Genomic DNA, 144179 nt, shown 5'->3' on the forward strand with positions numbered 1-144179 from the left:
AGCATCCAAACACAGAAACGATCACAAACCCAAAACAAACACAATAGAAACAAATGTAACGGGAAAATGCTGCAATCACATAAACGCTGCAAGTTCAAAAACAAATGCAAACGAAAGATGTTGCAATTGCCAAAACGCACACATATCTCCAAAACAAATGCATGAGAGAAATGTCTAAGTTCACAGAACAGGTGTTCTCCAGGTACCCCGGCTTCGTCCTACATCCCAAAAAAATTCATGTTAGGTTAATTGGGGACTCTAAATTGTCCATAGATGTGAATGCTTGTTTGTCTATATTTGTGCTACGATTGACTGGTGACTAGTCCAGGGCAATAAAACAATGAATAATTTGATATTTCACTTATATCTAAGATTTATTTATTTTCTATACCACTTGCCCTCATTGGGGTCACAGGTGAGCTGGAGCCTATCCCAGACTTTGGGCGACAGGCCGGGTACACCATGAGCTGGTCACTAGTCATATCACAGGGCACATCTACTGTAGGTAAACAAGGATTCCTACTCACATTCACACCTATGGACAAGTTGGAGTCTACAATTAGCCTAACATGCATACTTTCGGGATGTGGGAGGAAGTCAGAGTACCCGGAGAACCCAAGCAGGCATGGGGAGAACATGCAAACTCCACACACAGAGATGTTCCAACAGAGATTCATCCCCGCATCTCCTGACTTGGCTAGCTGTTTGTCAGCCACTCAGATTGGGACGGACGGTGACCCATTTTTGGGTCCTGACCCACCAGTTGAGAATCACTGCTATAGAATGTATGAATGCCATGAATATTTTCATATCAGAGTTTTGTACAGGCCATTTTTACTTTATCATATAAGAAATGTATACATACCTTTAAGTGATGTATATCCTACCGATATGTTATCCATCCTTTAATTACATCATTTTACTTTTTGGGTACTTAAAGTATTTCTCTATAATAGGACTTAAAATATTATGGATAAAATAAGAAACATGCAACATTGAAAACATTTAAAAGCTGAATTAGCTGTGGGTGTGCCACATTTTAACAATAATTTTAGCTCATGAATTTAAACGCAAGACAACTGAAATGGCCCCTGACATACCAACATGTCTGTCACTTTCTGTATGACAATAAACTCAGCAGGGACGATTGTCCACTGAGGTCTGTACCGCCATCTAGCGTCAAAGAGTGACTCCTAACTGCAGTTTGTAGCCTCAGGGTGAATGCAAATCACTATCAGATTAGTCATTTCACCTCAGGAGCAGTGGCAATTTATGGTAAACAGGAACTGAAATCTGTATTTCATGTTGTTACTGTGGATTGGACAATTTCCACATTAGCCTCACACTGTGCAACATCAAGCATCCAGCATCAAGCAGAATTCCAATTGCAGCCTGGAGTTACTTGCCCAACTATGCAGCCTCATGTGGGAATCCCTCCACTTGCATCAAGGTTATTTTACTATTTTTTTGTTACCAGGACTGAGCAAGTATGTCACACTAAAATTCAGCTGCTTTGGTTACAAGTCACATGGATTCTGAGGAACTGACATAATATTGCATAACTGATTAGCAATAACATTTTGCAGTCACTTTGACTCAGTCATTTCATGGAAGAAAACAACAGTGACCTAGCCTTAAGTAAATTACGGAGGGCGTAATACAATGCTGTATAATAATGATATAAACTCCTATATACATGTTATCATACATATACTGTATTTGTACAAATAAAGGGCCTCTAGAATAACTAGACACCTGATACTTTCTGGCGTTGAGTGATAAACATCGTTTTAAGGAAATATAACATGTGGTATGCATACAGACCTCACACTGGGCAAGTCAGACAGTTAATGAAACATGTACAAATGAGGGAAAGAATATCCAATAATAACAGTTTCTGACTAATATTGATCTAAACCAGGGGTTACCAACGCGCTGCCTGCAGGCACCAGGGAGCCTGCTTTCCGTTCAGGTTTTCAGTTGATAATGTGAGAATACTAGAATGAAATGCATTCTGAAATCCAAAATGTAAGCTGTGGATACCAGGATTTAGTTAATATTCTGGTAAAACAAGCATATTCAGGTTGTTCGGGTTGAAATAAGCCATGAAAATAAATGTTACAATCACGACTAGCTCTTGGCTATTTTAATTTTGTAAAAGTTGCTCTCACAAGAAAAAATGTTGGAGACCACTGATCTAAACTGTGTTTATTTAATCCCGAGACATTTGTTTAAGATATATCGATTAATGAATGCAACGTAAGTGGATCTTTGAACGCACATTTATTTAAAATGAAACAGGAATGAGTAGATATCTGAGACTAGTGATGTAAAAAAAAAAAGCGTCAGAGTTCTAAATGTGCGGAGCTGCAAGGGAGCAAGAAGGGTGATACATAGAGTGGGTGACTTTTACAAAGTCAGAAGCATAATATTAGAGTTCTTTCAGAGATTTGACTTCTTTTGGGAGAGGTTGATCTTGTCGCCCAGGCTCAAGGCCATCCCCTGTAGGACAAACAAGTGATGAATATGAATATACTTAACACATGCTGATAGTTGTGCTAATCTGCATTTTAAAATAATTGGCTATTTAATGCATTCAATTTGATTTTTCTTCACAAGGCACTAATGGTAGAGATGCATGACACTCCTGCTGCAGCAGCTGTGACCCACCTGACTTTTTGCTCTAATACGTATGTGTCCGTTGACAGGAGCCTCAGGCCCCAGGTGGATGGGCTTCTCGATGCTGACGTTAGCCAGGGCGTCTTCGCCAAAGATAGAACGAGCGTAAAGGTTCGCAGCCATGAAACCGCAGAAACCGGACGATGCCTTTTTGATCCAAAACAAAAATCAAAAACAAACAAAAAAAAAAATATTAAAATGACAATAATTATTTAGAAGACACACAGCAGGAGAAAATACACAAAAAGATATTATGAAATGTATTGTGATTTGTTGTCATTGTGCTATAGCAGACCTTCTCTGGAGTTAGGCATTTCATGTTTGTGGACTTGAGGATATGTTGGAGGTACTCGTTCAGATCAGTGATGTTTGTATTTACGGTCACCTAACAAGAAAAAAAAAGTTATTAATAGGTTTATAAAATGATGAAATGCAGTGCATTAAAATTAAAAACAAAAAGTTCTTGTTATACCTTGTTTTCCCATTCAAACTCAGCCCACATTTGTCTGAATTCAGCATCAGTACAGGAGGCTGGCTGGATGTAGTCCATGATGTCAATGTGGATGTCACTGAGGACAACACAGTTCCTGTCACTCGCAGCTCCTGACACATCATACACTGCAGGCAAAAAATAGAAAATGTTATAAACAATGTCCCATTACATTATACATATACACTACTACAATATTTCCCTTACCTATGTTGCCAAAGATGATGCCATTTTCAGTAGAAGCCACTTTGACATTGGCTTTGATGTTAGCAAAGTCATGGGGGGCCAGAGTAAGAGGGGAAGGCTTCTCAACCAGCTTGAGGTCACCTGTGGAAAAGGTGTTTCATAAAAGGAGATGCAACACACAACTGTTGGGACCTAACACTGAACTGAACTTACCTAAAGTAGCAAGTTCTAGTGTGCAGTTCTGAAGTGTGTCACTGGTTTGATTAACCACCAGCACATCCAGCACAATATCATACTGGTTGACATGAACATAGGCTTCAGCATACACAGGGTCTGAGAAACCTGTTAGCTGGGTCACCTGTAAGTGGACGAACAATAAGAGTCTTGAACTGAGAATTACATACAAAGATGGCGGCTGTCATTAGTTAGGATTAATTTAAGCAGGTACACGCCTTTGAAGATGGTTCATGTTTGAGAAATGAACATTCAATTCATGTGCAAGAGCTCTGGTAGACATTCTGGTAGTGATTGTTGTTAAAGATATCAACGATCTGAATACATATTAAAGATCATATTACCATCACAACAAGGACAATGGAGGATAGAACCCACAAAGAAAGAACCATGCAGTTACAAAGCAATACAGTCAATATAATTTGGCTTTTGATATCATCGTTGTAGGGGCCTGCCCAAAGTGCTGGAATTAGGAACCCATGCATCTACATTCAAAGACACTCACAGTGCAACACTAAAGACATCAGGAAGTGGATCCAGATATCAACAGAAAAAAACTTAAAAAAAAAAAAAAAAAATAGTAATGAGAATAGTGATGATAGTAATAATAACAACAATGATTATATTATCTGCTTTGATTGTATGGAAGAATAAGTAAACAGTGAATTAGTGTACGTTGTGTACAGGAATTGAATATATTTATTGATGTGATACGGAGAGGGGTAGGATTAATAAGCTCTGTTTCTTCCTACTCCTTTTCGGAGGAATGTGGAATTGTGAATTGCAACATGAAGCATTCAATGTAAACTGTATGTATGTTTGAAATAAATTAAACCATAACCATTCCTTCTGTCAGCATGCCTATTGCATGCTCCCTCAACACCTACTGTACGACATTTGTGGCATTGTGCTAAAACTGCACATTTTGGAGTGGCCTACTATTGTGGCCAGCCAAAGGCACACCTGTACAACAACCATCAAAAACCACAAGATCTCACGAGATTAAAATGTGACAAGATTTCTTGTTCAGAAAAGAAATGTCTTGTGATAATAATTAAGAAATTAATCACATGATAAATTAAAATGAACTAGATAATTTAGCCGGCCTCCATATATTGCCATGTGCACGTGCGTCTGTTTTCATCATGTCTTGTCTCCAAACAGGCAAAAAGAGCATTCATTCTACGCATTGGTTCACCACCTAGACACTTCACAAAACATCAGCGTTCCATAGAAAAATGGAGCGAGACCTTTTTTCAGTCCTATAGCCGCTTTGTCTCTGTGGGGGTAGGCGGGGCCGCTATCACGCATGCACACACACACACACACAAACAATACACACAGTGCAGCAACGGAGCCTCAAGAAGAGCAATGCAAGGTAATGTACTAGAAATTAGGAGGGGAAAAAAATGATTGTAAAGCCAAATGCCATAGCTCCCGTATGGGAATACAGTATTAATAATGACCAAAGTAAGGCCATCAACACGACCGAGCGCTACGCGGGCAGGAAGTAATTTTGGGGGTTCAGAGTTGAATTTTTGCTTTGCGTGGGTTACGCCCGCAACAACTGCCCATGTTTTATTAGGGATTTTTATTAGGGACTATGGTGTCTGTTGTGAGATAACTCAAACCTGTAATAAAAGCCTGTTGTTCCAGCGATCAAGTCTGGCGTTTGTGTGTCTCACCTAACATTACAGTAACATTACTGACACCAAGTGACCTGTGTAGAATACTATATATCATTCAAAGCATCTCTGAATGAGTCGCAAAATTTGTAAAAGTACTGCTGAATGTACTTTTTTACATAGCATGACCAACAATATTGTTTGGCTTTTGTAACAAACCTGTCAGTCAGGTCCCTAATCCATTAAAATATTTTTTTTAAATAAAATGGGCATGCAAAATACTTTTAGGGTAGGACTAATCATTTTACATGGTTATAGATTAATTTGTGGTGTCATTTAGAATATATGACTTTTTTTTTTTAAACAAACTCTTCAGCGCAATAGTAATTTATTGACCGCCCCTAGTGTAAATAACCAGCGGTTAGAGCAGCACTTCCCGTGCGAACAGGGGTGGCCAAGGTGAGACCATTACTCACATGGGGTGGCAATATGTTGATAACTGAAATGTCTAGATGGCCAGTGGGGTGGCTGGAGAGTGACCAAGGGTGGCCAAGGTCACCACATAGCTCCGCCACTGCGTGCGAGCTCCCCGCACAATGATACAGCCATCCGGGCACAGTCAGTGGGAACCATCTCTGTGGCTACGAAGCCGAATATCCAACGTACACCACGGACATATCTGCATGGGGGTGTTGCATTTTCTATTTCTTGTGAGTGGCGGGAGTCCAGTGGCAACCAGTTTTGAGGCGCATCACCGCACCTATCCTGTTGGAATGTGGCCCACAGTTACGAACGTGATACGGCAACAGGATCGGCCCAATCTCGTGGCGGAACCTAATGTTGCCAGATCATGATCTGTCCCAATCCGAACGGGACATCCCTGTTAATGAATATATTTGTATGAAGTCTCGAAATTAAAACCGCAAAGTGGCGAGGGACGACTGCACATTGCCTGTCCAAAGAAAGGTCATCACCTGGATTTAACTACTAAGTGATAGGGTAGGAGTTGCTGCAGTCGACCAGGTCTAGGTTCAGCAACACTATGCCCAAAGAATGAGATCAGCTCACTACTTGAATATACTGAATGAGTCCAGACCTGAACCTCATTGAGAATCTTTGGGATGGTCCAATACAATACAATGAAAAGACTTGGGGAAAATTGAACGCAACTTTGGACAGAAATAATTGTTGTGACATGGCAGAAGCTTGTGGAAATGATAGCACAGCCCATGTGGGCTGTAATCAAAGCTACAGGAAGTCCAACAAAATATTAGTGTGTGCCCTTTTATTTTTCCAGGCAGTGTATAAGTTAATGCTGCTTATTCTGATAGTGAAGCAAAGTGTATACATTACTAAACACTGTACCTTGTTGAGTTTGGAAGCCAGGGGATCAGCAGCCTCCTTTCTCTGAGTGTTGCCCATAGCAGCCAACAAACTGAGTTGAAACTGGTCCTCCTTAGAAGCCATCTCATTTTTTGCTGTGAGCTGCATGAAGGAGATCGGGTCGTCTGCCTGCACTGTTACATTACGCTTCTCTGATTCTTTCTATAGTTAAGAAGAAAAACCAGGGACAATGGCATTTCTGTTAGCATGGTCCAAGCATGAATTGTAACATTTAAACTCTCCTGTACTGCTCTGCTCTGCCCAAATGTCAAGAATTTGGAGTTCTGACATTCAAGTCAAGCGCCATTACCTTCTGTGACAACTTCTCTTCCTCCAGTCTGACAGTCAGCATATGTGACAGGGATTTGCGGCACTCCTTGTTGAAGATGTCATTCATGAGTGGCGAGCACTCTGACAGGACCCTCAGGCAAAGCCAAATGCGGTCCACATCATCGTCTGTAATTGGCTTCTTGGCCAGCGAGGACTTGCCCAGGTGCAGCACAGTAACCATGATCAGCATGGCCTCTGCAACAAAAGACTGACAAGGGCAGCAAGGTTAGGTGGACATGCTGTATGTTGCATGATTTTGTTTTAATGAATGCAGAAGAGCCACATTTACATTTTGTCTCTTTTTGTCTTGAACCATTGCAACATAGCGCAAAGCCACTTTGGTCAGGGTGGTGGCTAGAGAAGCAGCCACGTAGAAGTCTCCATCCATCAGGAAGCCCCTCAACGGAGGCCTGAAACAGCAGAGTGGTGATATTTGAGTTCAAATTCCTAAATAGAATGTGTGCACAGGTGTTGAGAACAATTTCTTACCTATCTTCATCCTTCTTGGATGGCCTGGAGGAGCTGAGGGCGCTCTGTGTCACGTAGGTGCCCATCTCTGTCACCAGCTTCTGAGCTGGAGCGGCACTGACTTCATCTTCTGGCTTCAACTCGCCTGTCTCTTTCTTTATCTCATTTTCTACAATTGGTATCTGTGCATTTAAAATGGATATAGTCAAATATATTCATGACATGTTTCATGGTATCACTGACAGTCACACAACACATTATTGGCCGCACATACCTCTCCCAGTGATCTGCGTACTTCTGTCATCACACTCTGAATGTCTTCTTTTGTGCTGCAGTATTCACCCAAGATCCATAGTGCTCCTCTGTAAATTCTGTAATGTTGGACAAAAAAAGTCACAAAATAATCTCATTTTCATAGGCTGTAAAATACACGGGCATGTATTACATTACATAAATATAATAATCCAGGGCAAGTGGTCTGACACCTCCCAAGGGGAAATCCACCACGTATTTTGAAAACCACTGTTTTAACCAATCATCAATATTTTGAGATGACAAAAATCGGGGAAGGAAAATAGTCAGCAACAGGTAACAATACTACCATATAATTAGCGTATTGAAAAATTTGCCCAAACTAGGCTATAAACTGCAAATACCCTTAGGTGATTTTGCATAAAAAGCACTGAATCATGTCAAATTTTTCTATAGAGCCCTTGCACTACATTCACAATATTGACAGAGGGTGACAACCACTAAATAATCACAAAGCTAAGAATCCTGTTTACATACTCAAAACATACCACCACTCCTGTGTCTGCAAAATAAGGATCACTTTCAGGGGCATGACTATGAGACTCAATGATATCATGTTATCTGGGACTGAAGACTTTATAGAGGAAAGTGATAAAGGCAGCATACATTAAGTGTGAAAAAACAGCATTTTTGATCATGATGTACCAATTTATGTTTGCTTTAAGTTAAATGAGCTCTTGTTAGTTGTAAGTTTGTTATAAAACAATTAAAACTAGGTTACAATGTGCTTCTATTTCTGATTGTCACAAAACCAATACAGGAAACAGCTACTGATGAAAAACTTACTTGACAGTTTTGATGGAATGAAAGACTTCCAGCATCTTCTCAATGATAAGTGGTCTCAAGGTGTCAAACCTTTGAATGGCTTCACGCACAAACTCCAGCACATCAGCGGCAGCTGCTTCATTAGTATCACTCAAGAATTCCATCAGCTGTAAATTGTATCAACACAACTATATCATGATATATCACAGCAATAATGTATAACACAAAATGCATGTTTTTTCTATTGAACTTTAAGAACTAATTAACCCATAAAAGTTGCAAAAAGACACTCACCACAGGAATGACATTGGCGGCCATGTCAGGGAAGCGCACACTGCAAGAGTGAAGAGTGCGCACCAGCAGCTGCCTGTACTTGTCTGTATCTTCATGTTCTGTGACATTGTTTGTCTTGATCACCTCTTTCTTTAAAACTATCACCAACTGAAAATGTATGCAGTGTCATATTTCAGTTAACGGCACAAACATGCAAACACAGAGCATACAAATAACAGACCTCTTCCACATTGCGAGATGACACGAGGTCCAATGCCAGCTGCAAAGTCTTCTTTCTCACTTCCAAGTCAGGAGTGCCGAGAACACGCAGGATGTCCATCACAAGGTCCTGAATATAGAAAGCATGGGTTGGAGTTCAATCACTTCTTAACTCGGATGTGCTGTGTGTGTATTGCATATTGACAACCTACATGAAAGATTTTCAAATTATTTTTACCATAATTCTCTAATTTTTAAACAATTAGTTAACAATTAGTTATAACAGTACAAATAAATAGATATTATCAGTTTCTCAAAAGTATTTCTGATACCTGGGCGCCTGAAAACATTTATGTCCCCTGGGGGGCCATGAAAGAAAATAATTGACAACCACTGGTATACAGGGTTTGTATTAGCAATAAAAGGCATGACATTAAAGTGGTTGCTTGCAACAAAAAGTACAGAAAGGAAGAATTTAAGGTACCTGGAGGACACGCTCATGAGTGGGATGCTCCTTCAGTTCAACCAGACGATCAAGGACGATAAGTTTCACGTTGTTGTCACTCTCCTTGATAATCAAATCAATGTAGCACTGGGCAGCAGCCTGCAAAAAAAAACAATAAATAGTTTAGAGAGAGCTTAGCTAGAACCATGAATTGTATTTATATTGTCGCTTTTTTTTTTTTATGTTTTGGTTTTTATTTGATTTTTAATTTTTACTGTACTAATTTGTACTTTCATTTCTTATTATTTATGTTTTTTACAAGTCTGTGCAGCGCAATTAAATATAAAATGTGTTACATAAATAACGTGGATTGGAAATATTGACAGTGTACCTTAATAGCTGTGGGTGCACTGGAGAGGGTTACGAGAGTGCCAGCTGCTTCATACTTTACAGCGGGGCTGGAGGACTGCAGTAGGTTGTAGATGCAACGGATGAATCGGGCACGCTCAGATGGGTTTGCATGACACACCTAATGAGTAGAGAAAATTCAGTGTACCAGTGTACCACTCTGCCTCATTGACAGCCATAAAAAGACAAGACTCACTTTGTAAATCAGCTCCACAATGACCAGCTGGAGAATGTCGCCAAAAGTATGAACTTGGTCAATACATGTGCTGAGGTAATCCAGAGCTCGATCCTGGAGGAAATGATTACATTTAGCCAGGTCATGGGAACTGGTTGTGTTAGGCGTTAAGCTATTTGCTAACAACAAGCATAAGAGGTTTGTCTGTCACTGACCTGATCTGCGTGGATCAGCATCATGAAAGCATTCCTCTTACAGCTTGAATCTTTCTCATTCACAAGGAAATCATGGATCAGCTCTGGAGCGTCCGGGATGAGATGTTCAAAGTTCCTGAACCAAATAAAGATTGTCAAGTGAGAGTGGGTGTCAACAAAAATGCATACGCTGATATTTAACTTTGTACCTGTAGATAGTGTAAATGGCCAGGACAGCATTTCGGCGGACATAACTGTGTCGATGCTCCAGACAGGCACGGATCGCTGGCATGAGAGGCTCAAGCAGCTCAGACTCTTTCAACTTGCACAGGAAACGGAGAGTGGAGCCTCGGATGAACTCGTTGGGATGCTGCAGGTCCTAAAATGGCAGGCACAGCTTCATATTAATTGATGAATTATTTTTTAACCAATATAAGTAGCTTTATTAACCTCTTTGGAGATCATGCAACAACAGATCTAAGATTTGTTATCCTACCTTCCTATAGGCATCACAGACCAGGATCATCTCCTGAAGCAGCTTGCCGTCTGGAGTGGTTTTGGGGACAATCTCCCAGAAAACCAGAAGCAGTTTTTTAATGGTGTGGTCTTGAAGGGGCAGCACAAAGCGGATTATGGTCATTAGCAGCCCTGGCAACTTCTCACCATTCAGAATCATGATGATGACTTTCTTCAATGCTTCAGTCTTTGCTTTAATCTCCCCCTTTTCTGTGAACGAAATGAACAAAACAACCATTACCATTGTACACGGATCACATAAGCATACTTACTAGCAGCCATGAGAGCACTTTGACAAATTAGAAATATTCGCTAAGTTTGAATGCTTTTAAATAATACTATTTAATAGGTTATTGTGTATGGATAACATATACTTTATATAACATAACATTTCTTTTCAGATAATCGACAAGGACAAGATACATTCAGTACAATGGTATTTCATCCACCACCTTTTATGAATAACCTGCAAAATCAGGCTGGACTACCCATTTGACCTCATCAGATCAATCTAAAACAATCAATTACCCAGATCAGTTTTTAGGCTGACTTCGGAGGGGGGCTCTGAGTCTGATGCGACATTGATCAGAGTGTAGCAAACATTCTCTGCAGCGGTCATTTTGCTGCTGGACTTGGAACGGTCTTGAAGAAATCCCAAATAATGTCTGGATATCACCTGCAGTAAGCACATAATCAGTAGTATGAGTCAACAGTGGATGACATAAGAGATTTAAAAGCTGTTGCAGAAAATCTGCAATATAAGTGACTGGATGAATGAATGAAAAATATAGTTCGCCACATTGAACATCTGCAAATTATATAAGATATCCATGCTTTACATTTACACAGGTAGACTGAATTTAAAATAAAAATATTTGTGAAACATTGTTTTAAACTAAGAATTTGTGTCATATTTATAATATTGATATTCTCAGGGCATTGAATCGATCGCAACTGGACTATTCAGGTTGTCTGAGAAGACGTTTTGCCTCATGGTCAAAGACTAGGTGGGACACACACCAGTCAGACTAGATAAGACAGCTCTACTCTGAGAGCTTGGCGCAAGATCCAATCTATTTATCCTCTAATGGAGGAGGCAGGTCCAGACAGGTGGTGACACCACCCCGTTAAGAGATGGCTTCTCAACCTCAACGTAGATGCATCCCTCACCTACAACACCACCTTTCTCCCACATACAATGTTGACCTTTCATCACTTCCTAACAGATTCAGTAATTTAGCCTCTAACAAATAAACCTTGGTTTCAGGTGGGTCCACGGCCATCATTACATTTGAATGGGATACTAACGAAGGTGATACCACCCAAACAACCATCATTGGCGGGCAGAGGTCCCACTCCGTTGTATCCTAACGATTGCCATTTGATACTACTTAAGAGCCAACCATTCCTGTCTGGACCTGCCTCCTCCTTTAGAGGATAAATAGACTGGATCTTGCACCAAGCTGTCAGACTAGAGCTGTCCTATCTAGTCTTTGAGCATAAACTGATGAAGCCTGCTCGGATGAGAGGTGAAACGTCTTCTAAAACAACCTGAACATTGCCGTTGCGGTCAATTCAATGCCCCGAGAATACAATGACCTGGATAAATGAGAATATTCACAGGCATTCCTAGAATATTCACAGTACTGTATACAATAAATAGAGATTAGAATAACAGGTATTCAGAATAAGCCAACTGTAAAACCATGGCACTCTATATTAACTTTAGATAAAAAAAAAACATTCTATCGGGCTGCTCAATGGAATGTAAAACATCACTGTGTACGCCGGATAAGTAGTTATTGTTAGTATGGTTCTGTATGAGCTCTAATCATGCGGTTTAAAAAAAGGTGTAAAACAGCAACAACAAAAAAAACATCAATACCCGTAAAAAGCTGAAGACGTACGTTTAAATTTACATTTAAAGCGGGGGAAGTAATGCAATGTAAGTCCACAATGATTAAGTAAACATCAAATTAAATGACACGTATAGTAATCGGAATGGTCCCTCCCGTAATGCTAGCAACCGTGCCCTTCGACAGCAACTGAAGAACACATTTATCCATAAAAGAAAACGTGTTTAGTCAATCGTTTAGTTTTCATAATAAATGTATTTTGCAAGTAGCCTAGCTAAGCTAGCGACAGCTTTGCTTCTTAGGCCAATGCGATGAAATGGAGGACGCTACTGTAATGCTAGCTCGCTGCCTTGCCATGGATAGGAAAGAAAACATTAACATGGTTACCAGTATATGCAAATGATAAATGCATGACTTACTTTGAATTACGAACAATGTGCTCCAAAGAGGCCTTCGCAGGGTAGTTATATTATTTACATCTATAAAAATCAGTAGCCCCGTTCGGTGATCTGTCTCGTCGGGTCTCCACTACTTCCTCGTGACGTGGAAGGTGGACTGATTGAGAGCCACATCACTACTACGGTGTCTCTGGAGGGTCAAACTACACAACCCAAATCGAGAGTTCAAACACGTTTCACAATAACACTCTTCAAAAACAATTTTTTTGTGCATCCCCCTGCGACTTTAACCAATAACGATTAGAGTTAGGGAGGGGATTAGTTATTACACACAATGTAAGGGGGGAAAACAACAAATACCTTTAACGTAATAGAATCACAGTCAGTTTTATTACACTAGAAATTTGACTCCGGTCAACATCGGTCTCTGTTACAAGGTACAATAGTAGCTAAGTTGACATATAAGGAGAAGAAGGACAATGTATACAAATTTACATATAATAATATACAATAACTAGATTTCTACAATTTCTGGGGAAATTGTGTGTGAATGCGTGAGCTGAATGAAGAGATGAAGGGGGAAATCAGAAATGAGCAGGAAGCGTGAGCCGGATGAAGGTATGAAGGGAGGGAAAACAGAAATGAACAGGAACGTTAGATGAATGAAGGGATGAAGGGAGGGAAAACAGAAATGAGCAGGAAGCGTGAACAGAATGAAGGGGGGGGGGGGCAGAAATGAACAGGAAGTGTGAGTTGAATGAAGGGATGAAGGGGAAAAAACAGAAACGAGCGGGAAATGCGCGAGTGTCGAAGCAGAAGAGGAGACGCCGCGCGGAAACGTGCCGAAATTTAAAACTGATGTATGAACGATATCTAGCATGATAGCACGTGTGTTTAGATACTGTAACTCTCGACGTATGACAACGGGTAAAATGCTATGATGGTAGACAAAACAGAATTGAGCAGAAAAGGTGCGAGTGTCCAAACAGAAGTGGCTTAGCCGCACCCAACCGTGCCGAAATTTAACATGGATGTATGAACGATACCGTGTGAGTGCATGAGCAGAATTAAGAGATGAAGGAGGGGAAAAATAGAAATGAGCAGGAAGCCTGATCTGAATGACGGGATGAAGGAGGCGCAAAACAGAAATGAGCAGTAAAGGCGTGAGTGTCGAAGCAGAAGAGTACTGTGTGTTAATACTTACAATAATGTCAAAAAAATAGTACTATGCTAATATCATGCTAGCACTAAGATGTTAACACTTGACGTGATAGCATGTCTATATAAGTTTTTGCTCACAAAAACAGGTAAAATGCTACTATGCTAATTCCAACATTAGCATGCTAAACCTAGCAGTGTCTGCCAATGTTAAAACTAATGAAAAAGGCTAAAAATGCTGCTATGCTAATGTTAGAATGATAGCAATGTTAACATACTGACATGAGCATGCTACCACTTAACAGTGTTTCTGTACTTATAAAAACGGTGAAAAAGGCTACTATGCTAACACTAGCATGCTAACATCATGTTAATGTTAGCATGCAACACCTAGCATAGTAGCACTAAAAATCTTTGTATTTTAATTCCAAAAATGCTACTATGCTAGTGTTAGCATGCTAGCCTAGCATAGTAGCACTAAAAATCTTTGTATTTTAATTCAAAAAATGCTACTAGGCTAATGTTAGCATGCTAGCAATGCAATGAATTGCTACGGATGTATAAACAATACTTGACAAGACAGCACTAAGTGTTTAGATAAGTCTGTACTTATGGAAACGGCTAAAATGCTACAATGCCAACATTAGCATGCTAACAATGGTAGCATGCTGGTCTGCTTGTGTTAATACTTAAGGAAATGTAAAAAAAATGCTACGATCCTAACGTTAGCATTCTAACATGCTAACACCTAGCATAATAGTCTTAGGTTTTTGTACAAGTGTCTACTTATGAAAATGGCTAAAAATGCTAATACGTTAATGTTACCATGCTAGCAATGCTAAAATGATAACTGCTAGCACTGCTTAGGAGATAACAAAATATGATTCAGAAAAATCTTTATATTTATGTTTATATTTATATATGTACTGAAGACCCCTGCATTATGGCACACAAAAATAGCGGATATGCATTGGAGATGGGAATTGTTTTTAATTATTCATTTTCAATTAATGTACAATGGGTGTTCTGCAATTGGCCGCCTCTCGTCCAAGGGTCAGCTGGGATGGGCTCCAGCGTTCCCCCATGACCCTAGTGAGGATAAGCAGCATAGAAAATGGATGGATGGGTACAATGGGTGTTTGGCACATTTTCACAGTTTCGCAAGAAGATTCTTCTGTGGCGTTTGCAAGTGTAAAATTGTCATGTATTTTAATTTGTGAGGAAATGTAAAATATACAAAAATGAGGTCAAAATGGCCAGTGGCGGTTCTAGCTATGGGCCATATGGGCAATTGCCCGGGGCTGTATTCATTATCCGTAATGAGGAGAAGTGGTATAGAAAATGGATGGATGGATGGATGTAGTCATTATATCGCAGACCAAGAGTCTCAAACATGTTATTTCACTAGAAATTAATAAATACGAGGGAAAAACTGGAAAAGAGAAACTGAAAGCCATCGGGTGCACAATAAAAAAAAAAAAGAAGAGGGAAAACGGACCAAAGATAAAGGTATGACTTAATATAGTTACAAGAAATAGTTTTTGTAACGAAAAACGATGGGGACGTCGCAGCACGGTCCGCCCAGGGCGTCATTCAAGCCAGAACCGCCACTGACAAGTGCATGCGACTGGGCCATCACCAAGCTGTGCTGAGAACACAGCGTATCCTTGCCATGCGAGTTGTGTCCTGCAGGCGGCGACGGCGAGTCCGTTTGGTGTGAAAACAACATCTCACCTTCATTCTTTAGTGCCACTGCTGGAGCATGTTGCTGGGAGCCACCATGGAGCGCTTTCGCCGTCATGTAGTACAGCGTTAAGGCGGCGTCAGTTTGTCGTCGAGTGGGGCTTTGGTGTGGGGGGTTACGAGGAGTCGCCGTCGTCGAGCCATGGCCGCGCGGGAAGAAGGAGAGGCTGCGCACGGCAAAGCGAGGCACCACGACGGAGGCGCGAGTGTAAACAGCTCTGAGGGCTTCAGGAACGGCTATGTGAAGAGCTGCGTCACCCCCCTCAAACAGGACCACCACAGGGGCTTTTTGTTCAATGTGTGCAGGTTTTGCAGCGAAGACCTTCTCGAGTCCAAACTTGTCAAGGTTTCTGCCATCCACGTCGGCGCCGTTGTCGTTTTGGCGCTTTCTTTGCTCCTGTCCCGTAGCTCGCAAAGTGAATCGCGTTGGGATTTGCGGACTTTGGTGTGGGGCTTCTCTCAGTCCGCCAGTCCTCTCTTCAGTATCGGCTGTGCCTTCTTCTTCCTGACCTTCTACCTGCGGAGGAGAAAGAAAGAGGGCAGCCAGTGGTGGCTCCTGTCACTGCCAGCATCGTGCTACCTCGGGGACTTCGTGGTGCTGCGCTTCTTGCAATGGGGAGAGGAGCAGCACCAGATGCAAATGGTGGGCAGGTTGTTGTTCGTGTTGGGATGCGTGGGTCTACTCACGCTAGTCCCCACGCTGAAGCTCAAACACAGCGTGCTCGTACTGCTCTTCGCCAGCCTGGTGTGGCTGCTCTCCTTCACCAGTTTAGACGGGCTACCGGCGCTTCTCAGACCGCTGCTCGCCTGCGTCGCCGGGCTCTGTGGCTCATTGGTGGGGCTCTGCTTCGACCGCTGCTACCCGGCGAGGGACGCTCCGAGCGGGGGCTCCGGCTCGGAGGAGAAGGTCCCGGTGGTCAGGGCCAGGAGACGATCCAGTTGTGTTTCTTTGGGAGAAACGTCGAGCAGCTATTATGGCAGCTGTAAAATGCCCCGGAGACCGTCGTTACCCTGTATATCCAGAGAGCAGGTACGTGTTATTCTACGCACTTTCATGTTTGTTATTAATGCAGGCCCAACAGGCCCACATGTGCAGCGGAGGAGGGAAACACGCGTGTCATGGGCGCTTGGTAACAACAACAACGTTCACAAGCAAATATTACAGCTGCTGCAGAGATTGTAGTAAGTTTGAATGCGGATATGCACAAAACATTTAATTAAAGCCTACAGTATAATTTGGTTCGTACATCATTATATATCATAATCCCCATAGGGTGCAAAACAACAATGAGCTACTGTTTTATGTTTGGAGTGGTAAAGGCCACATATTAGAAACACATATTTTTGTCTGTTGGTTTTGATCTTTTGGCCACGTGTAAACATTGTTTTAGGACACTGAAAACACATATTTATATGTTCAGCTTTTTCTTAGTAAAATTGCACCTTTTTTAGCTTGCCTCCTTTAAATGACATCACATTTTGAGTGATGCTGCATTTCCTTTTTAATTTTTATTTATTTTAAAGTAAATATATACATACATTTTATTATTCATATACAATATATCTTCATTTGACAGCAGAAGCCCAAAGTGAGCAGATTTAATGCCATGCAATGACTGATATTTAACCCTGCTAAGAGAATGTTTAACATTTGTCGGATGCAGTTGAGTAAATCTAAATGTTATAACTCTTTCTTAATTGTGGAACAGAGATGTGAGGATGTGCAACCAAAGTGGTTGCTTTTTCCTTCTCTGGTGTCTGTTGAAACACTTCACAGCCGGTGAATTTGGACAGATTACGGAAGATTTTTTCTTTAACACGTGGATTTACTAATTTCATCACAGTTTTCAAGGTTTTTCTTTTAAGTGTCCACAGTTTTTGTAAAATTAAACAGCAGCCAGCACTGCTGCCAATGCAGACAGTAGCACATGTAGCCAGCACAATTCATGACAACCGTGTTGAAAAAAAAAATAGATAAGCAGTCATTAAGGTGGTTAATCTGTTAATGTTAAATTCTATCACAATGCCAGCCCCATGTCAGCATTGTTTTCCTAAACAAATAAACCCTCCACACACAAAGTTAAGGTCTTTCATGGATGCCAAGCCATCAGCTGACGCACATTGTTTTTGTGTCCTTCGCTCTTTGTTGGATAATGATAAGAGAACTAAAAAAAAAAAGTACATCTACACTGTGTCACTTGTTTCCTGGAGTTGTTTTACTCATCATTGTGTTTGCAGCTATTAGCAGATTTGCAGGCACGTTGAGTTGGAAGCCCTTCAACGGGAAAAAAGAGAAAGTAGGTTCAGAACACATTTGAATTTCACTGAACACCAGCGTAGAGTGAGTGTGCAGAAATATGGAAGTTTTGGATTTGTGACTTTGAGAGAAAAGAAAAGCTTGTAACCTTTCAGATGAGGTGTCTTTGAGGTTTGAGACACGACTTGTTGACCCTAGCTGTTTGAAGTCTATATTCTGAGAGGCGTTGCTCTCTTTGTAGGTAGATAGCATTATGCAGTGTAGAGCCCGTTTTATGCTTTCCGCGTCCGCGAGGTCCGTACGGCTCTGTGCGGACAAATTACATCATTTTCGCACCCACGCCCCCTCGAGTGGCCCTTTTCATGTACATTTGTACTTTGAAAACAATGACAATATTGTTTTGTACTTGAGAATTGCACTCCAAGGCCGTGTAGTACTTTTTTAATTGTTTTCTTTTGCACGGGTTATATGAGAAAACCTAAAACTGTTATTTGTATTTGTCTATAAGTATTTGGTGTGCATTAAAAAGAGTGTTTTATTTCCAAGTCAAAGCAGTCCTGTGTTGTCTTCAGCCATGTTCAGCATGCCTTTTGTAAGCACATTCTCCTGCCAAGTCCCTGTGGTGTTAAAGGACGAGTAGACCACCTTCTCTTCCTTTTCTGTCGCAGCAGCAAATAAATACAAAACAACTCCTCTTCTTCAAGAAGTAGACGTGCAAGTTTAACCATGTTGGAAGACGAGTCAATCGAAACAATGGTAAACTTCTTCCCCTCTAGTTTAGTACCATGGTAGATGTGTGTTTTTGATACACTGCCCCCTGCAGTTTGGGAGCAGACGCAGCACGGAGTATATCATCACACACCGTCTCTCGAGCGGATTTTCACGCGGCTATTTTCCGCGGAGCTCTTTCGTGCAGAAAGTATAACCCAGCCTTAGCACAGTAGCGTGGGGTGCAGAAAACCATTCATTTGCAGTGTGAAGGGTTGAAAAACGTACATGTAGTCAGCACTTTGTTTGGTTGCAACATTGCAAGGCCTTGTGAAGTACCCTTATTTGTCCATTGTGTAAAACTCTAATAGGAACTGCATTATTTGACTTCTTTATTGTAACACTCTGCAGTGTTAACAGTCTTGTTTCTCTTTTGGGACAAAATCAGAAATCAAAAATAGGTGATTTTATTTCTTTGATTCCTTGATACAGTACTTTGAACTAGTTCAGTGTGTCTTTCTTGTCATGGGGACCATATTTTGATTCAACTTCAGATCATTTCTTTTTTATTTCTTACTATTACAGATGGTCACACATAACCTGAGTGGTTCATATGCACATCAAATAACACCCCTCATGAACATTGCTCCTCCTTCTTGTTTAGCTAACTAACAAACTGATGTTACACATGACGCACATACTGAACTGCCTCAAAACACACGTGCTTATGTGTAATGTTATGTAGTCACAGTGTTGCCTCCTCTAAGGAAGTTCATTTTGTAATTCTGATTGTCAGCACAGTGTTTACCACAGGACTGCAATTTATCTGTGGCTCTGGGTTTGGCGGGTAGATGGTATTATAATCAAATATGCATATTTGGCGATGATGGAATAACTCGGCAGAATGGAGATTTTCAAAAACCCAGACTTTGTATTTGTGTGTTGATGGGTAAAATGGTTTGTGTCATAAAACATGTGCACATTATATCATGTAAACCTTATTTAGCAACATAGTAGTTGGTTTTATTTTGTGCAGTGGTAGACACGCTCGCGTGCACCTTATAACATGCACAGGCAATTTAAAAAAACAAAACAAGCTCCTGGGCTTTGTGTAATTGTGAGCTGATTTGAAAGATAATGTAGATGTCATCGTACATTTAATATCTCGCTCTCACTGTAATGCAAGACCAAGTCAGTTGTGGTATGTGCGTATTAGATGTATTCAGAAGCAGAGTTACAATACCACCTACAGTATGGCGTTGTAATGACAAGCTACATAGACAGTCCCATATTATAATGTGTTTATGAGCGAGGGCACACAGGTATCACAAATTCAACAAGAAAAAAAGGTAGCGCAAAATCTATCCATGCAGCAGCGTGACATAAAAACTTGGATTTCACCATTTGCCATTGCATATTTTGCAGTTTGTCTTAATTTCAAAGTGAATAATTAAGGGTTTCACGAGACATTTACTTCACAAGACGAGACCATACACAAGATTGGGTCTACGAGAACAAGACAAGGCGAGTTTTTAACATTACTTTTGTGAAAAGTACAATGAAAAAAAATATATGACAATATATTGCAATCTAATAATGCAATTTCTACTATGTTATACTCTTCTGCACTCTGTGTGTAGGCTAGCGGCCCCGCCTCCACCCACCGAGACAAAGAGACTATGACTGACAAAGGGCACACTCCGTTCATGCCGTTGTTCTATGGAACGTTCCAGAGTGCTGAAACCAATGCACAGAATGAACTATCTTCCTGCTTGTTTGGAGGTGGGAGACGAGGGAAACAGACACGCATACACATGGCAATATATTGAGGCGGACAAAATGATGAAGTTTGTTTTCATTTATTGTGTGATTAATTTATTTATTATCGTCCAAGGTCTGGTGCCCACGAGACATTTTTTTTCTGTACGAGTAATGTTGTCACATTTTAATCTCGCAAGATCTTGAGACACCCCTGTGAATAATGCACGAACCAGGGAGATTCTGGTTGCTCTTCAAGACTTTAGTTAGCGGTGCCATAGGTAGGTGGTCGTTAACTTTGTCAATCATTCAGTCAGTATATAATTATGAGGGCTGCAGCTATTGAATGTTTTAGTAATCGAGTATTCTATTGAAAATTCCTTCGATTAATCGAGTAATTGGATAAAATATATTTAGCTTGGTCAAAGAGATTTACGGCGCTTCTATGGACCCCTAAACTTTGATTGGCTGACTAGAAATAAGACAATATAAAGATTTTGAGTTGTGCTGTGCAGTGTTCAAACTAAAATTAAGACACCTATGGTAGTGGAACTCATTAGGATATTTTATTCATCAGCCAAGTGAGTGAGACACACACGTCCTTGTTCCATGATACATTATTGTTTGCTAGCAATGGCCAACTACTGATTAGTGAGCTAAAATGTTTTTACTTCAGATGAAATAAACCCTGTATGAGGTCACTTTATCATCGTAATAAACTAGACACACATTCGGCAGTCATAGTTAGAGAAAGCTAACCCTCCACACGACTAACGTTACATTAGTAAGGTACATTAACGTTCATCTCACTGATTTACGCTACGTTCATTTTACCTTGTCTTTGGTCTTTCGCTCCATTCTGGGTGTCTTTGGAGATGATGCAGCATCGAAGATGTGTTATTGTGGTATGTATTTTAAGTGCCGCGTTACAACGGATACATGTCCCTGTGTTAAACTTGCTGCTTAGCCTTAAATGCTCCCACACTTTCCACATTTTCTGTCTGTTGCTGTTTTCTTTCTTTTTCGCTGCCTTGTCGTTTTCTCTCTCCTTTTTAATCTTCCCACTTCTTCAATAAACAGCCACTTCTTCTGTGTGGGTGAGATGAGCACGTTGCGATTCCTCGAAGAAGAAAAAAGTCCTCGATTACTTTGTGTAATCGACCTGAGATTGGTGCTGATTCAAAAATTAGGAGCTGACCCAAGAACAGGGCTTGAATTAGTCTTAATTGACACAGGGCAAGCTTTAATGTGTCATATCTTGACATGAATGCTGTCTGAGCAGCCATCCTAAAGAGACTGACGACATACTGTAAATACACGCCATAGCGTCTCTTTCTGTTGATCTATTCAGGGAAATGAGATCAAATCAGTGTTTGTTTGTACGTCTGAGGCGCTCGTCCCAGTGCATGCTGAGATACCGGTTGTCTTCTCGAGTGGTACATCATCGCCATACAGGCCATAATGTTGGACCTTCCTTAAGTGTTGTCATGTCTTTACCATCTGCATGTGGCTTGCTTTGTTTTCACCTTTTTGAGTGTGTGCACGTGTGTGTGAGTGAGTACATGTACTGCGACGAGAATTACCACAGAAGCTGTTGCGATTACATCTGCAGCTGAGTGCGGGCAGATTTTGTCACTGAAACCACGTCACTACCGTGCAAAATAGCAACCTCAAGACTTAACAGGTCAGAACACTGATGGGTCAGACAAAAACAAACAAAAAAAGAAGTGTCATAGTTTATATTTTGCAGCATAATTTATCCAGAGTACAAGTAGCAATAGTGCAAAAACACGGACAGTGTTTTAGTGCAACATAACGGTAAACAGGATTTTTTTTCAGGTGACAAACACGATTTCAAACGCATTGAGAAAACACGACATCTCATGTCTCTCAAGTAGTGGAAGTAGAAACAAAAACAAATATTTAGTATTTGAATCGAAAAATCCACATTTTCACTGTAATTTTCTCCGTGAGCTCAGGGAGGGTGGTGGTAAACAAGATAGTTGTGCATGTTTGTTATTTCTTACATACTGCAAGGTCCATATCCAGCATTGTTTCACCCACACTATTTTCACTTTGCCTGAATGTTGTTTTCATACCAGTATTGAGTAAATGCTAATAAAATAAGGGTGACGTAAAAATATCATACGTTAAAAACGTGATTGGAATTACATTGGTGAGTACATCATCCTTAATCACAAGCGTGGGCATTACAGTTTGTTGCAGATTTTGTAGCAGTGTGTGTAGCCAGGCTACATCCATTTCTCAATTACGAGGCAAAATTGGCTAATGATTCATGGCATCAATAAATGTAAGGATTTTTCTATTTTATTAATGGACATTTTATTCACTAACACAAAAAGCGCACACACTATGCTGGTAAAATAAGTGTAAAAACTAAAAAACAGAATTTAAAAAAATTAAATTGGCAAAAACGTGATTTGGGAAAAAATAAAACAGATTTTATATGGCCCTGTATCAGCCTGCATCTCAAATCTCCGATATTGGCACGCCGATACAAGCAGTCATTTCCAGACTCTTCCCCAGCACGTCTATCCAGCAGCCCATGTGATCACAACAACAGTGTTTTCTAGCGTGCTACCAAAGTAGCAAGGGGCAGGAGGATGTCAGCCATGTGGCAGTAAAAAGATGTTGCAGCTGACTGCAAAACTTGTCATGCACAAGTTTCCCATGGTGTCACAGAAGCGGTGAAGTTTAATATGATTAAATCAGTTACCCGCATGATAAATGAAAACAAACTTGCTAATTTTGCCTGCCTCGATTATATTGACATGTGCGAGCGTGTTTGTTTTCCTCCTCTCTCCCTACCAAACAGGCTGGATGACAAGAGGGTTTACTCTGTGCGTCTGTCTCAACACCTGGGATGGTTGGTTCCATAGTGGAATGAATGGAGTGAGTGAACCCTCCTGTCAGTCATTCAGTCCCTTTGTCCCAGTGGGGGGCGGCGGGGCGCTATTGAGTGCACACACAGAGGGCTGCAAGTGAGCATCGTGAGGAGTAACAAGCAAGCAAACACAAATGGGTGATTGTACTGAAAGGGGGACCAGCGACAATACTTACTTGGAGGGTCATGACACACAGACTACAGTGATTTGATAGCCGTGTGAAAATATCCTTCAAACATTGAATAAACAGCGGAAACAGTGTTGAATACTTTCTTTGTGCCTGTTTTGTATGAAACGCTGCTGTCAATTTCAGCCGTTTGTGCATCGTCATTTTGTGACATGAAAAAGTTTGTGACAAAGACAATTAAATAAATAATACAAAACGGTGGAAACTTACATTTCAGCTGCCATGATTCCGGAAGTATGACACCTCATTGTGCACCAAACGCATTTTTGCTGTATCCAAAACATGTACTTTGGCCAAACTTAGACAAAATGTTACACCTCATTAAACGTAAACAGCGTATTCCACACACAACGTTGCTGAAAGTGACTCAAGGAAATGTATATGGAAATAAGCTGACGTGTGCATTGACACACAATGTGAACTTCAGACTATTCCCGGGTTATTTCTATTATTTTCAGACAATAACGAAAGTGACAGTGATTCAAAATCAGAAATATGGCGCAGTGTCCATGATATGCATTACATATCGGTTTTCTACTGATCTATTTTTTCTAATCAATACAGTTTGGGGAACTATTGTTTGACATCATGTTTCTGTGGAAGGTGAAGTGTGTTGCTCTTGTGCTAACTAACAATGCATTGAAGAACATTGGTAAGTGCATGATATGTGAAGTCTACAGGCTGGCAAAGAATTCTCTATATAATATTCTATGTAATATTCTCTATCTGATATTGCTGCTTCCTTTGGTCTGATGCAAGTTTCTTTTTGGTGGAAACTTCTCTGTTTGACTGGATTATTACTGAACATCACACTTGACAGGACGTCGAATGATATACATGCACACATTCTTAAATGACAGTTGGTAAATTAATCTACCTGTGTGGGTTGTTATCAACCAGCTGGCCAAGTAGCTCTCTTAGTATATTTGGGAGTATACACTGACAGCTGTTTCATGGGAGGCAGGCAAAAAAGGCACATCTGAAAGGTTTCAATAGAGTGCGTGTTTTCAGCTCTTGTACATGTTTTGCACGTGATCCTTGTGTATCTACACGGGCTGTTTTGAAATGCCCGAATTAAGGATTGGCATTAAATACAACTTTGTCAGTTTTGCATGTATGAGTGTGTGTATTTGAGTAAAGGTGGTGGAACAATTGGCGCACTCTAGAATTTTCACTGGTCAGTTCCCTTAGCAGATGGCAGAACGTGAGGACCGTACAGGTAATGGCTGGTATCACCACAACAAATATGAACAAACCAGTCATTATTGTCCAGGGTGAAAGTAAAATAGACAGGATTAATTTAAAGTAGTGTTGACCCAAGAATAGATTCTTTGATACCAAGTCGATATCAACACAGAAAATATTCATCCATACCTGCTTGTTTAAGTATCGTCAGTATCGACGATCGAACCTCCCACTGCGACCCGTATCGATTCTACCTGTCGTGGTCAGTGTATGCATGTGTATTGATGCATCTGGGCAACATTGTTGCCAAGTCAGCTTATCATAAGCCACTTTTGGCTTGTTTTGTGTAAAGTAGCTTGTAAGTTCCAGAGTTGCCTGTTGTTTTGGACAACAGTTACACGGACTCGTCTCGACTTATCAATAAGCCAGGTAGTAGGTGTGGCCATACTTTGCATTTGAGTCGGATGATTGTCACTGTAAGCATGTCAGTTTTTGTAAATGTATAATTTACAAAAACCGACATGCTTACAGTGCCCCCCAAGTTTTCAAACCAAAAAAGGAAACACTCCAAACCTAGCGAAATAATAAGACCGGCATGCCAACTTGTTTAAAGAATTCAAGGTAAATTTCAGTTTACTATCACTGATGACTCGAATATACATTCTGTTATTTGGGCTTGAGAGCCATCTAACTATGCTTGTAGAGGCGCAGGCTTCTAATACTCACCCACTCCCTTACGTGAGCAGAGATGGTTAGCCAATAATGTAACGATTCTGTCATGATAAATGACTTTATGAGATGTGCTCTGACAATCTCTTAGCTTATGTTATTTGAATTAAAACTTCATTTATTTCTTTACACTGGAAAGCGGGGGTCTCAAACTTGCGGCCCGCAGGCCATTTCATTCGGCATATGCCGATAAATGCCTTTCAACGCCGATTACAAAAGCTGATCACCTGTGGCTAGTACTAATGCAGGCTGCAGCAATCCCTGCATGTAGTTTCATCATAATACATTAATGAATGAGAAATAATGTTTTTTAGGATAATATGTATAAAAATATACATACATATATATATATTACATTATATTATACACTATATATTATATACATACAGTATGTACATTTAATGAAAAAAAAAAGAATGTTAATGTTTGTTTAACATTAAACAAAAGGGGCAGGCCGGGGTAATTAATTAACTTAAGCCTTCTTCCCCTACGATGGGGTAGAAACAAGGGGCAAGCTGTGGAAGGAAATGCTGGAAGGGGAGAGCGTTGAAAATGCAGAGCAGCTCTCAGCTGTCACGTTCACTTGCTGTAAAGCCATGTGGAATGATATAACATTGACGTCACAGCCGGGTGACGTACCACCGGCTGATTATAAAGAAGACAAAAAAAAATGCCAAGTCGTATTAATCATCCTGTATAACATAGTGTCTGCTTGCAGCGGGGAGGAGAGACGCAGGACATGTCCATCTTGAGAGTATGCAATGAAAAGACAGCTCAGAGTAGATTATTCATTCAGAAAATGTCCAATTGTTTTGTTTAAAATGTTAAAAAGTATCAGTTTTGTTAACGCTCATTGCATTTTACGGTGACACTGTTGATTGGATGGGCACGTGTTTTGCACTAGTTATGTAATTTTAATTTCTCTCTGACAATAATGTTGCCGTGGACCGGAAGTAATGAATGTAAAATATCATAATGGATTGAACTTTTACCATGTAAAATAATATACAGTATATACTGTGTGTGTATATAGATATATATATACATCATACCTGTCCCTCTGTGATTTTGTGTCAGTCCTGATGACACTTTTTAATGTGTTTATTGATCTTATCAGCTGCCCACTAGCCCCACTAAACGGTCGTCTCACTGGAGCATATGAAAGAAGGCCTTTCAGCTGCTTTTCATATGCTATATAAAACCTTTTTCAAATGAATATAAAAGTGAATAGTTTGATAAACTGAATGAGGAGAATAGTGGAATCTAGTCTTTCTTGGAAGCTGTGACGCAGGACTACTTACACGCGGTGGAGTTTTCACGCAACCGATGACAGCAGTACAACACAGCAATGCAACATTTTGTTAATAATAGGCATTTTTTCAAAAATTGTAAGGAAGATCACAGTTCATTGTATTTGTTAGCTTGATTAAAATTGGGTGTTTGTGGCATTCAAATAGTATGTTGAAATAATGCATTTTAAATATTTATTAATTCAATTCTCTTATATTAAAATGTGTTAATATTTGAATTAAGGGTGAACATTTAATTACATTTCCTTGAACAACTGCAGGGAAAATTAATTAATTGGGTTTTTTTCAGTATTTGAAATTGGAGGGGAGAATCTCTCTCTCTAAATGTTCTGAACTCCTGTTTCAATGCCAGTGTTTGCCAGAGTTTTGTTGTAGCGTTCCCAAAACTGGCTTTGTGATGTAATTGCTTCAAGACATGATTAATCCAAAGTCATTTGCACCCAACTGAAATAATCAACAATCAATTTTTTTTCCTAATGCCCAACCATAATTTTATTCCAGATATGCTCATAATTATGCTGGATTTTACTAATTTAAGGAAAAAAATATTCAAATTCTTAGCATCTACTGTATGTAGTAGGGATGTCCTGATCCACATGTTTTGGCTTCCCATCCCATCTGAATTTTTTTTATAGTCTTGCCGATCCGATCCAATTGCATCTTTATTTTGAATAATAAGCTTTTGTTACAAACATGAATTTGTGGAATTTATGGTTATGAAAATAGCTCTTCAAAGCATTAAAAATAAATTTAAATTTGAATTTACTTTTTTAAAAATAATAAAAGATAAAAGATAAAATTGGAAAAAATGGGCGTGCAAATTACTTTTAGTGTAGGACTGATCAATTGACATGGTCATAGATCAATTTGATCGATTGATCGATTTAGAATATATGGCTTTTTTTCCCCCCAAACTCTCTTCAACGCAATAGTAATTTATTGACGGTCCCTATAAACAACCAGTGGTTACAGCGGCACTCCCTGTGCGAGCTCCCCGCACAATGACACAGCAGTCCGGGCATAGTGAGGGCGAACTACTCCTGTAGCTACAGAGCCGAATATCCAACATCCAACATGAAACTAACTTCACCACGGTACACCGTGGACATGTCTGGATGGTGGTGTTTCGTTTTCTTCTTCTTGCAGGTGGCGGGGGTCGAGTGGCAACCAGCTTTGAGGCGCATTACCGCAACTACCATGTTGGAGTGTAGCGTGTATTATCCCATCTTCAAAATACAGCGGATCGGCAGCCGATCCCGATCCTGAAGATCGGATCGGGACATCCCTAGTACGTAGTGTGTTGTTATCGTGACTTGAATCACATGTTTGTACACTGCCGAACTGAAAAAGAATTCTGTGTGAGCCACAGTGTTGAGGGTCTTGCGTAACAGTTGCGCGATAAAGATCAAGATGTCCTAATTCATTACTAGGCAACTCTTAATTGACAGTAACACAGGGTCATATCAAGAAAATTGTATGTTTAACAAATCAAAAGTTGAATCAGCATGTTTTAGTGATCCCTCCATCTTTTAATGAACATGTGTGTATTTATGTGTAAAACATTCAGACCTGTTTCACGAAAGGTTTTTGTCCAAAGGGTTGTGAGATGCCGTGTTTGGCCGACTGTGGAGTGAGACAGGATGCAGTGACTGCATTGTCAGCCCGCTTGTGTGAGTGCAAATAGATGAGGAAATGCTGAAGCGGGTACTCCAAAACTCGCGTTGCCCTGGAGATGGTGTGCGTCACGATCACCAGCAATTAGCTTGCAGCTCTTTAGTTTTCATGATAGGTCTAGCAGAGGCCGGCCCTAATGACCCGGGTGTCTGAGGAGGCGCTGTCAGAACAAGGTGCACAACATATTAATAGAGGTTTTAATGTTGTTACTTCATTTAACATGTTGTCATTCATTATTATTACATTTATAAATTGCAGTTTATTTCCAGCTGTATTAGCTGTGAGGTGTCCTCAGTGTAGTCCCTTGACCTCATCTATTTGCTTGTTTTCTAATGATGTAAAAAGCTCATTCTTGGCAGGGTTTGTGCATTATTGAGACACAGATTGTCGGTCTGTAGCAAGAGGAATGCAGTATTACCAACATCCAAGTTTTTTCCGCTGTAAGAGCCTGTTCCCGCTATTTTAAAATCAAATGACAGATAAGTTAAGACATCATGATCTTAGAGCGACACAATTATTAATTTAAGTACTTATCTTAAACGCTTGAAAGAGGTTTCTACAATGGGAACAGTTCTGGTGGCTCACAACGAGGTTGTTGAACCTTGCATGAGCTGAGTGTTTGCTCAGCCCAGTGAAAGGAAAGAAGGGAAAGAGAATGTTATCGTGAAATTAAAGTGCTGCGAGACACTGAAGGAAGAATGTGGTAAATTATTTTTTTAATCGCCATTGAGCACTACTACAAGTACAAGTATTCACTGCCTGTTAATAGTCCCCAGATGACCTAACTGATATAAGACGGCATGCGTGGTGATATCAAGGGATAGACAAGACAGATCAGTTAGCTTTGTATGGCATTTTAAGTGATGATTGTGTCGCTTTGCTTAACAGTCTAATCCAACTATTACACAGCAATCGTGCCACATTTGCGCACGTTACCCCCCCCCCCCCGACTGAACTCTTTCTTCCATAGCCTGTCGATCTGTTTCTCATTTTGTCTGAATTTTCTTTTCTGTCTTTCTCTGTGTGCCTCTTTTGAAAATGGTGTCAGCGCCGCTTCTTTTACACCAAAAGGCTGTTGCTAAGTGACGGTTGACGTCAGCTGCAGCTACAGAGGAGGGCTTGTGTGTGTTTAGCAGCTGAGGGCAGATCCCACTGAAAAGGGCAAAAACTGTGAAGCGCTATTAGTCGGCACAAACTCCAACCAGCGGGATTGCCATTTTCCATAAGTGCAATGTCTACATTGAAAACCTAAAGCGGAATGTTATCCGAGAAATGTTTATGAAAAAAATGCTTGTCCCCACCTCCTTTTCTTCACTTTTTCATTAGTCTGTCACTGTCTCGGCCAGGCCACCCCTCCCCCAGAGCACAGCTACACACAGAAGCTCAAATGCACCCCCCTACATACACACTCATAGCCTCCCTGCACATAATGTGAGAGAGATTTTGCTGATTAGATTTTGCGTGTGACGAAGGAAAGCCTCAGCCTTGTTATCTTCCCCCATATGGCCAAGTTGGCTCTCTGGCTGCCCGCTAGTGTTCACCTGTGTTGTTGCCTCCCCCGGCTACATGTAACCTCTCCTCTATCCTATGAGTACTGTATAAACAGTACATAGGGCCTGATTATGAGTACCAAACTTCCAACAAGTCGATCGTCTCTTTTTGGACTGTCCCAATCAGCATTTTTGTCCTCCAATCCAGATCCGATCTGATTTCGAGTCCCAAGTTAATACTTTGACAATTTTATTATAGAACTACTATGGAACTGAAAACATTTTTAGCAATTAACTGAAGTAATATTAACATTTTTATAAAGCTTATTTCATTAACGTTAGACTAGTGTTGCTGTAAATCAACAATGTAGCGTCGTGAATAGTGAAGAAATATAGTGTGGATCCATACATTATAAAAGATGGCAAAACCCCACATTCTTCACGATGGACATCGGCTGGTTGTCCGGAGTAATACATTTGAGTACCTTTTCATTAGAGGTGTCACCAGACATTCGGTTCACGAGACGATGCACGAGATAAGACAAAAATGTAGCTTTTTGGAAGGTGTGTGGCCCATTAAATGTGGCGTAAAAGTTACGCCGCATTTCAGAAAAAGAACATCATACAAACAGTAAAATTTGGTAGTGATAGTGTGATGGTCTGGGGCTGTTTGGCTGCTTCAGCACCTGGAAACCTGAAATAGAACCATGAATTCTGCTGTCTATAAAAAAAATCTTGATGGAGAGTGTTCGGCCATCTGCTTGTGACGTCAAGCCGAAACCAACTTGTGTTCTGCAGCAGGACAATGATCCAAATAACGCCAGCAAGTCCAACTCTGAATGGCTGAAGAAAAACAAAATAAAGACTTTTGAGTAGCCTAGTCAAAGTCCTGACTTGAATCCTATTGAGATGTTGAGGCATGACCTTAAAAAGGCGGTTCATGCTCAAAAACCCTCCAATGTGGCTGAATTACAACAATTCTGCAAAGATGAGTGGGCCAAAATTCCTCCACAGCGCTGTAAGAGACTCATTGCAAGTTCTGGCAACACTTGATTGCAGTTGTTGCTGCTAAGGGTGGCCCAACCAGTTATTAGGTTTAGGGGGCAAGCACTTTTTCACACAGGGCCATGTAGGTTTGGATTTTTTTCCCTCCCTTTAATAATAAAACAATCATTTAAAAACTGCATTTTGTGTTCAGTTGTGTTGTCATTGACTAATATTTAAATTATTTTGATTTGAAACATTTAAGTATGACAAACATGCAAAAAAAATATATCAGGAAGGGGGCAAACACTTTTTCACACTACTGTAGCTCATTAGCATTAAATCTCCATACACAAAAAACCTATGTTCCCATTAGGGGTTAGTAAAAGCACTTTTAAAGTGTACACGTTTCAGCATCAAGGCTATAGATTCACCAATACACTTCCAGTGCATTGTGGCGACATCCTGAGTTAAAAAAAAATGTTTTAGAAAAGTAGCATATGTTGCCTCTTCCCTATAAGAACTGTAATACATGCTACTTCGACCTCTGTTGCAGGGCACTACAGCTGCCCCTTTTGTGACCCCCGCTTGTCCTTATCTGTGTTGAACTTGTATGCAAGGATCAAGTGGATAAAGTGTGTGCTTGGTGTCACATAGGAGCAGCAGGCAACGTGACATGGCTTCACAGATACAGGGGATTTGGCGGCGGGTGCTGAGCTACTGAACCGCAAAGGTTTTACATTACTGGCATGGTGGACACATAGGTTTGTGAGGTTTGTGTTACAGTCACTGATGTGCAAGCTGCAACGCTGTTGCTTTGGCTGAACAAATTCCACCGAAATGTACAAGGAAAATTTCCCACTAAATTTTATAAAATAAAATACTCATTTCTGACACAGGATGTCAGCATATTGTGCAAGACCTTTTTTGCTGGTGTTTTTGCAGCAAGAAGTGTTATGAAAAACATCTACAGAAAAAAAAAGCATTCTTATGCTACCGCAGTGCTTCTCAAATAGTGTGGCGGACCCCCCTGGGTGGGAGGGTGCAGTGAACTGTCGGGGGGGGGGGGGGGGCATAGATATTAGCAGTTTCTCAATAGTATTTCAGTACTGGTGGGGGTGAAAACACTTCTGTCCCCTGGGGGTGCATGTCAGAAAATAATTGAGAACCCCCGTGTTACTGTATGTACTAAGAATCAGATCCCGACCGATTTATTAGTGTGCCAATTATGACGTATCACTGATTAATCAGTATCAGTGACTATGTAACCAACATCCGAAAATCAGATAACCGAAATCCCTTATTTATCGGGTTCTACTAAGAATGCTGTCTAGACTACACTTATGATAAAGGTGATGTTCTGCAAAAAAATTGTAAATTGGGTACTTGTGATGCCAACTTTGATTCTGTTTTTCTGTGACTTATCTGACAGTGGGCCAGCGCCACGCCATGTAAAAATATGGTCCTAAGTTGTTCCTGTATCATGTCCTGACCCTACACTAAGTCAACTTTGTCTGTGGCGTTCCAACAGTGATTTACTGAGGGGAGTGTAAAGCTGAAAAGCTCAAAAGTCCTGCACACTTTGATCAATATGTGAGAGGGGTTTCTAATAGTCTGCCCCTCCCTCTGTACAGTATCTCCCAAAAGTGAGTACACCCCTCACATTTCAGCAACTATTTTTTATGACAGATGAAGTACAAGTACGTCTTCTGAAGGGGCAATACTAAAGAAATTCAACTTGGATATACTTTAGAGTAGTCAGTGTACTTGTATAGCAGTATAGATTTACAGTCCTCCATACTTTACTATCCAAATAACTCAACACACGTCATCTGGGGTAGCATGAGTGCTGGTGACACTGGGGAGCTGCGGTTTATTGAGGGAAAAATGAACTCTTAACATGTGGCATTTTCAAGCGGCGCATGTCCCCCTCCCTTGGGGAATATAACAAGCTCAAACACACCTTTTACTGTAAGATGACAGGTGCCAAGTGACTGAGTATGTCTCCAGACCTGAACCCAATTGAGCACCTGTGGGGCGTCCTCTAATGGAATGTGGAGGAGGACAAGGTTTCTTAACATGCACTTTTCCATGATGGAGGAGTGGGAGAGGATTCCTGTAAACAACCTGTGAATTCCATGCCCAAGAGAATTAAGGCACTGCTAGATAACAACAGTGCACACATTTAATATTGACACTTTCGCCACAATTTGGACTTGATCACTTGTGTGTCAGATATTTACATATTCAAAGAAATGTGTGGGATGTACTCACTTGGGAAATCCTGTAAGCAATCTATCCAAAATATTAGAACCACTCTCTCTCTCTGCACGGCTGTATCAGGGAAGAATTTGTGTTACTGTTCTAGCATCGTTCTTGCATCAGTCTTTGTTCAAGCATATGCTTGTACTGTGTTAATCCATTAAACTGTGGTGCAGAAGTAAATTGTTTTTAATTTTACGTAAATTCCACTGAACGTAAAGAATTTATGTAAAGTTTTTGCATGGTATTACGTAAGAAATTCCAGAATACATAAAGCGTCAAGTCGGTGCAAGTTCAGAAATTCGATTTGAATAGCTCGCGCGACAGAGAGAGGGAAACATTTTCCATGACTAACAGAGTACACTTGGTGACGCCTTCTGACGCTTCACGCTCTCATTGGCTTATTATCGGGGCACCGCCTACATTCTCATCTCATTGGCTGATTATCGAGGCACCGCCTACGCTCTCATCTCATTGGCTGACTTATACAGCGCGTACGTGAGTTGGTGTGAGAGACAGGCTTCTTCCTTCAACCTCCCTTCCTCATCATAGTCGCCCTTAAACTAGTTTGCACGCATTTAAATCTCTTCTTGAATATTTTGAAGGACCAAAGGGGTGAGTTTTGGAAGATCTTGGAACAGATTAGGCTATTTACATGTATTTTACGCTTCGTATAAAGTGAAAACCGTATAACGTAAACGTTCTCGGAACAGATTCATTACGTTGTTGGGGCGTCTACTGTATATGTTTTCTTCTTTCTTCTTGTGTTAGTTGTTTGGCATTAGGTAACAAGTCTCTAGTGCTTATTATTGGCACCTACAGTAAGGACTAGTCTTAGCCTTTGCTGTGTTTCTACTAGGGGTGTCACGAGACACTCAGTTCACAAGACGACACACGAGATTAGGTCTACGAGAACGAGACAGGACTAGATTTTAACATTACCGGTACAATAAAAAAGTACAATAAAAAATATGACAACACTGTATATTGCAATATACTAGTACAAAGTACTACATATTCTAGTTTGTACTATGTTACTCTTCTGCACTCTGTGTGTATGCTACCGGCCCTCGCCTCCACCTATCGAGATAACTGTAAGACTGACAAAAGGGCTCACGCCATTCATGCTGTAGTTCTTTAAAATAAGCACGCCAAGGTGCTGAAACCAATGCACAGCGTGAACTCTCTACCTGCCTGTTTGGACGCAAGACACAAGGAAAACAGACACGCATGCACATGGCAATATCTTGAAGTCTTACCTTTATGGACTGGCTTTTAACACAGGTTAACCTGTGCATTGTTTTTTATTGTGTTTTTTTGTGTTTTTTTTAAGTGTTTTTACTGTTTTATTAGTGTCATTAATTTGTCCATTGTTTTTACCTTTCGATTGTCCAGTCTATTATTAAGTGTGCTGTGTAGTTTTTGTGTTTCATTGGCTGCTGTACAGCACTTTGGGCAGTTAACTGTTGGAAATGTGCTGTATAAATACATTTGACCTCGACCTTGAACAAGAAATCTTGTCACGTTGTAATCTCGCAAGATCTTGTGACACCTCTAGTTTCTACAGTGTTTTGCTATTGTCAGATTGCTGGCTTCATGTTAGAACATTAACCATAAGACAAACCTAGAGAAAATTATTTATTATTCATTGGAGATGTCCATCTCTTTCATGCACTTTATTTATTTATTTATTTATTTATTTTTTACAAATTATATTTCAGTATCATTCACTAACGCGTTTGTCAGCCTGTATCTATAATGTGTATGAACTGCAGTCATAATCACCAGATTGTGCGTGATGCTTGTTGGGAGGTGGGAAAGATCCTGACCTTTACCTTTGTGATAGGGCCCACTCACTGATTGGGAGAGGAGGAAAGGACAGCCTAAAACATGGCCTTTGTTGCCATGGAGCACATTAACACATTCACAGGGATGAGCGTGTTTGCTGAAATCACTCAAGTCTCCTCTCAGCTAGAACATTGAGGTCAGAAATGTATGATCAGACGCATAGCGCATTGCTACAACGCCGATTAGTTGACATTATCATCAACGTTCGTTATAAAAAATTTGTCGACGGAGATTTGTTGCTTTGTTGATTTGTTGTTGCTTACTCAAATTTTAATTGATAGACTGCCACTGAGTTTATATGGCGAGTCAGGAGCGAGAAGTGGAGTTACCGGAGGTAAGGAGTAGACCCAAACACCCAAGTGTGGCAACATTTTAATGAAAATAAGCAAATGACGTTGGTGACATGCAGACTTTGCAAAGCCGTACTCATATTTGACGGTACCGCAGTGTCATTCGTCTTCCAACACCATCACTAACACAGCCGAGTTAAGTTTAGTAGTATTTAAACATGTAATTGTTTTGACAACCAATGCTAGTGCCAACAGAGGTGATATACAATTACTTAAGTAGCGTCTAACATGCACGTGGTGTATTTTGGGAAATAATAGCAGCTAAAAAGTAAAGCAGTCTGAAAATGTTTTGACTATGATAAGGAACGTTCATGTTTACATTTCTATTATTTAGGTCAATAATCCTAACAGCACTGGATTAAAACTACTTTTAAGTTTCTTTAGCACTGAATGTCATGTTTATAGGACATTTTGCTCCTTAAGTCTGTTTATTTGTTTTTCAGTGTGTTTATATACTTTGTGTTCATTCCTAAGTAATGTATGTTTCTTTTGTTATAATTTACTATCATAGGTTTTGACGATGAGGTAAAATCAAGTTGTGGATCATATAAAGTCATATAAGTAATAATCGTTTGACTAGTCGACTAAACAGAAAAATAATCACTGACTAGTTGACAGTTAAAATAATCGTTAGTTGCAAATTGACAAATTAAACTAACGGAAATCAAATGCATGAAGGAGAACTCTAAAGCAACTTTCTTGTAAATGATTTACTTAAACCATCACATTGCAGTCTCTTCACTCACACTTTTAGCAATGTCTCTATCTCTCCCTCTCCACTTCCTCGTTAACTCCTCCTACTGTGGCCCGCTTCTGATAGATGGCATTTGTGTTCACATGCTTGTTATTGGCCAGAACTCTGGGGGCTCAGGCGTTACGCTGTGTTTATGAGAGGAGCTTGCACTGATTCCATGATAAAACCAGATGTTCCCTTACAAGGCTCTGAGTCCCTGATCTCGCACTCATGTCCATATCAGGTATAACCTTCCTGTTGCACTAATGCCTCCCAACCGCTGAGGTCCGAAAGACCTTGTGCCGAAGGAGAAACAAAGATGTGTGAACGACCGAAAATACAACCTTCGCTTAAATTAGTGGGACAATGACATTGTTTCTGTGGGACAGTGTTTTTTAATTTTATGTTACAGCTATGTAAAGAAAAGACACATTTTTATATTGTTATCGTAAGAAGTTGCAAAACAATCAATATTCCTATTGGAAAACCATATTAAAGCCTTTAATAACAGTATCCTCGCCACTTTGTGTTTGGAATTTTGCAGCTTCACTATTAATATTTTGAATACCATAACTGCTTCTCCTAATACCGGTAGGTGAGGCCGGTCCATTTTTTCCAAATACGTTTTGCAGAAAGCCAAAGAAGAAGCCAAACACACTTTAGTGAATTGTTGTTGAATTGTGAATTTGTATGACCTCAGGGGCATCTGACTTTATTAGAGGTTCCACTGTATGTTTAATAAGCTCGTACGTAGTTTGTCATCAGACAGCCTCGTCAGCATGACCGTCACATGCAGTTGTTTCATTGACCTATGAGGCACAAATACGTGAATGAACAGGCAAACACACGAATGAAGTGACAAGTAAAAAGAACCAGAGAAATGTCTTCATAGCTGATCGTCAGAAAAAAAACTGTATATCAGTTTTGATGTTTTTATTAAGAATTCACACGTTTATGTTATTTAGTGCATTACTGTTGCAAAGAGAGATGGAAAGGAATAAAGAACATTTAACTGTGTGAGAGAAGACTGCAGCATTCCTGGTGTTTAATGATAATGTGTAAACTTGGTAAACATGGGATGTTTACATGAACTTGGAGATCAGCAAATCACTGTCACTACAGAGAGGGCGTTGAATTACAATGTGGAATATTTAGGTTGGGCTCTGTGCCACTGGTCTGCCGAGGTCACACATGCGTATTTTGTAGTCTTGCCGGTCGCTTTGGATGGCATTGAAGCGCTGTGGTCCAGTGTGGCAGAAAATATAAGTTCAGATAAAACAGCTTGCAACTATATATAGGGACAGAGAATTATGTGAGCTCCTCCATGTCCACGCTATAAAACACAGAATGTTTACACGAGCAGTTTCAGCTTATACCTACATTTGAATGTGTGGGCTCCATTGTGAATTTAATGGGCACACTTTCAAACACCACATCCAAATAAATCCTCACTAACTCTGTGCTGTCCTCGAGCTGTTTGTGAGGTTACATTCTTCCATTTTCTTACCATTTGTTCTTTTCTAGACAGCTCACAATTGAATTAGCAGAGAAGAGAAACAGTTACCAGGATGAATGCCTGCATGGGAGTCTTCAGAGGCGTCTACTTGGTGCATTTATGCTGGGCGTAATCCTGCAAGTGGTACAAGCTCTGTTTTGGCAACACTGATAGCTGCCTACAGACTTTTGATGTAGGCTACAAAAACTTCTGAGCGGTTTGAACATGAAACATACCATTGTGGTAAAAAGTTCATCACTGACGTCGAATGGCTGACCTGAGTCAGATTGTGGCATTTGTGCCGGCCCTGTGTGTTTGTGCTTGTTCTAGTAAGTTCCACTGTGTCTGGCAAGTGTGAGTCAATGCGGAATTTAAACACACAGTCTTTGTCAAATTACAATTTACTTTGGTTAGTTATCATGGCCTAGTTCATTGTCAGTAGTTTATTGTATAAAATGTGACTTCAAATTTCAGTTTTACGATTCGTTTTTTGAGAAATATTTTTGCCTCGGTTCTCATACACTGTCTTGGTTAACATTGCTCATAACAAACTGTTGTATTTTATTTACCCTTTGGCACCTTGAATATTGTGGTATTAACAAAGACGTGGATGGACTACTCCCTGAATTGCTTGTTTATTCATTCATTCATTCATTCATATTTTACACAATACTATGGTATCCCAGAAGGCACATTCATTTGGAAAATGAGAACGTTACAAAACTAGTCTTTTTGCAGCATCAGCAATAATTTCCATCCTGGCAAAAAAATAACAAATCAAGGAAGCTTGAAAAAGAGTGTTAACAAAACAGAGATCACAAATAATTAGTGCTGCTATGATTAGTTGATATAGTGGCATAATCGACCATGAAAATTAGTCAAGGGCAGTTTTTTTAGACCACTTATTTATTTCTACACCTCCGCAAGTTGAGAACGACAAGCTGCAACAGGCTGCAACCCGTCGTCAATGTAATGTAGCGTCAAGATAGCTAAAGTATGTCCTTCCACTGTGCAAAGTGGCTCCTGTAAGGTACTAATCCTTGCCTGTGGCAAATAAACGAAATTTCTTACAAGTTACAAGCATTAGGGGTGTCACGAGAGATCTCGCAAGATTAAAACAAGATGATATTTCTCATGGAACGAGGGCAGCCAGAGGTCATCACACTGTGAACTGTGATATCACTACTATGAATGTTAAAACACATAATATGGAAGTGCCAGTGCTTTATGCAGGATTGGAACTGCGCGCTATAATCGTGGCAAGCCTACCTGCACTCGGTGTTTATATATCTATTTTTTTTTAGCAGTATGTATTTACTGCTCAAAAAATTAGAGGAACACTTCGAAAACACATCAGATCTAAACTGGGGGAAAAATGATCTTGAATATCTTTCCTGATAATAATTGGGTGATGTATTAGTAACAAAATGATGCCACATAATTTGATAGAAATGAAAAAGATCACCCTATAGAGGGGGGAAATCAAAGACACCCCAAAAATGAAAGTGAAAAAAATATGCAGCAGACTGGTCCAATTAGCTAAAATGTTATTGTAGCAACTCAAAATGATTCTCAGTAGTTTGTGTGGCCCCCACGTGCTTGTACACATGCCTGACAACGTCAGGGCATGCTCCTAATGAGACTACGGATGGTGTCCTGGGGGATCTCCTCCCAGATCTGGACCAGGGCATCAATGAGCTCCTGGACAGTCTAAGGAGCAACCTGGAGGCGCCAGATGGACCTAATCATAATGTCCCAGAGGTGTTCTATTGGGTTTAGGTCAGGTGAACGTGGGGGCCAGTCAATGGTATCAATTCCTTCATCCTCCAGGAAGTACCTGCATACACTAGCCACATGAGGTCAGGCATTGTCGTGGACCAGGAGGAACCCAGGTCCCACTGCACCAGCGTAGGTTCTGACAATGGGTCCAAGGATTTCATCCCGGTACCTAATAGCAGTCAGGGTGCCATTATCTAACCTGTAGAGGTCTGTGCGTCCTTCCAGGGATATGCCTCCCCAGACCATCACTGACCCACCACCAAACCGGTCATGCTGAATGATGTTGCAGGCAGCATAACGTTCTCCACAGCATCTCCAGACCCTTTCACGTCTGTCGCATGTGCTCAGGTTGAACTTGCTCTCATCAGGGAAGAGCACAGGGCACCAGTGGTGTAGTTGCCAATTCTGGTGGTCTACGGCAAATGCCAATCGAGCTCTACGGTGCTGGGCAGTGAGCACAGGGCCCACTACAGGACGTCGGGCCCTCAGGCCACCCTCATGGAGCCTGTTTCTGATTGTTTGGTCAGAAACATTCAGACCAGTGGCTGGCAGTGCCCATCCTGTTCCTCCTTGCACAAAGGAGCAGATACCGATCCTGCTGAGGGTTGAAGGACCTTCTACGGCCCTGTCCAGCTCTCCTGGAGTAACTACCTGTCTCCTGGAATCTCCTCCATGCGACCAGGTACCTCAGTGATGCCCTGGTCCAGATCTGGGAGGCGATCCCCCAGGACACCATTCGTAGTCTCATTAGGATCATGCCCCGGCGTTGTCAGGCATGCGTACAAGCACGTGGGGGCCACACAAACTATTGAGAATCATTTTGAGTTGCTACAATGACATTTTAGCCAAATGGACCAGTGTGCTGCATCATTTTTTCACTTTCATTTTTGGGGTGTCTTTGATTTCCCCCCTCTATAGGGTGATCTTTTTCATTTCTATCAAATGATGTGGCATCATTTTGTTACTAATACATCACCCAATTATTATCAGGAAAGATATTCAAGATCATTTTTTCCCCCAGTTTAGATCTGATGTGTTTTCGAAGTGTTCCTCTAATTTTTTTGAGCAGTATACATACATACATACATGTGTGTGTATATGTATATATATATATATATATATATACATATATATATATATATATATATATATGTAAATATATATATAGTAAATATATATATATATATATATGTATATGTATATATATATATATATATATATATATATATTTAATTTTTATTTTATATTTAATTTTTATACTTTGTATATTACTTTGAATACAAAGCTTTGTGTTATTTTTGCTTGTTGGCATCGACGTTTCAGCCTTTTCTCATTGTGCCTTTTGCTCTACTTTTACCATTTTTGCTCTTTTTAAAAAATGTTATTTTGTTTCTGCTTTGATGCAATGACTGCGGATGGCCCCCAAGCCTCACTCTGGCCACCCCTACGTTTGTGGCTGTTGTCGGGGTCGGGCTTGTGGCTTCGGCTGTTCGAGCAAACTAAAACTCGACTTGTTGGCTCAGTGTCGTGGGAGAGCGATGATGGTTGAGGAGAGAGAGACTGGTCAATGCGTTATAATAGTCAGCCCTAACGAGCCGCAGCTCGAAGATTTTTTTGCAGGTGCACATCTATTGAGTTATATATGTGACTTAATTTTGAGGTAGCAAATGCAGATTTTGAGCCATGTTAAGGTGCAATAACCAATGATGTGAGCTCAGGCACATTGCTGCGCTCTGTAACTCTCTCTCTCACTCTCTCTCTTGCTTTTGCTTGTCCCTGATCGCTTTTTGTTGCGGGGTGAGTTGAGCGTGTGTGCGTGCGCTGTTATCTCCGGCCGGGCTTTGGGGAGTAGGCTCCTGGCTGGCGCTTGCGGGTTGCATGCCTCGAGGGCGTCAAGGCGTATGGGCGTGTTCAGTGGTCAAAATGCGCGCCTGTTGGTTGCGCTCCGGGAGGGGATGGCACTGATGTCCATCCATCCATCTTCTAATCCACTTATGTAAAAATAAATTTCTTTTCAAATATTCTTGCGCTCGTCCTAAAGTTTGACTAGTAGCTCACGATTGACGGGTTGGTGATATATGGTGTAATAATGCGAGTACATCGTATCAAAACCAATAATTTCATTTCATTTCGCAAGGGTATTTAATAGGCCTGTCATGATAACACATTTTGCTGAACGATAATTGCCCGACAAATTATTGCCGATAAACAACGTTATTGTCAGCATGAGACCATTTTTTCATTAATATAGTGATAATATATGTCATAATCATGCGAGTACACTGTATCAAAAGCAATCAACATTTATTTCTCAAGAGTATTTAACATTGTAATTGGAACGTCAATAGCTTTAAAAAAATAATAAATTAAACAACATAATAAATTAAACAGAAAATGACAAAAAATCCCAAAGAAAATAAAATGGACTCTCAGTCTATTACAGCAAAACCGCATTTAAATAAAATTACAAAAATTGCACTTACATAAATCACAGTCAACCACAAAAGTTCTGATTTTGAATCAGTGTCACTTTTATTATTGTCAAAAAATATGGAGAAATAACTCTGAAGTTCACATTGTGTGTCAGTGCAGACGTGAGCTCATTTGCATATACACTTCCTTTTATTAGTCATTTAGATTAGTGGATTATTAGAAAAATTGGCCATTCGTGGAAGCACTACAAACAATCTGCTGAAGATCGGATCGCGACATCCCTAATGAATAAGTTATTTACCAAAATGAGGGGTGTCACAAGATCTTGCGAGATTAAAACATGACGAGAAAAAATATCCGCGAGCACTAGGCTTGGGACGATAATAAATTAATGAATCAATCACACAATAAATTAAAATGAACTGAAATATTTTGCCGGCCTCAAAACATTGCCATGTGCATGCGTGTCTGTTTTCCTTGTCTCCCGCCTCCAAACAGGAAGGAAGAGTGTTCACTGTGTGCATTGGTTTCAGCACCTTGGCATGTTTGTTCCATAGAACAACAGCATGGACGGAGTGAGCCCTTTTGTCAGTCATACAATCTCTTTGTCTCTGGGTGGAGGCAGGGCAGAAGAGTGTAACGTGGTAGAAATCATATTAGTAAATTGCAATATATTGTCATATATTTATAATATTTTATTGTACTTTTCTTAAAAGTAAAGTTAAAATCTCGTCCCATCTTGTTCTCATAGACCCAGTCTTATGTACAGTATGGTCTCATCTTGTGAACTAATCATTTTCAGTCCAAATGTACTGTATATATGAAGCCTTGTAAATGGCCTTTAAATTTACTGGTTGGTAATTTAAACCACTTCTAAAAGAAGAAATCTTTGACTTAAAGCAAACCTATAGAACATTAGATGAACAGCTGTTATTGCAACTGCATGCCACGGGCAGACGGAAATACATTGTATAATATTCAAATAGAGTTACAAAAAGTCATAAAGTCAGCAACCTCAGAGCTGCCCATGAGGCGGCCATATCTATTTCAAGTTTGCAAACTGTCACCACAAAGTTCTGGTCATAGCAGAACTGGGAGGACTTAGAGTGCCATGAAATAAAACAGGGAGTATTTTTGCAAAGATGTCATTTTTAAGAACATTTTATGTGGTATTTTTTAATGTTTCAAAAGTCACATACAATAGTTTGTCAGATGTCAGCTAAGTTCCTCCACCAGAAATGTACACGTTCATATATTTTTTAATTTGCAGGCCATACAGGATGGATTGACGGTCCACAGTAACTCAGATGACAGGTGACAGATTCAAGGAAGTTTCGTGTCTAATTTTAAGTGTCGCCAATGCATGATCTGGACTAAAAGCATCCACAAAGGGTGACAGCAAAGGCAGGAAAGTTGTGCATTGTGATAAAAACCAGGCCCAAAACCAGGGGGGTGGGGGTTTCCTCTTGGCTGTTTGGTGTCTCATTTCAATATGTAGTTTTAAAGGTTAGTTCAAGTTTAGTTTGTCAAGTAAAGATTGTTCAAAGGTACAACTTCAACTGTCAACTTTGCTTGGCCGTTATCTGATGTGATGAAAAAGCAGCAGGATATGAAATCATCTCTATGCTGAAAACATCTGGTTCAAATTCCAATACACACTTCCACTGTTAATAACGGCACAGAGTTGCAAAAAACACAAGTCATACTTGATTTTCATTTCCAGATCAGTGGACGATTGCCAAGCGACACCAGATTTTCCTATGTTTGTGCTTGCTTTAAGTCAGTTTTGCTGTTCCATTAGCTACATAAAACACACGGAAATGTGACTTGCCTCTTAGGGTCTGATGTTACAAGACATAAAACCATGTTGCAGCGCCGTGTGACGAGAAGTGCATTGTCCACTAACTACATCGTAGAGCTGGTTTCTGCAACCTGTACGATCAAAAGAGCCATTTTTCTTCTGCTTCCTGTCTGTTAAAACAAAGTTAGCACTTCCTGTACAGGGCCCCATTCTAAAAATGTGAGTAAATTTAATCTAAAAAAACTCAAATATCAAGTTTGAATAATCTGGCACCGTGACTATGGTTAGTGTTCTGTGTAGCTACCCCCTTCCGTTTCTGACAGTTGAATGCCTAACGAGCAACCTTGAACAACATTGTAATGTGATTGTTCATCAAGCACAGTCTTCAGTGTAGAAATCAGAAATGAATGTTTGTTTTTTTTTTTTTGTATAGTAAAAATAAAATGACGCCTAAAAGTGTACAGTAATCCAATGTGCTAAAGAATAGATGCACATAAATTACTCAGTATTTCTAATAAAAAAATTACAAATGAACCTTTACAAAAAAATCCAATAAACCTTTTCACATAACTTTCACATAAGAATTTAAGAAAACCCATATGTAGTATAACACTTATTTGCCAGTCCTGTTTAGATTTTATGTTATAAAAGCGAAGAGTTTTACATGCTGTACAGTGGTAAAGTTGAATTGGAAAAATTATCATGCAAAAAGTTACGACGATATTTGATATTTGTAAATAAACCAAAGAACAATGAATCATAGAATGTAATCAGATAATTTTTCATGCATGGAAAAGGTAACATGTACAACATCCTTGTAGAAAACACAAAATTCCTGCACAATGATGCTGAAAATGCCAGTAAACATTTCAAATTTGCCAAAGTCTGCTAGGTTCAGGGCATAGCAGTTAACGTTTGTATAGCTCTATCCTCTTGGTGCAAGATGCAAGGACCGTGGTTTACTCTGCACTGCAAACACAATAGCACACTGTGAAAGGTTTCTGTGGGGCACTTTGGCAAGACAGAAAAGAACATTGAGAGCTAATTGAATGTTATTGTTAGAGAAAATGTCGAGTGCTTGTTCTATTTGTCAACAGTAGATCCTTTTTTCTGTTGCATGTTGCAATGTTGCATTAGAAGGTTTCCAGATTCTTGGAACTTCAGAACAAGAGCATAGAAGGCCTGCAACTGCTAACTGTATGAGGAATTCTTTGGATGCTGATTTTATCGGAAATGTACTGTATATTAAACTCACTGGATCCATTCCAAGTAGGACAATTAGCAAGCAAGCGTCCGCTACGATGTGAACGGACTTTGTAGATGGTGAATTCTGAACAGCTGTCCGGCAAAGTTGTAGAGAAGTGTGAAAGCGAGGATGACATATTGCACGAGTTGTTTTCCCTCTTCAAATAATTTTGCCAGGTTGCCTTGACGACACTTGTAGTACTGACCATCGGATTGACCGGCGGGCTTGGTGACGAGTCAAGAAAACACTGATTCAACAAGATTTTTACAAGCTTCCAGTCATGTCCATTACATGTTTGGCTGCATGGAGAGGATGAAGGGATGGAAGAATGGAGGAATAGTTCAACCCACTGCCTACGTTGACTTTTACATCACACTCTCATCTGATGCACCATGATTGGAACTTCGATGAACCTACGGATCTGAAAAAGAACATTACAATGTCTTGACAGTATGTTTACGTATCATCATATGCAGTCATTGGGAGGCTTTTTAAGGTGAATGCGTCATGTCTAGGACTCTCTGACTGGACAAATAATATATTTCCTGTTCTTGTTTCCTGTTTGGGTGCATAATGAACATTCACTGCCGTCACACTTTCCAGCCACTTGAGTGCTTTGCATTCCAAAGTAATGATTGTTACTTTACACATGTATGAAGCATCTGTTTCAGGTCTTTAAGTATTTCTTCTGCTTAATCGATGTTTGTTTGGGGTCATTGTAAGACCACACTTAGACTCACTTCTTTCTCTTGTATTCATTTATTCGCCATACTATAAATTGCTTACCATACTATAATTTGTTATCTTGAATGATCAAAAACCAGCCAACAGTTATGTTCATAGTACTCGGATTAGTATGTGAAATAGGATTGTATGTACCCTAAATGATCTGCTCCTGACATGCATTTACTGTTATAATGTACTGTATGGAATGTTAAAACATACTTTGAACAGTCACTTACAATTCGAACAAATCTGAACACATCGTTTATTGACCATGAATTATAAAATTTTAAACATAATTGTAGCTGGCAGAAACGTCATCAGTGGGTTCTGCCGCGTATCAGGTGTGAGTCTGAGGTCAGAAGTTCATAGACAGTTTTATGTCTGCTTCCTCCTTCAGTCACCTCAGCTGTTGGCCAGCCTGTTAGAGCTTTAGCACTGTGCTTTATGACAGGACTCATTCAGGCAACATTGAGCTATGTGTAACCAACAGGGCACACACACCAAAGCACCGCAGACCTCTCATCATTTTCTGTGTTCAGGAGTGAGAGCCAACCACCTGCATTTGCTTTTATTTTTCTGCCTTCCATAGCATTTTTTCCTTCTGCGTGTGCGTGTCAGGTAATCAAAGCTCAGCTCATGATCAACGTGCATTGCTGCAGGCTGACGTCAGCACGGTTACACTACGCCATACAAAGGTCCTGCCTGCCATTGATACCTTTTCTCCTGACCCAGCCTTCTACTCACGCACACGCACACGCACATGCATGCATGCCCCACTGAGCATGTTTTTTTCAGTTTGAGCAGGGTCCCTCCTCTCACACCACTGTGCTACAGCCCTTGCTAATATGACATGCAGGTGCAACTAGTCGTTTATTGAGCCCTGTTTGTTAATATTTACAACTGCTCTTATGTAGAATACATGTGTGTATGCATTTTTTCTGTTGTACTTTGTTCCTTTGTGCTTAAAGGCCAGCATGTTTGTGAAAGTGCTTTTTATAGATATGCAGAAAGAGATGCGTGCCTACCTGAAAAAAAACAGCAATTAATGATAGTGAAAAGTGTTTGACTTATTAATACAACATGTCCTTGTATACGTAAATGTGTTTGAGGTACACACAAACTGTATTGTTGGCATGTGAGAATGGCTACCGCCATGACATGTTGTCATAACCACTGAAAAAAATATTTCCTGTTCATTGAAAGATCCCTTGTGTCTACCACGTGCACAAAGTTGAGTGTTGTGGACCAAGTGGTTATGGAGGCACCAGCTATTCCTCTTTTTGGATCATTAGTAATCAGGTCATGCGAGTTACAGAGGCCGGGGCGCAAATGCTTGGAAACTGTATATTTTGCTCATTCCTTCAAGCCACACCCCACGTAACACACAACCATGCACATTACTTGTAGATATGTTTGTTGTCAGCTAATGATAGCGATTTGGCAAAGTTTTGCTACTTACATTAGCCATCAGTGAATGTATAGGTTTAGGGCTGCAACTAACTATTATTTGTATAACCGATTAATCGGTTGATTATTTTTTCGATTAATTGATGAATCGGATTTTTAAGAAAACCAACATTTTTAATTTCTGCCTCTTTATTCAGAAGTAGAAGATTTGAACTGACAGAGCAAGTAAGTGCACAAACACCAGGTTGCCGCTTGAACATTCTTTTAAAATCATAAATAATAAAATAATTTTTAAATAATAAAAAATCTCAATGTTTGTCAAATAGCTTCAGTAAAACAATACATGTACACAAAAATAAAATCCTGATCATTTTCTTTTCGATTAATCTGAAGCTTGTTGTTTCAATTAATGGAGTAATCGGTTAGGCTATAGATGCACCAAATTAATATGACGCACACACCTACAGTTAGTAGTTGGGTCCGCAACATATCAGAAAAGAGCCAAAAATGCCCATCACTGTTTTCCAAAGTCAAAGCTGATATGTGTGAATATCTTGTTTTGGTTCAAACACAAAGATAATAGGTAGGGATGTCCCGATCCGATCTTCAGGATCGGGATCGGCTGCCGATACACTGTATTTATGAATATATGATTTATACATCGAATCATACTGGCTTCCGCCAGGAGATCGGGCCGATCCGGTTGCCATATCACGTTCGTAACTCTGAGCCGCACTCCAACATGGTAGGTGCAGTAATGCGCCTCAAAGCTGGTTACCACTCGACTCACGCCACCCGCAAGAAGAAGAAAACACCAACATGCAGACATGTCCGTGGTGTACCGTGGTGAAGTTAGTTTTACATTGGACGTTGGATATTCGGCTCCGTAGCTACAGCGCTAGTTCCCTCTCACTGTGCCCGGACTGCTGCGTCATGGTGTAGCGAGCTCGCACGGGAAGTGCTGCTCTAACTGCTGGTTGCTTATAATAGGGACCGCACAAACACTATTAAACATGTCGAAACGCACATTAAGTCCTTTACGCACACTGTAACTCCTATTGAAAAGCTAGCATTTAAAGAAATGCTGCAAATGTTTGACAGACAGTACGAATTGAGGAAATACATGTCACAAACGTCAATTCCGCAACTTTACTGAGTGAAGAATTAAAGGAAATATTTCATCATTATGATTTATTATTATTATAATTAGTATTGTTATTATATATTAGCAGTGTTTTATTTGATCTCAACAATTGCTGACAGTAATATTGTTTAGCATCAATTTGTTGGACAATAAGCATTTCAAAACGCACCTGCATTGTTCTGTGACTCGGTTAAATAAAAAAGTTTGTCAAATTGTATTGTTTCATTGTACTTTTCTTAAAATGGTTAAAATCTCATCTCATTCTCGTGGACCCAATTATGTGCATCGTCTCGTTTTGTCGTATGAGTTTCGTGTCTCGTGATACCCCTAGTAATCACACAATGACAAAAAGTAAGTTGCTTCTCTGAGGCCCTGTCCACACAGAAACAAAAAAAACTAAAAAATCATATCCACACAATGTCGGATCAGTAAATAGTCACATCCACACAGGAATGTTGTCTAGGTCAGATCACAGGGTGAAAACAATGTAATACATAAGGCACACCTACATGTGGTGACACGCAGACAGAACCACGTGACACAACAAAACTATCGAAGAAGAAAAAACACAGGCGCATAAGTCCATCGTCTTCCGCAACACGCAAACAAAAAGAAGACTCCGAAGTGTGTAATTGTGCATCCCCCTCTGCTCCACATGAAGTTCATAGAGGGCGGCAAGGTTTTGTTGTAATAGTGCTAACAGCACCAGCTGCAGCACGAACAAAGCTCTGCACCATGGTTGATGTTTTGCGTTCCCTCTTGTTCTTCTGGTCACACAACAGTGACGGGACGGTGACGTCATTGTTTTCATAAACTCGCAGTTTGCTTGTCTGCACAGCAACTACAAGTACAAGCCGGCGTTATCAGATTTTGCCACTCTGGAAGTCGTTAAAAACCCCCCACATATAACACATATAATATATAGTTTCAGGGCACTGCTTTTGTGTATGTGCACGCACCATGGACATTTGCATCAATACTAGACAACAACGGGTGGAAGCCAAGTATGCCAATCCTCTTATTTGGGGTGAACAAAATGTTTACAAAGTTTAACTTGGAATTGTGACAAATCCGACGAGGGACAGCAACTTTAACTGTTGTGTTATGAAACTGCAATGAAATAAAACTGCTCACCCATTGATGACTCATGACAGAGGCGTGTGTTTCAGAAAAAGGAGATGGAGGGGCTTCCTTAAAGCAGTCATCTTGCTTTTTAACATGTTTGAACGTCATACAAGTGTAAAAAGAAGTTAATCGCTGTTTAGCAAAACTTGAAAACAAGTTATGCACTCCATACAGTAAGATGCATGCATGACGCAGTGACGAACAACAGAAGAAGAATTACTGTGTATACCTAGGAGGAGAATCTTTTCATATTACTCTACACCAGGGGTCACCAACGTTTTTCCTTGTGAGAGCTACTTTTACAAAATGAAAATGGCCAAGAGCTACTCATTTTTGTAACATTTATTTTCAGAGCTTATTTTAAACCCAAACAAAGCGAATATGCTTGTTTTACCAGAACATTAACAAAATGCTGGTGTCCACAACTCACAATTTCTATTTCAGAATGCATTTCTTTCTACTGTTCTTTCATTATTAACTGAAAACCTGAATGAAAAGCAGGCTTGGGGGCACCTCATGTGGTCGTGGGGGGCTACCTGGTGCCCACGGGCACCACGTAGGTGACCCCTGCTCTGGACTGTATATCTCTTTTTTTGTTTGATGCCACTTTAGACATTTTGCAATGGCCAAGAGAGAGAAAAGTGTTCCACTTGTGAAGTTTCATCCTTTAGATGAGCTGAAGCCTCAAAGAATATGCCTTGGGCGTGGTGATTATTCCAACTCCTGAATTTTTTGGTGACTTGATAAACCAAATTATGCATCTTTGAGTGCATTTGAATCGTTGTGTTCCACTGTAGTCTACAGCAGTAAGAGGAGGAGCACACTAATGGAGGAGCCTACTAATTCAAGAAGCTCTAATGGAGTGTGTTTTTGATGGTTTTGGGTGTGTGTGTATGTGTGTGTGGGGGGTGGTGTTTGAAAGGCTTAGTAGATATTGTAGCTGTCAACTAAATGTGTCTTCATCGTCTGGTTGTCCGTCTTTCCCAAATCACCACCGCCCTTTCTCTTTATGGCATCTTTTTCTTCCCATCGAGTGCTCCGTTGCAGATCCTCCTTGTAGCTCCATAAACAAACAGGCCAACAACTCTTCTTGGTCCTCTGGTCATCTCCCATTATTACGTTGCCATGCTACACAGACCCTTTTTTTGCTGGCTGGTTGCCATGGAAGGCCTTATTTGCCATATTAAATGTTTGGCAGCCTTTTACAGATTTGTATCACAAACACCCAACATCCCACTTCGATCATTTCTAAAATCACAAGTATTAAAATTAGCTGATCTAGGAAATAAAACATAAAACTGCATAAAGCAAACAATAACCTGCTACCCAAAAATATCATACAATAATTTTCAACGAGAGGAGAAATATGATCTCAGGGAAAAACTAAACTCAAAACACTTACACGCGAGAACTCTAAATACCCACAGCATTTCAGTATGTGGAATCAAATTATGGAACGGATTGAGTAAGGAACTCCTTAACAAGCACCAAGATGAGCAATTTCAAGAAACAAAACAAACAGTTGATGTTTGCAAAATACAAGAAAAAAGAGTTTGGAACCACTGTGTACAAAATGCTATGTCTAATCACTACAACGCTCATTACTCTTCATTCTTGTGAGTTCATTGTCAGTACTCACCTATTATTACAACTAAGTCCAGTTATGTCTATTTAAACTGATGATTACATATTTACTATTATACATATAACGTAATTATGTGATTATTATTTATTATGATTGAAAAAAATCCCTGACAATTATATTACTACATTGTTACATTACCTTGTCATTGTCCATTGTATCATTTTCCCATGTATCAACTGGTAAAGACTACATCGGAACACAGGAAGTGAATAAATGTATTGCAATTGATGTGAAATGGACGAGGAGTAGGATGGAGCTTTGCTTCTTCTGACTCTTTTTGGACACGGTGGAGTTGCGAATTCAACGATGTGATTTATTCCGTTGTAACTTGTATGCATGTTCAAATAAAGTTAAACCATTACCATTACCAAGCAGCACATGATGAGAGGTGATGGGAGGGGGCCACTCATCTGTGGAAAAATCTAGACTCATGCTCAAGTCACATGCAACATGAGACATACATTCAACATTGACACAGATGTCAGTAAATGTTTAAATAAGGGCATTTCATTCATTATTCTAACTATTTTACATCTGTCTAATTTTGTTTTTATTTGACACAATTTGGACCACATACAAATGCTTATTAATTTGACTTATTTTTGGTCATTTGTCAAATATTAACTTTTTGCTGAAGGGAGGCCTGTCACAGTAATCGATAAATCGATTTACAGAAAGCACACGCTCGCGGTAATATCACTCTTCTTCCGCGACGGATCGCCGCGGCCATCTTCTTTACGTATGTGCTCCACAGCGGAAGAAGATGCGAGTGTCCTCATCCCATACACATGAATGCACAGGCGACAGTGCGCAGGGATACGGCGAGGGGTCTGATTGTTTTTGAGAAGGCATTTTGGTGATACAAAGTATTACTCTTTTGAACGCACATTGTTTGGGGAAGCCAAACTCTTTACTCAAATGTCCACAGCAACTAAGCACAACTACGTAATTCATCACCAAAATCTGACCAGAACTGCAGTTAGGAGACCAAGTGGTCTCCTAACTGTACACTGCTGATGGGGATGTCATACAACTTAATGTCAAAAAATCCAATCTATCCCTTCAAGGCATTACCATGTCAGATGTAAATGTGTTGCTTCCTCTGGTGGCACGTAGTAAAACAATGGTGAAAAAATTGTGTCTCTGACAGGATTGCTAGGACTACTAAAGACCCTTATGGACAGAAGAGACCCTGCTTTATAGACTTAAGTTTTATGTTAGGTTCAATTCAGTATGGAATTCTGGAAAGTACAGTTTTCCTTCAGAAAAAAACAAAAAAATCTCATTTATTTAATGTGTACCTATAACTAAGTTTTGATGGTGAGGTTTCTGCGTTTGCGATGCATTGACATTGCTCTCAAGTTAGTCATACGCCAAACAGCAGACTGTCATTTGAGGTCCAGCAATGTTGTGTTGCGCAACCTGCTCTAACTCTAACTGTATTCTGTGTTCCTGTTTGGTTACCAACAGATAGCATGGAAATGCTGCCGATTGACGTAGTTGCCACCAGATAAGATCTCATAGCTCCATTGTAGACGCACCGCCGTGGTTTTCTTGGTTTACTTTACTTCCCCTGCTTTCAGTAAAAGACCTCAGTCTGCTTTCAGTAAGACGGTGAGCTTTTAGCATACGTGTAGTGGAAAGTGTGCAGCAAATCCTTAATGTAAACTGTTACTACACTGTGTGTTTAGATAACAAGCAGAATGGACTAGGAGAAGACTCTGTCTGCCTAATAACACTGACCTCCCAGTGGCCCTGCTGTAAAAAGTACATAGCGGTTACTGTATATAGGAAAGTACAGTTTATATTGTCGACTATTACTATTATATTGTCTACTAACAAAGACTTGTTGTAAATCCATATTTCTGTCTCCTTTTCAGATGATCCTGTGGGACTGGGATCTGAAACACTGGTACAAACCACAGTATCAGGTCAGTAGTACATAAACAGAAAAAATATCACACAAGCAATAAAGCCAATACATTTTTTAAAATCTGGTTTCAAGTTCGCAATTGTTTTTAGTTTTATATACACACATACAGTTTAAAAGCTGGCACACAATGACCTTGACACTATTGACTTGCCACATATTATCACACTCACACATTCTTTCTCCTCTAAGAAGTATTTGTTTAATCTATCAAAGAATTTCACTCCCACTGCTAAAAGTCCACATTTTGTTCCTGTTGTACTTGCACAGCTCATACATCATGTCGCACTTTTGGGGTATAGTAAGACATTAAAATAACATGTGTATGTGTTTTTTTCTTGTATGTAATATTATTTTTACCTTAATGTGATTTATAATCCTAGTATTTATGCTCCGATCGATCGACCACCGATCAGTATCGGACGATTTTTGTGAAAAAGCACATGATCGCCGTATGCCGATAAATGCCTTTCAATGCCGATCACAAAAGCCGATCACCTGTGGCTCGTGCGTTTGCAGTCTGCAGCGATCCCTGCGTGCATTATAGTGTCTTGCCCTAACGTCTTAGGTAGCATCCCCCTCCCACTTTCCTTCACACTGCGCAGATGTGCCAAAACAAAGCAAACATATCTGATGCATGGAACTTACCTACGAATGTCATGAAAAATATCTCACGGAGGTAGCTTTAATTTAATGCGGAATTTGAAGAATAAACACTTGACGGAGAATGGTGACTTTTCGAGGCTCACGGTGTGATCATCAGTCAAATGGCAGCTTTTATTAATTAATTACTAATTTTATTAGTAATTACTTACCTTTTGGACCTCTTGGCAGTCAGGGGACTTTGGAATTGACTTTTCCCCTTATACGCCACCCCTGGCCAATAGCAGTCATCATGAAATTTCATTAAAATCTAATGGTACGAGATATGTTTTTTTTTTACCCGGAAATACTACATGTTGCGTTTTTAATATTTTCAATAAGGATGCCCTGATTGTAAATATAAAACAAATGAAATATGGATAATTTAGATATCTATCCAACCATCCATTTTCTATGCCGCTTCATTGTAACAAAATCATGCTAAAAACATAGATGTTCTCAAATAGGGAGCGGATGTTGGTGGATTTTATACATTCCTGTCATCGCTGTTAGCTAGGTATTTCTTGTGGTTAGTGTGGGGGTGAAAACAAATAACAAAGGTTACTGCTGTGCTAGGCCTACATGAAAAATATGACATTTGATTTTCTTCCATGGAATTTTTGATTATCGAAAAATATAAATGACTACTCTTTTGATGTTTAACAGAGATTTTCACAGCCTAAGTTATATATTTTGTAGTACAGATGTACTTGCCAAGGCCTGTGGGTCAATCACAGCTTTTGTCTTTACTCAATGTTAAAGCAATGCGGACCAAAGGCACTATTTTCTGGTCTAAAATCTGCTCTAACTTCTTTAATATATGGGATAGAGAAGTGAATGAGGTATCAAATTAAAGTTCAAGTCATGCTTTCTCAAAATTAATCACAGACTTGATTTTACTAATTTCAAAATTTTGTAACATTGCTAATATAAACGAGGGACGACTGTACACAGGAAGCGTTCTTTGAAGCACAGTAACCATTAATAATAAATAATAATACATTGCAGATGAGCATCTTAAAAAATGCATTCCTTTTAAAAAATGTAAAAATATCGCTATGACAGGCTTTTTGTCTTTTGTCTCTCCATTATTTATACGTACAACAAATCACTGTGTTTCTGGCACCAGCATTTAGTACACAATCATCCAACTGTCAAAAATTAATTACTAAAACATCCATCCATACATTTTCTATGCCGCTTATCCTAATTAGGGTCGCGGGATTAAGAAAACAAACTGACATAATATCAACAACAACTTAAAACAATTTCCAAGTAATTTTTATTATCTAAATTAGTAACGTTTACAAAAAAATGCTCACTCTGAGGAAGAGTCTCACCCTGTGAGCAAGCATTAATCAACTGATAGCTTCCAATGAGCTTCACATTAAAACGCAACAGACAAAGAGGTCATGGAACAGAACAACTTAACTCACGGTACAAATAAATAGCACAACACGTAACAGGTAGGTAATACACATAATTGAGTACTACTGCTACGGGGAGGCTAGTACACAGCAACTTTAACGACAAACACAAACTCTTAACTGCTGACAGTATGAGCACAAGGCATGCTGGGTAGGTGGAGGAGGCTGCCACTGGGCTACTCAGCTTGCCTTGTGGGCATTGTGTAAATTATTGGTGTGTATTGTTGTTTACTGACCACATAGAAGTGGTAGTACTGGTTCATTTATGTTATGTGTGAACTTGCTGTGGATGTGCTGTGCTGTTTATTTTGTTCATACCGTGAGAATGTTGTTCTGTTTGCTAATCTCCTGTTCCATTTGCACTGTGTATCAAGCTAGTTGTTGGCTAGCACTTGTTCCTAATAAAGAGCCAATCCTTTATGAGGGTATTAAATATCCTCATTTACTATAGTGTTTGTGATGAACTCAAGGTCTGAGTATAGTCATTGCATGTCCTGGGCAGCCTGTTGATGAATTCGAGGACTGCTGCCATCTCCTGGAGGCTTGTGTATCGTTCAAGCATGATTAAATACATAACTACAGAAAGCCACCCCCCACACCACGCCATGTTTACTATGTATTATGTCAAGTAAAGTTCATAGACAGTTAAGCAAGCGTTCAACCATTTACAATGCTACCGTGATTTTCCCCACTAAACACATACACACATACGCACGCATGAACGCAGATTCAAATGCTAATGTAAATAAAACCTCTGATATGAAAATCACTTTAGTTGACGTGACCCAGGCAAAACTAAGGGCCAACATGTTGGCAACAGAGGCAGATGAACACGGACCCCTGGCCAAGTGACACACAGCGGTGTGCCATGTCAAGGCGCTCATGGAATGACAGCAGGAACTGCCACTCAACACATTGGCTTTGCGTTTTTGTTTTTTTTTCCTCAATCGATGAGCTGTGGACAGCTTAAGGGATACAGGCTTCCATTTCCGCTTGGTCCTAGTGCTTGACCCATTTCAATTAAATAGAGCATAACATTTTAATGTGCAGCAATAAATTAATAAATAAGCGTACATCCATCTGCCCAATTTTGGTCTGCCCACCGGGAAAACTCCCAGTACTCTCGATGGCTAATCCACCCCTGAGCACTGCTTTAAGTGATGCACATGTGCTAGTTTGGCAACTGTGAAGTAGGCAAAGTGCATGTATTTTAGAAACAAACCTTTGAAAGGAAAAAATATTGCGACCTTAATTCCTCCTGTATTGACCCAAAACAGCATATTGAACCAAATATAAGACAACCCTGAATCTAAGATGACCCTTGCTCTTCAACACTGTTTTTTGGAAAAATATTTTTGGTGAAATCTAAGACAAGGAAAGACAAAATGAAACAAAAATGTGTGCAATTAAAAAAAAAAAAAAAAAAGGAATATATTTTTAGCTGCTCTAGAGTTCTTTGACGACTGCTTCACAGATCACCATTATGCTAAGATTAGCATTATAATGCCTCCTCCGTTGTTTGCCAACTTTCTCGACCTTTGACTTTTTTTGAGCGTGTCTCAGCTGCACCTGTCCAGGTCACTGGCGTGTGTGACAGGAAGAAAACCTCACTTGAGGAGAACTTGTTTGGTGCCACCAGCTGATTTGCGTGTTTAAATCTCAAGACCCCCTGAGAAAGAACACCTTTCTCTTCCATATTTTTTTTTCTATGGAAAAGTGCTCTTATATTCCGTCAATAAAACAGAATAAAGTAACATTCTTGAAAAAAATGATTTTAAAAAGTTGTAATGTTACGTGAAGAAAGCTAACAAAAACATTCCTTCACAAGGTCAGGAGTCACGGTCTCTCTCGAGGCCTGCCATATGTCATCTTATATCATCAGACATTTGTTAAAGGACTTCAGAAACAAAAGATTTCAGTGTGTGTAGTTCTTTCTCAGGAACAGACACAAAAGTTTGCACAATCAAATTAAGAGAGATATGGTGTTGATTAGCCATCTCCGACTATTTTATTTCGGCGGGCCTTAGGATCTCGTCTCTGCTATTTGCAGACGATGTGGTCCTGATGGCCTCATCGGGCTTGTCAGCATTTACTGGGGCGGTTTGCATCTGAGTGTGAAGCTTCTGGGATGAGACTCAGCACCTCCAAATCCAAGGCCATGGTTCTCAGTCAGAAAAGGGTGGATTGCTCCCTCCGGGTTTGGCGTGAGGTCCTGCCCCAGGTTGAGGAGTTCAAGTACCTTAGGGTCTTGTCCACGAGTGAGGGAAGATTGGGGCGTGAGGTCGATAGGCGGATTGGCGCAGCGTCTGCAGTAATACGGTCGCTGTACCGGACCGTCGTGGTGAAGAGAGAGCTGAGTCGGAAGGCAAAGCTATGTTCCCACCCTCACCTGTGGTCATGAGCTTTGTGTCATGACCGAAAGAATGAGATCGCGGATACAAGCTGCTGAAATGAGTTTCCTACGTAGGGTGGCTGGACTCACCCTAAGACACGTGTCAAACTAGTGCTATTGGGGTCCGAGACGCTGCAGGTTTTCTCTCCAACCAGTTTCTTCAGCAGGTGATTTAAGTGATGAGCTCCTTCCCTCAAACTGAAGGTGTTGATCATTAAAATCACCTGCTTTAGTGACCGGCTGGAAAGAAAACCTGCAGTGTCTCGGCCCTCCATAGCACGAGTTTGACACCCCTGCCCTAAGAGATCAGTCATCCGGGAGGAGCTCAAAGTAGAGCTGCTGCTCCTTTACATCGAGAGGAGCCAGTTGAGGTGGCTGGGGCATCTAGTCCAGATGCCTCCCGTACGCCTCCCTGGTGGGGTGTTCTGGGCATGCCCGGCCGGGAGAAGGCAGACCTAGGACACGCTGGAGGGATTATGTCTCACAGCTGACCTGGGAACGTCTGGGTGTCCTCGCGGTGGAGCTGGAGGAGGTGGCCAGGGACCGGGAAGTCTGGGCTTCCCTACTGAGACTGCTTCCCCCCGACCCGGACCCAGATAAGCAGAGGAAAATGGATAGATGGACTGTTATATTGTCTGTAAAACTAAATATACAGTAACTTGAGAAAGTCCTCAACAGCGTTCATGCTCATGCAGGTACTATGTATACAGTATATACAGTAATCCCTCGTTTATCGCGGTTAATTGGTTCCAGACACCAGCGCGATAAGTGAATTCAATGTTAATAAAGGGAATATTTTTCACGAGAATAGAAAACAAGTTTTTGACTTTCTAAATACGATTTTTACCATCATTAGTGTCAGGATTTGCTATACAGTCAATGTGCTGGACCCCAATAAGCAGAGTGGAGCAAAAAGGTCTGTGCAAAAAGGTTTAATAACAAGAAGAGGCTCACAAGGAGTGCAATACAAAAACAAAAAAAGTCAAAGTACAACAGAAAATCCTGCGGGCAAGCCACGGGAAAAATACAGAAACGAAAAGCGCTGCTAGCACAGGTAGCAGGATACAGAGATATGATACAACAAAAACTACACTGCTGGTACTACCCAGCAGGTGAAAAGTACTCGCAGGTTGAAACCAAAAACACTGCTGGAGATAACCAAGCAGGAACACGAGATGATCAGAACGTATGGCAAATACAGAGAGTTCGAGAAGCTGGCAGGAACATGAAACTAGCAAGTAGCATGAGACAATCTGGCAACGGAGAACAGGTGTGTGCTGCTTATGAAGTGGACAGGAATTAGCTGCAGGTGTGCGCGCATGGCTCCTCCCAGGCCAGCCGGTCTTGCACTGCAACCAGAACACAAGTAGGGGGCAGCAGAGCAGCACCACAGATCATGACAATTAGAGCTCTCTAGACATGAAATAACACTCCTATAGTCGCCTTTACACTCATATTACACAATATAGTAGATATAATTAAAGAAAATAAGCCATTTAAGACATAAATAAGACACTGAACATGCCCCTATGTCTCGCCGCCCTCCAGGCACACAACCCGCAAGCTCCACCCAGGACCCCAGTCCCAAAACCCGATCGGAGGTATCAGCACATGTAGAGCGGATCGCTTCTCCGCAAGGGAGAGAGAGTGAGTGACAGAGTGCGCAGCTCCAAAAAAAAAATCAAGCTGCGGCTCATTAGAGCGTGAGAGGGAGTGAGGGAGCGATGTTCGAACCTCGATGCGGAAGTTGTTTTTGGAACTATGTGACTTTATTGCCTTAGCGTTTTTTTCTAGTGCAACTACTATAACTAGAGTACAGACTGCACTCTTAATAACGTTGGACGTTTTTAAACAGGGTTGGTGTGCATGTGTATACTGTACATACTGTACTGTCCTGCTTTGACGTAGATGGCACCTTGACTGTCTTCCTCCTTAATGTGCGGCAGGGTGCGGTGAGCGGCAATGGCGTTGACCTGTCAGTCATCAACGAGGCCAGGAACCTGCTTTCCGAGCTGCTGATGGACTCGTCCTTGTCGGCCCACACCATCTCCACTCTGCACAGCGTCTCCAGCCTCATGGGCACGTTCTCAGGCTCGTGTCGCCCCCGGGTGAACCCTTTCACGCCTTTCCCCGGCTTCTACCCATGTGATGAGGTGGACGACTCTGTAGAGAGAAACGACCGGAAAACCATTAAGGTGGGTCAAATCATTACTAGAGTTTAACTAGTAATACATTAGCAAAACCGGAATGGGAGTCATCACAGCGCAGACCTCCTCCAAGGCGAATGCTTGGTCCCGACTCAGTTTGGCCCGAATGCACGTACAGTGGACCTTTTATCCTGATCTGCACCACCACGTGTGCAGATCGAAACATAACTTCTCACCTCACATTATAGTGCTTGGTGGAAGTTAGCAGCAGCATTTTTCTACATTTGTCAACAACCATGATAGCATATTTAGTCATACTTTGTTTGAAAAGTGATCCCCTGTAGTTGTATGACAGAAAATTGGAAACATGGATCATGCCACACTTCTATGAGTTTTGAGTGTTTGTAACGGTACTAAGATGTCAACATGCGCCCAAAGTCCCTTACCTACATTTTGATGACATCATATGATTTCCTTAGAAATGTATGTGTTTTCAAAAGACAGTTCATGTTAGTTAGTTTTGTTGAACAACTACGTATAGACTATCAAAGAATTTGCCGATGCCCAGTGGGATAAATTATGGTCGACTATAACAATTAACTTTTACTAGAGAGTAAAGCTGTGTAATGTAACTCATTGGTTTCCACTAAGCATACGACTCACACAAATCTCTCAATTATGGCCAGTGCAGCAATGTATTAAACGTACTGTTGTAATATAACATTCCAGCTTTTCATGGCGAGTTGCGGCTGTGGTGGGTTGAACAGCAGCACAGAGCACTTATAGGAAAATGCACCTGTTATGGACCTGATATAGTGCTTACATTCATCCATCAATCAATTTACTACCACCTATCCTGTTCAGGGTTGCAGGAAGCTGGAGCCTATCCCAGCTGACTTTGGGCAAAAGGCAGACTACACTCTGAACTGGTCAGCAGTCAATCACAACGCACATATAGTATATACACAGACAGCCAATCACACTCGCATTCACACTGTCACTGAGTGGGGACTGAACCCATGATGCCTGCGACTGAAGTCAGGCGAGTCAGCCACTGACCATCAGTGCTTACATTTTAGTACTAATTTCCTGTGGAAACACATTGAGGAGCCTTGTAATCTGCTGCATCCCATCAGTGAGTTTTAACTGCAAGGTGAAGCTAAATAAATGGGTGTGCTAGGAGGTGTCTGGAGTTAATCAGTTTATTGGTATATTGATGTAAAACTGTATTCATGCTAAACATCATTTTCTTTGTCCAGGGTCTGAGTAGCAGAAACAGCCTCCCTACTCCTCAGCCCAGGCGGAGTTCTACCTCCTCTTCTGTGCTGTCTCCTCTTGACTCACTTTCATCACGGTGGGAACGCAACAATGGCAAGAGACCCCACCCTGACCTTAACATGGCTAGGTACCAACATAACACAACTGTTCACACGTATAATATTGTCTGTCCACACAAACAAAACACGATTCTGCAGCATGTACCACCTCCTCTAAATCCATTTATAAATATTGTCACATCGTTGATCAAGGGGCATTCTCAAACAAACTTAATTTTACTTGTGTGGGTAACTTCTCAGTGCACATGGAATAATCTGGTGTTATTTTTATGCAAATGTGCTATGATTAAACACTTTGTTCTGTGTTAATTGAGAAGCATAGTTGGTGTGCCTATGACAACACTACAAAAATATATAGTAGCAAAAATATGTTTTATGCATTGCTTCCTGTATTATTGTTGCTTTTGTCCCTAGCATAAAACATTGTGGGTCTATAAATATTGAATGTAGGCTTGACAGGATAAATCATCCTGATGGTGGACATTACTTAATCCTTATGTAAACATGCCACCTTTTTGTCTTTCCATGCAGCAGTAAAAAAACAAACAAAAAAAAACACAATACGTTTTTTTTAATACTGTGGACTGTGGATTTATATAAAAATCAAAAAGTTGAGTTCCAAAAGTGGTAGAATAATAGGCCTCAAACGTCCTGCAGTTCAAACCATCACAGCAAGCAACATCTGCAAACACCATCCTGTTCCCTCTACATTGTAGGGCTAAGTTTTTACTTTATTTTAGTTTTACTATACAGTGGTTAATTTATCTGTACACTCGTATGACAGTAAAGAATGTTAAAATCTTAAAAAAAAAAAACAAAAAAAAAAAAAGCATATACAAAACAATAACTTCCTTGACACTATTTCCTATAGAGAAAATGTATGGCCGACAGTTAGAACTGGGAATTTAAAGCTACTCAAGAGGGTAACCCACAGCTGTAGTGACTCTTTTTCTCCACAAGAGGGCAGTAGATATCTGTCTTAACAGCTGAATGTATTTGCTCCTTACTGTAATTGACTGAGAATATGTATTTTATTTTTGTATGTAGCTCAGGTCTGTCCAATGGGCCAAATGCAAACCTGCTCACCATTCCCAAGCAGAGGTCTTCTTCTGTCACCCTCACATATCATGCAGGGTCCAGGAGAGCAGGTGGGACCTGATTGCAGAAAACTTCTGACCTTTTCAAAAAGTTGATGTTTTGTCAAAAAGTGCTGATTTCTTTTTCCTCAACCTGATTAGGTACATCTCCTAGCCTGAGTCCCGTCACCTCTCCCAGCCACAGTCCTCCAAACATAGCCACAGGTTCTTCATCGTCCCTATTCACCCGATCGCCTGTGGAGTTCCCAGACACGGCGGACTTCCTGACAAAGCCCAGTGTCAATCTGAACCTGCACAAGCCTTTGGGCTACCCACTCAGCTCATGCGACTTCCAGCAGGCATTCCGTAGCTCCACTTTACCTCTTTGCACTAGGTAAAAGCCGTCAGGAATACAGTCGTCCCTCGCCACATCATGCTTCAAATGATCACGTTTTTTCAAAATATACAAATTAATAAATCATCACTGTTTCATGGTTGACTACAGTCTATTATTAGTCCAAAAATATGCATGTTCAAGCAAATTTTTAATATTTTTGGCCTAAACTAAGCATCTCTAAGTATTTTCAAGAATAAAAATGACTAAATGAACTAAAATACTAATAGGCATTCAGAAAAATAAATTGAAAGACACTTTGATATGTCGTGTTCTACACTTGTCAGTAGGTGTCAGTAATGTTATGTTAGCCACCACAAGAAGTCCCTATTATTACATCTACTACATTGGGGAATACGTGTGTAAAGGGAACTCTAGGGGTGTTATTTCATGTCTAGAGGGCTTTAATAATGTTAAAAACCGTATTGAAAAGGTCATAAACAGGTTTTATATGCTCTAACTACGAAAATATTCCACCTATAAATAAGTAGGGTTGTCAAAAATAGAGCATTAACAGCGGTAACTAATTCATTTAATTAATTATGTTAAATTTTTTAGTGTCATTAACGCATGCGCATAATGTCACATCTGTTATGATGGCAGACGGAGCCACAATAGCGTCCTCACAGAGTCACACATAGTCTGCCACTATTTTATAACTTTATTCTGACCTGAACACACCTATAGCAGTGTAATTCCAACACCGTATATGTATCACAAAGTCAAAAACACACCAAACTCATCAGATCATCCTGGGAACGACACTTCCTCATTGTTAGTAGACAACAGCGAGGTTCATTCATTGACACTCCGACAATCACGTCTTTATTATTAGACAAAGAAAAACAGGAAGTGAATATTCTTATCTCTCACTAACATAACTCTTACTGCGAAAGTACAATTTGCTGCATTTAAGTATGCTCAGAAATCCCATAAATACATCCACACTCGAAACATGTGAATTCAACTTGCGTTACGTGGTGTCTTTGAATGCATCCCTTCATGGCTTATAATAACACAGTTAAAGTGTGATTCAGATGTTCTGGTACTATTTAAGAAACTAGCGTTAGGCAAACAGATTTTCAGACATGTGTGGTATCTTTTAGCTTGATTGGCGCAGTTAATACATACAAATATATATAATTGTGTCCTGTCGTTCATCTTTCTGTTTATAAAATACAGCAAAAATGGGCATATGGTGATTAATCATGATTAATTAATTTGAAAACTGATTAATATGCTTCAAATATTTAATCATTTGACAGCCCCATAAATAAGGAATCCTACCTTTGAAATTCACTTATCACAGTCAGTTCTGGAACCAATTAACCACGATAAACGAGGGATGACTGTATATTGGTTATGTTGAATAGGCCATGCAAGAGACTTGTCTTGTCTGCCCACGCTAGCTGCGGGCGTCAGATGTCAAAGGCAGTTTCCGGTGGCGATTCGGGAGAAATCCATCAGCCACTCCTCAGCGAGGCCCAACGCAGGCGCTCAGGTTGATATAATGTCATTTAATAATATACATGATTTGATAGTGACATCACCAGTGTGATAGGGCAACACTGTTCTGTACCGGACACCAAGTGTTGACATATCCGTATTTGAGCATCAGGTGAAGGACCGGATTTCCCAGGAGAGCCTTTAATCAGGGAGGAGAGCGTGGAGGTGGACTTGCCTGCAGAGTCCAGCACCACAGGAGATCAGGGTCAGACAGAGAAGGAGCAGAGCCCGAGCACAAAGCAGCAGACTCAGGAATTACAGGTAAGTTTTATCCTAGAACACAATAACCCTAAGCAACAGTCATGGGTTTGCGCTGCTAATCTGCACTATTTATGCTGACTTGGTGCTTCCCCTCCAGTGTGATCAGGAGTTCAGACTAGACACGATGCTGGAAGACCATGAAGCCCTCATGGAGAGGATGAACACCTGGAACTTCCAGATCTTTGACCTGGTGGACAAAACAGGAGGAAAAACAGGAAGAATACTCAGCTATGTTAGTACTGAGATTGCAAAGTAGCTCTCTGGTGTCTTTTTTTTGTTGCTCTACAAGGCTGTGGTCACCGTGTGTGTCCCTTCTGGAAATCCCTTGTAGAAAAGTTGAATTCATTGTAGTTTATGTTGTTTGTTCCATCAGCACATCTGTTAAGTGTAAGTTTAGTCAAAACTGCAGTCATTTATTGATACTCTTTTCTTTAAGATCTTAAAAAAAGAGGTCTAAGCATAATGCATATAATGCAGTAGTGTTTGTCTGATGGTAGTGCTTTAGTTATCCTGTGTTCTGATGTGTGTTTCAGTAAAGCTGGTCTGTATTTCTCCAGGTCACTTACACCCTTTTCCAGGATACGTGTCTGTTTGAAATATTCAAGATCCCTGTGAGGGAGTTCATGACATACTTCTTTGCTCTGGAAAATGGCTACAGGGACATTCCCTGTGAGTGTTCACACTGCGCTGTAGGCCTCCCAGAAAGATTCATTTTTGTTCACTGTTTTGTTCACGTGTCATCATAATGTGCTCATGTCTATTGCTGTGCGGCAGAACACAAAGTTTCACTTGCTATATAGCCAAATGCCTTCAATTTACAGATTATTGCTTTGGATACAATCATCTGCAGATCATAACCGGGTCCATGCTACTGATGTGCTCCATGCTGTCTGGTACCTGACCACTCGACCAATCCCAGGGTTCCAGCAGATCCACAATGAGCATGTGACTGGAAGTGATACAGGTAACCTCAGAGTGCAACCTCAGAGTTTTAGTACAAAGATTTTAGCCTTTTAGTATGTACTGTACTTCAATCTCTCATTCTTATGTGTCCTTTGGGGCTTCATTTTTGAACCCCTCAGGTTGTTTTTAAAATGTTAAGGCTTGTAACAGTTAATCATGTGTGTTTCAGACTCGGACAGTGGGATCTCTCCTGGCAGAATATCATACGCGTCCTCCAAAAGCTCCTCAATATCAGATGACAGCTATGGCTGCCTGGCCTGGAACATCCCAGCTCTGGAGCTCATGGCCCTTTACGTAGCAGCTGCGATGCACGACTATGACCACCCTGGTCGCACCAATGCCTTTTTAGTTGCCACTAACGCACCTCAGGTAAGCTGTCAATTTTGATTGAACTGAAATTTTACAGAAGGCAAAGAGTAAACAACCTAGTTTAGTGGTTTGTGTAATTAGAGCTCAAATCGTCCATTTTGTCTTCTTATTGAATGTATGTTTAGCTTCTTATTAGTTATTCAGACTTGTCTAAATAGAAGAAACTAAACAAAGTGTAATTATATACAATTGTTGAAGTAATTTTATTTAGGCAGCAGTTTGGTCCAAAATCCAAACATTTGAAAGTTAAAGATGTTATTGTTCCCCAGTACTATATAGGGTGGCGATAGTATGCATTACAGTCTTCCCTCGCCACGTCGCGCTTCAAATTTCATGGCTCCAATCTGTCATGGTTTTTCAAAAATACATTATCAATTATTGTTAATTATACTTTTGCTTAATGGTTGAATGCAGCCTGATATTAGTAAATAAAATATGCATATTTAACTCACTTCCGGTCTGCCCGCCTCTCTGCTCTCCTAGCACTGAAACACATTTATAGCAACACACACGAACACAACTCTTATTTATGTCTTAAATGCCTTATTTGAGGTTATTATGTCTACTATATTGGGTAATATGGGTGTAAAGGTGATTAAAGGGGTGTTATTTTATGTCTAGAGAGCTCTAATGTAAAAAAAAAAACATTTATAAGGTTGTAAACAGGTTTTCTATGCTATAACTATGAAAATATTCCACTTATAAATAAGTAGGGTTGTCAAAAATAGAAGGATATTGTGCTCCACGTGTGTTTCTTTTCTCAACGGTTGTGTCCTCAGATGTCTGGTCTCCTGCAGAAACCTCACGGTTAAGCTTTAACTGGATAGTTTTTATTAACCTGACATGACTTTCCTTTGTATTCCTCATGATGCGAAGTCAAGCTGTTTTGGGGTTTCATAAAATGCTTATGTTTTCCTTGATTCTTTTTGAATATCGTAACCTTCAATTGACTGAGTGCTGGATTGCACAGAAACCATAGTGAAGGAGGAATTGGCCATCCAACTGGGGGAAAGTGGATTCTTATTTCATTTGTCTTGGCAAAGGTCTGCACTCTCTGCTCTACTGTCAGTAAGATTACAAAAATCCACTTGGAAGAATTATTGAAATGTGGTGGAAGGGTGAAACATGGGCCAAAGAAGCACCCGCATCATTTTGTTTGTAGCACATATTTATAAGAAAAAAACTCCTGTAAATTATGCCATATGGAGCTAAAAGGATATTTGATTGTTAAGAGATGGATGACTCCACATGTCCGTGGTGTGAGAGGTGAAAAGGTCAGCTGCTGTATGTGCCCAAGTCTAAATATCGGTATGACGAAAGTGGGTTAAGAGGAAAAAAAAGTGGGGACCCTGAACCCTGAATTGATTGCTTATGTTGTTGACAAACATGTCTGCCTGTAGTGCTCAAAAGCGTCCTTGAGTTTTTGCTTCTTTTTTTTTTTTTTTTTTTGCTTAACCGCATTTCACCACTCATTGATCAAACGGTCATAATGATCCATCCATCCATCTGCTATACCGCTTATCCTCACGAGGGTCGCGGGTATGCTGGAGCCTATCTCAGCTGACTTTGGGCGAGAGGCGGGGTACCCCCCTGGACTGGTTGTCATATAGACACATACAGACAAAACAACCATTCACTCTCACATTCATACCTATGGACAATTTACATTCGCTATAGCCTTTTACATGCATATTTTTTGGGGGGGGAATGTGGGAGGAAACCGGAGTGTAGCACATTTAAAACAACCCCAGTTGACCATAGGGCTATACTGAAATAAAATAAAGTTAAATTAGTTCTAATACAGTGTCAATTAAATACAATATATATGACAATATATATTGTCTATATATATTATATATATATATAGACAATATATATGACAACATAATAATAATACAGTAGTCCCTTGCCACATTGTAGTTTGAATTTCATAGCTTTACTTTATCACTGTTTCCCAATATATATTCATTAATAAATCACGTTGGTTCATGGCCTGTTATTAGTAACAGATTTGCATATTTAAACAAATGTTACGTATTTTTTGCCTAAATTAAGCATTAAAATTGCTAAATGAACTCAAATACAAATATAAGGCATTCAGAAGATGCATTTAAAAACATGATGCTATGTAGTATTTTACACTGGTCACTAGGTGTCAATGTTCCTGTAATGTCGGGTGAGGCACACAAGCATCGGACTTGATGGCTGGATAGCTGTCTTTTATTCCAGTTTTGAGTTATCTCACAACCAGGCACAATAATAACAACATAATAATCATCATAATGATAACGCGGGCTACTGTTGCGGCTGTAATCCGCTCCAAGCTAAAACTCAACTCTGAAGCCCTCACGTCACTTCCCGTCTTCCGGGCATCCAGAACACGTTTATTTAACTACACATGAGCACCAGTTTTATTTATGTCTTCAATGGCTTATTTTCTCTGTTTATGTCTACTGTATGTTGGAGTGTGGATCAGCCCGATCTCATGGCGGAAGACGATATTATCCGATCTTCATAAGTACAACGGATCGGCAGGTCGGATCGGGATCGGCTGCCGACATCCCGAGTAAATAACGTTAAAACTTGTTTTTAGGTCGTAAGTAGGTTTTCTATGCCATTCCATTTATAAAGAAGGAATCCTACTTAACGGAAATTCACTTATCACGGCCGGGTCTGGAACCAATTAACCGCGACAAAAGAGGGATTTCTGTATTACTTACCTGCAGTATTAACAGCAGAGGACATGCTAAAGTTGCCCTTGCTGCTGAGCTGAGATGAATTCCGGAGCAGATCGAAAGCGTGACATTTAAAGTTAGCACATGCTAGTCCAAATGCTTGCTGGTCAGTAGGGGATCAAGTACTTATTTTCCTTTTTCATACACAAATTCCATTTACTTTTTAATTTAAAAAAAAAGCTGTTTTTATTCATTTTAATATGTTTTACATTAATTTTAATATTTTTCATATTTTTTTCCATTATGTCTTTCTCAGTTATAATAAATTCTGCAATTCTGTTCATGTCTTTACAACGGGGTAAACGTACAAAATCAGCAAGGGCTGAAATGCATATTTTCTCCACTGTACATATTATATTCATATAAAAAACAACTAGATGATGCCGAGTGGGATACACTGTGGCAATCTACCACCATGTATTTTACATACAAAATCCTACACATTTCTTTGGCAAAGGGGTATCATCTGTACAAGGTTGCTGACATCTTTGTGTCAGCTCTCACCTCTGCTCCCTTGTGTCCAATGTAGGCAGTGCTGTACAACGACCGCTCCGTGTTGGAGAACCACCACGCTGCGTCCGCCTGGAGCCTCTACCTGTCCCGGCCGGAGTTTAACTTCCTGGTCAACCTGGATCATGTGGAGTTTAAGCGTTTTCGCTTCCTTGTCATTGAGGCTATTCTAGCCACAGACCTCAAGAAGCACTTTGACTTCCTGGCTGAGTTCAATGCCAAGGTCATTATATGATCACTACTGACCTGGTCATAGTTAAACTGACTTGAAACCATCAGGAGAATATTTAGTGATTCTGTCTGAGCAGTTGTATGGCATAAATAGTATATTGTCCTGTCTCTGTGACTTGCAGGTCAACGATGTGAACAGTCCAGGAATTGACTGGACAAATGAGAATGACAGACTGCTGGTGTGCCAAGTGTGTATCAAGCTGGCAGACATCAACGGACCAGCCAAAGTCCACGACCTGCACCTTAAGTGGACTGAAGGCATTGTTAATGAGTTTTATGAGCAGGTAAAAGCTGCACGCCATCCATCCAACATTCGAGTACTACGCTCAGTTCTCAAACTTATACAATACAGTTTTCCCTCGTCACATCGCAGTTGGAATTTCATGGCTTCACTCTATCACAAAGTTTCAAAAATACATTAATTAATAAACCATGCTGTTTCATGGTTGAATACGGCCTATTAGTAAAACAATATGCATATTTAAGCAAATATTTTTAAAAATTCTGCCTAAATGAAGCATTTTCAAGCATAAAAATGGCTAAATGAACTAAAGTTCAAATATAAGACCTTCAAAAGATTAAGAAGAAGATAAATTGTGATATGCAGTATTCTACACTGGTCACTAGGTGTCAGTAGGTGAAACATAAGTGCCAAACTTGATCGCTGGAACAACAGGCTTTTATTGCAGGTTTGAATTATCTCACAGCAGGCACAATAATAATAATAACTAGAGCTGTCAAATTGATTAAAATATTTCATTGTGATTAATCACATTTCGTCCATAGTTAATAATTAATCACACTTAACTGCAGATAGAATATGTTTTATCTGTAATAAGTATGGATGTAAATCTCTTTTTGATAAGCGATTTGATACGCAACTACAATAACTACATCGCATTTTATGTAAAGGGATGTCAGGTTTGTAAATATGGGCTGTTATTTTATTTTAAAAATATACATTTAGAAATCCCTCAGTTGTTGCATGTTTAATGCGAGCTGCATGATTTTTTCTTTGACAATTCCAATCACAGCGGCAGTAGATACAAATAACTTTGGTCTTGCAGTGAGAGCCACCTGCCAGGGCTTTGAAGCAAAAATTACCAAAAAGTACCCCTTTCTTTGTCCATTTCTGCTCCATATTTGTTCCCGCTTGTGGCTGCACAGTCACCACTACTTCCTCAAACTACGGTGTGGGCCAAGGGTCAAACAGGACGTACACAAAAAAAATTGTGCCGTTAAGGGAAACTTCCTAACACTTTAGCTTTGACAGCCCCAATAATAACATAATCATCATAATAAGACGGGCTACAGTTGTGGCCGTAATCCAGCTAAAACTCAACTCTGAACCCCTGATGTCACTTCCTGTCCACACGCCTGGAAGACATTTATTGCAACACACGAGCATGAGTTTTATTTATGTCTTAAATGGCTTACTTTCTCTGATTGTGTCCACTATATTGGGTAATATGAGTGTAAAGGTGAATATAGGTGTGTTATTTCACATCTGAAGGGCTGTAATAATGTTAAAAAACATATTTACAAGGTTGTAAACAGGTTTTCGACACTTCGACTATGAAAATATTCCATTTCTAAATAAGGAATTCTACTTCACGGAAATTCAGTTATCACGTGCGGGCCTGGAACCGCGATAAACGAGGGATTACTGTATACTCTAAATGGGCAAAGTAAAGTTTTGGGATACACTCAGGAATATGGCCCACCCCGTGTATGCTCTCACCATTTCACAGAGGACAGCTTTGTAAGAAAAAAAGCAGGCTTTGCTACACATCTTAAAGTAAAGACTGGAGCTCTGCCAGCTATCCGTCAGTCAGCTACAGACGTGTGCAGATGTGACTGTAATATTAGCAGCGTAACGTCTGTGTCCTCCTTAGCCACTCTCCAACACTGGTGAAAGTTACAGTGTATGTAAAAAGTGTAAAATACATAAAAGGTGGATCAAGTGCACAATAGCGCTTCTTGGAGCCATGAGCATTAAAGCAGACGCATACAGTAAAACTATGTTCCTTGTAGGGCTTACGAAAAAGCAGCTTGAGGCTGTCTGTCTAAATTCAACACATTTCCAACCCACTATAGTTGGACCAGTGAGGGACCCATCGCTACCCCCGTATACTTGTCCATTTTTTGTTTTAATTTGCAGGGTGATGAAGAAGCGAGGCTGGGACTACCCATCAGCCCCTTCATGGACCGCTCCTCCCCGCAGTTGGCCAAGCTGCAGGAGTCCTTCATCACGCACATAGTAGGACCACTCTGTAACTCCTACGACGCCGCAGGTTTACTTCCTGGCCACTGGGTCAATGGAGACGGATCAGATGAAGATGACGAAGGCCGGGTTGACTCTGACACAGATGATGATGACGAGGAAGAGGATGATGAGCTGGAGGAAGATCTGCAGCCAAGTGAGTCACCCATTAACTCATCTTTGTGTTGTTTCCGCAACTTACCTGGCAGACGCTACAGGAGTTTGAAGTCCAGGACCACAAGGCTGGCAAACAGCTTTTACCCACAGGCCATCAGGCTCCTCAACGAAGCACTCGCACACGCCGCACGCAACGCACGCACACACTCATAGCACTTTATTTATTTATTTATTTATTTATTTGTATTATTTACTTGTATTAATGTCTCTTCTGTTGTTGTTGCTTAATTTATTGGTATTTATGTTTATGTGTTTATGTTTCTTATGTTCTTATTCTTTCATTTGTTTTCTTTCTCTTCTTGGGAGAATGAACAGAATAAGATTTTCATTGCATGGTATAACTGCTGTTTTACTATGCACATGACAATAAAACTCTCTTGAATCTCTTGAATCTTGAATCTCTTTCTTTTCTTGCAGAAAGGAGTAAGAGCCACCGGCAATTATTTTGCAGCATCATGCAGCACCTGACCGAGAACCACAAAGTGTGGAAGAAGATCATCGAGGAAGAGGATAAAGGCAAAGATGGCGGCAACCAGCAGCCTGACAGCCTGCCCACGTCACCGTCGGATGACATCCAGGTCATCCAGGAGGAGGAGGAAGGGGAGTAGCGTCAGTCGTAGCATGACTAAAGAAATGAACACACATACGTGGAGAGGAAGAAGGCCTTCACCCAACAGCCTTTCACACATCAAACACACACACTGACATGACAGAGACAAATGCACATACTTCCCACACACTTTCACGCATTGAACACTGTGCAGACACTTGGATGCTCAAAAAACGGCCTTACCACTGTGAGCGGATCCTCGCTGCAACAGTGAGAGCCCAACTCCTATGCACTTTGACCCCCGTGGAGAGTCCCAGAGCAGCTCCAAGAAGAAGAAGAAGAAGCACCAAGAGTGAGGTCCATGGTGCAGGAGAAGAACGTCCGAATGACCTCGGCTGCAATGCTGCCTTGAATGCAAAGCGCTTACACCTCCTTTAGGTACAAAACAAGTCCTATTTAAAAAAAAAAAATAATAAAAAAGTAAAATAAAAAATGAAAAAATAGAGGTAGAGGATGAAACGAGCAAGCAACGCGATTGACCCCCTTTACCAAAGTAAACTGTTCAAATGTGGAAAACCCAAGCTGAGACCCTTTCAGCCTCAGTTTAGGATTTTTTTTTTTATTATTATTTAATATATATATACAGTATATATATATATATATATATATATATATACATACATACTGTATATATGTACTGGATGTGTGTGTGTATGTACAGTATATATATATATAATTTTTTTTTATATATACATACACACACACACACCCACACATACAGTACATACTCCTCATCAAAGGGTTAAGACCAATTGAAATGTTGCAAATGTTTGGGTAAGCACTTTATTGCAAACAACCATTAGACTGAAATAGGATGTTCATCAGCTGATCAAACGTTTAAAGAACACAGCCTTTAAACGCCAAAATCTTGACAAAAATGTGGATTCAATATCATTTTCGGTGAGGTATTCACATTGTCATGATCTCTCGATGGGGGGAAAAAAAGAGCTTTCTCTCTTCCAACAATGTAAATGATTGCAATTTTTCAACTAGTCTTGAAATTTTGATCAGGAGTGTAGATACATACACATATCAGATGTGCCTGTCTGAACCTTTACTGAGTCCATATTGGCCCAGCGCCTTGGCTTGTGCAGTTCTCTCCTTGCTGGTGACACGAAACACTGTATCCCATTCAGTCACAGAGACATTGTTGAAATGTTGACTGAGGATTAGCATTATATCTGCATCCTTTTGGATGCTCTTACTCATGTGTGCCACCCACTTTTTGTTTGCTTGGCTTCAATTTGTGTGGAATGTGAGTGAATATGAAACTTTTCTTTTGGAAGAATATGATGGAGAGATAATAAGTAGGGAGAGAGAGAGAGAGAGAGAACATTTGATTTTTTTTTTTTTTAGTACGTAATTTGTGTGTATGCTCGTGTGTCCTTTCAGTAGTGTCCTCCTTTTTTGTAGCAATCACAGCAGGAATGCTGAATTTTCATTTCCTGTCATTCTTTTTTAAAAGGTTACTCAGGATTCATGCAAAGCTGAATGATTGCTTTGCAAGAATTTATGTCATTAATATGGAATAGACTTTAAAAAAAAAAAAAGGTGAGGCAAATCATACGTGTGTGCAACTGACATAGTTTGTTGTCATGTCTCCATGAACAAGTGGACTACTAATTGAAGCAATGGAAATCCTCTTCGATGTGAGAGGAGCTTACTTTGTCCATTCATACACTGTGCATAACCTTTTTAACCACCTCACTGCAGAAACACTTATTTGACAGTCAGCAGACTGCAGCCACGACACGTTTGACAAATTCTCCAGCATGTCATGAGGTAACATTTGTCATTCCATTTCCATGGTTCATCTCTTTTACTTGTCTGTGTGGTGGCCAGTGTGAAGAAGGGACCCATCTATCTCAGCATTTCATTTTATGAAAGGGAAGGATCCATTTTTGCCTCTTTATCACTTTATAAATCATAATCAATATCTGGAGAAAGTCAAATTGAGCTAGTAACATTTATAAAGAGGGGGGGGGAAATAGAGTTGTCCTCGTTTTAATACCAGACAAGTGTTCGGCACTGTACAGAAAAAAAAGAGTATGTGCATAAATATATATATTTTTGAATAATCAATTGAATGCATCCATTTTCTACACATATGGAGATTCTGTCATTGGTTTTTATCTACAGTATTTTCATTGACGTGTGGTAATGGGCATGTTTTTCTTTTCTATTCACTGGTTGTCAATCTACACTGCAAAACCTGAAATCTAAGGGCACTTGGGGAAAAAAAAAGGGCAAAAATGTATATTTTTAAAAACCTTGATGTCAAAACAATATGTTTTCTTACTATTGTAGAGCATTTTGTTACATATACCAAAATCACAAACATAACTTAATACAGCCCTCTCTCGTTTATCCTGGTTGTTTCCAGACCCGACCATGACTAGTGAATTTCCCCGAAGTAGGATTTCTTATTTATAAATGGAATATTATCGTAGTTCGAGCATAGAAAAACTGTTTATGACCTTCTAAATATGGTTATTGACATTATTAGAGCCCTCTAGACATGAAGTAACACCCCTATAGTCACCTTTACACACATATTACCCAATATCGTAGACATTATAATCAAAAATAAGATAAAATAGACTCACGCATGTTAGCCTTGGCCGAGTTTCGTGTTTCTTTTTTACTTCTGTTTTTTTCCAGTACTATTGTGTCATGAGTGTAACATCACTGACACGAGTGACCAGTGTAGAATATTACATATGAACGTGTATTTCGGTGTGTCTTCTGAATGCCTTATATATGCATTTTAGTTCACTTACCCATTTTCACCCATTTTCGAAAATTATTAATACAGATCATTTGCTTGAATATGCGTATTGTTGACAAATAAGCCGTATTCATCCACAAAACAGTGATGATGTATTAATTCATATATTTTGAAAAACCATTATAGAGTGAAGCTGCGAAATTTGAAGCGCAATTTGGCGACAACCTGGGACAACCGTACAAGCGAAATAATCTGCCAATAGAACAAAATCATTTGACTTGGCAACATGGTGGAAGTTACATTTTTTTTGTTTTACTTTGCTTAAGCAAATTGCTCAAACATAGTAAGAAAATATATATTATGTTTCAAATTCAGACATTTGATTTTTGGCATAGGGGTTTGACCTAGTGGTTAGTACAGCTGCCTCACAGTCAGGAGAGCCAAGTTTGATTCTTAGGTTGGAACATTTTTGTGTGGCGTTTGCATGTCACCTGTGTGGGCTTAACTTCACCATCCTCCCGCATCTCCATAACATGCATGTTAGGTCAGTTGTAGACTAAACTGTGCATAGGCGTGAATGTGTGTGTGAATGCTTGTTTTTGTTTTTTTTATGTGTCCTGTGATTGACAGGTAACCAGTCCAGGGTGTACCCCACCTATCGCCTACAGTCAGCTGGGATAGGCTCCAGCTCACATGCGCCCCTTATGAAGACAAGCAGTAAAGAAGATGGCTAGATATTTAATCTTGCTTAGATTTCATTTTTTGCAGTGTACCAGTATTGCATTCTATTTCATCGTCTCTCCTTCACTGTGTGGACCCAACTAGTGCCAAACTTGACCCACAGTACGTACAGTCTGCTGTGACATGAATGTTCCAGTAATGTATGTCAACGAAGCAGCGACAGTAGCAGAAGTCAGACTGGACTCAGGTTAGAGCCTCATTGATTCTTTACCTTGGATCCATCAGCAGTTAGTATTCTGTTCAATGGTGTCTGCTTCTAACTGTGTAGTCCTTTAAACCACCGTGTCCACCTCTGATGCCTGTTCAATGATCTGTCGCATCAGTAAACGTGTGTTTATCTAATGTAACCATTCATCCTTATCTACACTGTGGGCCAACTGTTTTTTTTTTGGTTGTTATTTATAGCTGTCATAAAGCACCATCCCTCAAAGGAAACACAACTCTCGTTGGTTTTTGGCAACGTGTGTGAGAGATCGCTGGGATTTTTTTAGCAAGTTATGCAGAGAAAAAAAAAAAAGGTTGAGAATTATCTCGGAACGTCATTGTTCAGCAGTCGGCGGCATAATACACTCCCTGATAAAAGAGCGGAAATGATTCTAATTCTATAGAATTCAAACATACAGCGGTGTAGATTTACTGGCTACTGAAAAGGACAAAACCGTCATTATTGTCTACACAGCGAGTACCAAGATAATTGTGTCCTGCCTAACGTCAAGCATGCTGGCGGGAGCATCGTCGTCTGGGTCGGCATGAGTGCTGTTGGCACTGGGGTACTGCGGTTCATTGAGGGAAGACGTGTACTGTGACATGCTGAAGCTGAGCATGACCCCGTCCTTTGGGGTGGCATGGCAGTTTTCCAACATGGTAAATGCCTTGCTGAGGAAGCAGGAGGGTAAGAATAAATGAAGCACCTTTGGGACAAACTCGAGCAAAAGGAAGGTGGAGGAGTGCAAGGTTTCTAACAACCACCGGCTCTGACATCATCATGGAGGAGGATTCCAGTAATAACGTGCAGCTGTGGTGAATTTATATGAAGATTAAGGCAGTTTTAGTAAGAACGGTGCTCACACTAAATATTGACACTTCAGACATGTCACTGTGAGGTGATGACGTGTGTTGTTAACTATTTAGACAATAATGGCTGAGTATTGACTTGCTTTCGGAGAGTAGTAAATCTATACTCGGTGACATGCGGTCAGGGGACGCAGATGAGGCAAAGCTTCATGATGAAAAATTGAAAAAACCAATAACATAAAGTCCATATTAATATTTGTCCATTGAACTGTATTGTAAATATATTTTCTGTAATTCCAAAAGACATTTTCTTAAGTAAGAATTGCTGAATTTGCACATTTCCCGATCAAATACAGGACCGAAACCTAAGATGAGGCTGCTGCGAGCATCTCTTCTTGGCTTAGTGTGCAAGCGCCGCCTAGTGTCTGAGTCCAGTGAGTGAGTGCACTGAGTTGGATCATGGCGCCTGCCAGTTCGTTTGTCAGCATGGCACCAAAAATATCACGTAGCAGAAACATTTACGATACACCGTGACTTTCTACAGCCTGTGTAGTATTTTTATGGAATTATGACATCATTATTCTTGCTAATCGTGCATTAAAATACATAGAAATGTCATACGTGGAGGCGCTTGCAGTACTTGCTTTATCCTGAAGAGGTGGGGGCGGGCGTGTGTGTGTGTGACAGCAGCACCAGCTGGAGAGCAGCAAGTGAAATGCATTAAATATATTTCTGTGCTCTGCTGAATGAATGAATGAATTTGACTGCCAAGAAGGAGGATTTTAGATCCAAGATCACCAGAAGGTGGTCAGACTTTTACAACAAAGTGTCAGAACTTTTCTTGGAGAAGGACAGCGTGAATGTACTCCATATACAGATAAATAGATCAAATGTAAGCAAATTTAAAAAATACATTAAAAAAATCAAAGTAAAAGCACAAAAGTAAATTATACTCTTCTGTTTCTTATCCTCTTCATTAGCAACCTGTGTTAAAAGAACTCCAAAGGAGTCAGTGCCTCAACAGCCATGAACCTCACTGCACGTCACTGTCTATACCGCTATACAATCTGTACACTCACTATATACAGCATCTATCCATCTATATATCCATATATAGATATATATATATCTATATATATATACAGTATATATATAGATATACTGTATATATAACAAAATGGTTGCTGGTACTCGACAACCAATCATCCCATTCATAAACATAACACAGACACTCGACAACAATGAACATGTTTAATACTTTTTACATTTAGTATTTCAATTGACAAAAAAACCTAATAATTCAAGTCATGATGTGTCAAATTTCCAAGTCCAACACAGTCATTTATTCCTGCTTACGTACTATATTGTGGCTCTCACTTATCCATTGATTCTTCAAGTATTGACAATGCACAGGATGGGAAGACAGACGCTTGTAGAAGTTGTGTAGTGGAACACATACAAATACCCATCAATAAAAAATACTTTGTAAGTACCGATAAGCACCATCAGGAAGTAGAAATAAAAGAGTGATTTCTAGAAATCCACCATCTTTTGCATTGGAACTTCCAAGAGAAAGTTCTTCCAAAAAGCTCTCTCCCTGGAGATGGTGTCAAAGTCGCTTCAGATGACGCAAAGCTGGCCCGTTTCCAGCCTTAGCATACTGTGTGTGGAACATTCTTGGAAAGTCTTGTTTCTGCCCACAGGTCCGAATCAGTGGTATCATTTGCCTGGCCTGACGCTGCCCTGAGCAGGAAGGGCTCTGAACCAGCACACGTGTACTTAGTATCAATCATTGACTTATACCCAACACATCCCTGGATCGTCAAAGTTCATAGACATTTTGTATCCTGTGCTCAGAACTGCTGTATGCTAGGCAGAACTCAATCGATAACACGTCTGTCTTTGCACAGCATTATGTCTATTGTGCAAACATGCATATTGCCCAGTACAAAGATTTGATAAGCAAGTAAACCAGATCACGCGTCCGTGTGTAAGAATGAGTCCAAAAATGCACCATCACAGTCCCGAATGATACAGTCTTATGTTGCACCTGTGTGTTGTGGAGTTGTACAAAAGCGGATGTTGTTTTATTGTAACATGAAGGCTAGGGACAAATCACTGCCCTATTTGGGATAAGGAGTGTCTCCAAAGTGCTGCCTGCGGATGGCGCAGATGGAGTAAGGCTTAGGCTGCAAAGTCATGCCCAGTTTGGGAGCCACTGTGGGAACGCTACCTGGCGGGAACTGAAGGTGGAACCTCTGGAGCAAAGTCGTGAAAAAGAGAAACATCTCCATTCGGGCCAGCTGCTCGCCAACACAGTGACGCCTCCCTGGGGGACAGAAAGACAAAGCCTCAGTTTAGACTCTTCATTCTAACCAAGCCCAACAATCACAACATGAGGTATGAACACATGAACAGAATACAAATCAAATAAATACAAACATTTTAAATACATTTTTCAAGTTTGGTCAGAGAGGTATTAACTTTTTAACTTTTTTTTAGTGATTGTAGTGTATTGCACTGCATCACAATGAAAGCTGTTTCTAATATATTGGTTACCTTATTTAACGCCAGGTGTCCCTTGCCACTTCGTGCTCGAATGTCACGGTGTCACTCTATCACAGTTTTTAAAAAATATATAAAAAAAATAAATCATACTGTTTCATGGTTGGATAAAGCCTATATTATTAGTCAAAAAATATGCTTATTTGAGCAAATTCTACGTATTTTATGGCTAAATTTAGCATTTTCAAGCATAAAGATGGCCAAATAAACTCAAATACAAATACAAGAGACATTCAAAGATGTTGATGATATGTACAAGTAGTATTCAAACACGAGTCACCACTGTTGTTGCAATGTTATTGTGATGTTCGGTGAGACACACGATCACCACACTTAATCACCGGAACAATACAGGCTTTTATTGCAGGTTTGAATGATCTCACAATTGGCCCAATAATCCCTAATAAAAACCTGGGCTACTGTTGCAGCCATTACCCACGCAAAGCTGAAACTCAAATCTGAACCCTCGATGTCATTTCCTGTCTGCCCGTCACTCAGCTCCCGTAGGGAACTCATTTAGTCTTTTTTATGTCTTAAATGGTTTATTTACTCTTTTTATGTCTACCACATTGGGTAATACGAGTGTAGAGGTGACTATAGGGTTTTATTTCATGTCCAGAGGGCTCTAATAATGTTAAAAACTGTATTTAGAAGGCTGAAAACAGGTTTTCTATGCTCTTACTATGAAAATATTCAATTTTATAGAAAAGGAATCCTACTTTGTAGAAATTCAGTCATCACGAGTGTTATCAAATATTAGAAAACACGTCTCAGTGCGATGTAGTGCAGCACAATATTAAATAATGCAGACTTTTTCATCCAGCTTGTGTATAAGTTTGTGTTACATGTACAGTCTGACCAAAAGCTGATGACCATTTCATACAAACACTAATGACTGAAAAGGTCCAAAGAGACTACTAACCCAGTGAAAATGGCAAGAAGGCTTCACGTCTCACAAAGTTACCACAGCTGTCCAGAAACCTCTGTGGTGAGAAAACTCCTGGGTCCGTCCAGTATTTCTCATCAAAGTGCACCGAATACAGATTAGTGATCACCATGGTGCCTTTGGGAATGGTGTAGCCGTTCACTTGTGCATCCTGGGAGGTGGCCCGGAAAATCCCCAGGGGAACAATGTTGCAGAAGCGCAGGGTCTCGTGTAGAACCGCCTCCACGAAGGGCATCTTCTGTTTGTCATCCAAAGAGGGGGCGCGGCCATTGGTCAGCACGCTGTCGATCTCTCTGTGGACCCTCTCTTTGTTGCACACAACAAGACACGCACACAGTTAGAAATGATGCATGTTGCACAACAAAACAGCAAAGTAGCAATTGCATCTCTTGGCACCACAATAAATGCCTGCCCTGGACTGCCAATGAGCTTATTTTGGTGACTTGTATCACGCAAGAACCATATTTGGTGGATTACAGCACAGTTCTCAACAGATTCTGTTCATAATTTTTATGGACGCAATTTCTAGGTGCAGGCAAGACATTGAGGGTCTCATCTCGGGTGAGGCCTTGGTTCTGAGGCGGAAAAGGGTGGCTTGTACCCTTCGGGTTGAGAGTGAGGTCTTCCCCAGGTAGAGGAGTTAAAGTATCTCGGGGTCTTCTTCACAAGTGAAGGAAGGTCGAGACTGACAGGTCAGCTGAGCCGAAAGGCAAAGTGGCTGAAATTCGATTCCTCCGTAGGGTAGCTGGACTCACCCTGAGACAGTGGACCCCCAACTTCCCATTACATTGTACATTATAGCAATCTAAAGCTATTTATTGATTATGTATTGTGTATAAGACTATGTTTTAGGCTCGGACATCCAGGAGGAGATCAGAGTAGAGCTGCTGCTCCTTCACATCGAGAGGAGCCAGTTGAGGTGGCTTGGGCGTCTAGTTCGTTCTGGGCATGCCCAGCCAGGAGAAGTCCCCAGAGCAGCCCTAGGACACACTGCAGGGATTATGTCTCACACTCGACGGTGTCCTCACTATGGCGGTATTAGAGGTGGCCAGGGACCGGGAAGTCTGGCCTTCCCTACTGAGTCTGCTGCCCCTGCAACCTGGACGCGGATAAGAAGAAGAAAATGGATGGATGGATGGATGGATGGATGGATGGATGGATGGATGGATGGACAGCACAGTGGAAATGATCACCACGCTGTAAGTAGTAGTAGAACCATGTGACCTTCCTTCTCCCTCTCAGTCAATTCATGAAGAAAGGTAATGATAATAATGAAAAGGTTGTAATCGAATATAAGGAAACATACAGTTGCACTTCATAAGTCCAATGACTTTTCAAAATGTAAGAACTTTCAAGAGATGGCCCATTAAAAAAAAGAATAGTAACTTTCGTAATACAATATTAGACGTGTCGAACTATTTCACTTGTTCTTGTTTTGTTGGTTTGTTGCTAACTAATGCACGTTTACATAGTCAACATAAATCCATGTATTTTAAAGTGAGGATTGAATCATTTCCAGTGGAACTACACAGTTTCCAATTTGTCTGAAAGACAAGAAACTCTGTCAAGCATGGAACCAAGGAAGGAAATTCTCATGGAAGATCAGGATTTCGCTTATTTTAAGTCATTTTCCCTTATTTTTCTGGAACATTTCCCTTATTTTCTAATGCAAATGCTGACAGATGTGGCCTTGGTGTGGATAAGCACTACTTTGAGTGCCCTTGTTTGTTTCCTAGCAGATTTACACAAAATCTACGTGAAGGGACTATACGCAGCGGGGTCGTCCTGCTGCCTCGATGGTGCCAACAATCCAACGGACTACATTATATTCCGCCTCTTCTTGCCACACGCGCACTAGTTATGTTTGTTGTCAGTTAGTGGATAGATCCAAGGAATTACATTTTGTCGTGGATCCAAATAAAGGTGAGCACCCAGGATTCATTTTTCACTCTTGTTGATGTTTTCTTTAATTTGATACATCAGGGGTTTTCAAAGCGTGAGGCAAGCACCGCAACATGAGCAGAAGCTCGATAAAAATAAAGGAAAACGTCTTTTTCAAGCCTTGGAAGCTAACTTTTGTCAAACACAATGAATTTGCTTAGTAGTTCCTGATATGAGCGAGGAAACGAGTAAACCGTCTGGACTGAGCAGAAAAACGGAAACTGTTTTGCAAGGATTACAGGGGGCATCCAGTGTGTCACAGTCCATCCCCACATTTCCAGGGGGTGGGTTACATTCCGGTTCTACCAGTGAACGGGAAAAATTATTATTTTTTGACACATGGCTTGCTTCCCCTAAACATTATCAGCTAAGCATGAAGACATAAAAATGTAAACATTGTGGGGGGGTTTAACAGTGGTACATGTGTGCTGTTCATTTTACCTGTGTTATTACGTATTTATGAATTGTTACCGATTTGGGGTGAATGACGTGTTTTCTGGAGAAAAAATTGCATATTTTAGAACAAAAAAAATACAAGTCAATATTTTTTTTTTATGCAAAATTTGCAAATTTGAGGGGCCGTGAATGCTGAATCGCTACTGAACGGGGATCCGCTGTAAATTCTCTGAGGGGAGGCTCACTGCCACACTTTGAAATCCCCTGTTTTAGGGAATAATGCATGAATCTAATGTAGGCAAAATGTAAATGTAATGTAATGAAAATGAAGGCCTTCTCAGGAGGTGTTGATCCATATTTCAGTTTTGAGGCCTTGGTGGAGATATGGGTTCGTCCCGTTTCTTAGCAAGATCACACAAAAAAGCAATACACAAAAGCTACTTAACAGACTTCTTGCACTCTTTGGAGGCAAGGAACATACATTTTGTTGTGGCTCCAGATAAAAGTATAGATGCATGAATCTGTTTTCACTTTTGGATTGTTAGGCCTTGGTGGAGGTCTGCCCATAGATTTGTCCCTAGCCTTCTGTCTTTTTTTTGTTTGTTTCTTAGCAGTATTGATCAAAAACGACTTTAACATTGACAAAAACTCATAGGCATGGGGGCATAGGCCCATTTAATGTTGATGTGAATGTGCAAAATGCTATTTTTCATTATGAGATATGTTTTTTTTTTTAAGGAGGACAATCTGGTGTTGATCTAAAGTTAGATGGTTTCGTTTTTGTGGAAGTCTGCATTCTATTGTTTGATATGATCCGCTTGTTACAGTCAGGTTACTCAAAAACTAAGCCAACAATGCATCGTGTAAGAATTAAAAAAAAAATATGTTGGAATGTTGCAAGGATGAAAAAATTCAATTTGTTGAATGAATCTTAACGGCAATGGGGTATAGATGCAAGTTAGTGCAGGTTTGGGGTTGGTAAGCCTCGGCAGAGGTCTACGGTCTAAGTGCTGTTGTGGTAGTGCAAACTTTCGACACGATAGCTGACCTTGAATGTTGGGGTAAAGGGCCATGTACAGCATGGCCCATCTCAGGGTGTTGGTGGTGGTCTCCGTGCCAGCTATGATGAGCTCCCCCACTGAATAGATGAGGTTCTCATAGGAGAAGGAGGCATTTGGGTTTGCTGCGTTCTGCTCCAACTCATCCAAGTAGGCATCGACGTAGTGCCGAGGTACATGGGGCACCCTGCCCCTGGAAAAGCTCTTAATAACCTGCAGCAGGAAGTCGTAAACCTCAGCGGCATTGCGGAAGAGCTTCTGGTGCTTCCCAAAGGGCAGGTACTCGATCCAAGGGAAGGCATTGTAGAGGAAGGCCCAGCCGCTTACTGCTAGCTCCACGTTTTCGCTGAAGATCTCAATCATGTGCTGGAAGTTGCGGTCGTCATAGCTGAAGCGCTGTCCAAAAATGATCAGGTTTGTGATGTTGGACACGGCGTTGGTCACCAGGTGTTTGGGGTTGAAGGGCTTGCCCTTGTGCTCGTCGATGGCGTCCACGAAGAACATGCACTCTTCCGAGATCTTCCTCTCGAAGAGCCTCTGACCGCTGCCAAAGTAGCGGAACGAGTTGCAGGCCAGTTTTCGGTGTTCGATCCAGCCTTTGCCGTACTTGCAATTAAGAAGACCTTGAGAAGACAGTCAGGTGAACGCTTCATTACTGCAGTCCAAATGAAATGCCATCTTTTGTGTGGCTCTTACCGCCCATTTTGGTCATTTTCTTGAAGAGAGGCAAAGATGGCCGATCAGCAAACACCTCGCTCTGATGGTAAAGACATTCTCTGATGCAGTCGTAGCCGTTTAACACCACAGTCAGGATTCCTCCCAGGTCCAGACTGAAAATCTGCACCACGCACATGACAACATGAGACTTGTGCAAAATGGGTGAAGCCTGCACACAAACTATATGCACGAGCTAGAGTGAGTTGAAGCCATTTACATAAGAAGTCAGGCCAGTCAAGGCAGTAGACTTTCTGCAGGAGGCTGCATGTGTTGGTTTCGTAACCGTGCACGCGTTTTAGCGTGCATGTGCATTGCTGTGCAGTGAGACAATGCGCGTACCTGTCCGTGAACTTCACTCTGCTTCTTGAGGAAGACGTGTGGCTCGGTGACCAGAGACAGAATATTCCCGATGACAGGGATGGGGGAAGGCCCTGGGGGGAACCCCGGGGGTCTTCTCTGCTTGACTAGCTGCCGGAGCAGCAGGACAGCGAGGAGAACGAAGCTCACGCAGCCCACAACCAGGAGAGCCTGCGAGAAGGACATGTGCGCCAGAGACGACGGCGATTTAATTGAGACCATCTTTGCTAGAAAGTGTGCTCCGTGCACAGCTCGCCTCCCTCCGCCGACCTGGACTGCTTGGCTTGAAGCTCCGGAGAACATATGTATCATCTTGCACATTTTCTATCCCCCGCCTTCTGGACGAAGATTGGCCAGAAAGACAGCTGTTACTGAACTTTGCTCTGCTCTTGATCAATAATCCGGATCATTTTAGGGGGGGGTGTTATAACCTTATGAAGACAGTTTATATCATGTGTACAATTATGCTCATTGCCTTTGCGAATAGCATCAAAAATGGTGGCTTTGAAAATAACAGCGCGTCCGCTTTTATATAAAAAGACTCCTCCATTATTTTTTTTATAAACCGTATAGTTTCTATTTAAGGTGCATTCGAAAACATTTCATCCACGGAGGGCCGTGTACTGAAAAAGCTAAGCTTTCTAGGGACGATTTTATATATTTTGAATTTTGTAAATAACCGCAAAAAGTTAAATAATAATGAGAATAAAGAAAAATGTTTGTTATTACTAAATACTAAATGCTTTTTACTAAATGCTTTTTGCTCTATTTTGCCCATTTTGGGGGGGTTATATTTTATTTCTATAATGTGCCACAGGCCAGTAGGCTAAAAAAAAAAGTAGTTGCAGGCCACAATTGGTCCCGAGCAGGGACGTCACTAGGGTTGAAAGTTAGGGGCAGGGGGGCTTAGCCCTGTGGGGTATGCATAGGAATGTGCACACATAGGCTTCATCAATGAATTCATTATTTGAAGCGCATTTACTGTATCAGGACCTGCTATTTGTCTCACTCTCTTTTCCTTCTCTTTCTTGCCTGGATGATTCCCTGACTTTCCTATCCTTTTTATTAAGAAGTAACGACTTATCTAAACACACTAGTAAACGTATACGTGTACATTACATTAACTTCAACTTCCAATTTGTGAAAAATGTCATGAAGTCCTCGTCTTCTAATAAAAAACACTGCTGACTTCAGGAGCCTTACCTTTGCTCACATGTCATGCACGTTCCGTGTCTTTTATTTTGAAGCTTACTGTACACTGAACAGGAAGTCACCATGTGCAACCATTTATGCTGTGTAACTAGACGAGGTATGTTGCTGTTCCTCGTGTGACTTCTTGCACCCTTCTGGTTTATTGAGTACCAACACATGAAAACTGGATCCTAATGGCCATGCCCACCATCAGCTTGTGATACACAGCAATGCAAACTATAACCACAATAATAAACATATTGTTAATCCCTCTGTTGTGCACGTGTACCCAATGCTGTGGCCGGTGAGTGGTCATATAGATTTCTATTAGTCACAAGTAGGTTTATATAAGGAAAGAAAAATGTTGCACAGCCAAATCATAATCGATAAAAGCGGGAATGTCAATTACAGCTTTGGGATGCTGAAGACCAAACGCTGGTGGTTTTCGACTTTTAGTAATTGAAGAGTTGTAATGACACGATGTTCATATTTTAGCCAGTTTTGCTCTTTCGGCAAAAGAAAACTCGGCCCAGTAAGTCACCAGGTGCTGATCCTTCAAATGTAGACAAGTACTTCAGGTCAGGCACTACTACATTTTGAGGTTAAAGGTGGAGGTATGCACTACATTCCAACCTCTCTAAGCTTGTCGACTAAAACCCTGAACTTGTCTACACACTTTAAAAAAAAAAAAATATATATATATATATATATATATATATATATGTATACAGTACATACAAGTGGTTTACTCAGTAGATTGCAAAGATATAAAGCACTTTTTTGAACAAATGAACAGCAGAATTGGTAGGAAATGTTGATGCCCAATTTTTGTTCATCCATGTTTAGTCACTCCTCATTATTCACAAAGCTGTTTATCCAGCTGTTTCTTCCTGCTGAGACAGCTGGCAAGATTGTTTGCCTCACATGGCCTCGCCAGACCTCTGCCAATGACTCAGGTTTGTTAGGGCTACCTAATGAGGACATTCTTGCAAATGGTGTATTTGCTTCCTGCCAGATCCCCTGACTAAAAAAACAACAACCCTGGAAGCATTAAACGCAATTGTGAAGTATAATCAAATAAGTATGTTCCTATCGCAGCATCATCTCGTCAGGGCTTGGGTTAAAAACGGTCCTCTTTTGAAATATACAGGAGAACCTCCAAAGTCAAACACCCCCAAAATCTTTAACATATTCTGGAAAATATGCCTCAAAAGTCAAAATAAATTAGGACTTCAAACAGGCGTTACCAAGTCACGCAGAACTGGTGGGACTTTCATTATAAAAGGGTACCTGTGATGACAAAGAGGAGAAGTGTGATGATAACCATAGAACCGGAAATGGAACACCGCAGCACAATACGAGCCATTAATGAAACATCACAAGGCTTTGTGTCTGTTTATATTATATATGGTGTCTGTTGTACCTGTGAAATGCCAACAGTGGATCATCGCACATTCACGATTCAACATTCATGTCTCCGCAAATTTGCAGATTTTTGCCAAATATTTGCCAAATATAGGCAGTTTTTTCAGCAGAAAACACATCTCATTCACAATAAGTCAGCAATAATACGTGGTAATACAGGTACAATGTACAGCATACATGCACCACTCTTAGAAAGCCCACAATTTCTACGTGTTTATGTCTTTATGCTTCACTGATAATGCTTTTTCATTTAGCGTTCTTTAAGATTTCGCACTTTGTTTGCGAAATGAATGCATCATAGCTGTGTGCCGAGGCGCAAACGTTTCTTTGGCTACGGAAGCACTAGCTTCTAAAGTCAATCTGGCCTCAAAACTTGCAACGAGGTGAACACAAGTTAATATACAGTCGTCCCTCGCCACTTCACGGTTCAAATTTTGTTGGCTTCACTCTTTCATGTTCTTACAAAAATATAGTAATTAATAAATCTGTTTCATGTTTCAATCTGTTTAAAGCTGTTTCATGGTTGAATACGGCCTATTGTTGACATAAATTAAGCATTTTAAGCATAAAAATGGCTAAATTAATTTAAATACAACAGTATATTTGTTGCCCTGCGATTGGCTGGCGATCAGTCCAGGGTGTACCCCGCCTGTCGCCCGAAGTCAGCTCGGATAGGCTCCAGCATGCCCCTGCGACCCTAATGAGGAAGAAGCGGTATAGAAAATGGATGGATGGATAGTATATTTGTATACTGGTTCATTTGATTCAGAAGACGCTGTGATAATGTGACGATAGTATTCTACTCTGGTCACTAGGTGTCAGTAATAAGCACAGTGAGACGTACCAGACTAGATCACCAGACCAACAGGCTTTTATTGCAGGTTTGAATGATCGAATAACAACAATAACAACAACGCGGGCTATTGTTGCTGATGTTACCCACGGCAAACTAAAACTCAACTCTGAACCCCCGACACCACTTCCTGTCCAACACCTGCATATATTTATAGCAACACACACGAGTATGAGTCTTATTCAAGTCTTAAATGGCTTATTTTCTGTTATTATATTATTGTGTAATAAGAGCGTAAAGGCAACTAAGGGGGTGTTATTTCATGTCTAGAAGGCTCTAATAAAGTTAAAAACCATATGTAGAATATTGTAAACAGGTTTTCTATGCTCTAACTATAAAAATGTAATTGGAATCCTACTTCACAGAAATTCACTTATCACAGTTGGGTCTGGAACCCATTAACTGTGATAAATGAGGGATTACTATATTATCATAAATCGTTGCTGGAATTATAACAGTGCAGTATGGCTCATCAATCATTCATTAGTGGTGAGTACTCTACATTTTATAACTGAAATGTGTTAAATGTTAAAACATTGCCTTCACAGTTAATCATTTTTTAAATGACTCCTTGCACAATCCCCTTGACTTAATAATGCCACACCTCAAATAGTTGCCTCATTTTTTTCACCCCCAGAAGTAATTACAGACGCTGTCTTTACTATAACGTCTAACAGTACCATAGTAGACATCCTTGCCACAACAGGCACCGCCTGCACAGACATGGCATCTGTAAAGCTATTATTCAGTGCTAGATTAAAAAGAAAGTGTTACTATCTGAAAATTAGCAAGGAGGAGTTGAACAGAAAGCTTTTACTCTGAGTAGTGTCCAGCAATAAAGCAGCTGAGGTTTCTTGGGAAATTGCTTTGCTGTCTAATTCATTTTCCTGAATATAATGAAATTCTAAGACTGATCACGATCCGGCAAACCACAGTTCCTGTTTTCCTCCGTTGTGTCATGTTCCAATGAGCACATCACTTGCGTACTGCAGTTTTACATGATTATTTACCATCTGGATGACTGGGAATCGTGTAATTGTTGCTGTTCCCAGCAATTTACCTCGTTTTTGCTGCAGCTGCATGTCAGCTGCAAGGACATGCATAGTTCTTGTAACAATGTGCTGTTCAGCAGTTTCCTTTACTTTCTACCATTGACGTGGAGATCATTGAAATCAGTGAAGGGACATTTTTTACGGACATCTAAGGTCGATCCATTTTCTATAACACTTATTCTGTTCAGGAACACAGCGGGGGAAAGAAGTCCTGTTGTTTGTTTTTCTTGCTTTGATAGTGTTGTTGCGATTGTTGTTGTTGCTGGTGTTGTTGTCTATCTCTGTATTGTCCCTGTACTCCCCCGTCTGTCTTCTTTTCTCCTCTTCTCTATCCCCTCCTGCTCCGGTCCAGACGCTCCAAATCTGCATAACAATAAACATCAAATAAAGCCAAATAAAATCTATGTAACAGGAGGATTGTGTCTTACACTTTTCCCTGGCAGAGCAAGGAGGTATCCTGTGAAAGTGGCTCAACCAACTCAGGCTTTGTGCTCAAGATGCAGCTCAGCAAAACCTAAATTCCCCAAACAGAGCTAAACAATACTGCAACGGTGGTTATCAGCTAACTTTGTCAAGGCCGGTTTCTCGGCTTTGTTCTCAGTGCGCATTCACGTAATAGGGGGCGTTTGACATCATGTTATTCTACTTCCGCTCAAACATGTAGCCATGCCGGCTGGTGTATTTTACAAAAAACTAGTAAATAATTATTACGTAGCGTTATGAGGAGTTCCCAAAAGATTATGACTGCTAAAAGCAACACAGTCGCTGCCAATAAAGCGAGAAAGGTAACCTATTAATTTAGCAAATACAATCTATGGAACAGCTGAAGAGTATCTTACACTTTTCCCTGACAGAATTTGGAAGTTGTTATTTGAGGGCACACTTACTACATGTTGTTGCTTTCATTTAAAATGAATGGTGGAATGGGTAGATTTTCGCAGAGCAAGGTGGGTTCACCGGCAAAGCTCTTGACCTCTCACTGGGACTAAACGTCACATGTGATACTTTGACAGCAATCATTCAACTCCCCTGACATTTACAACATATTCATGATCATGATGCAATGATGTCATTTGCTTCTGATTTTTTAATGCTTTACCAGGACCTGTGATTGGCTGCCAGTGGACCATGATCAAGTGCTCACAGAACCCAGGGGAACGTACATAAAAGCCTGTTCTGTGGGAGCGGCCAGCACATCCTCACTTGAGCCTTCAGTTTCCTCCACCAATACCGGCTTATGGTAAGTAGATACTGACTCTTTATATTGGTAAAACACTGTTCACCAACCTCTTGTAGGTGGAGTTTGTATAGAGGCTCGTATCGGGCACAGTGCACTGAGAGGATACTGTTTTTTTTTTTGGACTGTGCATGTATGTTTTTCCCCCCCCCAGGGAGTCATGATCACACTGAAATTCGGGACTCTTCTTCTTGCCTGTGTGCTGACCTTCTGTCAAATGTACATCTCACAGGCAGCACCATCAAGGTAAGACACGTAGGAAGACGGCACTGCACATAAACGATTACATTCTTGATGTATTTAGCACAGAAGCATCTAACTACGCTGTATTTCAGAAGTCGTGAAGACCCCATGACAGATGGAGTCACTCTATCCAATGATGATATTCAGAAGTTACTACGAGCTATTAAAGAATTTATGCAGCTTGCTTTAGATGATGATCACCAAACAGCTGATGGAAACAGGTAATATGGATCTAGCCATCTGTCTCTCTTGGTATGTAATAGCGGCATCTACTTTCGGCCTTAGCTCCCAAATGCACTGGATCGCATTCAGTCATTCATTCACTACAAAACGGTGTCTATGAATTTAGCATGGTAGTGTTCTGTATGTCAGCAATCATGATCACGATCAAGCAATGGTGTCTTAGCTGATAATGTGTTTATATGGTGATTTGTTAGCATGCCCGTTTCCATGCATGCAATGTAATGCATGGAATATTATGCACACAGTATGTACCTGCATCATGTCATTGTCACTGTGAGCTGTCTCTGCATGTCTGTCTCTTTAACAGCCCAGATAGATCCATATCAAAGCGCTGCACCGGCTTAAGCACTTGTGTGTTGGGCAAACTGTCCCAGGATATTCACAAACTCCAAACGTATCCCCGCACAGACGTGGGAGCAGGGACACCTGGAAAGAAGAGAAGTCTAGCTGAGCAATATGAACATTATGGAGACACGTATAATTGATGTGTTCAGTATGTACTCTCTCTTCCTTGGTCATCTCGCTGCTTGTTCATCCGTCTCTATATACAGTGTGTGCACTTGGGACTGCTGATGCATGTAGTTGTACCCGACTCACTTCAGAGGAATGTCCCACATTTCATTTTTACGCCTTCTTCTCAGCTCAAGAAATACATGATCCAGTATAAGCTTATGGTATGAACATTGTTATCAATGGTATCATTCACTTTTGTCTAGCATTTGATGGATGTATCACTTCACACATTATTACACAATAAAAAAACAACTTAAACACATTATTATTAGTATTATTAACAATAAACATATTTTTTTCCAAATGGCATTACTTCCTAAATGTGTATATGTAAAATACATATATATATATATATATATATATATATATATATATATATATATATACTGTATATTCCATATTGAATTTTATATATGATATATATACTAATTTGAGATTAATTTTATATAGAAAAGTATATATGTATATATGTATGTATATATATATATATATATATAGAGAGAGAGAGAGAGAGAGAGAATAAAATATATGTACTGTATATATAATTATTATTCTTATTCAAGTAGATATAAACTACTTTGCAGCATATTCATCAATTATAATATAAACACCCAAAAACAAGTAATGCAAAAGTACAGAAATATAAACATTTAATCATAAAAGTAATTAAATTAAGTCAATATTTTCAAAAAAAATTCTAAAAGTGTCAATCAAAACCCAGTATAATAATATATAATTAAAATAATTATCTGAAAATTGTATTGGATCGCAGTAAGCAATATGAAAAGGCTAAAAATGCCAATATGTACTTTATTCTTGTTTGGAAGAATGAAGAATGATGAGTCCTTTTTGATCTTGAATGTCACTTAAATGTCTTCTGTCAGCAACACAACAGCACAGAAGAGGGCATGCAACACTGCCACCTGTGTAACCCACCGCTTGGCCGACTACTTGAGTCGATCGGGAGGTCTGGGCTATCGTAACTTTGTGGCCACCGGCGTGGGTGCCCAGGCGTTTGGAAAACGGAGGCGACGCAGCCCTGAATGAGCACGCAAGCATGTACAGTATATGGTACGACGACGTTCGACTCACTGCTGTTATAAATATTAGCCAAGTCATGACATCCTCACCAAAATAGGAAAAACATCATACACATCTGGGGTGTCCAAACTTTTTCTACCGAGGACAACATCTGAAAAATGAAAGGTTGCAAGGGCCACTTTGATAATTTGTGAACCAACACATGAAGATATGCTCAGAAGTTATATATATGCCAAAAATTACAACTTTATTTTGTTTGTTTCTTATAATATTACGGCTTTTAAAAAGTTCTAAGATTAATATTATTAAAATAACAGTTTTAACACTATGCCACTAAAATGACATTATTTTGCCTCATAATATTACAAGTTTATGCTCGTAAAATTACGACGTTTTTTTTCTCTCGTTAGAATATATTTTGACTTTATTCTTGCAAAATTACAGCTGGTTTTTTTTCCATTTCTGCTGTTGTTTTTTGTGTTTATTTTCCAACTACTTCAACTTTTTTCTTGTCAATTTTTGTCTTGTAATTATGACTTTATTTCCATAATATTTTGCCGTTATTCTCGTAACATTATAACTTTTTCCGCAACCTAATTTTCCAATAATTACAACTTCATTCGTTGTTTTGTTAGTTTCTCATAATATTACAACTTAAAAAAAATAACGTCTGTATTTTTTAACATTTAAACTTTCTAAACCTTCTACTTTCTAAACTTTCTTTCTATAAACCTTCTAAAATGACGTCGTTTTTGGTCATAATAACATTACATCATTTTTCACTTAACATTGTGACTTCTTGAAAAATTATACTGACTTTTCCATTTTTGCTGTGCATTTATTTTTTATTTAGATTTCTAGTTTAATTATGTTTTTAGAATGTGCCGTGGGCCAACAACAACAACAAAAAACAGCTGCATGCCGCAAATGGCCACCGGGCCGCACTTTGGGCACCCCTGATATAATACATCATTAAAGTAAAATATAACCATTTTTGTTCTCTTGACTCTGCTTTTTTAGGCTTGAAGAGACCGAGCTGCATCATTGTGCCTCCACTTCACACTTTATGAACTGATGTTTTATTCCCACACCACTGCTGGTGTTTATTGTTAGCCTGTAGTTAAGCACACAGTTGTAAATTATACTCGCGTTGGGAAGATATTGAGCTTTGCAAGCAGAGAGGATGGAGGAGCCTGTAACTCAGCCGGCCTTTTGACCTGTGTGAGCAGTATCATGTTTCATACTAGAAGTTTGACTGTGCATCTGCAGCGCCCATGAAACCCGGAACGACTGTGGCTGTCTTGTGCCTTCAAGTAAATCATGCCATCATATTTAATCATAGTGCACATTGCAAATGCAATGGTGAAACCTGTGTTTATGACTGTGACTATGTAATATAATCCACGGAATAATTGTGAGCTGAAAGCGGTAATAAATTGTAATTTAGCTACACTACACATTTTAGTCTTCTTGTATTTTTGTGCGGAGGAGCAGTAAACCACGCTGCAACATGAACAGATGCACGTGGCACAATAAAGTGAATGGAAATCCCATTATTTGACATGCGCATTCCCTCTTCTTTGGTAATGCAGAAATAAGTGGCACTAAAACATTGCACATTGCACAACAATAAGTCATTCTTAATTTCTAAACAACAATAAGTATGTATGAAATCCACGAATTAAGTGTGACATTCAAACAAGTATCATCATTCTTTGTTACAGTACAAAGAATGACGCTAGAAAAATGTCAGACTGCTAAAGTTTGCTCGTTCTGCATTCAAGAGGTTGAAACAGTCCATACATTCTGATCGAGGAAAAGGCTTCTTGAGACGTCATCTGTACTTCTGTGAAGAAGGTGTCGGACGTTTCGCTCCTCATCCGAAGATACATACATTCTGATCAATAATGTAACCATCAAGCTGTGTAACAATGAAGTTCTGTGCTTTTAAAAACGTTAACAAAGTTGCCATCTACCTCCTGGTTGTGCTATTCTACAAGCCAAAACTGTAAAAAGCTCACCATGCTGTGTTGGAAAAACTCCAATCCTCATCAGACATTTATTGGCCCATATTGACCCGCAACGACAGGAAATGTGCACATGCACTCAACGAAAATGGAAACAAAACTTTTGTTTTTGCCCTCATCTTTCATGAGCTGAACCCAAAGATGTTGTACACTTAAGGCTTATTTCTCTCCTTGCCTTAGGCTGGCCACAATAAAAGGCCACCATAAAAGGTTGAGATTTGGCATTTGTTGTTCTTGTAGCTGTAATCCATAACGAGCATTATCTTTGCGAACACATACAATTTGATACAGATCTTGCACTGGAATTTTATTTGATTATGCAATCATGAGTAACGGTAAAAGTTCCTGTAAAATGTTTGATTGACAGAAAGGGGCGGGTTTTATGTCTCTCCATTTTTGTATCGATCTGATACCAAGTAAATACAAGACTGCTTGGTATTGTTTACTTGGGCATTTTTCGAGCTCACTGAATTATTTTGTGATTTTTGCCTTTAATTTATTTATTACGATTAGAATCAAAATAGAGCAGAGGGCGAATATTTTATACAAAAAAAAAGTATTTCGATCAACACACATTTGTGAACAATTAGACAATACTGTACAGTTGTCCCTTTGTGGCTTTACTCAATCACGTTTTTTTCAAAGATATATTAATTAATAAATCATGCTGTTTTGTGGTTGAATGCAACCTATTGTTAGTCAAAGGATAAGCATATTTAAGGTGATACTATTTATTTTGCCTAAATGAAGCATTTTCAAGAATAACAATGAACTAAAATACAAATATAAGGCATTCCAAAGATGCATTCAAAGATGTTGACGTAGTATCCTATACCAGTGGATACCAGTGGTCCCCAACCCCAGGGCCGCGGCCCGGTACCGGGCCGTGGATCATTTGGTACCGTGCCGCACAGAAAGAAAAAATAATTTCCTTTATTTCATTTTTTTGAATGTTTTATTTTGAAAAGTGGCCGGATTCTCTCTGATACATCCGTCTCACTTGACGCATGCCCATTTTGCGTGTGCTAACTTTCTCTCATGTCGCACAGATAGACTACTACTGTATTTTTACCATTTTTCTTTCACCTCATATTTGGTCTCAAATGCTGATACTATGTGGGAATGCATAAAGGTAAGTTTTGATGACTTATTGAGTGCTAATGTGCACATTTGTCTCAAGTTAATTCATGCTAGCGCCCTGCCTGTTACCACACACGTCAAACAGCGATGTAATAATCTCTCTGGAAAAACTTGGCTGGAACTTGAACTGGTCGCCATTGATTTTGTGTTTTTAATCTAATGTTATTCATGTCTTACTTTTACACAATACATAATAAATAAGATAAATTAGATCGCTATAATGGACGACCGTGAGAGATTTGTGGGAACACAAGCCGGTCCGTGGGTCAAAAAAGGTTGGGGACCACTGTTCTATACCATAGGTTCCCAAAGTGGGGTAAGCCAATTGTAATAGAAGGTAAGTCAATAAAAAAAACAATTAGCACCTAACGCTCTCATTTACAAGTGTGCCTGAAGTGCGCCTCATATTGCGGTGGAGAACCGAGAAGAAAGCAGGAAGGAGACAGCACACGATGTTGTTCATTGCTCCGTATGCATCACATGTACAAATAAGTAAGTTTGATGATTACTTTGTGCATTAATCGTGTTTAATCTCAAATATGTTATTTATATTGGTGTTCCAATCCCGGCACGGTGCAGCGGTGGCAACCTGTCACTGTGAGTGAGGCTTTATCGTTAGTTGCATACATTTTTGTACTTCAGATGCTGCTTTATCGTGATTGTTCAACTTTCTCCTTCAATTTGGTAATAAATTATTGTGCAGAATTAAACCATAGCCATCGTCAGTGGACTGAAAAAGTGATGCTCAAATTCAAGCCATTCAAACGGAAGAATGCCAACATCAGACTGGAATAAAATATATGTAGTGTAGGATGATTACTGATCTATTTATCAGTGCTCATGTGAAACTTTATCAAAATGTAACCATGAAAAATACACATTTTAAAATCGATTAACCAATAAACTATGTCCAATATTTGTAAAAGATATGTTGGATGATTACTTATCTACTTATTAGTGCTCATGTGAAACGTTATCCAAAATGTGACCATGCAAAATACACAATTTTGACCCGAAATTACTATAAAATTAATACCAATTAATTATGTTCCATATTTCAAGTTAATTAATATCAAAAGATGTGTGTTTATGTAAGTGCGCAGCAGTGTACATACTGTATGTACATAAATCAAATGCAAACTATTGTGATCTGAAACTGACATATTTTAGTACTATTTTAGTACAACTGGTAGTTGTGTTATAGTAAAGTCATATGGCGACCCTGTGACCCTGTAGAGGATAAGTGTTAACGATAATGGATCGGTGGAAAGATAAGAATATGAACAGTATTTCACACAAATGAGTATGTCCCTTACATTTCAGCAAGCATTTTTATTACAGTACAGTATATCTTCCCAAGGGACAATACTATAGAAATGGAACTTGGATATACGGTGGGATATCGGTTTTCATCATTAATCCGTTCCAAAAGGTCAGACAAAAAACAAAATGGACAAAAACCGAATACATTTTTCCCATAAGAGATCATGCAAATCCGTTTAATCTGTTCGGATTGCAAGTCTCATCAGTGCAGGGTGCCCAGTGTTTTATAGGAGGCAGAAAGGAGACAGGTACAGGGCTGTTCATTATTCTGTGTGCATTCTCTGAACAAATATACCACATACACACACACACACACACACCACACATAATAAAGATGATCAAATGATTCCCTGGCCGGAATCTGTATGGTTTCCCAACTCTAAAAGAACCACGATCCTTTCTTCACAGAGACTAAGTCACCAGCTGTATAATAACCGAGACAGCGTATGAAAACCTACACATATTTTTGGCAACCGAGGTGACCGCTGTACTTTATTGTCGTTGGTGTACAGCTTGTATCGTAATAGTAGTAGTAGTAACAGACTCAGCACAGCCATTATTGTAAACACTAAAATGGTTTCTAAAACGTGAGGAGTGTCTCACTTATGTGAGATGCTGTACACTGCTAAGCGTCACACTCTGATGTTTATCGGTCTGTGAAATCAGGATGAGGTGGTATAAAGAAGCTAATTTAAATTTTGATCAGTGATCCAACATTTTGGCACTCTAAAGCACTTCAGCTGTTTTTAGCTACATTGCTCTGCTCTGGAAGATACGTATATGCTGAAAGCCTGAAACTATTTATTGTTGGCCTAAAAGCCCCATTGGGTATTCAGGCTATATCTCTACAGAGTGTGTGTGTGTGTGTAGCAGACTCTGGTTTTCATGGCTGCTGGCTCCCTTAATTGACATGCTTGTTCTGCCAGCGTACCTCTTCAGGGAGAGGGGATTGTCAAAACAATGCGCTTCATGAATTGACATGACGTGCAAAGTATTTGCTGATGTGCAGCGACACTGTGTTAAGCAACATGCGGTCAATATGGACATGTTTTAAGTTCTGACACTCAAGTCGTCTTGAAATCATCCTAAAAAGGCCGAGGCTTGGCGTTTGAACCCCATGAGTTGTGACCTTGTCATCTTGGGTTGTGTTTACATTTTATGGGTTTAAAATAATTCTAGAACAATTGATGTGCACACTGTGTTCATCAGCTGATCAGTAGTTGAACCTCCTGAGACTCAGCAATGCATTTTTGTGCTCTGTCAGGGACCAACGTTTCAAAGCCTTATGTAAAATGCAAAACACTTTGCGAGAATAAAAAGTATTGTGGTGTGGAGAGGACATACAGTGCTTTCCATTGGTATGTGAGAGTAGAGCTGCTTTACATTATTTCTCTTTGTTTTATTAAAAAGAATGTCATGTTCCTCTCAGGAGAAACGATAGAAAAACGATGATGGATGAAAGATAACAGATGCTGTTGTGTTGACAACGGCAAAGGACATTGCATAAAAAAACCAAACACATTTTCTGTGGCATATTGTCTTCACCCAAGAAAATGATTTAATGCAAAAAAAAATGCAGCTTTTATTTTTATGGGTCTAAGGAGGCCATAAAGACCTAATAAGTAATCTGCACTAAAGTATAACTTTTATGTCTTTTTCTATCAGACAGCCACACTGTGGTGACCCCCTCATGGCAAAGGCAAAAGGACTTTCTCTCTTGGTAGACGTCTTGCAACGCACCATTGCTGCTGAGTTTGGACACAGTAAGGTAAGGGGATTTAACAATTCTTAAAAGATGGTTATGGAACGAAAACATCATGTGGTAGACCCAAAAAGAATTCACATGCGTTAAGATGGGCTTGTCTGTGAAGATACAGGCCTATCCTCGATCCAAATTAAGGTCCTTACTGATCCTGCTGCAACCAATAACCATCAGCGTCAGAAGGGCTTAAGGGTGGAGCTTCAGGTTGTGTAATGGCATCAATCCAATACTACTTACCATCCGTCTACAATCCAGTAGACCCCAAGTGTTACCCCCAGTGTTAATACTTTCTTTAGGAGTATATCTGTAACAGAATTGTACAAAGAGATTATATTTGTGCAATATGTTGTGCCAAAGATAGACGTCAACAACCTAAACATGCCTATGGTAGATGAATGGTGTTGGGAAAAGCTTGTTTTTAATATTAATATGCTTCTACTCTCCCTGGTCCATATCCCAGATGATTCAAGACAGAACAGGGCATCTCCTGGATGTGAGTAGCCATGTGTGACACAAAATAGCTAATGAAGGAGATTAGAGTTATTGTTTGAGATAGTTCAAGGGTCACCTGAGCTGTTGCAGATGTCGGCTCTCTGGTCTGCCTGGGGACTAGCAACTGTCACTTTAGTCTAATCACCATCTGGTTGACAAAGTGGGAGCCAATTAAAGCTGTTCCCAATGTAATTGATTAACGCAGTATCAGTTGTTTGGTTCGAGACGAGCCGTTTCATACGTAACCCTTTTTTGAATGGACAAAATATACCTCTGGCAACTTTTAGGTTCTAATAAAAAAAAATCTGACTTCACAATTGCCCCAAATGTAATAATAACCCCTGAGGGTGGGGATGAGATACATTGACACTGTATTTCGTCAACTATCATAATTTAAAATAATTAAAAAACACAACCTTCTTACTTTTGAAAATGTTATGAATTTTATTACTCTTAAACTGTTTTTTAAATGTCTAAACAATCACATGTCACCGTTGTTTTCTGAATTGGCCACATGGCATCAGAGCTCTCACAGAGCGACCACGCGAGCCTCCGCCAGTGGTGATTGTCTTGTCCCAAGATGCAAGACTTCATTTTGTTAGTCTACTCTTTCTGTAAAGAGGGCTCAGCTTTGGAACTCTCCGCCAACTCATTTAGAATTAGAGACCAACAATAATGGTTTTAACAAAAGACTTAAACAATGTCAAAAATCAAAACAACAGTGTTCACATGAATAGTTTGAACTGGTTGATTGCTTTATCGTGTTGCCTTTGCTTTTTAACTTACAAGTGTATTTCATTTGGAAAAGTGGCCTATTTTTTATTGTTGGAATGTTATCGTACATTGTATTTTCTTTTTCTCTTTTCTTTTTCTCTCTTATTACTCTTGTGACTTTTAATGTTTTATAATTTCAAAAGACTCCTGTGGACAAGTGTTGTGAATTAGCACATGTGCTAAAACAGTCAAACAATCCATCCGGTCTGTCCAATGTAATTGTGACGTCCACATCAAATAAGCAATAAATAAATAAATAAAACAACAGTTATATGACTTGAAACTGCAGTAACCATGCTCACGTAACACTATATTTATTTTTATTGAATAGGACTGGAAATATGGGAAAATATTGTCCTCTGTACTGCACTGCCATCATGTGGTTAATCATTTGATGTTTAGCTGCAAAGGCTGTAGTGAATTGTGTGTATATTGCTCAACTCCTGTATGTATTACAATTTTTTTGTCTTTACTTATTTGCACCTGAGTGTATATGACAGATGGTGATCATAATCATTAAGGAAATTAAAGGAAAACTGCACAAAAAATAAAAGTATATACAGTATATACACTCATGATCGAAATCTTAGGACCAGTTGAAAAATTGCTAGAATTTGAATTTTGCACATTTGGTAGAGCTACAAAATGCAAAAACAAGAAGGGGGAGTGAGACAAAAAAAATTTGGAGGTTGTAATTTAAACAAAAAAAAAACAAGAGGTTGTTTATCACCTGATCAAAAGTTTAGGACCATCGCTCAAAAAATAACAAAAACTCTCCAAACAAGAACAAAAAATGTTCTCAGTAGGACTCAGTAATGAGTAGCTCCACCGTTCTTGTTAATCACTTCAAAAGTTGCTTTGGGCATGCTTGATGCGAGTGTTTCCAGGAGGCTAGAGGGAACATTGCTCCAAGTGGTGAAGATGGCTTCACGAAGGGCATCAACTGTCTGGAACTGATGGCCATTTTTATAAACTTCCCTTGTCATCCATCCCCAAATGTTCTCTATGGGATTTAAATGAGGGGAACATGCAGGATGGTCCAAAAGAGTGATGTTATTCTCCCTGAAGAAGTCCTTGGTCAAGCGAGTATTGTGAACTGCAGCGTTGTCCTGTTGAAAAACCCAGCTGCTACCACACAGACGAGGGCCCTCAGTCATGAGGGATGCCCGCTGCAACATCTGCACGTAAGCAACCGCCGTTTGACGACCCCGCACCACCTGAAGCTCCAGTGTTCCACTGAATGAAAAAGCACCCCAGATCCTGATGGACCCCCTCCACTGTGACGGGTAGAAAACATCTCAGGAGGGATCTCCTTGTCATGCCAGTAACATTGGAAGCCATCTGAAACGTCAAGGTTACATTTTTTCTCATCAGACAATAACACTTTTTTCCACCTTTCAATGTCCCATGTTTGATGCTCCCTGGCAAAGTCTAAACGGGAGAGTTTCGTGGCGTTGAAGGAGACGAGGTCTTCGAATTTGTTTTTTGTTTTTTAAACCCTTTTCCTGCAGATGCCGTCTGATGGTTATTGTGCTGCAGTCGGCACCTGTAAGGGCCTTAATTTGGGTCGAAGACCTCCCTGTGTCTTGATGGACAGCCAATTGGATCCTCCGGCTGAGCGCAGGTGATTTTTTTGGGTCTACCACTTGACTTTTTTGTTCCATAATGCTCGGGATCAAAATGCTAATTCTAGCAATTTTTCAACTGGTCCTAAGATTTCGATCAGTAGTGTATATTTTTTCCTTTTGTCCTGTCCAGCCGTTAGGGTAGATGGTATTGTTGATATATAAATGTGTGTGTTTGTGTGAACGTGTAAATGTCACTGAGAATGCATGAAAGGAGAGGGGCCGCCTCCCACCATCCAGTAAGCACAGCCCCACACAGCCAGGCCAAGCCCCCTAACGAGAGAGCCACTGTCCCCACCGCGGCAGGCAGAACCAAGACCGGCTCCCCAAGAGCCAGCCCACAAAGCCCCCCCCATCAGGAAGACCAGCAAGGGGATGCAGAGAGGCAACCCTGACCAGAAACAGGGTCCCCGAGACCGGCGAGAGACCACACCCCACAAGGGCAGACGTGCACCGGGGACCACATACCAGCAGGCCGAGAGACGCCCCCGCAACCAGAAAGGAGCCCGGCCATGGTCAGGAGCACCAGCCCTCCACCCCAGGGAACGGAGCCTGGCCCGCCCCGAGCCTCCCCACCCCCGACACAGGACCAGGGACAATGGAGGCATCGCCATTACCGGAAGTTCTGTCCTGGGCGCATTGATTTCACAGAGCCCATAGCAACGAACTATACAGTCAACAACAGCAGCACAGAGAGCACGTTTGCCACCACTACTCATGGCAGACTTCGTAGGAGCTGCCATGTGCGAAACACTAAGCCATTCTTGTAGCTTACGTGAATGGCTCCTCACCCTATTTCTTAGGGTGAGTCCAGCCACCCTATGTAGGAAATTAATTTTGGTAAGGGTAAGGGGATAGGGCGAAACTCATCCCCGGAGCGTTGCCAGTGAGGAGTTTTTTGACTACCTCAGACACTTGAGCCACAGTGATGGACCTGCCCATGTTCGTGTCCTCAGACTCTGCTTCCTCTATGAAAGGTATGTAAGTGGAATTGAGAAGGGCCTCAAAGTATTCCTTCCACCACCCAACTATGTCTTCAGTGGAAGTCAGCAGGACTCGCTCCTCGCTGTTAACTGTGTGGACCGGAAGCTGCTTCCCCTTTCTGAAGCATCAAATGGTTTGCCAGAACCTCTTAGAGGCTGACTGGAAATCATGCTCATGGCGTCACCACGGCCGAAGCTGTGTACCAGTACTAGTGCCAGTACCTGTCAGTTGCTTCAGGAGTCCCACAAGCCATCCATGCTCAATAAGATTCAGCTTTGTCCTCAGGGAAAAAAATGCTGTGAGCAAACAAGCATCTTGCTTGCCAAAGAACTGTGATGTAGAATTCCACCACTGGAGGACGCTGTTTGCTCTTGTGGTTACTTGCTGTCAGCAGTTGTACAGGGTGGACCGTAAGTTTCCATACATAAGAAAAATAATCATTCATGTTGGACAACTGTTTTTATTTATATAATGTGCCCTACATGATTACCATTGTTTCAAAAACATATTGCGTGTTTCAGTGTTTTCCACTGTTGATGAGCTTGCATAAGCACAGTTGGAGTAATATGGCATTGGTGATACGTTCCTTGAGATGATTCATGTCTTGTATCTTCACCTGATACACCATGACCTTCAAGTGTCCCAAAGATAGAAATCAAGAGGGGAGAGATCTGGGGAACTCATCTGAAACATAAAAACAAACTATCTACATTTTGCTACGTATATATGGAAACTTATGGCCCACCATGTTGCTCTGAAGTGATTCTCTTGTAATTCCACTGCCCAATCACAATTTGCCACGTCATGATGCCCCTAATATGACATCTGACATCTCTGTAAGGGACAAGCGTAACACAGCCTTATGTCAAATACAAAATACTTACAGTCATGAAACCTGTTTTACTGTGGAGAGGATTATCATTCTACTGTATTGTCTATTGTTATGTTAGAGTAGAGCTCCTTTAAATTGTAAATTATTTCTATTTGTTTTATTAACAATAATGTCTTGTTCATCTAATCAAAACAGTAGAAAAGATGTGAAAGACAACATATACAGTTGCATTGACAACTGCAAATGACATTGCATAAAAAAACCAAAACAATTTCTGACAAACTTTGTATTGTGGCATATTGTTTTCATCTAGGACAATTATTTTTCATGAGGCTATATCTCTGTTAATAGCAATTTTTTTTTGCTAACGTGACGAGCCTTTTCAATAATATAACAGCTGAATTTAGGATTCGCTATTATGAACGCTAACCAAGTTTACTGAGTTTAATTTATCAATTTCCCAGAGCCTAATTTGGGATGTTACGTGAAACTGATGATTTACTTTTGTATTTGATCTGCTAGATCAAGTTTTACCGCTGTTCCAAAGGTCATCAAGCTTGAATTGGTTTGAAAGTTAATATGAAACGCAAAAAAAAAACCCTTTTCTTGACACCCTCTTAATGCCTTAGCTTTTAATGCCTTAGTGCAACACGTGCAAATAAAAAAACAATACATTTAACCGTTTGCTGTTAATATTTAGTAGCAATAATTGCTACTGGCCGAGGTGAGACCATGACATCACATGGGGGTGGCAATAAGTTGATACCTGAAATGTCTCCACGGAGGTCCAGCACTGGTGGGGTGGCCAGAGAGGGGCCAATGGCGGTCGTCACCATACCTTCCCAAATGAGGGGAAATGACCCAGTTGCAATTTCAATTAAGATGCTCAAGATGGCAGCAAAGAACCATACAAGCTGTCTTTGCATTCATCTATTTACACGCAATACAACTACTTTAATTTAGTCAATCAAGCAGTAGATTTTCTTTTTTTAGTTGTATACGAGAAATCCAAATACAGTAGACTCCTTACATTGCGAACATGTAACTATGCACGAAAATTACATTGTGTTTGTAGTATTGTGAATTTTATACATTTTTTTTGTTCTCCGTATAAAGCGTTTGTTCACCAAATCATGTTTTTTAATCTTCGTGGTTATTTATTTTGAAACGTAACCGTGATTGGTGTTGCATCGTTATAAAAGCTTTAATTAGCATTGTGAGGATGCTAGATTTGTAATGTTAGGTTTCTGCTTTGCATAAACAGATGAAAAAATAGGTGGTATGAAATGGTATGACATCGACAGTAGTTAATCTGCAGCCTTCCAGACACCCAGAGTCAACCCTTGTGTCCATATTCACAACATCAACTGGGGCTGGTTTATAGCGTGTAAGAGTGGCATATGTAAAGACAACAAAAACAGACTTAAACAGTGTTGTTCACTGACATTTAACTCCTTGTGCACACAAACACACACCATCCCTCTTTTTCAGCTTTCTCTGAAGGCCCCTTTTGTAGGTGTAGAACTGCCCTGTGATGATGCTGACATGTAAAGAAAGCTTTTTCTTCAGACATGCAAGCGGCTGATGACCATCTGTTTAATTGTAAATGACACAGGGATTTTTTAATGTATGTTTGATAAAAATCTGATATTCTCTTAAAGGAGGAGTGCACGATGTAGGCCTAATTGTCATGAGAGTGAAGCCTCGTGGGGCCTTGCTAGTTAATGAAAAAGCTGCTATTCTCTGCAGGTCCTTAGATCATATGTACTCTATATGTAGTCATAAGCCTGCATCAGCACATACTAATGCATTGACCACTCGTTCATGTTTTAATAAAATTGAGAAGGCAGTAACTTTACCAACTGAAAACAATTAGTCTATGTATTGTATGATTTGTATAAAAACACTTAAAGGTTCAAGAAATAAGTCTTTAAGGGTCAATCATTGTTTGAGAGGGGTTCCCCTATATCACATGTGTCAAACCTGTGCCCTGGAGGGCCGAGACGCTGCAGGTTTTCTCTCCAACCAGTTTGTTCAGCAGGTGATTTAATTGATGAGCTCCTTCCCTCAAACTGAAGGTGTTGATCATTAAAATCACCTACTTTAGTGACTGGCTGGAAAGAAAACCTGCACTGTCTCGGCCCTCCATGGCACGAGTTTGACACCATATTATCCACATCTGGAGCTTTGTGTGTCTATACAGGAGCAGCTTGCATATTTCCACAACTGAAAAAATGTGCAGGTCATTCAATAAGGACTTGGCTTTGGGACTGGAAGTGTCATGGTTTGAATCCTGCTCCGGACAAAAAAAAAATGGCATTTGGTGGAAGAGATGCTAGTCTTCTGTCTGACTATTGTCAATGTACCCTTGAGCAAAGCACTAAAGCCCCAGAGACTCAGCCCAGGAGCACAACACCATTTGCGTGCCTCAATCACTGACATCTCTCGTTGCCTGTATGCGTGTCGTCTGGTTTTTGTGTGGTGGAATGCATGCAACACACTGTATACAGCTGCGTAGAAATTTTAATTTCCCTTCAGGGGTTTAAATTAATATCATAAATATATATACAAAATAATTCTGGACCTGTTAGAGGTAAAGTAGGTCAGGTCCTCACCTTCCATTCAGCATTGTGGCTTTAGTCAACAAATCACAACCACAATGTACTATGAAAAGTTATTTGTGGTGTAAAGTAATGTATTTACGTTTGGGGAGATTAGTATAGTTAATAGTTCTGATTAATCGAAAGCCAAGCTGGTTTAAAGCATAGCAGAATGAGTACTTTGGTTAGCTAGTCTATATACAGGAAGATGATGGTCATCCACCAGCAGTTCTTCTGTACCAAAACTATTGTATAATTTGGACATCATCAGACACCTTGTGGCCTTATATCACACAGCTCACACGACACAGATAGAAGCTCGTATCGTCTCCCAGGCACACTTTTAACTTCAAAGCGCAGCACACCCTTGCGTCTCAGGAGGAATGGAGGCACCGCAGCAGCAGCCAGCCTTCACTACTTGGCCATGGTTAACTATGACTGCAGGCTGGAGCACCTCCCCGTGCCTCTTCATACCAGAGCAGAAGGGTGATGCGGTGGGGGCAGTCGGTGTCCTGTTGCTCCACAGCACACCACCTTGTTCCTCGCCACCACATAACGTGTCCCTTGAAACAGAAGCTCATTATGCACCCTTAACAAGGCCACACTTGTTGAGAACAGTGCCTGTGCAATCATAAGTATAGGTAACCAGTGTACCAAGGTGGGCTTGAACAGGTTGACTCTGTGTGTGTGTGTGTGTGTGTGTGTGTGTGTTTTTTTAAAAAATGTCACATTTAATCACTAAGACAAATATTTTTCAACATTTGGAAACGTTCAATTGCAGTGATATAGGAGAAAAGCCAGGCATATCCTTCTTATTTGTTTTTTTTTTTATTTTGAAGTAATGTGTGAGGTATTTGTGCACATTGCAAGCATTGGTCAAGTCCTGAAAGTACCCCCCATTCCCTCTTGGAATGGTGTTCAGCTCAAAGCAACAATATGGTGGATTTACTCTATTATGAACAAAGCCTTTGTCTGAGGTGCTCACTCACTGAACAGGGGTCCAGAGTTCAGGAGCAGCTTTGAACTTTCAGGTCAAAGACATCATAGAACCGACGCTCTGTTTCACATTCATCTTGTACCTCACAGAGGAGTCCTGTCGCATTTGTCCTTTTGATTGTCCTCTATTTCTTTAAAGGTCTGGCTGGAACCATAGGTCAGCTAGCGGCTTTTATGTGCATAAAACAAATGTTAAGTTGTTTTTTTTTTTAGCCCAGAACCAAACATACGGATTTGACTACTCAAAAACTAAGGACCAGTAAACACAGAAAAGGTATTGCACATCAACAGAAAGGTGTGCATTGATAGAAACCACTGCCATGAAATGTGCAAAGCAAGCCCACCACACAGACTTGTGGAAATCATAGGTTCTTTTGATGTTAAGTCATTCAGCTAGCCCGTGGATGTTTTAAAACCTGTAAAACTTATTCACACACTTTTCTCTCTACATCAGAATAATTTGCTGCTGCAGTTCTGCCCGTGACTTTTTTTTTTCCCCAATCAAAGCTCTGTCTATTCCTTGCACAGTTTTTGAGTGGCCATCATAGCATCCCACAACTGAGTCTGTCGACTGCAACAGATATGGCATGTGATTTGTTGTGATGAGTTCAGTGACAGTTTGGCTGCCCTTGGCAAGGTGTTCAACCCTGATTAATAATGACACAATTTTGGACAAGCAGTGTTCTTCAATGAAAGAAGTAAATATGAAGATATGGCAGTTTACATTTTCCCCCTATTAGGCACACAGTCTTAAGTAAACAAACAGTACATATGGGATTTACAATCAGTCAATCATGGAAGACACATCCTTTGGCTCCAGGCTATTATTGCGAGGATGAACCTGTGTGTGTAGGCTCGTATTGACATTCTTAGTTTGATGATCTATTCTCAGATGAGAGGGAGAAGACCAGTGCATATCAAAGCAGAAATGAAACACAAGGTTGATATCACGTCGTCGTCTTACTGTCCATTTCAGCTTAACATTTTTAACTCATTAATTTTGAATTTAAAGCAGGAATTATTCAAATCAATTTTCTCGATTGACTAATTAAAGCCAACAAACGCAACCACAAATCAAACAGTATTTTTTTCTTATTGTGTAATTTTTTATTATATATACACACAAGGAGTGTCACAAGATTTCATGTGACGATATTTCGCGTTTCGAGAAAAGCTGTCTCGCGGGAACAGGTCAACCAGAATTCTATCAGATTGAGAATTATGGCATCGCTACTGTGAATGATAATACACGTACACGGAAGCGGCAGTGTGCGAGGCAGGGTTGGAACCACACAATAAGTGCTTTACGCAAACTATAAACCTTGCAATTCTACCCACCTCTGTGTTTCCAGCGTCATTCGTTTGCTCGCGACGTGTCTTTTTTTTTTTGCCATCGGAGTTCAGCAGCTGTCGCGGTGTTAATGTCCAAGCAGAAGCTGTAGTAATTCTACTTCGGATCAAAATTACTGACTCGAAATCGTGGAATTGGCCAATAAAAACGGAATCTACTGTTAAACGCGCAATCTCCCAGAAAATGACATAATGAGACTGAAATGCTGTCGTTGTGAAGGAACGTTTTCTAAGCAAGTATTTTACGATGCCCGCTGACGTCATGCAAGCTCTGGGTGAAATAAGGATGAGAGGCATGTTTATTCTTGCACCCAGCTCGTCTTAGCCATCAAAACACATTGTCAACACACACAACACACTCTGGCCTGCAATATAAGAGCGCTGTTTGCCACATCCTGTTTAATTGTGTAAACAAAACAAGGGTGTCATAAATACATTAATAAAATAATATAAAATAATTAAAAAAATGGTGAGCGAAAAAGTGGAATCTTGGATAACTGACAGTGTCAAGCCAGAGGAGATGGCAACAGCTAGCGTTAGCACTAGCGTTACCGACAGTGCTAACAAAGTTTACAATTTCACAAGCCTGCCAGGTGATTTGACTACAAAAAGTTGTGAGACAAAGATGTTCTCTGTGTTTGAGCAGGCTTTATGATGCCACTGTGTTTAATTATATGTATGAGTGCACGTGTGTTACTGTGTACGTTGTCTCAGTGTTAATACAATTTTGTTAAGAAATATCATATTCCTACTTTTTCTGGAGCACCTGTGCTCCCAGTGAAAAAGTGTACAGCCCTGAGTTGTAAGCGCTATTACTGACGTCATTATTTAACTTTTATCATGAAGCCAATATTGTTTATCATCTCGTCCTGTGTGTCGTGACCCGCCGAATGTGCACACAGTATACAGATGTGGATAACATTTTTGGTACCCTCTGGGAAAGAAAAAAATCGCCACAGTGGTAACTGAAATAACTTGAAACTGACAAAAGTAATTACCAAAGACACTAGATGAGCAAGACAGTTCATTGGCTGAAAATGCATAGAATTAGAGTGCAGAATGGAGCAGAAAGTCCGCCAAGTACTTGAAATCATGGGAATGGAACATAAACATGAAAGTGCAAGTATTTGAAGCTCAAATATTAGTATAAAGAATATAGATGAGAACTGCAATCATATAGCGTGTGACATTATTCACATACACGTAGCTGACTACATCAACTGTTGGCATCTTGGAGTGCATAACAGAAAAAAATCATAACTATGACGTTCAATAACTTTGTAACTATTGACACAGGCCAGTTTCATTTGTTTTTTTTTGTAAATTCTCCTGAACAATTCATAAGCAATGTTTCCATTTGTTACTTTTTTTTTTTCTTCTCTGGCATAAGGCTACCAACAATTTTGACCTTGTGTGTATATATGTGTATAAAACCTTTCAGGGCGCACAATATACAAGAGAAAGTGTGTTTTACAACAATAGAACGCTCAGTCCAAGAAGAAATTGTATTCTGGCAACTTTATTTCACTTTTGCATTATGTAAAACCGCTACATAATATAAATAATCATGGCCAAAAATATTGGCATGCCCAAGATGCCAGTGTTTTTGGCCATGCCTGTATGGAATACAACCAAATCAGCCTAATTTATCAGCCATGGCCAAAAACATTGGCGTCTTCTTCATGACTGTATACATACATATTATTTCTTCTGTTCAGGCTTGTGTTGGGTGTACTTTTACTCTCTGCAAGCTGCTTCTAAGTTTTTACGTTTGTTCTTACTTGAAGAAGCTGTGACTCGTCAACATAACTTTGCTGACTCAAATGTTAGATCAATGAAATTCAATGACTGAATAAATCGATTCATTAGATACATTCTTGAAGTTTTCACACGTGATTGGTGCAAACTTTAGATATGTCTTGAGGGATGCTCAAGGTTAGTACTTGGTGGACATACTGTAACAAGGCCTTTGATGTAGCTAGTATTCTCTTCACCTAGGGTATCAACGTTTAATGAGATATGATATCAGCTTTTGGGGGTTGTGAACATTTCAAATAAAATGCCCACCAATACCAACAGATCATGAGATCAGGTCAGAGCACATTGTCACCTGTGCCTTCAAAGCCAAAGACCTAATTGTGTCATGTTGTTATAATGTTCATTAAAATAGCCAATTTCACTCAGTCCTAATCACAGCACACACTGTACAGTATGTCATGGGAAGAAAGTGCCTGAAGGTAGAAAGTAGTGCATAATGTATATGTCTCCCGGTCAGGCATAATATCACAACAAGATGCATTGCCCTGTCAATAATTTTATGTCTTGATGTTCAGTGCACAATAGTGGCACATTCAAACAGACAACATGAAAACATGTTAAGTAGGTTATGAATCTCTTAGTACACATTTAAGTGAGTTTTGACCAGCACATTTCAGCATCCTTGCAACATTGTTGGTGTTTGGTAGCGAGACAGAGAGCGAGAGAGAGAGAGAGCGCAAGAACATGTGTGACAGCTAACTGTGACACTGCAGGTGTTTAAACTGTGGTGATGTAATTGGTCACAAGGGGAGTAGAAACAAGAGCTTCACAGTCCTTGATTTGATCCCTTGGTTATTGATTTCTCAGTCTGCTTCTAACAGAAATAATTGCCACATGTAATGTATTATTCAGCTACAAGACACTGCTCTCAAGTTTGGGTTTGATGGTCCTTTTTGAATCACCGAGACCTATAGATTATTCAACAATGTCAGCCCATTAAGTACAGCGAATATTAAAGGTATGCGTTAATCCAGCCTATTTATTAGAAACTGTGACATTTCCAAAGTTTCTCGTTTTCAGTCTTTGTGTAGTTGAAAGAACATGACTGTCTTTGAGTCAGGTTGAGGAATATTCTGTTTTTCTGACTCTAATGCATGCTTTATATGAGCCCAAGATTCTCAGTCAAGTTATGTGCTGTCTGTCTTGGTGAGGTATTGCATCGGGGGGCGCTAGTGTTCCAATGTGCCGCAAGTGTTATAAACCTGCTTCCTGCTCTGACATAGCAAGCCACGCATGTAACACACATAGACATGCAGTTGTTATGCTTGTTGTCAACTAACGGCAATTTTGTAAATTTTAGCTGCAAACTTTAGCTATCGTTGAATGTATGGCCTATCACCACCACACAATGATGCAACAAGTTTGGTTGTGAAATGGGTTTTTTCTACTCTCTACCATAATTTGCTTGACTATGCAGAGGCATATTTGAGTCTCATTACTAGGGATGCTCCGATCAGGGTTTTATGCTGCCCATTCCGAAACCAATGTGAGAGTATTGTCAGATGGAGCTCTTCATGACAGTACTTCCAGGTAGCACTTATCTGGGCTCCAAATGAGGGAGCAGTCAGTGGAACCCGGTGTCTTCCATCACTGAGAAAGACTGGTCATCTAGTCCAATTAATTCAATTCAGGTTACTTGTGTAGCCTTCTGACTGTCACGCTCACACGAGTAAGTGTTGCCCACCGATGACTATGTTAGCTGTCGATTGACAGGAAACTACACTGCACTCAGGGTTCTCTACAGGCTGCAGGTTGCAATAGTACAAACCATAGGTGATCGGATTTGGTGATTGGCATTGATCGGCACATGCCGATCACGTGATCAGTGGCCAATCGATCGGAGCATCCCTACTTGTTACGGCCAATAGAATGATTTGAAAGCTGGAATTAAGTTTATCTTGGTTACATTTTGTATTATTGTTGCTCGCATGGGTGACATGGTGGTCGTCAGAGGGTATTCAAGAGTAGTTTGACCAAAGTGCAGAAGTATTTACTATGTCAACAGAGTTCATCCTTCCAGCACATAAGCATCACCACATTACTGAAAATACTATTATCACTAGGGAGGAGCTGGATACTCATTTTAGATGTTACGGGTAATGCATTTTTGCAGAGTACGAGCATGAAACGAGTACAGCTCGTCATTATCCGTAATCGTGATGAAGGAAAATCCTCATTGGGTAACTACTTGTGTATTCACTCTTCACGCTCTGTGATTACCAGCCACACATTAATGCCAAATTGGTGCGCGTAAAAGCATACTCGGCGCACACCGTGAGCACCGTGTGCTGACTCAATGCTCGCTTGCTCCTTGCTCGCGGTGCCTGAATCAGTGCTCGCTGCTAGTTTCTATGGTATTTAAAGTTAGCTGGTAGACTTGTTTTGTTACGTACATGGTGCATTTGAAGAGACAGACCTGTAAACGGCGGTCACTGCCTGTGTTTTTTTTTTTTTCCGTCTGCTTTCTTTTAATTTAGCTGGTGATATAAAGTCAGTTGGAAAACGCCGCTTGTAGTAATGAACGTGGTGCTTTTGAAAAAAATACAGTGAACAAGGCTGACAGATTATTTCCCTGTTTGCCATCACTGGATGTTTGCATGAATCACCAACTTCACACAGATCATTCAAATATGTTCTGTAAGTGGTTCTTTTACTTTTGTGATCAAACATGTAATTTGAATCTCAATTTTAAGGCTGTTCTGTAAATAGTTTTCAAATAAACAATAAATACAGTGACTTCTGATCAATGCATGTCAATTTCAGGCTTAAAATAATGTACTGATTGAAGCCCCACCCATTTCTGGTTAAATCACGCCAACTTCCGGTTAATTTCCCGCCCACTCCGAGTACAGATGTGGTTACAGCTCATTTAGATGGGTGAACAGATACAGATAGTGGTGTACTCGCTCATCCCTAATTATGTAACACCCCTATTACCTAAAAAAAATAAGCAAACTGGAACTAGGGCTGCACGATTCTGGAAAAAATGTGAATTATGATTTTCTTGCTTAGACTTGAAATCCCAATTTTCCTGGACAATTTTTTCAGCACACACACACCTGCGAAATTGATGTTGATGTTCTCCTCAGATTTCTGATCAATATTTGCAGTAAAAGTGACTGTTCTAATTATTACATTAGAGTGAGCTGCAGAACCCGCCTTGTCTCTCGTTAATTGCCATTGGTCACTCGTGCCACAATCTCTTAATGGAATTTAAATTATGAAATGTATAGGTACTCACCACTAATGAATGATAATGTAAGATGATCGATGAACAGATGGAATCTGAGTCATTTTCAGCCTCATTTTACTTTCTATTTTGTCTAAAAATGTTTGTCATGTTTCTCCTAAAATGCACCAGGAGAAATACAATGAGATGTTGAGAGCCGCTATCTTGCATTACAAGTTGTTATGGGTGCATGAGATGTGTTTTCTGCTGGAAGCAATGGCCTTTCCAGAGGAAAAAAATCATTGTAATACACTTTTTGACCACAAGTATGCAAATCTGCAGGGTCTTGAATGCTGATTCGCAACTATGCAGCTGTCCATAAGGCATTGACCATTTATCTAGTGATGATGAAATTTTGAGGATATCTGTATTACTTGTACACTAGGGTAGCATGTATTCCAATGCAGCACAATGCATAGACTTGCCCACACATTTCATTTTAGTGATGTGAAAAAATGTTAATGTTAATAAAATGTTAAAAATAATTTGTTCATGTGACTGTAGCTACTACTGTAATGTCTAGGAATGTACATCAGTTCTGTTTGCTGACAATACAATAGTCAGCAATTGATTCTGCTCAACATTTAGATCAATTCCAGTGTTTACAGTACAGTATATCTAAACTTATCTGTTGCTGTGCGGCCCTGTGCGACACAATTTTAATGATCATCCATCCAGCACTTGTTTATTGCTCAGCTTCCCTGTCATGTTCTTTTAACACCAAATGCTGTTAATATTTATCGTCAGTTTTAATTGCTTTGATGTCACTACACTGGCGTTGCTGTCGGCTTACTTGTTCAGCTGGCCTTGGTGTTGTTTTAAAAGTCTTTATTAACGTGACAGTGGAGCCCCGTTCATTAAAGTTTCACTTTTCATTTTCATCAGCATGAGACGGATTCTGTAAATGCATGGAGGAAGAGTGGATCCCTGCGAGCTATCACAGGGGAGGTGCATAGTCTGTATAAATTATCAGCAATATGAACTGGATCGAAGATGTTAATTGCACCAATGGCTAGTTATGTGGGGAATTGCTATGCATTACATGCAGCGATAATAAAAATGAATTTTTGAACAAAGAGATCTTAAAATAATATCTACTCTACGGAGAATACCCACATCAAAAGAATAATTCAAAGCTTTGAAATGTATCTTTGTGGTCCGAAATGTTAAGCCCTAGCCCTGTGAATATTGTACACAATTCTGGTTTGTCAAAGGAAAAACACAAAACCAGAGTTAATTAACAGTTATTACTGGCCGTTTCAACTTTAATTTGACTTTCAAATATTATCTCTTATATATAAACTTTGCTTCTGGCGTCTGCAAATTAGGTTTAGTGTATCAGCTCTAATTAGACGTCATTGAATCTATGATAGCCACACACAATAATGTGAATAATTCAGCAGAGAGATGTTTTTAAGTAATTAATTGTTGATCACACTGTATTAAATTGATCTATAGCACACAGTTAGGGACTTAAAACATATGAGCGTGGAATGTTTGTGATTGATTTTTTTGAATTAAGCATTTTCTCAGTATTCTAGGTGATGGTGCTTTTTAGGTCAAACTTTAATTACTTAGATTATTTCTAAGATTTTGTCTCATGACCTGAGTGGTGTGTTCTGTTTTTTTTTTTTTTTTAATCTTAATCTTACATTATCAACAGTAAGAATCGCAATTTGTGTATTTCATCTGTCTGACAGTCCCACCTAAAATCACTCCCTTGCCTTTCTCTAACGAGGTTGAGAATTAGTAAACCTGCCCCCCAGCTCTCAAATTTTCCTTTCCTCCACCCATTTGCCCTCCTATCTCCATCCTCCTGCCATCTCTCTGTCAGCAGTGGTTTTGCCTCTTGCCACAGATCAAACGCACCTGCCAAGCCCTGCTAACATTCCTGAGCATGTTCGCTAATTACCCACAAAGCCTTGCAGATTTATACCCCAAATAGGGGATTTGCCTCAAATCGGGGGCAGGGTTGAATTGGCATTACAATGGTTTTTATTTGCTCATTTGGGGAACACCCTCCTGGGATCATGTTATTATAGATCACTTACAGCTAATAGACTTCTTGTTTTTGTTCTTTTATGCATACGATTTCAAATAAGCCTCCCCCTTTGAATTGTCTATTTTTCAAATTATAAACAAGAGTGATAAAGAGGAATGGGAGCATTGTCATAATTGAAAATTTGTAACTCACCCAATTAGGGAAAAAAAAATCAGTGCTGATCATAATTTTCTGATTCTGTGTATTTATAAAAAATATGCATTTCTTTGCAAAGTGGGCGTGAGAGTAAACAATTAAGATCTACAAGGTGTCCCTAAAGTCTGGACTCATTGTTGGCAAAAATGCATACATGATACAATTATAAAAAATATAATTATTTAAAATAATAATAATAAAAATAACAACAACAACAACAACAAGAAGAAATTATATAATTCAGGTATGTATTATTATTATTATTATTATTATTATTATTATTATTATTATTAGGGATGTCTGATAATATCGCCCCATTGATAATATTGGCCCGATATTAGCATAAAAATGTGATATTGGTAGACATCAGTATTGGGTTTTTTCCTGATAATGAAAAACAATATTAAAAAAATGTTGTATAGATGGACATTTTAATGTTCACATGGCCCGGATGACACCACAGTTTGTTCACATACAGTGCAAGCCCACTTCCTTTCCATAGGCTCTTTTGTTCCTGGCCAGCCGACTCCCACATGTTAGCAACCGGGACGCTAGCTGTTAGCCATTCAGTGAAGCACAAATAAGGTGCACTCCCTGAAGGTCTTGACGTTCTTTCCAGCTCATCGATTTTGCTTGGTAGTGAATTCACATCTCCCATGGTAATAGAAGGTTTGAATCTCCACTTCCTCACCAGCCGCTTGACTTTCATCTTAGCCCTGGCTTCGCTGCCGCCTCGATATCACAGGGTAGACAGAGAATCACACAGATGCCGGACATCACTCTCATGGCACGTCAAAATGTGCTTAAATAAACAGACAGAGCTGCTTGAAAGGCAGCCACTGGTGGTGGCGGTGTTAATTCCAAGCCATTGATTGATTGATTGATTGATTGATAGATAGATAGATAGATAGATTAGATAGATGCCGAGCCAACTGAAATCAACACACCAGAAGAGCACATTGCCACAACCCTCCGCAACACCACGCAGCACTCCAGGAAGCTCAAGAGCCCAGTATGGAAAAGAAGACTGCAACAAAATGCTATTCTGGACTTCCTTTCTTAACAATCTGAGAGACAACAACAATGGAGGAGACCAAGGCCAAAACAGGGAGGTTTTTAAAACTCAAGAGAATGGTTGATACATAGGTTTATACATGCGGTTGGTCTTTATAAAGTTCATATTGTGTGACCGTGAATTCAGGTGTATAAGCCGCACCGGTGTATAAACCGCACATGTCCACGTCATAAAATGAAATGTGCACAAGTCTGGGAGCACCAGGCACCTCTTTATTTGACAGGAGCCAATCATGAACTATGAAAAAACTCTTGCTTGTAAACCCATTGGAAATTGCAAGAGGTCATTACTCAATATATCAGTCTCACTTATGATCAAACAACATTAAACTCATGAAACAGCAACTTAACACACAAACGGTACCTAGGAAGTATACATTACAAGTACCAATACAAATTTAAAATAACAAACGGCAGCTATTTTAACATCTAACCATAATGCATTACTGCCAGAAGAGCAGTTCATTGGAGGACAAGCAACATAGAAAATGGTGGATGGTGCTGCAATGCTGCCTCTGTACACCAGACACAGCCAGAGGAACCCAGAGGACAGAGCCCAGAGGGAGGCTGACGTCATTGCAGTGCCCCGTCTGTTGCTCAGACGCAATGCTTTATGGGAAAACTACGTTTTTTTTTATTTCAAAATCATATTGGTACATGCTTGTGTATTTGTCAGGTACACCTTTTGAGTGTGAGCATGAGGGAAATGTTGACAATAAAATAAATAAACTAAACACATGTGTCTTGATTGAGCAACACAACACTTTTGAATAGAATAGGTTTGAATATATAACTCAACATTTCTTTTACTAGGTAGTTTTTCTCAGAGAGGGTGGTGACGAATGAGGTGGCTGTGCATGTTTGGTGTGCCGCACATCAGTTTCCTGAGACACTTCTTACATACTGCAAAGTCCTTATCCTTATTGTGGCTTTGTCCCAGCCAAACGAAAAAAAACTAAAAGTCAGAGTGAGTCCGCACTTTTGATTTCAACAATGTTTTCAGGTGAACTTTACCGCCATTGTTGTTTGCCATATCTTCTTCTGTGATTTCCACCCAAGTTTTCTGCTACTCTCACAAGGAGAACCAGCTGAATGACATGTGTAATGGGGAAGGAATGGTGAAAGAAATTTATTTAGTGGCTATTAGTGATGTGTCGGTCGCAAACAAATCGGGTCTAAAAGCCTGCTCTTTGAAATGAAGGACAGGAGCCGGCTGGCATCGTGGGAGCCAATTGGGAGCCGATTAGTGTTTTCCTTGTCTTTTTTTCTGTTAAAGGCGATGGTCAAGATGTGTGGCGGTGTCTCTATGACCACATTGAGTAGAGGAATGGTGGGGTTAAACACACGCTGTGGCGCTCTTAGAGCTGATTCATTCGTGAGAAATTTGCATTTGCATGAGATTTTACCTACTTTGGCTCAATTTGTCTATTGAGATGGGTCTTTGTTTATGTATTTTATTTATAATATAACATTATAATATATTTTTGTAGCTGCATATTGAGGTTTAAATAAATCAATTTAAATAATAAACATTTGATATAATGTATTTTTTACATTAGTAATTCATTTTACACAATACACATAATTTGGCAAATTAATTTAAGACAACAACAAAAATCTGAGGAGCCACTTGAGAGCCGAAATAGCCGAGCCAAAAGAAGCGGCTCCCTAAAACGAGCCAACATTTCCATCACTAGTGGCTATATTTTAATAATAATTTTTAAAAAAACAACAAGCGGCAAGAGTGTATTGATAATCCAGTTTAAGGTTAAATATTGCGATAGTTTGACATATTGATATTTCGTCACACGCCTAAGATAAATTCATTCAAACAATGTGGTATATAGCTATGTAAATACTTATTTTCTCGTAGATTATTTTTTTCCTCATGTAGTCTGACTTTTTAGTGTCTGTAAATAAAAATAAAGTGGTCCTCCAGAAGTGCGGGGTTGGTGGCGGCAAAAAAAAAAAAATAAATAAATTTTGTTTAGTTTAGTTTAGTTTTATTTGAACATGCATGAAGGTTACAATGGAATACATCTCATGAATCATCCTTTCACAGTTCCACGTGTCCAAAAGGAGTAGGAAGAAGCAAAGTTATTTAATCCCACCCCCCATCCATTCCACATCTTGTACAGTACATATTATTCACTTCCTGCATTCCATGTAATATTATTCCATACAGTATAATAATCAGTGTAATAATAAATAATAATAAAAATAAAAAACAAGCATGACAGAACAATCATTGTGATGATCAAGACTCTTCTGCTTTGGATTTAGCAAACATCACCTGCTTGTATTGTTTATTTTAATTTGCTCATCTCTGTACATTGTTTGAGTTCCTTGCTCAATCCATTCCATAATTTAATTGCACATACAGAAATGCGGTGGGTTTTCAGCGTTGTTCTCGCATATACGTGTTTTAAATTTGATTTACCCCTAAGATCATATTTCTCCTCTCTTATTGAAAAATACTGTATTAGGTTTTTGGGTAGCAAGTTATTGTTAGCTTTATGCATTATTTTAGCAGTTTGAAAGTGTACTAAATCAGCAAATTTTAATAACTGTGATTTTAAAAATAAAGGATTTGTAGGTTGTCTATACGTGGCATTATGAATAATCCTCACCGATCTTTTTTGCAGTACCTTGAGTGAGTGAAGATTGCTTTTATCATTATTGCCCCATATCTCCACACAATACATTATATATGGTAACACCAAAGAACAGTAAAGAGTTTGGAGTGATTTTTGATGAAGAACATATTTTGCTTTATGCAATATTGAAGTATTTGTGACGTTCAAAGGATGGTTTGGACCCCAGATGCAGAGGCGGAGAACTTGGAGGACAGTATAAGGCTTTTAATGGTTCAACGTGCAAAACAGAACAGGAACCGCGAACGATGGTGTTGGAAAAAAACTAAACCTAAGAACAACACCACAAAAATCTAACCTCGCCCAAGTGCGGGCTGGAGAGCTGGGAGACAGCTGGGCTAAACTAAGACTAAGGTTCAAAAAGAAAAGGTGGTCCGAGTGCAGAGCAAAAGTCCACATGCAGGTAGCTAGTAGGAGTGACGACAAAGAACCAGCGGCGAGCAGCTGCAAGTGGTCAGCTTAAATGGGGTGAGAGCAATCAGCCACAGGTGTGCCCAGCCTTCCCGCCTCCAGCCAGCTCAAGAGGGACTGCAAAAGAGGGAGAAAAACAGGCCAGCAGAAGGCAGGGATATGAACCACAACAAGCAGGTCACGAAGGCCAGTGGTGAACGTGACAGTATTTCTCGCCACCTTGTGTTTTATATATTTGATATGCGATTTCCAACTCATTTTTTCATCTATTATGATCCCCAAAAATGTATTTTCTTTCACTCTTTCATGGGTTCATTCACAGGCAATCATTCTTTTACCAGCCTGAAATATTAAAATGAGGCAATTTGGCACTAGATATTCTAAATGAATAGCATCAACAAAGCACATTTTGTTACAGCACCTGTCTCTTTTTAATGTGGTCAGTAGTCAGTGATATGTCATTGTCTGTTGCTTTACGCTGCTTCCCCCCCACACTTCTCTTTGTTCAAGTTTAAAAGGTCAAAGATAATGTAGGAGGACTGTTTGCAGCACATCCAGTTGCAAGTTTTTCTCCCTTGATAAGTGGCCGGATTGCCTGATATCATTTTTTGTCAGGAGAAAATAATCACAGGGGAGTGTTCACGACCGTTCCACTGAAAAGGGGTACAAGGTTTGTCAAAGCCTGCTGTGTTTTGCATGGATAGTTCACCAGTACTCTAATAATGAAAGGCAACCCACACTGCCACTTGTCAGCAGCAGTGACAGTTACATGGTATGAAAGAAGTGCTCTAAACACACATGGAAAAGGAAAAAAAAACATAAACAAACAAACAACTGCCTTTCATTTTTACCCCATACTTTGCACATTTTATTATCACTGTAAAAAAATTCAAATTTTCTCAGATTCATACTCATTACCAGAGTTCATCTATATATTTATCATTGTAAAAACATTTTGAAGGCTCTCATTCACCATTCACCAAATAAGGTTGCATTTGTATACATCCTTGCACTGATATATTTTTTTCATTATTTTATCATCAATAATGTCATTTATAAACAAGTGCTAAACATCTGTGACCTTAGTTTGTTTGATTTGGATTGCCTCAGTTCTTTTATAGTCTCGGATATTGTCCCATATTGCATGTAACAAACTTGGCGACAAACTCACTGGCACAGTGAATTGTGTGCTATTAATAAAGATGCGGACAGGCCCCAGCATTGCTTGTTTATTCAGCCATCTTGGATCACACACCCAACACCAAATGTCATAACAAGTACTTACAATACTATGTTGTCCTCTACGGCTCATGCTTTTGACAAACTCAAATCAGATTACACAAACTACTCAGTTTGTCGTTCAGCGGACTTGAGTGGCCGTACAAAGAATCCTATGTGTTGGTCACTCAGTCTTGTTGTGTTATTAACACACTGCGTGAGTCCAACTGTGCTCATAACGTGCCTTTATTACAAAACATGCCTGGAAACGAGAACAGGAAGTCATTGTCCCCCGGCTCCGTCGCCCATCTGTGACTTTATCGCCAGTTGACTCTGTGTTTCATTGCTCACAGTCACACCACAATTTCTGCTTTTTTTTTTTTTTATTGATCACAACCTCAAAATAACCCACGATGGGTTTGTGTACTTTTGGTATTTGCAGCATTTTTGTTTTGTATTTCTTCGTAATCCTGCATTGTTCATGTGATGCAGTATTTTTTATTTGCAGCATTTTCCTGTTGTGTGTTTTTGGTTTTGGATTATTTCTGTGTTAGGAGCATTTGGCCATTGCTGCGTGTTTGCCCCTGTAGGCCATCGTAAAGCACGCCTCCCCGCAGCACACGCATCCACACATCACACAATAACAGATTTTCAAAGCAGAAGAATAAGTAATGCAGACACCACATGTCTGTAACCTGACAGAAACAATCCTCAGAGCTTCTCTTCAAAAGCAAATGAAGAGTCTTAATAAAGGCTTTCACAAAAATGATCTCCTTTTAAGTGAGGCACCCTCCTTCCTTTACCATTCAACCCCCTAGTGAGCAAAACCTCAGCACATCAGTCTCACTTCCACCAATCAATAAGCCCTCTTTAAGGCAGCTGCACAAAGCCGTAGTTATGCTCCCCCACAGCAGCACCACATTGTTTTTTTTTTTACTCCAGAATGAACAAATACTTATCTTGATTTTTCTGCCTGGTGATAAATAAAACACTCCTTAAAAGTTCATGACCTGAATGTGGTTGTAGCAGGTGACTGCTTCACAGGCGTCATAGGAAGGCTTGTCTTGACAGGGCAATATACAGTTAGTGTTGTAAGTGCTGTTGACCGTAATATACTGTAGCTCTAACTGAGACTGTGTGACTGTGTCTTTGAAGACCAGATGGTGGAGCTAAAAACCCAGAAGAGAACAAGGCTTGTTTTCACATGTTCCTTCTCTTTTAGTTCTTGATTAGATTTAGTTTGGAGAGCATATGTATGTGAGTACTGTGGTCTGTACTGTGTGTGTGTGTGTTTACACCCGGATAAACAACACTTACTGTAGAAATGAAACACGGCTCATTTTCTAGTCCTTGGCTATGGATGAATAATGGCTGAATTCAACTCTGCTGAAACAGGAACACATTCCGCAGACGGCAGTGCTATTAAACAGTGAAAAACATACACATGCATACATTTATAATTAAAAGAACTCAGTGCTTAAGTATCTGAGTTGATGTGTTGATGCTGTGAAGTGCTATATAATTTTTATTTTGTACACTGCAAATTCATCTCATGCTATTTGTGAATTTGCCTCAAAAACACTGAGAAATTATCCCAGGGACAGTTTTTGTTTGCAGACAGAAAGCGTCAGGCATTGACTCGTTAAGAAAATACAATGCAGCCCAAACTTTGGCTAGCGGGAGTCATGGATAGTGATAGTGGCAAGGAGAAGACAGAGCCTGGAGCCTGGAGACCTCTTCTGTCGTTAAAGTCTCATGTTTGGTATCACCTGGCCTCCTCAGTGAGATATATAAACGGACAAACACAAGTGGATAAGACGGAAGCAGTGTGCCGGCATTGTTCAGTAGAGAACAGTAACGGTGCTACAAGGCGGAACTATTAACGTGGCACTTCAGGCAATAAGGACCTTTTACGAAAATAATCATTCACACTCTAAAGCGTTACTGTTGCACTTTTCTGCATTGTTGCACTTTCCTAAAAAAATGCTATAAACCTCGGACGTCCAAAGCGTGGGTTGGGGTGCATTTTTGGCTTGCAGTTTGTTTTTTTATAGGCTCTCAGCATATTCAAAAAATAAAATACATCTATTATTAATGAGATATATTATTAGATATTACAATAATTTCATTTTTCACCTATAACACAAAGCAAATACTGTATGTGTTGACCTACATTGGATTGGTTTTAATATCATTAATGCGCAAATTGTACCAAAGTGGGGCCTTGCAGTTCAGTTTTTCTGTATGCTACATCTTTATTTATATTTGAGAATTGTCTTTTTGAGGTAATTACCTGCCAGCATTTTCAAGTTTTTTATGTTTCATTTCAGGAACTTTTTAGCAACGTATCTGCCTCTGATTTTTAACACTGTTGATGTAGATAACATTGCACTTAATTCCACATTCTCTTTAATGTCTATCTCAGGGGAACATTCGGGTCAAATGAGAGGCGCACAAACAATCAACTCTTCACAGAATGTTGAGACATCTGTGGATTTATTCACCCGTGTCCCTGTCGGACTCTAAGGCCATCACAAGCGCCTGATGGCTTTACCTGGTGGCCCTTCACTCACTCACTGGATTGACATATCATGTTGTTAGATTTGGCAGGTGTTCATTCCGTGGAGCATCGGTAGCAGGCTTTCCATTTTATCAGCCCCTGGTTAGGGCACTGGCCAACATAATTCTGTTGCAATTACCATATGTTGTGATTGTGGTTTTTGGAGCAACACTATAACATCTGTGTTATACTGGCATCCGGGGCACACTGCAAGAAACTTCCCCACTCTACATTCTTCTTTGCATCTACTTAACATGTGTTCCCTGCAGCACTGACTTGGACACTATTTCGGAGCACAGTTCAAGTTCCTACGTTTACATGGAAATCATTGGTTTTCCTTACAACAGTTTTAAATTGCATTAACTGCACACTTTAAACAACAAACACTGACACATTTACCGATGGAAGACTCAATAAATTATGTCAAATTGGCAAATGAAAGCCGCTTCCAAATGAAGACCACATTAGGGGATTCACTGGCCTACACAATTAATTACCTCCACAAACCTGTAACATCCATCAACTCTACAGCAAAGCAGGTGGGAAGTTAACATGGCATCCACCAGGGACCAGGTTGGAGCAGCCAAAGGGCTGCAGGTCAAGGTGGTGAGCCTGTGTCAGTGAGGTCTCCCAGTGAAAGTGCTGTGCTGGACTGTCATCTAACAACTCAAATTCAATATGCTTGTTATTGGCATAATGCCGACCATGATTTTGGCTTAGCACCTTCAGACTAATTATCTCTTCTGTCTGTTACACTGATGTTTGCTGATGCTACAGAATAATAATGCTACATGGGGAAATGATAGACACAGTGGCACAGCAACAAGTAATTTGGCAAGTGAGGTCCATTTCCAGTACATTGGAACCTCTAAATTTGCATGTCTTTGAGTTTATTGGAATCTAGCGGTAGCGGAGCAATCAGTGACATGCGGCAGGTGAGGCAGAGCCTCACTGGTCATGATGGAAAAAAAAAAAACCCAGAATATCATAGTTATGGATGGATGGATTAAGAAGTATTTCAAAACAATCTGAAAACATCTTTGTAACCAAAGTGAATTAGTCTCTTCTTATGTTTTTGGTTATCCTCTTAATGAGAAAAAACTCAAAAGGAGTTAGTGGCTCACCAGCCATGAGCTTCACCGCACATCACTGGTAGCAATGTAAGCAGTACACACACCTCTGTTCTGGATTCTTGGTATAACATGACAGGTCATATAGTAAATAATTTATAAAATGAACGCAAAGTTAACTGTGGAGGAGCAAAATGCTCTATTTAAGGAGGCACAAAATTAAAACTGTTTCATTGTATTCAAAACATGTAATGAGAAGTTGTGTCTTCTAGCACAGTCAAACTTTGTTTTTTGTACACCCTCGTTTTCATATGATTTGGTTTTTGCTGAAATTTTTTTGTTTTGTTTTGTTTTTGTATACTCTGTCCGTTTTTATTGCACGTAACAAGTCCATTTGCCAAATATTGTATCGTTCCGCAAATTCAAGTGCCCAAACAAAGCACCCTACGTGTTACTGACTAACTGTCTGTACATTTTTTATTGAGTGCGACTGCTAAATAACGGGTCATGAGGCCAAAGAAAGTTGCGAGTGCCAGCAATTTGGTAAACACGGTGAGAATTTGATCTCGCCAGGATGTACGGGAAGCCTGCATCGACTATAAGTTCCATCCTTTCGTCATTTAGAATTATTTAGCATCATTTTTTGCATGTAAAATTATATTTATTCTTTGTTAAATGTAATGTAATGTTAATATTTTTGGGTGTCTGGAACAGATTCCTTGGATTTACATTACTTCCTATTGGAAAAATTGCCTCGGTTTTTGTCTGACCTTTTGGTACTAATTGATGATGAAAACTGAGGTTATCCTCAACATTCTGCCTGTTGTCAGAACAAGTAGTTTTGAGTTAAATCAAAGGAGATTAGTTTCATAGGACGGTCAAAGTAAGGAAAGACTTTCATATACAGTAGCTTCTGTAAACAGGAAAAAAGAACGTGTTCCGCTTGTTTAGGTCAGCCCTCACTGTTTACAATGTCTGGCCATGCCCCTGCAGTAAATCAAACTTTACAAGGCAAGATGGATTTCTCAAGTCTCAGATTTATTACCTTTGACATGAACACATGAGGGGGCGTTTAAGTCAATCATGCCGGCATTGCTACCTCGCTAATTCATCAGAGCCAGAGCAATTAATATTTCAATTAACTGAATTTGTAAAAAAGTGAAGCTGTTAATTGCTTTCTGTACAGTCAATGAATGAGTCAATGACAGTACTCTCACCAATGCTTGCTGAAACGTAGCAAAGATAAATAAGTACATATAAAACGAGGAAACATATTTACTTTGATCACTGCTTTTTGTGTTATATGCTTTTCGAACCGTCTTGTTCTCGACAAATCATTGACAAAACACTTATTTCAAGTGTATAATTAGGGGACCCAAACACATTGTTAACTTCAACTTGAATAGCACTTAACACTGGAAGAATCATGTTGGAAAATGCTAGATGAAGTAAGCATCAGGCAGAAGAATAATCAGATTCCAAATATCGTGCTGTCATACTTAATAAGACGTTTCATAGACGACAAAGAGAGAAACTGTCACGGTTTGTCAAATACTTGCTTTGTGAAATACTTGCTCAATTGATGCAAATGCAGTCCGAATCCATTCATGAATTTATACCACAACAGTGATGTTAATCTCATCCAATCATGGACAGGCGTTCTCTTGAAAATATGGCTGTTTTCCTTAAAAGTGAATGTTTAAAATCAACAATTGCAAGTCAGGAACATGCAAATCAAGAAGAAATTATTTCACCCTTACAAATTGTAAACCACAATTTTATTTTTAGAAATTTGTTTCCATCAGTGCTGTCAAATGATTATACATTTTAATCAAATTAATTACAGTTTTCAAATGAATTAATTGTTATTAATCACCATTTGCCACTGTGTGTGAAGTATGCCCATTTGTGCTGTATTTTATGAAGAGAAAGATTAATGACAGGACAGGTGTCACGCTTTGCTTGTTGCTCTGCTGCCGCCTGTCTGCCTTGTGCTTGCGGTGCACTCCGCCCTGCGGAGGCGGAGAGTCCTGAGCACACCTGCAGGCAATTACCCCTAGACCTTCTTAAGCGGCAGCAGCGATGACTCATTGCCTGATTGTACTTCCTGCACACCGCTTAGTCCGGCTCCTGTTCCTTTTCCCTGCTTTCTGGTCTTTTTGTCCTTGCTGCTAGTGATATCTAGTCCTGCCAAGTACTATTATTGTTACTAGATTCCTGCCTAGGTTGGCCTTCGGTGTTTTTTGTTATTCTTGAGCTAGTTTTTTCACTGTCAGCCTTTTACTGTCAGTGTTTTTTTCTAGCGCTGTGTATTTTCCTGATTTATGTTGTACTTTTCCCCTTGTGGACACCCATAGTTTGATTAAATACTTTTTGTTAGATATTTTTGCTTGTGTTCTTCTGCGTTGGGATTCACGTTTAATTTTGGCGTACGCCAAACATGACAACAGGACTATATATACTGTACGTATTAACAGCTCCAAATGAACTGAAAGTAAAGTAAATCAAGCTAAAAGATAGCATAAATGTCTGAAAATGTATTTGCCTAACACTGGCCTATTTAATACAACAGTATCAGAATCACTTTAATTGTGTTATGAGCCATGAAGGATTACTTGCATTCAAAGACACCAAGTAACTTAAGTTGAATTCACGCTTGGAGTGTAGATGTATTTTCCGCGCTTTCCGAGCATACTTAAATGCAGCAAATTGTTCTTCTGCAGTAGCAGTTCAGTTAGGGAGCGGTAAGAAAATCCACGTACTGTTATTCCTTGTCTTTCTGTTTATTTAGACCACACATACACACATAATAAAGACATTTTTGTGATTTTTGGAGTCTTCGTGAATGCATCTCGCGGTAGTTGAGTGACAATGAGGAAGTGTCGTCCCGAGGAGGATTGTAGATGTGTTTGTGAGTTGGAGATACATATGTGGGGTTGGAATTGCACTGCTGTTGATGTCTTCATGTAAGACAAAAGTTGTGTCTGACTGTGTGGGGACAATAACTATGCATCCATCTGCTGTCATAACAGAGATATGGCTTGACATGATGCACATGCGTTAATGAGGGTGAAAATGTTAATGTAATTAATGAACTATATTAGTTAACGCGTTATTTTTTGACAGCCCTAGTTTTTATTCATTGTAATGATATGCAGTTGTAGTTTTTTTTTTTTTTCAGTAGTGTAATGTGATGAATTCCCTTGACAGCAACAAGAAACATAAAGCTCAACTGAGCATAAACAAGCTGGAAAATGTTCCCATTCATATTCAATTTTAAAATTCCTATCTGTGTGTGTGTGCATGGTGATCGCATTCTACCGATTGCCTGCACTTGAAGTACTGTAGATTGCTGCCTTTGACATTTTCCCATTGTGCATGGTGGTGCAGCAGGCAATAATTAAATATCAGGTGCATAAGCTGCTCTTTAATTTGACATGTGTGCTCGAGGCAATAAACACATGTGGTGCAGTGGGGGCTGCATAATTGCAGGGGAATAAAATATCATATCAAGAGTGAGAGGATCATTGTATCAGGTACCCGATGACAGCTCGTTTGATCATTATGCCAGGGCTAAAGAGGTTCGCTAATTAGTTGTCATTAAGACTCACCCTCTAATCAGGGCTCGCTCTTGCATAACAAATGTCCCCATCACATAAGTGAACAATAGCCTTAACCCTTTCAGGGAATGAGAATGCTGACACACTGGTGCATCGGCATCTTCTGCTTGTTTCGTGGCTTTAATTACAACACAATGACTGCTTTATGCAGTGCAACTAATGTTCATTTTTAAACGGTGTGAAACAGTTTTACTCCTTTCTAAATTATTTCCTTCATCCTCAAATCATCATGCTTATAGTAATATGTAGGTTGATTTACTATGCAGAATAGATAAAACATACGGTCCGTGAGCAGAGATAAAGAAAGACTGCTTCCGTCTCACAGCAGCACAGATGCATTATATCAGCGTAAGTGGGAACGACTTCTTCAGACAACACCCTTGTGAGCGGACCCCAGATGTCTCTGAAACCACGCTTGCCTCTTGCCATAACTTTCAAAGATGGCAGAAAGTGCTCCGGTGAGAGACCCATGCATTATTAGCTGACAGTCCCATATAAATAATAAGGTACATAATGCCAAGTGTGAGTGCTTGGGTCTCCACAAGGACACGCAACAGGTGCACCTCTCGTCGCTGCATTTCCATTTTGTTCAACAAAGAGCCTGCCTGTGCGAATAACTTCTGTCTGAAAGCTTTGCCTGATCATTCTTTTATGTGCCACTTCGCAGAATGCACAACATTCACAGGACCTCATGATAATAGGCTCGTCGGGACGCAGAGAAAGGAGCGAGACGCTTGTCAGAGTGCATATATCCGAGTCCCACCCGAGGGAGATGGCTCGGGGCACGACACATCAGTTACAGGACACTGGGAGACCATCTAAGCCCTCCCTCTTTTCTCCTCCCATCTTGCAGCCTAATGGTCATGTTAGGGAGGGCCTGTGCTCTTGTCTGGGCCAGGCCTGTAGTCATGTGGAATCCATTAGAGGTCGCAAGCACACAAGACGGACGGTCAATTAATAAGGCAGAAGTAAGGCATTGGCAGGGGAAGAAAAGAAGTTGTTTTTTTATCTCTGTGTTGCACTGTACTCTCCATACGGGCTTGTTAAAGCAAACAGATGTAGAGAGGGAAATTGAAGCGGATGTCTAACATCATGGTTGCACTTCTGAGCCAAGTCTCTTGTGTAATCACAACAACATGCCAAATGGAAGCTCTCGTTCTGGTCACAATATTGAAGCAAATTCAAGTTGCTTCGAGTTGGCTTGAATGACCCGTTATATATATTGACATTACCACCTAAAACCACAACTGTGGTAAACAACTTTAGGCAGGTTAAAAATAAATAAAAAAGAATTGAATAAAGCTAACAGCAGATCAGCTACAGTACCAACGTCCCCACTGTCTTACATTCGTTGCACATAATAAGAGTGTTGTAGCTCTAGCAACACATTGTCATAAACAAACATTTTAACTGGTTGGCCAACTGCTAAAGGGAAAAAAAGAAAGCTGCAATGCTAAATATAGCAATTTGTTACACTGTGTATTCTCACAATGTCCGCTTTGTACTGTATGTTCATGGGCATGAATTAAAAGGACTGGTATTTTATTTTCTTACCGAGAAGCTATAAGCAGAAAGAAGGGAAATATAATTTCTTTGCATGCCCAGTTGGGCTTCTAATAGCAAAATAGTATGACATGCCTACTGTAGGTATAGTATACCAAACTGTGTTTTTAATCATTTTCCTCACAAATAAAATACTTTAAAATACTTGGTGTTTATTTCATTCAGGGTGATTACGAGAATACAGTAAAAAGGTATAGTGTTGGATATAGGTTTAGTTTAATAAAAAAGATTCATGAGAGTAATGGAAAAGAGGATAAAACAGTGGTTAAAAACACTAACAGTGTATTTTGAGTTCATTAAGGTATGTGCTCATAACGTGTATTGTTTTGTTTATTGTAATACTGTAAGAACAAGTTGTTAGTCAGTACGTGGTGAGACGTGTGCAGACACACATCGAAGGTGCCCACGAATAACCTATATTTCCTTGTTTTGCAGCCTTTGCAAAAATAAATATGTTGCACGGGAGTTGAGTTGGCCCACCAGTCTCTGCAGTGTTACACATTGAAACTCTTACAGGGGTAATAACAGGTATTATATGAACCATACTGGATAGTGGAGAGCAGGGGTCACCAACCCGTCGATCGCAAGCCACCAGTCGATCTTTGGGACTTTGCCGATCGATTATAACCCGCCAGCTCCAGCCAGGACAATGGCTCATTTGTCACTGCAATACAAAATAATAATAACAAACAAAATAAAATGTGAAAAACAGCAAAATTGGTAAAAATTGAGCAAAAGGCACAATGAGAAAAAAAGCTGAAATGTTGACGCCAACCACCAATAACAACACTAAGCTTTGTATTTAAAGACAAAGCTTTTAATACGCAACGCTTCAATTTACTTTAAAAACCTTCCAACAAAATATATAAATATAAACTGCTCAAAAAAACAAAGGAAACCCTTAAATAACACAACACATCCCAGATCTGAACAAAATTATTGCTATTATTATTATGATTATTGGGTGGGTCTTGCTGTCCCACCTGTTGTCTATTCCATTTGCACAACAGCATGTGAAATTGATTGTCAATCTGTGGTGCTTCCTAAGTGGACAGTTTGATTTCACAGAAATGTGATTGAGATGATAATTAAGTGTTCCCTTTTTTTATTTGAGTTCCCTTTTATTTTTTTTATAATCCGCTCAAAAAAAAGTAAAGGGAACACTTAATCACACTTTTGAGAAGTCAAAGTGTCCACGTAGGAAACAACACAGATCGACAATCAGTTTAAGGTGCTGTTGTGCAAATGGAATAGACAACATGTGAACAGCAAGACACCCCCAACATTAAAAATAATAATACATTTGATTTCCATTGATAATTTTTGTGTGATTTTGTTGTTAGCACATTCAACTGTGTAATGAACAAAGTATTTAATAAGAATATTTCTGTCACGATCCGGCTGGACATGACAGTACCCCCGCTCCCTCCTTACAAGGCGCCCCCTGGCGGCATACCTGGCTTATTGGGATGAAGAGAGTGGAAGTCGCGGATGAGAGTCGGGTCCAGGATACAGGAGCGGGAGACCCAGGATTGTTCCTCCGGTCCGTACCCCTCCCAGTCGACCAGATACCAGATACTGAATAGCCTTCACCGTGTATACTGGCAGGCCATCGATCACGCACGGATACTGGCCTGAGCTGAGAAACATGGAATACTGGGTTAATCTTGAGGGAAGAGGGCAGCTTGAGTTTGACAGCAGTGGCACTGATGACGGTGTCGACAGTATAAGGACCCACAAATCTCGAAGCGAGCTTCTTGTTTGTGCCCGCAAGGGGTAAGTCTCTGGAGGACAGCCAGACCTCCTGGCCTGGCTGATAGCCGGGTACGGGGATCCTATGGCGATCCACCAGACGGTGATTGCGAGCAGCGGTGCGAGTAAGGGCGGCCTGGGTCTCCCGCCAGATTCTGCGGGCCCGACGGAAGTACTTCTTGGGCTGGAAATAGTGGCGGTTGGAATCCGAACGCCGCTTTGAAAGGGGATAGACCCGTGGCCGAGCAGACGAGAGAATTTTGGGCATTTTCCACCCAGGGGAGGTGGGAGGACCAGGAGGTGGGGTGCGGGGGGGTATTGAACGCGGTCTTTCACTCGTCCCCATCCCTAATGTGTACCAAATGATATGCACTGCGCAGGTCGAGCTTAGAGAAAATTTGTGCAGCGTAAAAAACGGTGAAGGCGGAGTCCATGAGGGGTAACAGGTAGCTATTTAAGCCGCATTTCGTTTAAGCCGCGATAATCAATGCAAGGATGCAGTGATTTGTCTTTCTTCTCCACAAAGAAGAACCCGGCACCCAGGGGTGAAGAAGAAGGATGGATCAAACCGGCGGCAAGCGATGAGGAAATGTAGTCGTTAAGCGCCTGAAGTTCAGGTCCGGAAATGTTGTATAGCCTAGCAGATGAGGTCATACTAATTGGGTAAGAAAGGTCGATTTCTTCTGGTGCCTCGATGGGCGGAGCTACTTTGGGTACCGCTGAGCGCAGGCAGTTGCAATGGCAGTAATTACTCCAATTTATTACTAAATTGTTAAAACCGGTCTAAACCAATTAAAATAATTAGAATTGGTGAGAACCAGTCTAAACCGGTGTGGACCGGCTAAAACCGGTTTTAAATAGAACCGGTGAGATCAAACCGGTCTGAACTGGCTACAACCCGTTCATCCAGTTTTAACTAAAGCAGAGTTAAACCGGTTTAGCATTTAGCTTGTCTGTCTTCTGGGCATGTGGGTGAGGGGGCCTGGAGTGAGGTGGGAGCGTGCATTTAGCTTGTCTGTCTTCTGGGCATGTGGGTGAGGGGGCCTGGAGTGAGGTGGGAGCGTGCATTTAGCTTGTCTGTCTTCTGGGCATGTGGGTGAGGGGGCCTGGAGTGAGGTGGGGGCGTGCATTTAGTTTGTCTGTCTTCTGGGCATGTGGGTGAGGGGGCCTGGAGTGAGGTGGGGGCGTGCATTTAGCTTGTCTGTCTTCTGGGCATGTGGGTGAGGGGGCCCAGTAGCCTTTCGTTGTGATGTTTTTTTTACAACTTCAGCTTTACGGATGCCACGTATGGTCTGTAGTGTCTGTTGTGGGAATGACATCCACTATTTGTTGTTTTTTCTTTATTCTCAGGCAAAAAATGAGTTGTTTGTTAATTGGGCATAATGTATATTCAAACTATAGCGACAGATAACAACAATAAAACAATACAAATAGTGGTATTGAGCCCAGTCTGTGCAAATGATCATGATGCAAACGAGGATTTTTTTTTTGCACTTTTTCAGTAGTGTTAATTGACTGGTTGAATGTGCGAGTGGTACCTTGAAGTGAATGCTTGTGTGACAAAAACATGCAAGACCTGCCACACAAAAATCCTGAACTGAGAGGGCTGCGATTAGCTGTGCCACCCAAGCCAAGTCATTAGCCTCCTCAGCACCTGCACAGTTTCCTCCTACGTAAAGAGCTGTATAAATTAATCACACACATCCTTATGCACTTTGATGCAATTTATAATGCACATTAATGAAGGCTGACAGCTGTAACTAAAAGGCAGAATGATCACTTACAATTCAAATAAAAATCTGAGTGCAAAAACAAAAGTCATTTACATGACTTTTTTTTTCCCTGTCATGCTCTATTTTCATCATTATCCAGCTTTGATTTGTGCTGTTTTAGCGAAGGACGAGTGCATGTGAAAAGACTAAATGATCTGCAAATTGATGCGACAGCAAGGCTGTGTCTCACTCCCGGGTATGAGCTCTAATTGTGCATTGTGTGAAGGTGTAGTATGAGATGATAGAAGCTTTTTTTCCTCACCTCATTTTAATCTCAATGTCTGATCAGTTGCCTTTGTTGATTTACTGCTTGTTTAGAGGCCTTTGTATACTTCCACATCTAGTTTTATCTTGTATTATAGATTTTGACTTATGTTGACTTATGTTGACTTTTGTTTCCAAGTTTTTGCACAAAGGGGAATCTTTTGGTGTGCTATGTTTCCAATGAAGAAGTAAATGGGAACTACATTTACCGCTAAAGATTATGCTCACATGAAAACATCATGAGCAAAACATTTCAGCTGACCTTCAGAGATCCTTAATTAAATTTTGGGCGTGTGGCAATGCTATAACTGATTTCATTCTTCATTATGGCCTGTAATGACATTTCTCAGCTGTCAGAAGCATTGCAGGGGGTTTGCTTGTGAGGTTGACGATGAATTAACCATTATACCGACCTAGACAGCATCACCATAAAACAGGGATGAAGAAGAGCTTGGTGAACCCAAAAACTCAGCACCGAATGTTTGCTAAAAAATAATTACTTTTGAAGAGGCAAGTGGAAATTGAAACCGTATGCCTTTGTCATTTGGTAACCTACAACAACAGGACTCATACTGACTCCAACACAAACCCATATGTCTTTGACCCAATGAAAGACTTTTAAAGACTTCGAAAGATGTAATTAAGATGTCAGTGTGTGTGGGTCAGCTGCAGTATAGGATCGAGTGCAGAAGATACATTGCAAATCTACAGAGAGCCCAGCTGGAAAAGTGAAGATGTGCACATAGAGGGATGTCCTTAGCCCTGATTTACACACACGTAAAAAACGATGGCATTTTAAATGCTAGTTCATATGCACACAGTAAGCAGAGCTCTAATTTGTGTTGGAACGAAGGAGCGAGGGAAACCTTTGTCACTAGTCACCTGGTGATTGGGGTCTGAATAGCCATAGTTTCTGAAAATTAAAAGGCTATGTCACCAGTACCCTTGATTTGTGCTGTATGTCAACACTAAAGAGGTCAGGGCATGGGAAATGAGAACTAGTGAAGCACCACGGAACACATACGGTAGAGAATATACTCCGTATCAGAGTTTTTAGTTTTTAGTGCAACAGAGTTGCAGCAATTAATTTTTTTACAGAAGATGAATCAAAAACTATTCTTTTTATGATGTTCAACATAGTAAATTAAGGATTTAAATTTTTAGGATTGCACCTTCATGTGCTGGGATGATGGAGAGCTAATCCATCCTCATTCTCCATACATACTAGTACAGCTGTCTGTGCAAATGAAAATGTTTTCATTACTAAATTGATAAGGAGAGGGCGGTGAATGAATGGACTCGTTTATTTGAAGATTCTAGTTGTGAAAAGAACAGAATAATACTGTAAAATGCAAACAATAACTCCTTTTATTGATTAATTTGATTGATATTATTACCGGCTTTCTCATGGATTACAATTCAAATGATCCGAAGTGCCACTCATTTGCGGAGCAATTTGCAGGATGGAAATAGGATGACTGACACATTGTATTGATTCATTCTCTGGAGGGTGGATATACAGTAAAACATTTTTCATTGTTTCTTTAAGTCTGTGTATATATATAACAAATGACAGAAATTCAACCAAAAGTGCACCACAACAATATAGACTCCTGATCAAAATGTTAAGACCAGTTGAAAAATTGCATGAGTTTACAGAGCACAAGGTGTTTATAAGTAGAGCTTCAAAATGTAAAAAGAAGAGATTGGGAGTGAGACAAAAAATGTCTAAAGTAAGCAATTTATTGCAAACAAGCATTAAAGTGAAATACGCTGTTCATCAGCTGATCAAAAGTTTAAGACCAGGAGCTTTTAATAGCTAGAATCTTGGCAATAATGTGGATTGAATGTGATTTTCTGTCAAGCATTCACACTGTCTTGCCTTAATGGCAAAGGCAAAAACGCTTTCTCTCTTTGAATGTGGTTGGATTGTTCAGCGCAGCGCGCCATTGCTGCTGAGGTTGGACGCAATAAGACTTCTAAACTTCTTAAAAGATCCTGAGGGTTATGAATCCACAAAAATGTCACCGGCTCTAAGCCGGAGGATCCCACTGACTCTCTGTGAAGACACAGGGGACCATCCTTGGCCCAAATGAAGGCTGTTACCGGTACAGAGTGCAGTCCATTAACCAGCAGACGGCATCTGCGAGAGAAGGCTTTTAAGAATAAAAAATGTCTTCAAAGGCCTCATCTTCAACGCCAAAAAACTGCTAATTCGGAATTTACACGAGAGCACCAAACATGCGATATTGAAAGGTGGAATAAAGTTTTATTATCTGATGAGAGAAAAAAACATAACCTTCACGGTCCTGATGGCTTCCAATGTTCCTGGCATGACAACAAGATCCCACCTGAGATGCTTTCCACACGACACAGTGGAGGGGACACCATCATGATCTGAAAAAAAAAAAAAAGTCAGGGGCGCTTTTTCCTTCATGTAGATCCAGGTTGTGCAGGGGCGTCACTGAAGTAATAACTGGGCAATGTTAATGCAGGACAACGCTGCAGTTCACAATGTCAGCTTCCAGAGGAATAAGATCACACTTTTGGACCATCCTGCGTGTTCGCCTGATCTAAATCCAAACGAGAACATTTGGGGATGAATGGCAAGGGAAGTTTACAAAAATGGACATCATCTCCAGACAGTGGATGCCCACCGTGAAGCCATCTTCACCACCTGGAGCAACATTCCCACTAGCCTCCTTGGAAACACTGGCCTCAAGCATGCCCAAACCAATTTTTCAGCTGATTAACAAGAATGATGCAGCTACTCATTACAAAGTCTATTTTTCAGCATTTTATTTCTATTTTAGGGGTGTTTCGGGGTTTTTTGAGCTATGGTTTCGAACTTTTAATCAGCTGATCAACAGCCTATTTCATTTAATTGATTTTGCAATAAAAAAACAACTGCATTGCTAATAGTGTTTAAGTGACATGGGCCAGCGCTCCTGATTCTGAAGGCCCTGGCCTGATTAGATTGACATGGCAACACATAGAAGCTGAAATCTGATTGGCCAAAAAAACCTAACATACATACAATATACACTAATGGAAGCGGTGCAGCCAAGAGACACACTATGAAATGAGGATTTAGACAGTTGGGAATACATTAATAGTTCCATGAACCAAATACTAGAATTTAAGTTGTAAATGTAGTTCAGTGCTTGTGATCGCGTTTAGGCCAGCAGAGAAGGCCTTACTGGCCCTGACTGCACACCACTAACAGTAGCCTTTGTCATTACTTTTGAGTCGTATTCACACTTGCATCTTACTATGCTGGAAGCTCTTAATTTCAATGGTTGTGTATTCACTGAGACTCCAGGTGGATTTCCGGTAGCGCCTGACTGATATATCGGCAGCCTGATTAATCTGGCCGATTATGACATATCACCGATTAATCAATATTGGTGAATATGCAACGGATATATAAACTTTTTTTTGCTGCGCAGAGATTCTGCTGCTCCGTTCCTGTTTGTCTCTCTTGCTGCACCCTGTGCTGCTCCCTGCCCGAGTACCTGGCTCCTCCCCCTCACACACAAGCACACGCAGCTCTACCTGTCTCACTCACTCCACTGCAGCAGAGGCGATGAGCAAACTACATTTTGTACACCATGGTAAGCTGTGACTTTGTATAACAATATAACACCACACTTTAGTGCCACGCTGTCAGGGCCTGTCCAGGAGAACATTTTCGTTTTTTTCACACAAGTTTTAGAGAGCGTAGTATGACGTTTTAATGTCGTGCAAATTGCATCTCTGTGAGATGAACGAAGATAGACGCAACTGTTTATCCACATGTCCACCATTAACTAATATACTCTAAGACTATTATACAGCGTTTTAACATTGTGGAATTTATCATTGTGAAATAAACAAAGGTAAATGCAACTGTTAATCCACATATGTCCACCATTATCTAATTTAAGACTATTATACAGTGTTTTAAAGTGAAATAAAGACATATGCAAGTGTTAACTCCCATGTCCATCATTAAAATAAGACTACACAGCCTCCCACTGCACTTCATACTTCCATGCAGGATTTCCTGGAGCTCATACATTAACAAGTTAATGTCTTTAGTAAAATAATTTTTAAAACATTTCAAGTAATGTATTTACATGTAATTTTACATATTGCATGTTTTGAAAGCAGCTACATTGTTTCATAAAATTAAGTTCAGTCCCTTAATTCTAGTAACGTAATGCATGTTTTGATTATAGTCAACTTATTTTTCACTTTTTAATGTTTGCTTCAGCATTTGTTTATGAGCTGTTTGCAGATACTCAGTGGCTGCCCATAGAAGTTTTCAATAGCTAGTAAATATGACTAATTGATATTGGTAAGATGTTTTTGTGAATAAGCCTTTTATAAATGAAATGTATTAGTTTAAAAACACCTCACACTAGCCTATGGATTAATCACTTTCAGCCCAATGCAGCCACTTGTTTTTATTTTGAAATGGTCAACTATAGTATTAAATTCTATGCTAATTTCCAAAATGCACGAAATGTACATATTTTCATTTGACAGGCACAGGGGAAGAGTAAGGTGTGGAGCCACTTCACAAAAGACTCAACAGGCGTTACGTTAGATGCAACATGTTGTAAGTTAGCCAGGGCTCCAGCACCACCAAAGACCACTGCAAATTTGTGGCAACACCTAAAAGTAAATCAAAAAGAGAAATGTCGTAATGTTGACAGTGTTACGAATTAAACTTCCTTATTTTCACTTAGTAGTCTTCTGCTTCTTTGTGTTGGATCATATTTTGGGTATGATAAGAATTTATGTTCATGTACAGTATAGATCCCGTGTATATCAATGATCTTATCTCATATATTGGCCGATATATCGGTTATTGGCCAATATATCGCATATCGGCTTTTTTCAGCCCCCAATGTCGGTATCGGCCCCAAAAATGTCGGTCTTGCTCTAGTTTCTGGGTCATAGGGACCTCATGTCCTCTTTAATACTACTCCATATGAGGCCATCCAAGTGAAATACCAGTGGCTTTTTTAAATATTCATCCCCTGTCAATAATTAAATGCTCATTATTTGAACCTGAATAGTGCTGTGATTCCAAATTTAATGTGCTTCTAATGCATGGGGCGATCGGCATGTCTAATAACTAGGCTGCATGATGAAAGGTAGATAAGTACAGTCATACCCATTCTTCTGGAGTAAAAATAATCCATGTTCTGGATGAAATATTTACAACACTTGTCCAGACTTTTTTGAAGAACATCTGAGCTTTTGTATTCCGTGACAGTACAAGGTTTGGAGCAAATGTCAGTTAAAAGAAGCTTGTTATCTTTTACCCTTTTTAGATAGAATCCTTTATGAAAAGCAAAAAGTGCCACAACATAATCAGCTGCCCACAAGGGACATACTGATGCACAGGCCAATTTAGGTGGTAGCATACAAGCAGGGCATGAATATACAATATACAATAAATATGCAAACAACAAGATCTGATAGCCAAAGGCAGGATGCTTCATGATAATACAAGTATTGTCCTGCAGCCATCTAGCACACTCAACTCGCAGTGCTATCAATTAAATATTCGAGGAAGTAAGCCCATCAAGTCTTTTTTGCCTCTTTCTTAGGATTTGAAATACATCATTTCTTTCTTTGATGTCAGGCATTTTTCATTGTTTGTTGTTTATTATGATCTGCATATGAACAACTGAGAATTACCCCAACTCTTTTCTCAACTGTCTCACAGTTTGTGTGTACGGTGTGTGCACATGAGCTCTTGTATGGCTCAAGGACCTGTCTATGATGTAAACACAGGGAGGGTAAACACACAAGCAGTTGACTGCCTCCATTGTTATTATCCTGTTTGTATAATTAGCCTTATAAATTGCTCACATCAAAGGCGCTGTCCCCTGAAATACCTCGGTGTCTGTGTTGCTGTGAAAGACTGCACTGGGGTTGCATCTGTGGTCCTTGTCCCTTTGAGACATGTTCAACTTCTGTGGGGCATTCATTCAGTTTAAGCAGGGAATTGTAGATGTAAAAGTCTTTTGTGCTTATTTGTGAGTGATGGGAGATTTTCATGAGATTTTCAAATACTGACTGCCTCATTTTCTACTGTGTTAGGAGAGGTTAAAACCACAAAATGAAGCCAGAGAACGTGAAAAGCAGTAATCAAAGTAGAAACTAGTGGTCATCAGTGGAGTACAGATGACTGCCAAAGCCTAACTGCCCAAAATGGACAAGTACCTTCATTTTTATTTACTTCCTGCATATGCCTCAGTTTAGTCATCAAGATTAATTTATTATGCCAACATACCAACATCCCAACATGTATGCATTTTTCGTACTCTGCATGCTGCTCTCCAGGTACGCATTTTATTGCTTTCAGTTTGTGTTTGAAAGCCTATTTGTCTAAAACTCAGAGCTAACCCTACGTTGTTCACTTGAACACATCATCACCGGAACACAATAGTGCATGGACACACCATATTTATACGAACAAATAAGTTGATGATTATGTTGTACATTAAGAGTATTTAATATTGAATACTTAATATTGAAGATTTTATTTATATTGTGTGCTGCTAAATGACAGTTGGTCTTCTTACGTGGTACTGTGAGGAATTAGTCTTTTCAGAGCAGTAATTTGTTTCCTAACTGCATGCAATGACTATTATATATGCAGTCACTTATGTTTTATTATTTAGAAAGATTGCGTACGCGGACCGTAAAGTCTGGGATTGGTCGGCTTGTAAAACATTATTTCCTATGTGTATACTATTCATTCATGCAGCCCACCTGCGTGAATGCATTCTCCTCCGATTTCTGCAATAAAAATGAGTGTTGTAATGCAGATTACTTCCAGTTGCAGTAACACTCCCCTCTTCTCTTTAATTACTACTGTTCACTGCCAACGATGAAACAACAACAAGGTAAAGGTAACAAGCTAATATAAATTCAGTACAATTTCTTCAAGATTGGCAGGTCTGCTGTTTGTTAATAAATGCCTCTTGCCTGAAGTCAGCTGGGATAGGCTCCAGCACACCCATGACTTTCATAAGGACAAGTGGTATAGAAGACAGATGGATGTTTTTCCCAGACTCATGCCCAACACCGCCACAAAGTTTCAAGGAAACTGGTTATATATTTTTTGCGTGATTCCACCAAGAAACAAATAAGTAACCTCCTTGACAGAAACAAATAGAGTATTGTACGTAGTTTTTGGAGGAGCAGTTTCCATCAAAGCAAGTTACCAAAGATCACTGAAGGAGGAAGAGCATTTATCGCGTGACCTTCTGCCCGTTTCCACACAGTGCCAACATAGTGAATATTGCAGTGGCTTCCGATGAATTCATTTCTTGGTAAAGAAACATTTGCGGTACATTTGGTGACCGTTATGACCTGAAGTTAAGTGTAAAGATGGGAAGCGAAAGATGGGTGAGGAGCGTAAGTATGTGCTGATTCGGCTGCACTCTGAGACGCAGGCGTGAACAATGATGGCTCGGCAGCTGGAGGAGAGTGATGAGAGACAGAAAGTGTCGGAGTGGGTTTGCACAGATTTGATTGACAGTACCAAAGCTGCTTCTGCCATCAATTTCATGCTGATTATTATTTAATGTATGTTACTTAAAAGCATATGCAAAATTAAGATTTAGTCACAAAAACACATTTTATATGGTATTTAAAGAATAATATGCATAATATATCACTTGTTAATATTTATGGGAAAGAATTTCAAGCATTTCTTGTCTTGGGATGGTCCTCTGCTTAAAGTGTTGACTCTCATGATCTCAATTAATAACTAAGAAAGTAAGAAAATGAAGGAAACTGGAAGCTTTTTACACAGAGGAGAAAAAGCTGTCAAGGGGAATTTACATCATAGTCAAACTCACTAATGTGTAAAAAAAAAGTGATTAGCCTCCTTAAGAGCATAACAGGATGAGGATGATGTTTTAATTCGTTATCAATCTGAAAAATATATATATATTTATAGATATATACAGTATATTTTTAGATTTTCAAAAAATGTCTTTTTGTTGTTGCTGATTAAGCACCTTAAATGCAAAAATGGTTATATTGTGTCCGAGTTATTTTGTTCACATGTTATAGTAACTACTTTATACAAATAACTTTTAACACTAATTTTTAAGTTTCGTTAAAGATTAATAGTAGCGATGCTCAATCAATATCGGCCAATTTCCGTAAAAAACACGTGATCTGCATATGCCGATAAATGCCGTTCAAAGCCAATCACAAAAAACGATCGCCGTGTGGCGGCAAACACTACATGTGTGCTGTGTCACGCAGGGTTGCCAACACCCATATGGAGCCGAAAAGGGACGCTTTGTCCCGTATTGCCGCGAGAATCAAAACTAATCTGTAAAACCGCATGGATTCAGTTTGACAGCTTAACACAGGCTACACCAAATGAGGCCAGCGTGTTTGATCACTCCCTTATCAAACGTATTGCCGTTCGACTTATCTTGCATCTTTGTTTACACGCTTTGCCCAGCTGTCACTGGTGGCAGCTAGCTAGCCTGCTAGCTAGAGTTAGCCACCTCGCTTCTGGTCTTTGGGCTCCAAATGTGACTTTTTTACCAAACAATGCAATGTTAGTTCGGAGCTTGTTTTTGTACCACGGGAAAGCAACAAGTGGATATCACGTTCATGGGGTACGTACTAACTTTTTCAAATGTCGCTGAGCAATTTTGCTCTCTTGTTGTCATTATACAAATTATGCCCTCAAAACACTATTTTCGGGTGGTTGTTCAATGAACAGAAACGCATCGTGTGTCCAGCCTTATGATGGTGATACTATATCAGCTGATTTTGAGTAGTTCTCCAAAGGGTCAAAGAATATTTTTTTCAATCCTTTTTATTATAACTGTTGAATTCAGACTTTATACCTTTTTATAAAATGACAAATGACCACAAAATAGCATAAAGACGGTGGCCACACTGTTTGAGTGGAGATGTGCTTGGTAAATAAAGTAGTGTACAAATAAATGTTGCCAGTCATCAATAAAACACAAATAGTTGACAGCTAACAGTGATGAAAGTTGGAGACCCCTGTAACCTGGACACTGTATTTATTTAGTTATTAAGTTCAGCAGGACAGATTTCGATAAAGATATTTATTTGTATTTTATTCTGTTAATTTTGTTATCTTGAAAAAAAAATAATCATTGATCAATTTATTTCCCTTGTAGTCGTATTACAGTACTCCAAAACATGCATCAAATTGCATTCAGGTTTGTGTCAAATCATAAAAAAATACAACCACCCTCTATGCCGGTTGTCCTCACTAGGGTCGCGGGGTATGCTGGAGCTTATCCCAGCTGACTTTGGGTGAGAGGAAGGGGTACCTATTTGCCAGGGGCCCTTGGAATTGTCTCACGGCGGCCCTGGCTAATACCCAATACCACATGAATAAACTGAAAAATCTACAGTTAATCCATGTGATCTGTATCGGCATCAGCCGATATCACTCTGGATGATCGGTATTGGAATCGGCAGCATAAAACTCTGATCGAAGCATCCCTAATTAATATTACACTGTACTATATTAGTAGTACTAATAGTTGTGGCTAATAACAAAAATAAACAATTTATGGGAGGGCTGTCAGGCAATTCAGTGTTGCTTTTCTATTGCAACAATTTTACTATTTTAGCCACCATACGTAAAGTTGCTTCCCTGGTAAAACACCGTGCAGCTAGAAGAGCAGGACATGTCATGTGCAAGAGTCAGTCATCTGTCCTCATGCAGCTGTACCCTGCATGGATGGAAGTCACTGGAAGGTCCTGCAAGAGAACACAAGGTTTGTGAGATAAATTAAATCTCCAAAAATCATTCTGCCAAGCCCTCAAGGGAGTGAAGCCATGAATTGACAGGCCCTGTGTAATTCTTGACAGAGGAAAACTTTGTGTACAGACATTCTCGCCAACGCGTTATTAAAAACATGAGCATGGTGGAAAATAAGTAAAGAAAGAAAAAAAAATACTGATTAAATTTTAAGCAGCCGGCGGGCCGATAGTTTGCCTGAGGCATATTTGTCAGTTTCAAAGGGTGTTTTTATTAATTTTGTATTTTGCATTTTGTTAGTGGAAAGAGCTTAATCCACCGGGAGCGCCACAAGCTATAGCCAGCAAAGCCTATAGTGGGGAGGAAGGAGACGCATGAGCATGCAAGCAGATCCTGCACATTTAAAGAAATCAGATCTAGATCACCAGCACAACTCGGAGACCCCCCACCCACGACCCAAAACACACATAAAACACACAGGCGTGTGTACACATTGCTCACTGGAATTTTACACACAATGCACAGAAGTACAGTTTAACCACTTCATCTAAAATGTATAGCATTTTTCTTGTAACAGAATAGAAGATTTAATTTAACTGTTTACATTAAAACCTTTTTGCTCTTTGTCTCAGTGTTATTTTTCAACTAGACTCAATGAATTATTCAATATGCCTGTTGTAGGGGGAGATTTTTAGGGAGTACACAAAATAATTAAATAACATAATAGCACGCAGAGCAAGGCCGGACCATCCTACTTTGGATCAGCACCAAATTGTACACTTTCGTCGATACCCTCCACCTACATGTGCCCAAATTTAATCATTTAGACGTATTCATTATTCGCTTATGGCCCTATTCTTCTGTGCGTGTAAGAGGGAAAAGCCTTGTGGCTGAGCAGATTCTAGCTGCGTGAGATTCTTCCCCTCTGTGTATGTCTGTCACCTTCACCTTCATTTAACATGGATGGAGCAACCCTAAAATGCGGGCGTTCCCTGTCAAATCTGGCCTTGCGCGTATTCTGGTA

The 144179-nt window shown here is 40.1% G+C and overlaps 4 protein-coding genes and 1 long non-coding RNA gene across 8 annotated transcripts; 3 read left to right on the top strand and 2 right to left on the bottom strand.

Annotated features, from left to right (window-relative positions):
- Window positions 1-2264: 2264 nt before the first annotated feature.
- Window positions 2265-13144, bottom strand: copb1 (COPI coat complex subunit beta 1). The gene is made up of 22 exons (XM_054771750.1): window positions 12978-13144; window positions 11231-11378; window positions 10683-10912; window positions 10396-10565; window positions 10208-10322; window positions 10014-10106; window positions 9801-9938; window positions 9449-9568; window positions 8987-9094; window positions 8767-8913; window positions 8494-8639; window positions 7670-7766; window positions 7417-7577; window positions 7217-7337; window positions 6908-7135; window positions 6580-6759; window positions 3569-3713; window positions 3377-3496; window positions 3152-3297; window positions 2975-3064; window positions 2671-2826; window positions 2265-2502 (listed from the first exon to the last, which is right to left on the bottom strand). The coding sequence occupies exons 2-22, from the start codon at window positions 11319-11321 to the stop codon at window positions 2443-2445; spliced, it is 2862 nt and encodes a 953-aa protein (XP_054627725.1). The 5' UTR covers window positions 11322-11378; window positions 12978-13144; the 3' UTR covers window positions 2265-2442.
- A 2656-nt stretch (window positions 13145-15800) lies between these two features.
- Window positions 15801-72617, top strand: pde3b (phosphodiesterase 3B). The gene is made up of 16 exons (XM_054771278.1): window positions 15801-16887; window positions 52920-52970; window positions 59377-59625; window positions 60837-60982; window positions 61962-62062; window positions 62153-62384; window positions 63794-63885; window positions 64003-64151; window positions 64249-64383; window positions 64709-64820; window positions 65002-65115; window positions 65284-65483; window positions 68748-68951; window positions 69082-69243; window positions 71121-71379; window positions 71817-72617. Exons 1-16 carry the CDS (start codon window positions 16000-16002, stop codon window positions 72005-72007), a joined length of 3285 nt encoding a protein of 1094 aa, XP_054627253.1. The 5' UTR covers window positions 15801-15999; the 3' UTR covers window positions 72008-72617.
- Window positions 72618-77758: 5141 nt separating this feature from the next.
- Window positions 77759-84791, bottom strand: LOC129178752 (vitamin D 25-hydroxylase). Of its 2 annotated transcripts, XM_054771282.1 has the most exons (6): window positions 84455-84791; window positions 84095-84236; window positions 83389-84021; window positions 80113-80309; window positions 79980-80040; window positions 77759-78821 (listed from the first exon to the last, which is right to left on the bottom strand). In XM_054771282.1, exons 1-6 carry the CDS (start codon window positions 84782-84784, stop codon window positions 78616-78618), a joined length of 1569 nt encoding a protein of 522 aa, XP_054627257.1. In that variant the 5' UTR covers window positions 84785-84791; the 3' UTR covers window positions 77759-78615. The 2 variants fall into 2 exon arrangements, with proteins under 2 accessions (XP_054627257.1, XP_054627256.1); XM_054771281.1 differs by having other exon boundaries at window positions 79980-80309.
- Window positions 78111-93722, top strand: calca (calcitonin/calcitonin-related polypeptide, alpha). 3 transcript variants are annotated; one of them, XM_054771286.1, is made up of 6 exons: window positions 78115-78892; window positions 90096-90233; window positions 90385-90476; window positions 90566-90694; window positions 92114-92300; window positions 93291-93722. In XM_054771286.1, exons 2-5 carry the CDS (start codon window positions 90231-90233, stop codon window positions 92274-92276), a joined length of 387 nt encoding a protein of 128 aa, XP_054627261.1. In that variant the 5' UTR covers window positions 78115-78892; window positions 90096-90230; the 3' UTR covers window positions 92277-92300; window positions 93291-93722. The 3 variants fall into 3 exon arrangements, with proteins under 3 accessions (XP_054627260.1, XP_054627261.1, XP_054627259.1); XM_054771285.1 differs by lacking the exons at window positions 92114-92300; window positions 93291-93722 and adding an exon at window positions 91024-91477 and having other exon boundaries at window positions 78111-78892; window positions 90569-90694; XM_054771284.1 differs by lacking the exons at window positions 92114-92300; window positions 93291-93722 and adding an exon at window positions 91024-91477 and having other exon boundaries at window positions 78376-78892.
- A 1570-nt stretch (window positions 93723-95292) lies between these two features.
- Window positions 95293-99050, top strand: LOC129178754 (uncharacterized). Its single transcript, XR_008569840.1, has 3 exons — window positions 95293-95429; window positions 98426-98528; window positions 98983-99050. It is a non-coding gene; the product is annotated as an uncharacterized LOC129178754 (long non-coding RNA).
- Window positions 99051-144179: the final 45129 nt, after the last annotated feature.

The sequence above is a fragment of the Dunckerocampus dactyliophorus genome, chromosome 3 (genome assembly GCF_027744805.1).
Source record: "Dunckerocampus dactyliophorus isolate RoL2022-P2 chromosome 3, RoL_Ddac_1.1, whole genome shotgun sequence".
NCBI lineage: Eukaryota > Metazoa > Chordata > Actinopteri > Syngnathiformes > Syngnathidae > Dunckerocampus > Dunckerocampus dactyliophorus.

Excerpts from the sequence above, each read along its gene's own strand:
- copb1 (XM_054771750.1), bottom strand. The coding sequence starts at position 11,321 with ATGACCGCTGCAGAGAATGTTTGCTACACTCTGATCAATGTCGCATCA. Across the intron at positions 10,566-10,682 it reads TCTGTGATGCCTATAGGAAG|GACCTGCAGCATCCCAACGA; the intron begins GTAGGATAACAA and ends CTGCCATTTTAG. Across the intron at positions 7,767-8,493 it reads CATTCCATCAAAACTGTCAA|AATTTACAGAGGAGCACTAT; the intron begins GTAAGTTTTTCA and ends CCAACATTACAG.
- pde3b (XM_054771278.1), top strand. The coding sequence starts at position 16,000 with ATGGCCGCGCGGGAAGAAGGAGAGGCTGCGCACGGCAAAGCGAGGCAC. Across the intron at positions 16,888-52,919 it reads CCTGTATATCCAGAGAGCAG|ATGATCCTGTGGGACTGGGA; the intron begins GTACGTGTTATT and ends TCTCCTTTTCAG. Across the intron at positions 62,063-62,152 it reads TGCAGGGTCCAGGAGAGCAG|GTACATCTCCTAGCCTGAGT; the intron begins GTGGGACCTGAT and ends CAACCTGATTAG.
- LOC129178752 (XM_054771281.1), bottom strand. The coding sequence starts at position 84,784 with ATGATACATATGTTCTCCGGAGCTTCAAGCCAAGCAGTCCAGGTCGGC. Across the intron at positions 84,237-84,454 it reads AGAGTGAAGTTCACGGACAG|ATTTTCAGTCTGGACCTGGG; the intron begins GTACGCGCATTG and ends TGCGTGGTGCAG. Across the intron at positions 84,022-84,094 it reads GAAAATGACCAAAATGGGCG|GTCTTCTTAATTGCAAGTAC; the intron begins GTAAGAGCCACA and ends TGTCTTCTCAAG.
- calca (XM_054771284.1), top strand. Across the intron at positions 90,477-90,565 it reads TCACAGGCAGCACCATCAAG|AAGTCGTGAAGACCCCATGA; the intron begins GTAAGACACGTA and ends GCTGTATTTCAG. Across the intron at positions 90,695-91,023 it reads CAAACAGCTGATGGAAACAG|CCCAGATAGATCCATATCAA; the intron begins GTAATATGGATC and ends TCTCTTTAACAG.